The sequence below is a fragment of the Nyctibius grandis genome, unplaced genomic scaffold (assembly GCF_013368605.1).
Source record: "Nyctibius grandis isolate bNycGra1 unplaced genomic scaffold, bNycGra1.pri scaffold_59_arrow_ctg1, whole genome shotgun sequence".
NCBI classification, from domain to species: domain Eukaryota; kingdom Metazoa; phylum Chordata; class Aves; order Nyctibiiformes; family Nyctibiidae; genus Nyctibius; species Nyctibius grandis.
In genome coordinates, this window is record NW_027167600.1 from 419103 (window position 1) to 533733 (window position 114631).

Below are 114631 nucleotides of genomic sequence, written 5' to 3' on the forward strand. Positions count from 1 at the left end.
AAATAGATTAATTATTATCAGGAGGATATTAATTAGTCCTGTGGGGTGTTAATTAGTTTGGGGGAGGGTTAATTACCCTGTTAATTATCCTGTGCCAGGCTCCCTCCCATTATCTTACCCCTTTCCCCATCACTCTCGTCATTCGGAAGGGGATTAATTATTCAGAGATTAAATTAATTACCCATAAATCCGTTAATTATTATTGGGAGGTTGTTAATTAGTCCTGTGGGGTGTTAATTAGTTCGGGGGGGTTAATTATCTCTTAATTAACATACCTTTGCCAGGCTCCCACCCCTCAATCTTTCCTTCTTTCCTCGTCGCTCTTGTCATTGTGAAGGGGATTAATTACTCAGAGATAAAATTAATTATTCATAAACCAATTAATTATTATAAAGACGTTATTAATTAACCCTGGGGGTGTTAATTAACTTGTTAATTAGTTCTGGGGGGGTTAATTACCCCCTGCCAGCCTCCCTCCTCTCAATCTTTCTTTCTTTCTTCATCGCTCTTGTTGTTGTGAAGGGAATGAATTATTCCCTGACTAAATTAACTATTCATAAATCAATTAATTATTATCAGGAGGTTATTAATTAATCCTGTGGGGGTGTTAATTAGTTGTGGGGGGGTTAATTATCCCTTAATTAACATACGTTTGCCAGGCTCCCTCCCCTCAATCTCTCCCTGGTTCCCCATCGCTCTTGTCGTTCTGAAGGGGACTAATTATTCACCGATCAAATTAATTACCCATAAATCGATTAATTATTATCAGAAGGTTATTAATTAATCCTGGGGGTGTTAATTAACTCGTTAATTAGTTCTGGGGGGGGTTAATTATCCCTTAACTAATATACCCCTGCGGGCTCCCTCCCCTCAATCTCTGCCTCTTTCCTCGTCGCTCTTGTCGTTGTGAAGGGGATTAATTACTCAGAGATAAAATTAATTATTCATAAACCAATTAATTAATATTGAGAGAGTATTAATTAATCCTGGGGCGTGTTAATTAACTCATTAATTAGTTCGGGGGGGTTAATTACCCCTTGCCAGCCTCCCTCCCCTCACTCTTTCCCCCTTCCCCTTCGCTCTGAAGGGGATTAATAATTCACCGACTAAATTAATTATTCATAAATTGATTAATTATCATCAGGAGGATATTAATTAATTATGAGGATGTTAATTAGCTCGTTAATGACCCTACAGCCATGGCAGAGGACATCCAGGCCAAGCTGAAGCGCTACAAGACGGCGCCGTTCGACAGCCGCTTCCCCAACCAGAACCAGACCAAGAACTGCTGGCAGAACTACCTGGGTGACGCCCCCTCCTCCCAGTATCCCCCAGTATCCCCCAGTATCCCCCAGTATCCCCCAGTATCCCCCAGTATTCCCCAGTGTCCCCAGTGTCCCCAGTGTCCCCAATGTCCCCAGTGTCGCCAGTATCCCCCCGTGTCCCCCCGTGTCCCCCCGTGTCCCCCCGTGTCCCCCCGTGTCCCCCAGTGTCCCCCATGTCCCCACTGTCCCCACTGTCCCCCCGTGTCCCCCAGTGTCCCCCAGTGTCCCCCCAGTGTCCCTGATGTCCCCAGTGTCCCCCAGTGTCCCCAGTGTCCCCAGTGTCCCCAGTGTCCCCAGTGCCCCCCAGTGCCCCCCGATGTCCCCTGATGTCCCCTCTTGTCCCCAGTGCCCCCCAGTGCCCCCCAGTGCCCCCCGATGTCCCCAGTGCCCCCCAGTGCCCCCCGATGTCCCCTGATGTCCCCTGATGTCCCCTCTTGTCCCCAGTGCCCCCCAGTGCCCCCCAGTGCCCCCCGATGTCCCCAGTGCCCCCCGATGTCCCCCGATGTCCCCTCTTGTCCCCACTGTCCCCACTGTCCCCACTGTCCCCACTGCCCCCCACTGCCCCCCACTGCCCCCCACTGTCCCCCTGATGTCCCCAGTGTCCCCCAGTATCCCCCAGTATCCCCATGTCCCCCCAGTGTCCCCCAGTGCTCCCCAGTGCCCCCATGTCCCCTGATGTCCCCTCTTGTCCCCAGTTTCCCCCGTGTCCCCCAGTGCCCCTGATGTCCCCTGATGTCCCCTCTTGTCCCCAGTGTCCCCCAGTGTCCCCCAGTGCCCCCCAATGTCCCCAGTATCCCCCAGTGCCCCCCAGTGCCCCCAGTGTCCCCAGTGCCCCCCGATGTCCCCTGATGTCCCCTCTTGTCCCCAGTTTCCCCCGTGTCCCCCCGTGTCCCCCAGTGTCCCCCAGTCTCCCCAGTGCCCCCCAGTTTCCCCAGTCTCCCCAGTGCCCCCCAGTGCCCCCCGATGTCCCCTGATGTCCCCTCTTGTCCCCCAGTGTCCCCCAATGTCCCTCAATGTCCCCCAGTGTCCCCCGTGCCCCCCCGTGTCCCCCCGTGTCCCCAGTCTCCCCAGTCTCCCCAATGTCCCCAGTATCCCCCAGTGCCCCCCAGTGCCCCCAGTGCCCCCAGTGTCCCCCGATGTCCCCTGATGTCCCCTCTTGTCCCCTCTTGTCCCCTCTTGTCCCCCAGTGTCCCCCAGTGTCCCCCAGTGTCCCCCATGTCCCCTGATGTCCCCTCTTGTCCCCCCGTGTCCCCAGTGCCCCCAGTGTCCCCCCAGTGTCCCCCCATGTCCCCCACTGTCCCCCAGTGTCGCCGAATGTCCCCCAGTGTCCCCAGTATCCCCCCAGTGTCCCCCAGTGTCCCCCAGTGTCCCCAGTATCCCCCACTGTCCCCCCGTGTCCCCCCGTGTCCCCAGTGCCCCCCATGTCCCCCCGTGTCCCCTAATGTCCCCTCTTGTCCCCAGTGTCCCCCAGTATCCCCATGTCCCCCCAGTATCCCCATGTCCCCCCAGTGTCCCCAGTGTCCCCAGTGTCCCCTGATGTCCCCTCTTGTCCCCAATGTCCCCCAGTGTCCCCAGTGTCCCCCAGTGTCCCCCAGTGTCCCCAGTGTCCCCTCTTGTCCCCAGTTTCCCCCGTGTCCCCCAGTGCCCCCCACTGTCCCCCAGTGTCCCCAGTGCCCCCCAGTGTCCCCCAGAGTCCCCAGTGCCCCCCAGTGTCCCCAGTATCCCCAGTGTCCCCAGTGTCCCGTGTCCCCCAGTGTCCCCCAGTGTCCCCCAGTGTCCCCTAATGTCCCCTCTTGTCCCCAGTGCCCCCCAGTGCCCCCCAGTGTCCCCAGTGCCCCCCAGTGTCCCCAGTGCCCCCTGATGTCCTCAGTGTCCCCTCGTGTCCACTGATGTCCCCAGTGTCACCTGTGTCCCCCCGTGTCCCCAGTGCCCCCCAGTGCCCCCCAGTGCCCCCCAGTGCCCCCAGTGTCCCCCGATGTCCCCTGATGTCCCCTGATGTCCCCAGTGTCCCCCACTGTCCCCTCCTGTCCCCTGATGTCCCCTGATGTCCCCTCTTGTCCCCAGTTTCCCCCGTGTCCCCCAGTTTCCCCAGTCTCCCCAGTCTCCCCAGTTCCCCCAGTGTCCCCAATGTCCCCAGTGTCCCCAGTATCCCCAGTGTCCCCAGTGTCCCCCAGTGTCCCCTGATGTCCCCTCTTGTCCCCAGACTACCACCGCTGCCAGAAGGCCATGGCGGCCAAGGGCGCCGATGCCACCCCCTGCCAGTGGTACTATCGCGTCTACAAGTCCCTGTGTCCCACCGAGTGGGTGAGTGGCACCTCCTGGGCCACCACGGGGCCACCACGGGGCCACCAGGGTGACCTCGGTGTCCCCAGGGTGTCCCCAGAGTGTCCCCGTGGTCCTCAGATCCCCCACGGTGTCCCCAGGGTTCTCAGGTGTCCCCACGAGTCCTCGGTGTCCCCAGGGTGTCCCCGTGGTCTTCAGGTGTCCCCAGGGTGTCCCCACGGTGTCACCAGGGTGTCCCCATGGTCCTTGATGTCCCCAGGGTGTCCCCATGGTCCCCATGGTGTCCCCAGGGTGTCCCCACGGTGTCCCCAGGGTGTCCTCATGGTCCTCAGTGTCCCCAGGGTGTCCCCAGGGTGTCATCATGGTGTCCCCATGGTCCTCAGGTCCCCCAGGGTGTCCCCAGGGTGTCCCCATGGTCCTCAGGTCCCCTTGGGTGTCCCCAGGGTCTCCATGGTGTCCCCAGAGTGTCCCCAGAGTCCTCAGGTCTCCTCTGATGTCCCCAGGGTGTCCCCATGGTCCCCGGTGTCACCACAGTGTCCCCAGAGTGTCCTCGTGGTCCTCAGTGTCCACCATGGTGTCCCCACGGTGTCCCCAGGGTGTCCCCATGGTCCTTGATGTCCCCACGATGTCCCCATGGTCCCTGGTGTCCCCACGGTGTCCCCAGGGTGTCCCCATGGTCCTGAGGTCCCCAGAGTGTCCCCAGGGTGTCCCCATGGTCCTTGGTGTCCCCATGGTGTCCCCATGGTGTCCCCAGAGTGGCCTCATGGTCCTCAGTGTCCCCAGGGTGTCCCCAGGGTGTCATCATGGTGTCCCCATGGTCCTCAGGTCCCCCATGGTGTCCCCTTGGGTGTCCCCAGGGTCTCCATGGTGTCCCCAGGGTGTCCCCATGGTCCTCAGATCCCCCACGGTGTCCCCAGGGTTCTCAGGTGTCCCCACGAGTCCTTGGTGTCCCCAGGGTGTCCCCGTGGTCTTCAGGTGTCCCCATGGTGTCCCCAGGGTGTCCCCATGGTCCTCAGGTCCCCTTGGGTGTCCCCAGGGTCTCCATGGTGTCCCCAGGGTGTCCCCACGGTGTCCCCAGGGTGTCCTCATGGTCCTCAGTGTCCCCAGGGTGTCCCCAGGGTGTCATCATGGTGTCCCCATGGTCCTCAGGTCCCCCATGGTGTCCCCAGGGTGTCCCCATGGTCCTCAGGTGCCCTTGGGTGTCCCCATGGTCTCCATGGTGTCCCCAGAGTGTCCCCAGAGTCCTCAGGTCTCCTCTGATGTCCCCAGGGTGTCCCCAGGGTTCTCAGGTGTCCCCACAGTGTCCCCATGGTCCTCAGGTCCTCCACGGTGTCCCCACAATGTCCCCAGGGTGTCCTCATGGTCCTTGGTGTCCCCATGGTGTCCCCAGAGTGTCCTCGTGGTCCTCAGTGTCCCCCACGGTGTCCCCAGGGTGTCCCCATGGTCCTTGGTGGCCCCATGGTGGCTCCATGGTGTCCCCAGAGTGGCCTCGTGGTCCTCAGGTGTCCCCACAGTGTCCCCATGGTGCTCAGGTCCCTCAGGTGACTCCATGGTGTCCCCATGGTCCTCAGGTCCCCCAGGGTGTCCTCATGGTCCTCAGTGTCCCCAGGGTGTCCCCAGGGTGTCATCATGGTGTCCCCATGGTCCTCAGTGTCCCCAGGGTGTCCCCAGGGTGTCATCATGGTGTCCCCATGGTCCTCAGGTCCCTCATGGTGTCCCCATGGTCCTCAGGTCCCCCATGGTGTCCCCAGGGTGTCCCCATGGTCCTCAGGTCCCCTTGGGTGTCCCCAGGGTCTCCATGGTGTCCCCAGAGTGTCCCCATGGTCCTCAGATCCCCCACGGTGTCCCCAGGGTTCTCAGGTGTCCCCACGAGTCCTCGGTGTCCCCAGGGTGTCCCCATGGTCTTCAGGTGTCCCCATGGTGTCCCCACGGTGTCCCCATGGTCCTCAGGTCCCCTTGGGTGTCCCCAGGGTCTCCATGGTGTCCCCAGGGTGTCCCCATGGTCCTCAGATCCCCCACGGTGTCCCCAGGGTTCTCAGGTGTCCCCACGGTCCTTGGTGTCCCCAGGGTGTCCCCGTGGTCTTCAGGTGTCCCCATGGTGTCACCACGGTGTCACCAGCGTGTCCCCATGGTCCTTGATGTCCCCAGGGTGTCCCCATGGTCCCCATGGTGTCCCCATGGTGTCACCACGGTGTCCCCAGGGTGTCCTCATGGTCCTCAGTGTCCCCAGGGTGTCCCCAGGGTGTCATCATGGTGTCCCCATGGTCCTCAGGTCCCCCAGGGTGTCCCCATGGTCCTCAGGTCCCCCAGGGTGTCCCCAGGGTGTCCCCATGGTCCTCAGGTCCCCTTGGGTGTCCCCAGGGTCTCCATGGTGTCCCCAGAGTGTCCCCAGAGTCCTCAGGTCTCCTCTGGTGTCCCCAGGGTGTCCCCAGGGTCCTCGGTGTCCCCAGGGTGTCCCCAGGGTCCTCAGGTGTCCCCAGGGTGGTCCCCATGATGTCCCCATGATGTCCTCATGGTGTCCCCACATCCCCCATGGTCCCCATGGTCCCTGTGTCCCCCATGATGCCTCCATGATGTCCCCCATGATGTCCCCATGGTCTTCACGTCCCCCATGATGTCCCCATGGTGTCCCCATGACGTCCCCATGGTGTCCCCATGGTGTCCCCCAAGATGTCCCCCAAGATGTCCCCCATGACGTCCCCATGACGTCCCCATGACGTCCCCCTGGTGTCCCCATGGTGTCCCCATGGTGTCCCCACGTCCCCCATGATGTCCCCATGGTGTCCCCATGTCCCCCATGGTCCCCATGGTCCCTGTGTCCCCCATGATGCCTCCATGGCGTCCCCATGACGTCCCCACATCCCCCATGATGTCCCCCATGATGCCTCCATGATGTCCTCCACGATGTCCCCAAGCCCCCCATGATGTCCTCCATGATGTCCCACCATCCCCGTGTCCCCCCCCAGGTGACCACGTGGGACGAGTACCGCGAGGAGGGGACCTTCCCCGGCAAGATCTGAGCTCCCCCACCCCGAGGGGCCACCGAGGTCACCACGAGGTGACAAGGCCACCACCGGGGCGTGGCGGGGGGGACACGGGGGTGTCACCGGGGCGGGGAGGGGACACGGCGGCCACCAGGGTGGTGGCCCGGCCAATAAAGGGTTGAACTGGTCCAGGGGAATGGTTTTTACTGGGGTGGGGTGGGGTGTCTTCTTCTGGGTTCTCCTTGGGGACAATGACGTCACGGGACCAAGGGGACACCCTGGAGGGGGCGGAGAGCCAGGAGGTGGCCCACGAGGTCCCCAGGGGCCACCAAGGGTTGGGCGAGGGCTCCCAGCGGCAGCGCCCCCAGCAGCTGGCCTGGGTGGGGAGGACATGGTGTCAGGGTCTTCTGTGTCCCACCACCAGCTCCACGGGTCCCGCCATGTCCCCGTGTCCCACCATCTCTGGTCCCACCACCATCTCCCCATGTCCCACCATCTCTGGTCCCACCATCTCTGGTCCCACCACCATCTCCTCATGTCCCACCATCTCCCCGTGTCCCACCATCTCCAGTCCCACCATCTCCAGTCCCACCATCTCTGGTCCCACCATCTCTGGTCCCACCAGCTTTGGTCCCACCACCATCTCCCTGTGTCCCACCATCTCTAGTCCCACCATCTCTGGTCCCACCATCATCTCCCCGTGTCCCAGCATCTCTGGTCCCACCACCATCTCCCCATGTCCCACCATCTCTGGTCCCACCACCATCTCTGGTCCCACCATCATCATCTCCTCATGTCCCACCATCTCTTGTCCCACCACCATCTCCCTGTGTCCCACCATCTCTGGTCCCACCATCTCTGGTCCCACCATCATCTCCCCATGTCCCACCAGCTCCCCGTGTCCCACCATCTCTGGTCCCACCATCTCTGGTCCCACCATCATCTCCACGTGTCCCACCATCTCTGGTCCCACCACCATCTCTGGTCCCACCACCATCTCTGGTCCCACCATCTCTGGTCCCACCATCATCTCCCCATGTCCCACCAGCTCCCCGTGTCCCACCATCTCCGGTCCCACCATCTCTAGTCCCACCATCTCTGGTCCCACCATCATCTCCCCATGTCCCACCACCTCTGGTCCCACCATCATCTCCGGTCCCACCATCATCTCGCCGTGTCCCACCATCTCTGGTCCCACCATCATCTCCCCATGTTCCACCATCTCTGGTCCCACCATCTCTGGTCCCACCACCAGCTCCCCATGTCCCACCATCTCCAGTCCCACCATCTCCGGTCCCACCATCTCTGGTCCCACCATCATCTCCCCATGTCCCACCATCATCTCCCCATGTCCCACCATCTCTGGTCCCACCATCATCTCCCTGTGTCCCACTATCTCTGGTCCCACCATCTCTGGTCCCACCATCATCATCTCCTCATGTCCCACCATCTCTTGTCCCACCACCATCTCTGGTCCCACCACCATCTCTGGTCCCACCATCTCTGGTCCCACCATCATCTCCCCATGTCCCACCATCTCTGGTCCCACCATCATCTCCGGTCCCACCATCATCTCCCCGTGTCCCACCATCTCTGGACCCACCATCATCTCCCCATGTTCCACCACCTCTGGTCCCAGCATCTCTGGTCCCAGCATCTCTGGTCCCACCATCATCTCCCCGTGTCCCACCACCAGCTCCACGGGTCCCACCACCTCTGGTCCCACCACCATCTCTGGTCCCACCATCTCTGGTCCCACCATCTCCCCGTGTCCCACCACCAGCTCCATGGGTCCCACCATCTCTGGTCCCGCCATCTCTGGTCCCACCACCATCTCCCCGTGTCCCACAATCTCCCCATGTCCCACCACGTCTGGTCCCACCACCATCTCTGGTCCCACCACCATCTCTGGTCCCACCATCTCTGGTCCCACCATCATCTCCCCATGTCCCACCATCTCCCTGTGTCCCACCATCTCTGGTCCCACCATCTCTGGTCCCACCATCATCATTTCCTCATGTCCCACCATCTCTTGTCCCACCACCATCTCTTGTCCCACCACCATCTCTTGTCCCACCACCATCTCTGGTCCCACCATCTCTGGTCCCACCATCATCATCTCCTCATGTCCCACCATCTCTGGTCCCACTACCATCTCTGGTCCCACCATCTCTGGTCCCACCATCATCTCCACGTGTCCCACCATCTCCAGTTCCACCATCTCCGGTCCCACCATCTCTGGTCCCACCATCTCTGGTCCCACCACCATCTCCCCGTGTCCCACCATCTCTGGTCCCACCATCTCTGGTCCCACCATCTCCCTGTGTCCCACCATCTCTGGTCCCACCATCTCCGGTCCCACCATCTTTGGTCCCACCACCATCTCCCCGTGTCCCACCATCTCTGGTCCCACCATCTTTGGTCCCACCGCTATCTCCCCATCTCCCACCATCTCCTCTCCTCCTACCTTCTCCATCCCCACGTCCCCACCTCGTTCCTTCACCTGGAGCTCCTCCCATCCCCTGTCCCCACCGTGGAGGTCCCCTGTCCCACCCCGTGGTGGCCCCTCACCCGTCAGCAGGTCCCGCGGCAGCAGCGTCCGGTGGGGGGCGCACGAGGTGTCACCTGGGCGGCAGCGAGAGGCCTCGGGGCACCACGGGGCTGTGGGGGGACACGAGGGTTGGGTGGGGGACGTGGGACATGGAGAGACCACGGGGGACATCGTGGAGAAGGACAGGGAGGTGGAGAAGATCATGGATGGACACAGAGGTCACCATGGACAGATAGAGATGTTCTGGGTGGACAAAGAGCTGGAGAACATCATGGGTGGACAGAGCTGGAGAACGTCATGGATGGTCACACAGAGGTCACCATGGACAGATGGAGATGTCATGGATGGATGAAGAGCTGGAGAACATCATGGGTGGACACAGAGGTCACCATGGACAGATAGAGATGTCCTGGGTGGATGAAGAGCTGGAGAACATCATGGATGGACAGAGAGATGGAGAACATCATGGATGGACACACAAGGGTCACCATGGACACACAAGGGTGTCATGGGTGGACGAAGAGCTGGAGAACATCATGGATGGACACATAGGGGTCACCATGGACAGATGGAGATGTCATGGGTGGACAGAGCTGGAGAACATCATGGATGGACCCACAGAGGTCACCACGGACAGATAGAGGTGTCATGGATGGACAGAGGTGGAGAACGTCATGGATGGACACATGGAGGTCACCATGGACAGATAGAGATGTCCTGGGTGGATGAAGAGCTGGAGAACATCATGGGTGGACAGAGAGATGGAGAACATCATGGATGGACACACGAAGGTCACCGTGGACACACAAGGATGTCATGGATGGACAGAGCTGGAGAACATCATGGATGGACACATAGAGGTCACCATGGACAGATAGAGATGTCCTGGGTGGACGAAGAGCTGGAGAACATCATGGATGGACAGAGCTGGAGAACATCATGGGTGGAGACACAGGGGTCATCAAGGACAGATAAGGGTGTCCTGGGTGGACAAAGAGCTGGAGAACATCATGGATGGACAGAGAGCTGGAGAACATCATGGATGGACACAGAGGTCACCATGGACAGATGGAGATGTCATGGATGGATGAAGAGCTGGAGAACATCATGGGTGGACACATAGAGGCCACCATGGACATGTAGGGATGTCATGGGTGGACAGAGCTGGAGAACATCATGGATGGACACATGGAGGTCATCATGGACATGTAGAGGTGTCATGGAGGGACAGAACTGGAGAACATCATGGATGGACACACAGAGGTCACCATGGACAGATAGAGATGTCATGGATGGACAGAGCTGGAGAACATCATGGATGGACACATAGAGATCACCATGGACAGAGATGTCATGGATGGACGAAGAGCTGGAGAACATCATGGATGGGCAGAGAGATGGAGAACATCATGGATGGACAAATGGAGGCCACCATGGACACACAAGGATGTCATAGATGGATGAAGAGCTGGAGAACATCATGGATGGACACCAGAGGTCACCATGGACACGTAGAGATGTCATGGATGGACACGTACACATGGATGCCCACCATGGATGCCCACCATGGATGGCCACCTCAGAACCCCCCAAGAAGACCCCACCTCCCACCCCACGTTGTCCCCAACTCACGGCACCCGTCGGGGACCCTCCAAGGTCCCACCCGCGCCCCGGCCTGGCGACAGGCGCCATCGTAGGCGCCCAGGACCTCCTTGAGGACCTCCTTGTCCCCGGGGGCCTCGCAGAGCTCTCGGAGACACACGTCGTAGAAGCTCCTGGGGTTGACCACGAGGTGACAGTCCCCAAAAGGACCTCGAGGAGCACGGAGAAGACCACAGAGGTCGGCGTGGACGAAGGCCATCTTGGAAGGTTGGTGGCAAGGTGGACACGTAGGCCCTGGGCAAGGTTGGTGGCACGTGGTGGTGGCCACCTGGAGATGGTCGTTGTAGGGGTGACCATCGAAGTCACCGCAGAGGCCGCAGGTGGAGTTGCGGTGGCCAGAGGACACGGTGATGGTCACGGCCAGCCCGGGGCCGGCGGTGACGCGGAGGCCGGAGGTGGTGAGGAGGAGGATGGTGGTGGCATCTGGGGAGGTGACGCAGACGGCCCGGCCCGGCAGGCAGAAGGGCAGCGGCACGGGGGCGCCGTCCACCTGTGGGGTGGGGTGGGGTGGGGTGAGGACCTGGGGGGGACTCAGGGTGGTGGTGGTCCACCAGGGACCTTCTAGGCAAGTGCCTGGACTCCACCCGTCCGACCTTCTGGCCTTCAACCCTCTCCATCCATCCAACCTTCTCCAACCTTCTCCACCCACGCATTGTCCATCCAACCTTCTCCATCCAACCTTCTCCCTTCTCCATCCATCCAACCTTCTCCAACCTTCTCCCTTCTCCATCCCCCCAACCTTCTTCCTCCAACCAACCTTCTCCATCCAACCTTCCAACCTTCTCCATCCATCCCAACCTTCTCCATCCCAACCTTCTCCATCCATCCTCCATCCATCCCTCCAACCTTCTCCATCCCTCCAACCTTCTCCATCCATCCATCCTCCATCCATCCTCCATCCATCCAACCTTCTCCATCCAACCTTCTCTAACCTTCTCCATCCCCTCAACCTTCTCCATCCTTCCAACCTTCTCCATTCTCCATCCATCCTTCATCCATCCAACCTTCTCCATCCATCCATCCTCCATCCAACCTTCTCCATCCAACCTTCTTCAACCTTCTCCATCCATCCAGCCTTCTGCCTTCTCCATCCAATCTTCTCCATCCACCCATTGTCCATCCAACCTTCTCCATCCATCCAACCTTCTCCCTTCTCCATCCATCCATCCATCCTCCATCCAACCTTCTCATCCATCCAACCTCCTCCATCCAATCTTCTCCATCCATCCAATCTTCTCCATCCACCCATCATCCATCCAACCTTCTCCATCCATCCATCCTCCATCCAACCTTCTCATCCATCCAACCTCCTCCATCCAACCTTCTCCATCCATCCAACCTTCTCCAACCTTCTCCATCCACCCATTGTCCATCCAACCTTCTCCATCCATCCAACCTTCTCCAACCTTCTCCATCCACCCATTGTCCATCCAACCTTCTCCATCCATCCAACCTTCTCCATCCATCCATCCTCCATCCAACCTTCTCATCCATCCAACCTTCTCCATCCAACCTTCTCCATCCACCCATTGTCCATCCAACCTTCTCCATCCATCCATCCATCCTCCATCCAGCCTTCTCCAGCCAACCTTCTCCAACCTTCTCCATCCACCCATCCTCCATCCAACCTTCTCATCCATCCAACCTCCTCCATCCATCCAACCTTCTCCAACCTTCTCCATCCACCCATTGTCCATCCAACCTTCTCCATCCATCCATCATCCATCCAACCTTCTCCATCCAACCTTCTCCATCCAACCTTCTCCAACCTTCTCCATCCACCCATCCTCCATCCAACCATCTCCATCCATCCTTCTCCATCCACCCATCATCCATCCAACCTTCTCCCTCCATCCAACCTTCTTCCATCCATCCAACCTTCTTCCATCCATCCAACCTTCTCCATCCAACCTTCTCCATCCATCCCACCTTCTCCATCCTTCCAGCCTTCTCCATCCATCCAACCTTCTCCAACCTTCTCCAACCTTCTCCATCCACCCATCCTCCATCCAACCTTCTCCATCCATCCAACCTTCTTCCATCCATCCAACCTTCTCCATCCAACCTTCTCCATCCATCCCACCTTCTCCATCCTTCCAGCCTTCTCCATCCATCCAACCTTCTCCAACCTTCTCCAACCTTCTCCATCCACCCATTGTCCACCCAACCTTCTCCACCCCACCCCACCCCACTCCTCACCTCCACCGCTCCGCGCCGCCCTCCCTGCAGCACCCACCGATGCTCCTCCACCTTCACCGTCACCGTCCTCCTCCTCCCGCCCCGCGCCGCGTCCGTCACCGTCACCTCGAACCCTTGGTGGCCACCGGCCGGGCCGCAACTGGTGGCCACCACGTAGGAGCAGTTGCCGCCCCCCGCCACGGCCACCGTCGCCCCGTCGAAGGTCATGTAGTGGTGGGTCCCCACGGCCCGGCAGGTCCCCGGGGGGGCGCTGTCACCCGGTGACGTCACCGCCGGGCACCCATGGGGGGGGCACTTGGGTGCTGTGGGGCAGAAGAAGGGGGAGATGTGGGGTGGGGGGGGTCCTGCCCCACATGTCCCACCCCACAGGTCCCACCAAGGGTGGTGGGACTCCATGGGGACGTCCAAGGGTGGTTGGGTGGCCTTCAAGGTGCTATGGGCCACCAGGGTGATCTATGGGGCCAGTGACCCCCCACCCATGGGCCGGTGACCCCCACCCATGTCCCCAGGGTGGCTCTATGGGGCTGGTGACCCCCACCCATGGGCTGGTGACCCCCACCCACGTCCCCAGGGTGGCTCTATGGGGCTGGTGACCCCCACCCATGGGCTAGTGACCCCCACCCACATTCCCAGGGTGGCTCTATGGGGCTGGTGACCCCCACCCATGGGCTAGTGACCCCCACCCATGGGCTAGTGACCCCCACCCACGTCCCCAGGGTGGCTCTATGGGGCCCGTGACCCCCACCCATGGGCTAGTGACCCCCACCCATGGGCTAGTGACCCCCACCCACATTCCCAGGGTGGCTCTATGGGGCTGGTGACCCCCACCCACGGGCTGGTGACCCCCACCCATGGGCTAGTGACCCCCACCCACATCCCCAGGGTGGCTCTATGGGGCTAGTGACCCCCCACCATGGGCTAGTGACCCCCACCCACGGGCTGATGACCCCCACCCATGGGCTAGTGACCCCCACCCACGTCCCCAGGGTGGCTCTATGGGGCTGGTGACCCCCACCCACATCCCCAGGGTGGCTCTATGGGGCTGGTGACCCCCACCCGTGGGCTAGTGACCCCCACCCATGGGCTAGTGACCCCCACCCACATCCCCAGGGTGGCTCTATGGGGCCCGTGACCCCACCCACAGGCCAGTGACCCCCACCCATGGGCTAGTGACCCCCACCCATGGGCTAGTGACCCCCACCCACATCCCCAAGGTGGCCCTACGTGACCACCCCCCCACCCCCTTACATCCCGCGTCCCCATTGGCCCACTCACCGCACGCGCCCCTCGGGGGCCACCCCAGCACCCTCCTGCCGGCCTCCCGGCACGCGGCCGCGTAGGCGGCCATGACACGACACGGCCCCTCCGGGTGACACCGGTCGGTGACGCAGTCCCGGTAGTAGGTGTCGGGGTGCACGACCCCGTGACACCCCCCGAAGGGTCCCTCCCTCCTCAGCAGCACCCCACACCCCCCCCCACCCACCGTGTCACCCACCGTGTCCCCCCCCGGTGTCCCCTCGCACCCCGCCGTGTCCCCGCACCCGTCGTGTCCCCTCCCCGGTGCCACGTCGTTGCGGGGGTCCCCGTCCCCGTCCCCGCAGAGCCCGCAGAGGTGCCCCCCACCCTCCCGGTGCCCCCCACCCGCCACCCGCACCCGCACCCACCCGTGGCGCCCGTCGAAGGTCACCGTCACCCCGTGGGGGGTGGCCAGGGTCACCTCCCAGCCGGCCGAGGTCAAGGTCAAGGGTGGGGAGCCGGCGGCGTGGGGGAGGCGGGTGGGGGCGCCGTTCACCTGGGGGGGGTAAAAGGGGGTTAAAGGGGGGTAAAAGGGGGGTATGGGGGGGTAAATGGGGTTAAATAGGGGTAAAGGGGGGTTAAAGGGGGGTAAATGGGGGGAAAATGGGGGTAAATGGGAGGGTAAAAGGGGGTTATGGGGGGGGTAAATGGGGTTAAAGGGGGTAAATGGGGGGTAAATGGGGGGTTATGGGGGGGTAAATGGGGGATATGGGGGGGTAAAAGGGGTTAAATGGGGCAAAAGGGGGGGTAAAAAGGGGGATCTGGGGGGTAAATGGGGGTTAAGGGGGGTAAAAGGGGTTAAATGGGGGGTAAAAGGGGTTAAATGGGGAGGTAAAAGGGGTTAAATGGGGGTAAAAGGGGTTAAGTGGGGGGTAAAAGGGGTTAAATGGGGGTAAAAGGGGGGATATGGGGGGTAAATGGGGGGTTAAAGGGGGGTAAATGGGGTTAAATGGGGGTAAAATGGGGGTAAAAGGGGGATTATGGGGGGGTAAATGGGGTTAAATGGGGGTTTAGGGGGGGTAAATGGGGGTAAAAGGGGGATTGTGGGGGGGTAAAAGGGGTTAAATGGGGGTAAAAAGGGGGATATGGGGGGTAAAGGGGGGTAAAAGGGGTTAAATGGGGGATACGGGGGGGTAAATGGGAGTAATGGGGGGGTAAAAGGGATTAAATGGGGGTTAAGGGGGGGTAAAGGGGGGTAAAATAGGTTAAATGGGGGTAAAAGGGGGGTTATGGGGGGTAAAAGGGGGTAAATGGGGGGTTATGGGGGGGTAAATGGGGTAAAAGGGGGGGTAAAAAGGGGGATCTGGGGGGTAAATGGGGGTAAAAGGGGGGGTAAAAGGGGTTAAATGGGGGTAAAGGGGGGTTAAAGGGGGGTAAAATAGGTTAAATGGGGGTAAAAGGGGGGGTAAAAGCGGGTAAATGGGGGGGTAAAAGAGGTTAAATGGGGCAAAAGGGGGGGTAAAAAGGGGGATCTGGGGGGTAAAAGGGGTTAAATGGGGGTAAAAGGGGGGCAAAAGAGGGTTATGGGGGGTAAAAGGGGGTTAAATGGGGGTAAAAGGGGGGTTATGGGGGGTAAAAGGGGGTAAATGGGGGGTTATGGGGGGGTAAATGGGGTAAAAGGGGGGGTAAAAAGGGGGATCTAGGGGGTAAATGGGGGTTAAGGGGGGGTAAAAGGGGTTAAATGGGGGTAAAAGGGGTTAAATGGGGGTAAAAGGGGGGATATGGGGGTAAAAGGGGTTAAATGGGGTAAAAAGGGGGGTAAAAAGGGGGATCTGGGGGGTAAATGGGGTTAAATGGGGGTAAAAGGGGTTAAATGGGGGTAAAAGGGGTTAAATGGGGAGGTAAAAGGGGGATATGGGGGGTAAAAGGGGGTAAATGGGGGTAAATGGGAGTTATGGGGGGTAAAAGGGGTTAAATGGGGGTAAAAGGGGGGTTATAGGGGGGTAAATGAGGGTTAAAAGGGGGTAAATGGGGGTAAAAGGGGTTAAATGGGGGATACTGGGGGGTAAATGCGGGTTATGGGGGGGTAAATGGGGTTAAATGGGGGTAAAATGGGGTTAAAAGGGGGTAAATGGGGTTATGGGGGGGTAAATGGGGGTTATGGGGGGGTAAAAGGGGTTAAATGGGGTTAAATGGGGTTAAATGGGGAATACTGGGGGTAAATGGGGGTTATGGGGGGGTAAAAGGGGTTAAATGGGTTCAGAATCAGTGTCTGACCATCCTGGAGCTCGTTTCCTCCCTACTCATGGTTTACTCACTCGTTACTCCTGGTTTACTCAGCCGTTACTCATCCCTTGGCCAACAAACTCACCCCTACTTACTACCAGCATGGGGACAAAGCGCTCCTTTACACACGTGTTACTCACTACTCACTCCTTGGGCCATCCCGACCACCTAAAACTCTCTTTACACCCGCTACTCACTCACTACTCACTCGTTACTCATCCTTTGGCCAACAAACTCATCCTTACGTACTACCAGCATGGGGACAAAGTGCTCCTTTACACACGTGTTACTCACTACTCACTCACTACTCGCTTACTACTTACTCCTTGGGCCATCCAGACCAGCTAAAACGCTCTTTACACCTGCTACCCACTCACTACTCACTCACTACTCACTCCTTGGGCCATCCAGACCAGCTAAAACGCTCTTTACACCCCCTACTCACTCGTTACTTGCTCACTACTCACTCCTTGAGCCATCCAGACCAGCTAAAACTCTATTTACACCCGCTCCTCACTCACTACTCATCACTTGGCCAACAAACTCACCCCTGCTTACTACCAGCAGGGGGACAAAGTGCTCCTTTACACACGTGTTACTCACTACTCACTCACTACTCGCTTACTACTTACTCCTTGGGCCATCCAGACCAGCTAAAATGCTCTTTACACCTGCTACCCACTCACTACTCACTCACTACTCACTCCTTGGGCCATCCAGACCAGCTAAAACGCTCTTTACACCCCCTACTCACTCGTTACTTGCTCACTACTCACTCCTTGAGCCATCCAGACCAGCTAAAACACTATTTACACCCGCTCCTCACTCACTACTCATCACTTGGCCAACAAACTCACCCCTACTTACTACCAGCAGGGGGACAAAGCGCTCCTTTACACACGTGTTACTCACTACTCGCTCATTACTCGCTTACTACTCACTCCTTGGGCCATCCAGACCAGCTAAAACTCTCTTTACACCCGCTACTCCCTCGTTACTCATCGCTTGGCCAACAAACTCACCCCTCCTTACTACCAGCACGGGGACAAAGCGCTCCTCAGCCCCCCAGTCCTCCTCCTGGCTTACTCACACCTCCCTCACATGCTCCCCACCCTCACGCCACCCTCACCGCCCTACTCCTCCCTTACCCCCTATGATCTACTCACTCAGTACTCACTCATTGCTTGCTCACTACTCACTCCCTGGGCCATCCAGACCAGCTAAAACGCTCTTTACACCCGCTACTCACTCGTTACTCATCACTCGGCCAACAAACTCACCCCTCCTTACTACCAGCACGGGGACAAAGCGCTCCTTTACACACGTGTTACTCACTACTCACTCATTACTCGCTTACTACTCACTCCTTGGGCCATCCAGACCAGCTAAAACTCTCTTTACACCCACTACTCCCTCGTTACTCATCGCTTGGCCAACAAACTCACCCCTACTTACTACCAGCACGGGGACAAAGCTCTCCTCACCCCCCCAGCCCTCCTTCTGGCTTACTCACCCCTCCCTCACACGCTCCCCACCCTCACCCCACCCTCACTGCCCTACTCCTCCCTTACCCCCTATGATCTACTCACTCAGTACTCACTCATTGCTTGCTCACTACTCACTCCCTGGGCCATCCAGACCAGCTAAAACGCTCTTTACACCCGCTACTCACTCGTTACTCATCACTCGGCCAACAAACTCACCCCTCCTTACTACCAGCACGGGGACAAAGCACTCCTTTACACACGTGTTACTCACTACTCACTCATTACTCGCTTACTACTCACTCCTTGGGCCATCCAGACCAGCTAAAACTCTCTTTACACCCACTACTCCCTCGTTACTCATCGCTTGGCCAACAAACTCACCCCTACTTACTACCAGCACGGGGACAAAGCTCTCCTCACCCCCCCAGCCCTCCTTCTGGCTTACTCACCCCTCCCTCACACGCTCCCCACCCTCACCCCACCCTCACTGCCCTACTCCTCCCTTACCCCCTATGATCTACTCACTCAGTACTCACTCATTGCTTGCTCACTACTCACTCCCTGGGCCATCCAGACCAGCTAAAACACTCTTTACACCCGCTACTCACTCACTGCTTGCTCCTTACTTGCTCACTACTCACTTCCTGGGCCATCCAGACCAGCTAAAATGCTCTTTACACCCACTACTCACTCACTACTCACTCGTTACTCATCGCTTGGCCAACAAACTCATCCCTACTTACTACCAGCATGGGGACAAAGCGCTCCTCACCCCCCCAGCCCTCCTTCTGGCTTACTCACCCCTCCCTCACACGCCCCCCACCCTCACCCCACCCTCACCGCCCTACTCCTCCCTTACTCACCGTCACCCGCCCGGCCTCCAACCCCACGAGCGTCCCACCGGCCAGGACCTCGACGCCGACGATGCCACCGGGGCCACCGCGGACGAGGACGCGGAAGCCCCCGGCGTCCCCCGCCCCGGGGCAGGACCCGGCCAGGAGGAGGTGGCGGCAGGACACGGAGTAGCGGCGGTGGAGGCGGTCGAAGGTGCGGAGATGCCCCATGCCCAGGGCGGAGCAGGTGACCGCGGTGGGGACACGGGGGGGGACAGGGGTGGGGACAGGGGGGGTGGCACAGGGCGGGTGGGAGGAGCAGGGGGGAGCTGCGGGGGGGAGGAGGAGCGGTGGTGAGACCAGGGGGGGCTTCTGGAAGGTTCTTCAGACCTTCCTCCATCCATCCCTCCAGCCCATGGTCCATCATTCTTCTCCTGGTTCTCCATCCATCCCTCCATCCCATGGTCCCTCAAGCCACCTTCTCTCCATCCCATGGTCCTTCTGTCTCCATCCATCCCTCCCTCCATCTTTCTTCTCCTGGTTCTCCATCCATCCCTCCATCCAATGGTCCCTCAAACCATCTTTCCCTCCATCCCATGGTCCATCCCTCCATCCTTCTTCTCCTGGTTCTCCATCCATCCCTCCATCCCATGGTCCCTCAAACCATCCATCCCATGGTCCATCCCAACCTCCACCCTTCTTCTCCTGGTTCTCCATCCATCCCTTCTTCTACTCCCTTGTCCTTCACCCACTTCTCCATCTCTTCATCCTTCTACTCTTTTTCCATCCATCCTTCTCCTGGTTCTCCATCCATCCCTCCATCCAATGGTCCCTCAAACCATCCATCCCTCCATCCCATGGTTCTCCTGCCCATCCCATGGTCCATCCATCCATCCTTCTTCTCCTGGTTCTCCATCCATCCCTCCATCCCATGGTCCTTCTGTCCATCCCATGGTCCATCCCTCCATCCCATGGTCCCTCAAACCATCCTTCCCTCCATCCCATGGTCCTTCTGTCTCCATCCATCCCATGATCCCTCCATCCATCCTTCTCCTGGTTCTCCATCCATCCCTCCATCCAATGGTCCCTCAAACCATCCATCCCTCCATCCCATGGTCCTTCTGTCCATCCCATGGTCCATCCATCCATCCTTCTTCTGGTTCTCCATCCTTCCCTCCATCCCATGGTCCCTCAAGCCACCTTCCCTCCATTCCTTGGTCCATCCCTCCATCCCATGGTCCATCCATCCTTCTCCTCATTCTCCATCCATCCCTCCTCCCATGGTCCATCCCTCCCTCCATCCTTCTTCTGGTTCTTCATCCTTCCCTCCATCCCATGGTCCATCCCTCCATCCTTCTTCTCCTGGTTCTCCATCCATCCATCCCTCCATCCCATGGTCCTTCTGTCCATCCCATGGTCCATCCATCCTTCTTCTGGTTCTCCATCCATCCCTCCATCCCATGGTCCCTCAAACCATCCATCCCTCCATCCCATGGTCCATCCCTCCATCCTTCTTCTCCTGGTTCTCCATCCATCCCTCCATCCAATGGTCCCTCAAACCATCCATCCCATGGTCCATCCCAGTCTCCATCCTTCTCCTGGTTCTCCATCCATCCCTTCTTCTACTCCCTTGTCCTTCACCCACTTCTCCATCTCTTCATCCTTCTACTCTTTCTCCATCCATCCTTCTCCTGGTTCTCCATCCACCCCTCCATCCAATGGTCCCTCAAACCATCCATCTCTCCATCCCATGGTCCTCCTGCCCATCCCATGGTCCATCCATCCATCCTTCTTCTCCTGGTTCTCCATCCATCCCTCCATCCCATGGTCCTTCTGTCCATCCCATGGTCCATTCCTCCATCCCATGGTCCCTCAAACCATCCTTCCCTCCATCCCATGGTCCTTCTGTCTCCATCCATCCCTCCCTCCATCCTTCTTCTCCTGGTTCTCCATCCATCCCTCCATCCCATGGTCCCTCAAACCATCCATCCCTCCACCCTATGGTCCTTCTGTCCATCCCATGGTCCATCCATCCATCCTTCTTCTCGTGCTTCTCCATCCATCCCTCCATCCCATGGTCCTTCTGTCCATCCCATGGTCCATCCCTCCATCCCATGGTCCCTCAAACCATCCTTCCCTCCATCCCATGGTCCTTCTGTCTCCATCCATCCCATGATCCCTCCATCCTTCTTCTCCTGGTTCTCCATCCACCCCTCCATCCAATGGTCCCTCAAACCATCCATCCCTCCATCCCATGGTCCTCCTGCCCATCCCATGGTCCATCCATCCATCCTTCTTCTGGTTCTCCATCCTTCCCTCCATCCCATGGTCCATCCTTCTTCTCCTGGTTCTCCATCCATCCCTTCTACTCCTTTGTCCTTCACCCACTTTTCCATCCCTTCATCCTACTCCTTCTCCATCCCTCCACCCATCTTCACCTCCTCCTCCATCCCACCACCCACATCTCCCACCCCCTCCCCCACTCACCGCACCGCCCTCCCTGTCCCCCGCCGTCCCCCTCCTCGGGGTGGCCGCAGACCCCGCAGAGGTCCCCCCGCAGCCCCGCCGGCGCCGTCACCGTCACCGCGCCGTCCCCGCCGAAGGCCACCTTCACCCCCGTGGCCGTTGTCACCCGGCGTTGGCCACCTCGACGTTCCAGGCGCACCCCGCCCCCCGCCAGCGAGAGGGGCAGGCGGACCTGGCGCCCGGCCACCTGCGGGGAGGGGACATCAGGGTGTCCTCCTGGAGAAGACCTCCCACCCATCCCCACCATGCCTCCACCCAGGGTCTTATCCTCACCCTCGCCGTCGTCTCTTCTCCTCGGAGCAGGACCACCTCGTAGCCGTCACCACGGAGCGTGAGGTGGCCGAAGGTGGCGGCGGGTCCCCTGCCCACCTGCCCACCCGCCGTGACCTGGAGGGTGGGCAACCGGGTGCCGCAGGTGGCCACCAAGGTCTGGGTGCAAGTTCCAACCAAGCCGTGGGTCTTCCCATCGAAGGCCCGGTAACGCCAACGCCCCAAGACGTGGCAGATGAGTGGAGGCTCCAAGGTGGGGAGACATCTGGGGGTGGTTGCCACCATCTTACACGTCGTTCCGGATGGACAACGCAGGTCGTTGCAAGATGGGTTGGTGGGAACGCATCTGGGGGTGGTTTCCACCATCTTACACGTCGTTCCGGATGGACAACGCAGGTCGTTGCAAGATGGGTTGATGGGAACGCATCTGGGGGTGGTTGCCACCATCTTACACGTCGTTCCGGATGGACAACGCAGGTCGTTGCAAGATGGGTTGATGGGAACGCATCTGGGGGTGGTTTCCACCATCTTACACGTCGTTCCAGATGGACAATGAAGGTCGGTGCAAGATGGGTTGGTGGGAACGCATCTGGGGGTGGTTGCCACCATCTTACATGTCGTTCCGGATGGACAACGCAGGTCGTTGCAAGATGGGTTGATGGGAACGCATCTGGGGGTGGTTGCCACCATCTTACACGTCGTTCCGGATGGACAATGAAGGTCGTTGCAAGATGGGTTGGTGGGAACGCATCTGGGGGTGGTTTCCACCACCTTACACGTCGTTCCGGATGGACAACGCAGGTCGTTGCAAGATGGGTTGATGGGAACGCATCTGGGGGTGGTTTCCACCATCTTACACGTCGTTCTGGGTGGACAACGCAGGTCGTTGCAAGTTGGCTTGTTGGTGACGCATTTGGGCCACCCCTCCACCATCTTACACCTCGTCCCCTTCGGGCAACGCAGGTCTTGGCACGACGGTTGGTTGGGGACGCATCTGGGGGTGGTTGCCACCATCTGACACGTCGTGCCGGCTGGGCAATGGATGTCGTTGCAAGATGGCTTCTTGGGCACGCATTTGGGCCACTCCTCCACCATCTGGCAGGTTGTCCCCACCGGGCAGCTCATGTCATCGCACGATGGCTTCTTGGGCACGCACGTTGGCCAATCGTCTACCATCTGGCACGTTGTCCCCGCGGGGCAACGCACCTGGGTGCAAGATGGCTTGTTGGGGACACATTTGGGCCAGTCTTCTTCTAGTTGGCAAGTGGTCCCAGGTGGGCAGCGGATGGTGGCGCAGGTGGGCTTGGGGGGGACGCAACGGGGGACACCGGCCACCACGTGACACGCCGTGCCGGCTTGGCAGGAGAGGTGGGCGCAGGAGGTCGCGGGGGCGCTCCTGGTCATCTGGACGCACTTGGGCCACCCGTGGACCACGCGGCACGTGGTCCCGCTGGGACACCGCAGGTGGCCGCAGGAGGGGACACGGACGCAACGGGGCCACCCGTTGAGGACCTTGCAGCTGGTTCCCACCTGGCAGTGGAGGTGCTTGCAGGAAGGTCGGGAGATGCAGGTGGGGTGGCCGTGGACCACCAGGCAGGTGGCACCGGGTTTGCAGGCCACCTCTTGGCAGGACCTGGGCATGGTGACACCCCAGGAGAAGGGAGGTGAGGAGATGCCAGGAGAAACGGAGGGGACAGAAGCGGGGTGGCCCCAGGAGACAGAGGTGAAGAGGGGGGAGGTGGGAAGACAGCGGGGCCACCCGTCCGTCACGGTGCACGTGGTCCCTTGAGGACAGTGGACATCACTGCAAGAAGGTGGTCTTGAGGACATCTTGGTTTGGATGCACCTTGGCCAACCATCAACCATCTGGCACGTGGTTCCCTTCTGGCATTGGACATCATGGCAGGAGGGTTGTTGGTGGACACACTGGGGCCAACCGTTGACCATGTTGCACGTGGTCCCCTTGGAACATTGGATGTCCCTGCAAGTAGGTCTTCTAATGGAGGTCTTGGTTTGGACACACCTTGGCCACCCATCAACCACTTGACACGTGGTTCCCTTCTGGCACTGGATGTCACTGCAGGAGCGTTGGTGGTGGACACACTGAGGCCAACCGTTGACCATGTTGCACGTGGTCCCCTTGGGACAGTGGACGTTGCTGCAAGAAGGTCTCCTGATGGAGGTCTTGGTTTGGACGCACCGTGGCCAACCATCAACCATCTGGCACGTGGTTCCCTTCTGGCACTGGATCTCCTGACATGATGGTGGGTTGTGGACACACTGTGGTTGATCCTCCATCATCTTGCACGTAGTCCCTTGAGGACAGTGGACATCACTACAAGAACGTGGCCTGAGGGACATCTTGGTTTGGACACACCGTGGCCAACCATCAACCATGTGACACGCGGTTCCTTTCTGGCACTGGACATCATGGCAGGAGGGTTGGTGGTGGACACAGTGGGGCCACCCGTCTGTCATCTTACACGTGGTCCCCTTGGAACACTGGATGTCCTTGCAGGAAGGTCTCCTGATGGAGGTCTTGGTTTGGACACACCGTGGCCAACCATCAACCATCTGGCACGTGGTTCCCTTCTGGCACTGGACATCATGGCAGGAAGGTTGGTGGTGGACACACCGTGGTTGACCGTCCATCATCTTGCATGTGGTCCCTTGAGGACACTGAATGTCCCTGCATGAAGGTGGCCTTGAGGACATCTTGGTTTGGACACACCTTGGCCAACCATCAACCATGTGACACGTGGTTCCCTTCTGGCACTGGATCTCCTGACATGATGGTGGGTTGTGGACACACTGTGGTTGACCCTCCATCATCTTGCACGTAGTCCCTTGAGGACAGTGGACATGACTACAAGAACGTGGCCTGAGGGACATCTTCATTTGGACACACCGTGGCCAACCATCAACCACGTGACACGTGGTTCCCTTCTGGCACTGGATGTCACCGCAGGAAGGGTGGTGGTGGACACACTGGGGCCACCCATCTGTCATCTTGCACGTAGTCCCTTTGGGACAGTGGACGTCACTGCAAGAAGGTCTCCTGATGGAGGTCTTGGTTTGGACGCACCGTGGCCAACCATCAACCATCTGGCACGTGGTTCCCTTCTGGCATTGGATGTCCCTGCAGGATGGTGGGTTGTGGAGACACTGGGGCCAACCATTGACCATGTTGCACGTGGTCCCCTTGGAACATTGGATGTCCCTGCAAGAAGGTCTCCTTGGTGACATCTTGGTTTGGACACACCTTGGCCACCCATCAACCATCTGGCACGTGGTTCCCTTCTGGCACTGGACATCATGGCAGGAAGGTTGGTGGTGGACACATTGAGGCCAACCGTTGACCATGTTGCACGTGGTCCCCTTGGGACAGTGGATGTCCCTGCAGGAAGGTCTCCTTGGTGACATCTTGATTTGGATGCACCTTGGCCAACCATCAACCATCTGGCACATGGTTCCCTTCTGGCACTGGATGTCATGGCAGGATGGTCGGTTTTGGACACATTGGGGCCAACCATTGACCATGTTGCACGTGGTCCCCTTGGGACAGTGGACATCACTGCAGGAGGGTTGGTGGTGGACACACTGAGGCCATCCGTCTGTCACCTTGCACATGGTCCCCTTGGAACACTGGATGTCCCTGCAAGAAGGTCTCCTGATGGAGGTCTTGATTTGGACACACCTCGGCCAACCGTCAACCATGCTGCACGTGGTTCCCTTCTGGCATTGGACATCATTGCAAGAAGCTTCGTGGTGGACACACTGTGGTTGACCCTCCATCATCTTGCACGTGGTCCCTTGAGGACACTGGATGTCACTACAAGAAGGTGGCCTTGAGGACACCTTGGTTTGGACGCACCGTGGCCAACCATCAACCATGTGACACGTGGTTCCCTTCTGGCACTGGATCTCCTGGCAGGATGGTGGGTTGTGGACACATTGTGGTTGACCCTCCATCATCTTGCACGTGGTCCTTTGAGGACAGTGGACATCACTACAAGAAGGTCTCCTTGGTGACATCTTGATCTGGACACACCGTGGCCACCCATCAACCATCTGACACGTGGTTCCCTTCTGGCACTGGATGTCCTGGCAGGAGGGTTGGTGGTGGACACACCGTGGTTGACCGTCCACCATGTTACATGTGGTCCCTTGAGGACACTGGACATCACTACAAGAAGGTGGTCTTGAGGACATCTTGGTTTGGACACACCTTGGCCACCCATCAACCATCTGGCACGTGGTTCCCTTCTGGCACTGGACATCATGGCAAGAGGGTTGTTGGTGGACACACTGGGGCCAACCGTTGACCATGTTGCACGTGGTCCCCTTGTAACATTGGATGTCCCTGCAAGTAGGTCTTCTAATGGAGGTCTTGGTTTGGACACACCGTGGCCAACCATCAACCATCTGGCACGTGGTTCCCTTCTGGCACTGGACATCATGGCAAGAGGGTTGGTGGTGGACACACTGGGGCCACCCATCTGTCATCTTGCACGTGGTCCCTTTGGGACAGTGGACGTCACTGCAAGAAGGTCTCCTGATGGAGGTCTTGGTTTGGACGCACCTTGGCCAACCATCAACCATGTGACACGTGGTTCCCTTCTGGCACGGGATGTCCTGGCAGGAAGGTGGGTTGTGGACACACCGTGGTTGACTCTCCATCATCTTGCACGTGGTCCCTTTGGGACAGTGGACGTCACTGCAAGAAGGTCTCCTGATGGAGGTCTTGATTTGGACGCACCTTGGCCAACCATCAACCATCTGGCACGTGGTTCCCTTCTGGCACTGGACATCATGGCAAGAGGGTTGGTGGTGGACACACTGGGGCCAACCGTTGACCATGTTGCACGTGGTCCCCTTGGAACACTGGATGTCCCTGCATGAAGGTCTCCTGATGGAGGTCTTGGTTTGGACACACCTTGGCCAACCATCAACCATCTTGCACGTGGTTCCCTTCTGGCACTGGATGTCACTGCAGGAGGGTTGGTTGTGGACACACTGTGGTTGACCATCCATCATCTTGCACGTGGTCCCTTGAGGACACTGGATGTCCCTGCATGAAGGTGGTCTTGGGGACATCTTGGTTTGGATGCACCTTGGCCAACCATCAACCATCTGGCACGTGGTTCCCTTCTGGCACTGGATGTCACTGCAGGAGGGTTGGTGGTGGACACATTGAGGCCAACCGTTAACCATGTTGCACGTGGTCCCCTTGGGACACTGGATGTCCCTGCAAGAAGGTCTCCTGATGGAGGTCTTGGTTTGGACGCACCTTGGCCACCCATCAACAATCTGGCACGTGGTTCCCTTCTGGCACTGGATGTCACCGCAGGAGGGTTGGTGGTGGACACACTGAGGCCAACCGTTGACCATGTTGCATGTGGTCCCCTTGGGACAGTGGACGTTACTGCAAGAAGGTCTCCTGATGGAGGTCTTGGTTTGGACGCACCGTGGCCAACCATCAACCATCTGGCACGTGGTTCCCTTCTGGCACTGGATGTCCTGACATGATGGTGGGTTGTGGACACACTGTGGTTGACCCTCCATCATCTTGCACGTAGTCCCTTGAGGACAGTGGACATCACTACAAGAAGGTGGCCTGAGGGACATCTTGGTTTGGACACACCGTGGCCAACCATCAACCATGTGACACGTGGTTCCCTTCTGGCACTGGACATCATGGCAGGAGGGTTGGTGGTGGACACACTGAGGCCAATCATGGAGCATCTTGCATGTAGTCCCCTTAGAACATTGGATGTCCCTGCAAGTAGGTCTTCTAATGGAGGTCTTGGTTTGGACACACCTTGGCCAACCATCAACCATCTGGCACGTGGTTCCCTTCTGGCACTGGACATCATGGCAGGATGGACTATTTTGGACACACTTGGGCCAACCGTTGACCATGTTGCACGTGGACCCTTTGGGACATTGAACATCATGGCAGGAGGGTTGGAGGTGGACACAGTGGGGCCACCCATGTAGCATCTTGCACGTGGTCCCCTTGGAACACTGGATGTCCCTGCATGAAGGTCTCCTGATGGAGGTCTTGGTTTGGATGCATTGTGGCCACCCACCAACCATCTGGCACATGGTTCCCTTCTGGCACTGGACATCATGGCAGGAGGGCTGGTGGTGGACACACTGGGGCCAACCATTGACCATGTTGCACGTCGACCCTTTGGGACAGTGGACATCCCTACAGGAGGGTTGGTTGTGGACACAGGTGGGCCACCCATCTGTCATCTTGCACGTGGTCCCTTTGGGACAGTGGACGTCACTGCAAGAAGGTCTCCTGATGGAGGTCTTGGTTTGGACGCACCTTGGCCAACCATCAACCATCTGACATGTGGTTCCCTTCTGGCACTGGATTTCACTGCAGGAGGGTTGGTGGTGGACACATTGTGGTTGACCGTCCATAATCTTGCATGTGGTCCCTTGAGGACAGTGGACATCACTGCAAGAAGGTGGTCTTGAGGACATCTTGGTTTGGACACACCGTGGTTGACCATCCATCATCTTGCACGTGGTCCCTTGAGGACACTGGATGTCCCTGCAAGAAGGTCTTCTTGGTGACATCTTAGTTTGGACGCACCTTGGCCACCCATCAACCATGTGACACGTGGTTCCCTTCTGGCACTGGATCTCCTGGCATGATGGTGGGTTGTGGACACATTGTGGTTGACCCTCCATCATCTTGCACGTGGTCCCTTGAGGACACTGGATGTCACTGCAAGAGGGTGGCCTTGAGAACATCTTGGTTTGGACACACCGTGGCCAGCCATCAACCATCTGGCATGTGGTTCCCTTCTGGCACTGGATGTCCTGACAAGAAGGTTGGTGGTGGACACACTGGGGCCAACTGTTGACCATGTTGCACGTGGTCCCCTTGGGACAGTGGACGTCACTGCAAGAAGGTCTCCTGATGGAGGTCTTGGTTTGGACGCACCTTGGCCACCCATCAACCATCTGGCACGTGGTTCCCTTCTGGCACTGGATGTCCTGGCAGGAGGGTTGGTGGTGGACACACCGTGGTTGACCGTCCACCATGTTACATGTGGTCCCTTGAGGGCACTGGACATCACTACAAGAAGGTGGTCTTGAGGACATCTTGGTTTGGACACACCTTGGCCACCCATCAACCATGTGACACGTGGTTCCCTTCTGGCACTGGACATCATGGCAGGAAGGTTGGTGGTGGACACATTGAGGCCAACCGTTGACCATCTTGCACGTGGTCCCTTGAGGACACTGGATGTCCCTGCATGAAGGTCTCCTGATGGAGGTCTTGGTTTGGACACACCTTGGCCAACCATCAACCATGTGACACGTGGTTCCCTTCTGGCATTGGACATCACTGCAGGAGCGTTGGTGGTGGACACACTGGGGCCAACCGTTGACCATGTTGCATGTGGTCCCTTGAGGACACTGGACATCACTGCAAGAAGGTTGTCTTGAGGACATCTTGGTTTGGACACACCTTGGCCACCCATCAACCATCTGGCACGTGGTTCCCTTCTGGCATTGGACATCGTGGCAGGAGGGTTGGTGGTGGACACACTGGGGCCAACCGTTGACCATGTTGCACGTGGTCCCCTTGGAACATTGGATGTCCCTGCAAGTAGGTCTTCTAATGGAGGTCTTGGTTTGGACACACCTTGGCCACCCATCAACCATGTGACACGTGGTTCCCTTCTGGCACTGGATGTCCTGGCAGGAGGGTTGGTGGTGGACACAGTGGGGCCACCCATCTGTCATCTTGCACGTGGTCCCTTGAGGACACTGTATGTCCCTGCAAGAAGGTCTCCTGATGGAGGTCTTGGTTTGGACGCACCTTGGCCACCCATCAACCATGTGACACGTAGTTCCCTTCTGGCACTGGACATCAAGGCAGGATGGTGGGTTGTGGACACATTGAGGCCAACCGTTGACCATGTTGCATGCGGTCCCCTTGGGGCAGTGGACATCATGGCAGGAGGGTTGGTGGTGGACACAGTGGGGCCACCCGTCTGTCATCTTGCACGTGGTGCCTTTGGGACAGTGGACATCGTTACAAGATGGTTGCCTCAGGGTGGTCTTGATTTGGACGCACCTTGGCCACCCATCAACCATCTGGCACGTGGTTCCCTTCTGGCACTGGATCTCCTGACATGAGGGTGGGTTGTGGACACACCGTGGTTGGCCATCAATCAAGTTGCACATTGTTCCTTGAGGACAGTGGACATCACTACACGAAGGTGGTCTTGAGGACATCTTGGTTTGGACACACCTTGGCCACCCATCAACCATGTGACACGTGGTTCCCTTCTGGCATTGGACATCACTGCAGGAGGGTTGGTGGTGGACACACTGAGGCCAACCGTTGACCATGTTGCACGTGGTCCCCTTGGGACACTGGATGTCCCTGCAAGAAGGTCTCCTGATGGAGGTCTTGGTTTGGACACACCTTGGCCAACCATTGACCATCTGGCACGTGGTTCCCTTCTGGCACTGGATCTCCTGGCATGATGGTGGGTTGTGGACACACCGTGGTTGACCCTCCATCATCTTGCACGTGGTCCCTTGAGGACACTGGATGTCCCTGCATGAAGGTCTCCTTGGTGACGTCTTCATTTGGACACACCTTGGCCACCCATCAACCATCTGGCACGTGGTCCCCTTGGGACACCGGAAGTGGCTGCAGGAGGCCGGGTCATGGACACACTTGGGCCAATCGCTGACCATCTTGCACACGGTCCCTTGGGGACACCGGATGTCACCGCACGTGGGGACGGGTTGCGAGGGAGACGTCTTGATTGGTCCACACCAAGGCCACCCATTGACCATGTGACACACGGTCCCCTGGTGGCATTGGACGTCGTCACAGGACGGGGGGTTGTGGACGCAACGGGGTTGGTCACCAACCATCTGGCATGAGGTTCCTTGGGGACATTGGGTGTCACCACATGAAGGTGACCTTGAGGACATCTTGGTTGGGACACACCGTGGTTGGTCATCAACCATCTGGCATGAAGTTCCTTGGGGACATTGGGTGTCACCACATGAAGGTGACCTTGAGGACATCTTGGTTGGGACACACCGTGGTTGGTCATCAACCATCTGGCATGAGGTTCCTTGGGGACATTGGGTGTCACCACATGAAGGTGACCTTGAGGACATCTTGGTTGGGACACACCGTGGTTGGTCATCAACCATCTGGCATGAGGTTCCTTGGGGACATTGGGTGTCACCACACGGAGGTGGCCTTGAGGACATCTTGGTTGGGACACACCGTGGTTGGTCATCAACCATCTGGCATGAGGTTCCTTGGGGACATTGGGTGTCACCACACGGAGGTGGCCTTGAGGACATCTTGGGTGGGACACACCGTGGTTGGTCATCAACCATCTGGCATGAGGTTCCTTGGGGACATTGGGTGTCACCACACGGAGGTGGCCTTGAGGACATCTTGGGTGGGACACACCGTGGTTGGTCATCAACCATCTGGCATGAAGTTCCTTGCGGACACTGGGTGTCACCACATGAAGGTGACCTTGAGGACATCTTGGGTGGGACGCAACGTGGCCAACCATCAACCATCACGCACGTGGACTTGGTGGGACAGGGATGATGGTGACACGAAGGTGACACGTGGAGACCTGGAGGTGGTGGCGCCTCCCTCTGGAAGAGCTGCTTCCGGAGACATTTGGGCCACCCGTCGGCCATCTTGCATTGGGTCCCCGTTGGGCAGCGAATGGCGCGGCAGGAGGGGGGGACGTGGACACACTTGGGCCACCCGCCCACCATCTTGCACCGCGCGCCCGCGCCACAGCGGAGGAGACGACACGAGGGCGTGGGGACACACTTGGGTCTCCCGGCCACCATCTGGCAGCGGGTGGCACCCTTGCAGGGGAAGGTGGCACACGAGGGCCTGGGGACACACGTGGGCCACCCGGCCACCATCTTGCACTGGGTTCCTTCTCCACAACGGAAGGTCCTACATGATGGAGATGGGACACACTTGGGTGACTCATCAACCATCTTGCACTGGGTTCCTTCTCCACAACGGACCTTGTCACATGATGGTCTTGGGACACACTTGGGCCACCCGTCCACCATCTTGCATTGGGTTCCCACCTCACAATGGAAGGTCCTACACGATGGAGATGGGACACACTTGGGTGACCCATCAACCATCTTGCACTGGGTTCCTTCTCCACAGCGGAAGTTCTTACATGATGGAAGTGGGACACATTTTGGCCGCCCTTCCACCATCTTGCATTGGGTTCCAGCTTCACAATGGAAGGTCCTACATGATGGTCTTGGGACACACTTGGGCCACCCATCCACCATCTTGCATTGAGTTCCCTCCTTGCAGTCAAAGTTCTTACATGAAGGCAACGGGACACACTTGGGTGACCCATCAACCATCTTGCACTGGGTTCCTTCTCCACAACGGACCTTGGTGCATGATGGTCTTGGGACGCACTTGGGCCACCCGTCCACCATCTTGCATTGGGTTCCCACCTCACAATGGAAGGTCCTACATGATGGAACTGGGACACACTTGGGCCACCCGTCCACCATCTTGCACTGGGTTCCTTCTCCACAACGGAAGGTCCTACATGATGGTCTTGGGACACACTTGGGCCACCCGGCCACCATCTTGCACTGGGTTCCTTCTCCACAACGGAAGGTCCTACATGATGGTCTTGGGACGCACTTGGGCCACCCATCAACCATCTTGCACTGGGTTCCCACCTCACAGTGGAAGTTCTTGCACGATGGAAGTGGGACACACTTGGGCCACCCATCCACCATCTTGCACTGGGTTCCTTCTCCACAGCGGAAGTTCTTACATGATGGAAGTGGGACACATTTTGGCCGCCCTTCCACCATCTTGCATTGGGTTCCAGCTTCACAATGGAAGGTCCTACATGATGGTCTTGGGACACACTTGGGCCACCCGTCCACCATCTTGCACTGGGTTCCTTCTCCACAACGGAAGTTCTTGCATGATGGAGATGGGACACACTTGGGTGACCCATCAACCATCTTGCATTGGGTTCCTTCTCCACAATGGACCTTGTTGCATGATGGTCTTGGGACACACTTGGGCCACCCATCCACCATCTTGCATTGGGTTCCTACCTCACAATGGAAGGTCCTACATGATGGAACTGGGACACACTTGGGTGACCCATCAACCATCTTGCACTGGGTTCCTTCTCCACAACGGACCTTGTTGCATGATGGTCTTGGGACACACTTGGGCCACCCATCAACCATCTGGCATTGGGTTCCCACCTCACACTGGAAGTTCTTGCATGATGGAAGTGGGACACATCTTGGTCGCCCATCAACCATCTTGCATTGAGTTCCCACCTCGCACTGGAAGTTCTTGCATGATGGAACTGGGACACACTTGGGCCACCCATCCACCATCTTGCACTGGGTTCCAGCTTCACAATGGAAGGTCCTACATGATGGTCTTGGGACACACTTGGGCCACCCATCCACCATCTTGCATTGAGTTCCCTCCTTGCAGTCAAAGTTCTTACATGAAGGCAACGGGACACACTTGGGTGACCCATCAACCATCTTGCATTGGGTTCCTTCTCCACAACGGACCTTGTTGCATGATGGTCTTGGGACACACTTGGGCCACCCGTCCACCATCTTGCACTGGGTTCCTTCTCCACAACGGAAGTTCTTGCATGATGGAGATGGGACACACTTGGGTGACCCATCAACCATCTTGCATTGGGTTCCTTCTCCACAATGGACCTTGTTGCATGATGGTCTTGGGACACACTTGGGCCACCCGTCCACCATCTTGCATTGGGTTCCTTCTCCACAGCGGAAGTTCTTACACGATGGAAGTGGGACACATTTTGGCCACCCATCAACCATCTTGCATTGGGTTCCAGCTTCACAATGGAAGGTCCTACATGATGGTCTTGGGACACACTTGGGCCACCCATCCACCATCTTGCATTGGGTTCCCACCTCACAATGGAAGGTCCTACATGATGGAACTGGGACACACTTGGGTGACCCATCAACCATCTTGCACTGGGTTCCTTCTCCACAACGGAAGGTCCTACACGATGGAACTGGGACACACTTGGGTGACCCATCAACCATCTTGCATTGGGTTCCTTCTCCACAACGGAAGGTCCTACACGATGGAACTGGGACACACTTGGGCCACCCGTCCACCATCTTGCACCGTGTCCCCTCCTTGCAGTCAAAGTTCTTACATGAAGGCAACGGGACACACTTGGGCCACCCGTCCACCATCTTGCATTGGGTTCCAGCTTCACAATGGAAGGTCCTACATGATGGAAGTGGGACACACTTGGGCCAACCGTCCACCATCTTGCACTGGGTTCCCACCTCACAACGGATCTTGGTGCATGATGGTCTTGGGACACACTTGGGCCACCCATCAACCATCTTGCATTGAGTTCCTTCTCCACAGCGGAAGTTCTTACACGATGGAACTGGGACACACTTGGGCCACCCGTCCACCATCTTGCACTGGGTTCCTTCTCCACAGCGGAAGTTCTTGCATGAAGGCAACGGGACACATTTGGGGCCACCGTCGGCCATCTTGCAGGTGGTCCCCGCTGCGCATCGCAGCCCGGAGCAGAGCTTGGCCTCGCCCTGGGCAGGTGGGTCAGCGCCTGGAGAAGACAACCCGGAGCTTGGTGAGGTCAACGCCGTGTGGTGAAGGGGATTTGGGGCTGAAAAGGGCAAATTTGGGGGTGGAAATGCTGGATTTGGGGGCGGAAATGCCGGATTTGGGGGCAGAAATGGCGGATTTGGGGCTGGAAATGCCGGATTTGGGGTTGGAAATGCCGGATTTGAGGTTGGAAATGCCGGATTTGGGGGTGGAAGTGCCGGATTTGGGGGTGGAAGTGCCGGATTTGGGGCTGGAAATGGCGGATTTGCGGTGGGAAATGCTGGATTTGAGGTTGGAAATGCCGGATTTGGGGTTGGAAATGGCGGATTTGAGGCTGGAAATGCCGGATTTGGGGTTGCAAATGCCGGATTTGGGGGTGGAAATGCTGGATTTGGGGGTGGAAATGGCGGATTTGAGGCTGGAAATGCCGGATTTGGGGTTGCAAATGCCGGATTTGGGGCTGGAAATGGCGGATTTGGGGGCGGAAATGGCGGATTTGGGGTTGGAAATGCCAAATTTGGGGCTGGAAATGGCGGATTTGGGGGTGCAAATGTCGGATTTGGGGTTGGAAATGCCAAATTTGGGGCTGGAAATGGCGGATTTGGGGGTGCAAATGTCGGATTTGGGGCTGGAAATGCCGGATTTGGGGCGGGAAATGCCGGATTTGGGGAGGAAATGCTGGATTTGGGGCTGGAAATGAGGGGTTTGGAGCTGGAAATGGCGGATTTGGGGTTGGAAGTGCCGGATTTGGGGAGGAAATGCTGGATTTGGGGCTGGAAATGGCGGATTTGGGGGTGGAAATGGCGGATTTGGGGCTGGAAATGCCGGATTTGGGGGTGGAAATGTCGGATTTGGGGGTGGAAATGCCGGATTTGGGGGTGGAAATGGCGGATTTGGGGTTGGAAATGCCGGATTTGGGGGTGGAAATGTCGGATTTGGGGTGGAAATGCCGGATTTGGGGGCGGAAATGGCGGATTTGGGGAGGAAATGGCGGATTTGGGGCTGGAAATGACGGGTTTGGGGCTGGAAATGCCGGATTTGTGGTGGGAAATGCCAGATTTGGGGGTGGAAGTGCCGGATTTGGAGCTGGAAGTGCCGGATTTGGGGGTGGAAATGCCGGATTTGGGGCAGGAAATGCCGGATTTGGGGGTGGAAATGCCAGATCTGGAGCTGGAAATGGTGGATTTGGGGGTGGAAATGCCGGATTTGGGGCTGGAAATGCCGGATTTGGGGGTGGAAATGCCGGATTTGGGGGTGGAAATGCTGGATTTGGGGTTGGAAATGGCGGATTTGAGGCTGGAAATGGTGGATTTGGGGTTGGAAATGCCGGATTTGGGGTGGGAAATGACGGATTTGGGGGTGGAAATGGCAGATTTGGGGGTGGAAATGGCAGATTTGGGGGTGGAAATGCCGGATTTGGGGCTGGAAATGCCGGATTTGGGGGTGGAAATGTCGGATTTGGGGTGGAAATGCCGGATTTGGGGGCGGAAATGGCGGATTTGGGGAGGAAATGCCGGATTTGGGGGTGGAAATGACGGGTTTGGGGCTGGAAATGCCGGATTTGTGGTGGGAAATGTCGGATTTGGGGGTGGAAATGCCGGATTTGGAGCTGGAAGTGCCGGATTTGGGGGTGGAAATGCCGGATTTGGGGCAGGAAATGCCGGATTTGGGGGTGGAAATGCCAGATTTGGAGCTGGAAATGCCAAATTTGGGGGTGGAAATGTCGGATTTGGGGTGGGAAATGCCGGATTTGGGGCTGGAAATGCCGGATTTGGGGTGGAAATGCCAGATTTGGGGCCGGAAATGCCGGATTTGGGGCTGGAAATGGCAGATTTGGGGGTGGAAATGGCGGATTTGGGGGTGGAAATGCCGGATTTGGGGTGGGAAATGACGGATTTGGAGCTGGAAATGCCAGATTTGGGGTGGGAAATGCCGGATTTGGGGCTGGAAATGCTGGATTTGGGGTTGGAAATGCCGGATTTGGGGGTGGAAATGCCAGATTTGGAGCTGGAAATGCCGGATTTGGGGTGGGAAATGCCGGATTTGGGGGTGGAAGTGCCGGATTTGGGGCTGGAAATGACGGGTTTGGGGGTGGAAATGCCGGATTTGGGGCGGAAATGATGTGGGGCAGGAGGAGGGGGGTGGAGGGGGTGGAATTTGGGGTGAAAATGGGGGATTTGGGGGCATTTGGACTCACGGCTCTGGAGGGCGACGCAAAGCCAGAGGAGCAACGTCCGGGGAGGCCCCATCTGCCCCATAGAGGATGGTGAGGGAGGGCCCTGCCCCATAGACCCCATAGGGGCCCCCCCTGCCCCATAGACCCCATAGGGACCCACCCTGCCCCATAGACCCCATAGGGGCCCCCCCTGCCCCATAGACCCCATAGACCCCATAGGGGACCCCCCCTGCCCCATAGACCCCATAGACCCATAGGGGACCCCCCCTGCCCCATAGACCCCATAGGGGACCCACCCTGCCCCATAGACCCCATAGACCCCATAGACACCCACCCTGCCCCATAGACCCCATAGGGGACCCAACCTGCCCCATAGACCCCATAACCCCATAGAGGACCCCCCCTGCCCCATAGACCCCATAGACCCCATAGGGGACCGCCCCTGCCCCATAGACCCCATAACCCCATAGGGGACCCACCCCACCCCATAGACCCCATAGACCCCATAGGGGACCCTCCCTGCCCCATAGACCCCATAGGGAACCCACCTGCCCCATAGACCCCATAGACCCATAGGGGACCCCCCCTGCCCCATAGACCCCATAGAGGACCCAACCTGCCCCATAGACCCCATAGGGCACCCAACCTGCCCCATAGACCCCATAACCCCATAGGGGACCCAACCTGTCCCATAGACCCCATAGGGGACCCCCCCTGCCCCATAGACCCCATAGGGGACCCCCCGTGCCCCATAGACCCCATAGGGCACCCAACCTGCCCCATAGACCCCATAGGGGACCCAACCTGCCCCATAGACCCCATAGAGGACCCACCCTGCCCCATAGACCCCATAACCCCATAGGAGACCCCCTGCCCCATAGACCCCATAGAGGACCCAACCTGCCCCATAGACCCCATAGGGGACCCCCCCTGCCCCATAGACCCCATAACCCCATAGGGACCCACCCTGCCCCATAGACCCCATAGGGGACCCACTGTGCCCCATAGACCCCATAGGGGACACCCCCTGCCCCATAGACCCCATAACCCCATAGGGGACCCAGCCTGCCCCATAGACCCCATAGGGGACCCCCCCTGCCCCATAGACCCCATAGACCCCATAGGAGACCCACCCTGCCCCATAGACCCCATAGACCCCATAGGGGACCCAGCCTGCCCCATAGACCCCATAGGGGACCCACCCTGCCCCATAGACCCCATAGACCCCATAGACACCCACCCTGCCCCATAGACCCCATAGGGGACCAACCTGCCCCACAGACCCCATAGGGGCCCCACCCTGCCCCATAGACCCCATAACCCCATAGGGGAACCCCCCTGCCCCATAGACCCTACAGGGGACCCCCCCTGCCCCATAGACCCCATAACCCCATAGGTGACCCACCCTGCCCCATAGACCCCATAGGGCACCCAACCTGCCCCATAGACCCCATAGACCCCATAGGGGACCCAACCTGCCCCATAGACCCCATAACCCCATAGGAGACCCACCCTGCCCCATAGACCCCATAGGGACCCACCCTGCCCCATAGACCCCATAGGGGCCCCCCCTGCCCCATAGACCCCATAGACCCCATAGGGGACCCACCCTGCCCCATAGACCCCATGGACCCCATAGACACCCACCCTGCCCCATAGACCCCATAGGGGACCCAACCTGCCCCATAGACCCCATAGAGGACCCACCCTGCCCCATAGACCCCATAACCCCATAGGGGACCCCCCTGCCCCATAGACCCCATAGGGGACCCAACCTGCCCCATAGACCCCATAGGGGACCCAACCCGCCCCATAGACCCCGTAGGGGACCCAACCCGCCCCATAGACCCCGTAGGGGACCCCCCCTGCCCCATAGACCCCACAACCCCCCACGGACTCACCCTGCCGGGGCCACTGTGGCTCCTCCAATGGCTGCAGGCTTTTGTAGAGCCCAAGGGGGTGACACCAACCAATGGCGTGCTGGCTCCGCCCCCCCGGTCCCACCCCATTGGTTCCCGCGGAGGGGGGCGGGGCCTGTTGGCCCCCTGACCCCCAGGGTAGAGATAAGATCTGGGGCAGGATGTGGGTCCGGGTGGTGCCGGTGGGGGTGGGGGTGGGGGGGCCTTAGTGGTGTCTTCTACTGTCCCTGTGGCCACCAGTGGGGTCCATCCCTCCGGCCACCCCCAACCTTCTCCAGCCCCCCAACCTTCTCCAACCTTCTCCAACCTTCTCCATCCACCCATTGTCCATCCAACCTTCTCCAACCTTCTCCAACCTTCTCCATTCTCCATCCATCCAACCTCCATCCATCCAACCTTCTCCATCCTTCCATCCTTCTCCATCCCTCCAAACTTCTTCTCCATCCCTCCAACCTTCTTCTCCATCCATCCTTCTCCATCCATCTCCATCTCCATCTCCATCTCCATCTCCATCTCCATCTCCATCTCCATCTCCATCCTTCTCCATTCATCCAGCCAGTCGTCTTCTCCATGCGTCTCTCCATGCTCTTCTCCATCCATCCAACCTTCCAACCTTCTCCACCCCTCCATGCCCTTCTCCACCCCCCCAGCCTGGTCTTCTCCATTTATCCACCTCTCCATTGATCCATCCATGTCCATCTCCATCCATGTCCTTCTCCATCCATCCCCCCAACCTTCTCCATCCATGTTCATCTCCATCCATCCTTCTCCATCCATCCAGCCAACCTCCTCCATCCCCCCAACCTTCTCCATCCCAACCTCCTCCATCCCCCAACCTTCTCCATCCCCCCAACCTTCTCCGTCCCCCAGCCTTCTCCATCCATGTTCTCCTCCATCCCCCTCAACCTTCTCCATGTCCTTCTCCATCCATCTCCTTCTCCATCCCCCCAACCTTCTCCACCCCCTCAACCTTCTCCATCCCAACCTTCTCCATCTCCCAACCTTCTCCATCCCCCCAACCTTCTCCGACCTTCTCCATCCCCCCAACCTTCTCCAACCTTCTCCATCCCCCAACCTTCTCCATCCCCTCACCCTTCTCCATCCATCCAACCTTCTCCATCCCCCCAACCTTCTCCATCCCCTCCACCTTCTCCATCCCCCCAGCCTTCTCCATCCATCCAACCTTCTCCATCCCCCCAACCTTCTCCATCCCAACCTTCTCCATCCCCCCACCCTTCTCCATCCATCCAACCTTCTCCATCCCCCCAACCTTCTCCATCCCAACCTTCTCCATCCCCCAACCTTCTCCAACCTTCTCCATCCCCCCAACCTTCTCCAACCTTCTCAATCCCCCCAACCTTCTCCATCCCCCCAACCTTCTCCATCCATCCAACCTTCTCCATCCCAACCTTCTCCATCCCCCCAACCTTCTCCAACCTTCTCCATCCCCCCAACCTTCTCCAACCTTCTCAATCCCCCCAATCTTCTCCATCCCCCCAACCTTCTCCATCCATCCAACCTTCTCCATCCCAACCTTCTCCATCCCCCCAACCTTCTCCAACCTTCTCCATCCCCCCAACCTTCTCCAACCTTCTCCATCCCCCCGACCTTCTCCAACGTTCTCCATCCCCTCAACCTTCTCCATCCCCCCAACCTTCTCCAACCTTCTCCATCCCCCAACCTTCTCCATCCCAACCTTCTCCATCCCCCCAACCTTCTCCAACCTTCTCCATCCCCCCAACCTTCTCCATCCCCCCAACCTTCTCCAACCTTCTCCATCCCCCCAACCTTCTCCAACCTTCTCCATCCCCCCACCCCTCCATCCTGGTCCCCCCCCCAACCCAGGTGGCCGGGCCGGGCCCTGCTTGGGGACACCCGGGTCCCTTTGCTCTCCTGCGCCAGATAATTGGGGCCTTTTGTTCTCCAGAACAATAGAATTGGGTGGGGGGGGGGGGAGGGCACCCATGGACCAAGGCGGGGGGTGGGTGGGGGTGGGGGTGGTGGGTGCCCCCAGGGTGACACCTCAAATGTCCCCAAGACCCCCCCAAACATCTCCCACCCCCCCAACAAGGACCCAGGAGGTCTGGAGACCCTTCCCCACCCCTCAGAGGTCCCCAGACGCCCCCACCCCCCCCCACCCATCCCCCTGCGACCCCCCCCCCCAGGGCACCCATGGGTCCCTGTCCCCCCCCCCCCACCCAGAGGGACCCAGATGTTGGGGTACCCCCTCCCCACGACCCCCACCCAAGAGGTCCAGGGGGACCCCCCCACCCCACCCAAGGCACTGGGGGATCCCCCCCACCCCACCCAAAGGCACCCAAGGCACTGGGGGACCCCCACCCAAAAGGGACCCAAGGCACTGGGTGACCCCCCCCCCACCCACCCAGGTGGCCGGTTATGGGGCACCCACCCCCCACCCCCACCCCCCTCCCCCCCCCCCCCTTAATTACTGAGCAAATGAACAAGCGGCACCGGGGCATCACGGTCCGGAGAACCCGCCCCGCACCCATGGGTGCCCCCCCCCCACCCATGGGTGCCACCCCTGGACACTTGGGTGCCCCTTCTGATACCCGGAGGGGGGGTATTGGGGGGGTATTTGGGGTCCCTGGGGGGGTTTTGGGGTCCCTGGGGTGGTTTGGGGGGTCCTTGGGGGGGGGTTGGGGGGTTCCTGGGGGGTATTTGGGGTCCCTGAGGGGTATTTGGGGGTCCCTGGGGGGGGTTTGGGTGCTCCCAGGTGGGGTTTGGGGGGTCCCTGGGGTGGTTTGGGGGGTCCCTGGGGGGTATTTGGGGTCCCGGGGGGGGGTTTAGGGGGTCCCTGGGGGGTATTTGGGGTCCCTGGGGGGGGTTAGGGGGTCTCTGGGGGGGTTTGGGGGGTCCCTGGGGGGTTTGGGGGGGTCCCTGGGGGGTATTTTGGGGTCCCTGGGGTGGTTTGGGGGGTCCCTGGGGGGTATTTGGGGTCCCTGGGGGGTATTTGGGGTCCCTGGGGTATTTTGGGGGGTCCCTGGGGGGTATTTGGGGTCCCTGGGGGGGTTTAGGGGGTCCCTGGGGGGGGTTTGGGGGTCCCTGGGGGGGTTTTGGGGGTCCCTGGGGGGTATTTGGGGTCCCTGGGGGGTATTTTGGGGTCCCTGGGGTGGTTTGGGGGTCCCTGGGGGGGTTTGGGGGGGCCCTGGGGGTAGTTTGGGGGGTCCCTGGGGGGGTTTGGGGGGTCCCTGGGGGGTATTTGGGGAGTCCCTGGGGGGTATTTGGGGTCCCTGGGGGGGTTTAGGGGGTCCCTGGGGGGTATTTGGGGTCCCTGGGGGGGGTTTGGGGGTCTCTGGGGGGGTTTGGGGGGTCCCTGGGGGGTTTGGGGGGGTCCCTGGGGGGTATTTTGGGGTCCCTGGGGTGGTTTGGGGGGTCCCTGGGGGGGATTTGGGGTCCCTGGGGGGAAATTGGGGGTCCCTGGGTAGGTATTGGGGTCCCTGGGGGGGATTTGGGGTCCCTGGGGGGGTTTCGGGGGTCCCTGAGGGGGTTTGGGGGTCCCTGGGGGGGTTTGGGGGGTCCCTGGGGGTGGTTTTGGGGTCCCTGGGGGTGGTTTTGGGGGTCCCTGGGGTGGTTTGGGGGTCCCTGGGGGGGTTTGGGGGGGCCCTGGGGGTGGTTTGGGGGGTCCCTGGGGGGGTTTGGGGGGTCCCTGGGGGGTATTTGGGGTCCCTGGGGGGGTTTGGGGGGTCCCTGGGGGGTATTTGGGGTCCCTGGGGGGTGTTTGGGGGTCCCTGGGGGTGGTTTGGGGGGTCCCTGGGGGGTATTTGGGGGTCCCTGGGGGGGGTTTGGGGGTCCTGGGGGGGGGTTGGGGGTCCCTGGGGGGGTTTAGGGGCACCCTGGGGTAGTTTGGGGGGTCCCTGGGGTGGTTTGGGGGGGCCCTGGGGGGTATTTGGGGGTCCCTGGGGGGGTATTTGGGGTCCCTGGGGGGTATTTGGGGGTCCCTGGGGGGTATTTGGGGTCCCTGGGGGGGTTTGGGGGGTCCTGGGGGGGGGGTTTGGGGGTCCCTGGGGGGTATTTGGGGTCCCTGGGGGGGTATTTGGGGTCCCTGGGGGGGGGTTTGGGGGTCCCTGGGGGGTATTTGGGGGTCCCTGGGGGGGTTTGGGGGGTCCCTGGGGGGTATTTGGGGTCCCTGGGGGGTATTTGGGGTCCCTGGGGGGTGTTTGGGGGTCCCTGGGGGTGGTTTGGGGGGGCCCTGGGGGGTATTGGGGGTCCCTGGGGGGGTATTTGGGGTCCCTGGGGGGGGGTTTGGGGGTCCCTGGGGTGGTTTGGGGGGTCCCTGGGGGGGGTTTGGGAGGTCCCTGGGGGGTATTTTGGGGGTCCCTGGGGGGGTATTTGGGGTCCCTGGGGGGGTTTGGGGGGTCCTTGGGGGGTATTGGGGGTCCCTGAGGGGTATTTGGGGGTCCCTGGGGGGGTATTTGGGGGTCCCTGGGGGGTATCACATCAGCGTGTCCGAGGTGGGGCCAGCAGGTGGCAGCAGCGACCCGAGGCTGCGGGCCCCGGGCACCCAGGGGACCCCCCCTGGCCACCTGGGTGCCCCCATGGCCACCCAGGTCCCCCCTGGCCACCTGGGTCCCCCACGGCCACCTGGGTCCCCCCTGGCCACCTGGATTTGCCCCATGGCCACCCGGGTCCCCCCTGGCCACCTGGGTCCCCCCATGGCCACCTGGGTCCCCCCTGGGCACCCATGACCCAAGGTCCCTTCCATGGAGGGTCCCCACACACACCGGGGTCCCCCCTGGCCACCTGGGTCCCCCCATGGCCACCCGGGTCCCCCCACAGCCACCTGGGTCCCCCCTGGCCACCTGGGTCCCCCCTGGCCACCCGGGTCCCCCATGGCCACCTGGGTGCCCCCTGGCCACCTGGGTCCCACATGGCCACTTGGGTCCCCCATGGCCACCTGGGTGCCCCCCTGACCACCCGGGTCCCCCATGGCCACCTCGGTCCCCCATGGCCACCTGGGTCCCACCTGGCCACCCGGGTCCCCCCTGGCCACCTGGGTCCCTCCATGGCCACCTGGGTCCCACCTGGGCACCTGGGTCCCCCCTGGCCACCTGGGTCCCTCCTGGCCACCTGGGTCCCCCCCCGCTGGCCACCTGGGTCCCCCCACGGCCACCTGGGTCCACCCTGGCCACCTGGGTCCCCCATGGCCACCTGGGTCCCCCACGGCCACCTCGGTCCACCCTGGCCACCTGGGTCCCCCCATGGCCACCTGGGTCCCACCTGGCCACCTGGGTGCCCCATGGCCACCTGGGTCCCCCCATGGCCACCTGGGTCCACCCTGGCCACCCGGGTCCCCTATGGCCACCTGGGTCCCCCCATGGCCACCTGGGCCCCCCATGACCACCTGGGTCCCACCTGGGCACCTGGGTGCCCCCTGGCCACCTGGGTCCCCCCTGGCCACCTGGGTCCTCCATGGCCACCTGGGTCCCCCATGGCCACCTCGGTCCCCCATGGCCACCTGGGTTCCCCCCTGGCCACCTGGGTCCCACCTGGGCCACCTGAGTCCCACCTGGCCACCTGGGTCCCCCACAGCCACCTGGGTCCCCCCACGGCCACCTGGGTCCCCCCCTGGCCACCTGGGTCCTCCATGGCCACCTGGGTCCCCCCTGGGCACCCATGACCCAAGGTCCCCTTCCATGGAGGGTCCCCCCTGGCCACCTGGGTCCCCCCTGGCCACCTGGGTGCCCCATGGCCACCTGGGTCCCCCCATGGCCACCTGGGTCCCCCATGGCCACCTGGGTCCCCCCTGGGCACCCATGACCCAAGGTCCCTTCCATGGAGGGTCCCCACACACACCGGGGTCCCCCCTGGCCACCTGGGTCCCCCATGGCCACCTGGGTCCCCCCATGGCCACCTGGGTCCCACCTGGGCACCCATGACCCAAGGTCCCCTTCCATGGAGGGTCCCCACACACACCGGGGTCCCCCCTGGCCACCTGGGTCCCTCCTGGCCACCTGGGTGCCCCCTGGCCACCTGGGTCCCTCCTGGCCACCTGGGTCCCCCCCCGCTGGCCACCTGGGTCCCCCCACGGCCACCTGGGTCCCCATGGCCACCTGGATCCCCCCATGGCCACCGGGGTCCGGGGGGGCACCCAGGGGTCTTGGGGGCACCTGGGCACCCAAACTGGATTAAATCCTCCCTCCATTTGCATTTACACTGGATTAAATCATTGAACAATCCGGATTTGCACCCAAACCGGATTATTTCTCCCCAATTTTGCATTTACACCAGATTAAATCCTTGAACAATCCGGATTTGCACCCAAACCGGATTATTCCTCCCTAATTTTACGTTTACACCAGATTAAACCATTGAACCAATTACATTTGCACCCAAACTGGATTATTTCTCCCCAATTTTGCATTTGCACCGGATTAAATCATTAAACCATCCACATTTGCACCCAAACCGGATTATTCCTCCCTCCATTTGCATTTGCACCGGATTAAATCATAAAATTCAGATTTGCACCCAAACTGGATTATTTCTCCCCAATTTTGCATTTACATGGGATTAAATCATTGAACAATCCGGATTTGCACCCAGACTGGATTATTTCCCCCTCCTTCTGCATTTACACCAGATTAAATCATTGAACAATTCGGATTTGCACCCAAACCGGATTATTTCTCCCCAATTTTGCATTTACACCCGATTAAACCATTGAACAATCCGGATTTGCACCCAAACCGGATTATTCCTCCTCGCTTTTGCATTTACACCGGATTAAATCATTGAACCATTCACATTTGCACCCAAACTGGATTATTCCTCCTCGCTTTTGCATTTGCACCGGATTAAATCATTGAACAATTCGGATTTGCACCCAAACCGGATTATTTCTCCCCAATTTTGCATTTACACCCGATTAAACCATTGAACAATTCGGATTTGCACACAAACCGGATTATTCCTCCCTCCATTTGCATTTACACCAGATTACATCATTGAACCATCCACATTTGCACCCAAACTGGATTATTTCTCCTTCTTTTTGCATTTACACCGGATTAAATCATTGAACCATTCACATTTGCACCCAAACCGGATTATTCCTCCTTCTTTTTTGCATTTGCACCGGATTAAATCATTGAACCATTCGGATTTGCACCCAAACTGGATTATTTCTCCCCATTTTTGCATTTGCACCAGATTAAATCCTTGCACCATTTACATTTGCACCCAGACCGGATTATTCCTCCCTCCTTTTGCATTTGCACCAGATTAAACCACTGAACAATCCGGATTTGCACCCAAACTGGATTATTCCCCCTTCTTTTTCCATTTACACCGGGTTAAACCCTTGCACCGTTCACATTTGCACCCAGACCGGATTATCCCCCTCCCCCACCCCACTTCCCCATCCCCCCTCCACCCCATCGCCTCCCCCTCCCCCTCCCCTCCCTCCGGATCAATTCCTCCCCAAACCCGCCCAGATCCGGTTTCCTTTTTGAGGCAGAAAACAAAACAAACACCACAAGAATTCGCTTTTCGCCCGGGATTGCGCCACATCGGATTAACCCTTCGGCGCCTGGTCCCGCTTTGCGTTTACACCACGAGGGGCTAAAACCCCCCCTGGGGGGGTCTCCCCTTCCCCCTTAATCCGGATTTAATCTAAAAATTAATAAATTAAACCGGTTTTACGCCTTTTTTTGTCATTTTTATGCAATATCCCGGGTCCTTTTGACCCGGGACAAACGCGGCGGCTCCGGTTGCGAAACCGGGCTCGGGGCCAACCCCCCCCCGCCCCCCCCCCCCGGGGAGTTCTGGGAAATTCGGAGCCAAACGCGCCCTCGGTTTATATCAATTTATTTGTTTTTTAATCGTTAATCCGGATACTCGAGACGGGCCCAACCCCCCCCCGGAGGTAAAGCGATACCGGTCACCCCCCCCCTCACCCCCCTCCAAGGGGTATTGGCGTAATCGGGGCTAAAAGGGGGGGGAAAGTGGCGAGTGGGGGCGGGGGGAGGGGGGGATGGGGGGGGCGAGTGGGGGGTGGGGGGGGCGAGTGTGGGGTGGGGGGGTGGGAGGGGGGGTTGGGGGGGCGGGAGCCGTCGGTGGGGGGTAAATGCCACCCGATGTGGGTCGCGATGTGGGTCGCGATAACCCTCGATGTAGGTCGCGATGTGGGTCGCGATGTGGGTCGCGATAACCCTCGATGTGGGTCGCGATGTGGGTCGCGATGTGGGTCGCGGCGCCCCTATATGTGGGGCGCGATGTGGGTCGCGACGCCCCCCGATGTGGGTCGCGATAACCCTCGATGTGGGTCCCGACACCCCCCGATGTGGGGCGCGATGGGGGTCGCAGTGTCCCTCGATGTGGGTCTCGATGTGGGTCGCGACGCCCCTCGATGTGGGTCGCGATAACCCTCGATGTGGGTCCCGACACCCCCCGATGTGGGGCGCGATGGGGGTCGCAGTGTCCCTCGATGTGGGTCGCGATGTGGGTCGCGGCGCCCCTCGATGTGGGTCGCGATAACCCTCGATGTGGGTCTCGATGTGGGTCTCGATGTGGGTCTCGATGTGGGTCGCGGCGCCCCCCGATGTGGGTCTCGATGTGGGTTGCGACGCCCCTCGATGTGGGTCGCGATAACCCTCGATGTGGGTCCCGACACCCCCCGATGTGGGGCGCGATGGGGGTCGCAGTGTCCCCCGATGTGGGTCGCGATGTGGGTCGCGGCGCCCCTCGATGTGGGTCGCGATAACCCTCGATGTGGGTCCCGACACACCCCGATGTGGGTCGCGATGTGGGTCGCGATAACCCTCGATGTGGGGCGCGGCGCCCCCCGATGTGGGTCGCGATGTGGGTCGCGGTGGGTCCCGGTGCCCCCCGATGCCCCCCCCCTATTTGGCGCCAGCCCCCGCGTGATTAATGCCCGTTAATTAGCGCCGGGCGGGGGGATTCGGGGCTGGGGAGAGCGGGGGAGGGGGGCGGGGGTAATTAAGGGATTGGTAACGAAATTAATTGATTTATAATCTAATTAAGTGTTTTAAAACAAAATTAATTAAGTGATTTAGAAAAAAATTAATTAAGTGATTTATAACAAAATTACTTAAATGATTTATAACAAAATTAATTGATTATAACAAAATTAATTAAACGATTGATAACAAAATTAATTAAGAGATTTATAGCAAAATTAATTGATTTATAACAAAATTAATTAAATTCTTTTAAATAAAATTAATTAAATGATTTATAATAAAGTGATTTGTAACAAAATTAATTAAATTCTTTTAAACAAAATTAATTAAATGATTTATAATAAAGTGATTTGTAACAAAATTAATTAAATTCTTTTAAACAAAATTAATTAAATGATTTATAATAAAGTGATTTGTAACAAAATTAATTAAATTCTTTTAAACAAAATTAATTAAATGATTTATAATAAAGTGATTTATAACAAAATTAATTGTAATTTATAACGGAATTAATTAAATGATCTATAATAAAATTAATTAAGTGATTTATAACAAAATTAAGTGATTTATAACAAAATTAATTAAGTGATTTATAACAAAATTAAGTGATTTATAACAAAATTAATTAAGTGATTTATAACAAAATTAAGTGATTTATAACAAAATTAATTGATTTATTAAAAAATTAATTAAATTATTTATAAGAATATTAAGTGATTTATAGGAAAATTAAGTGATTTTTAACAAAATTAATTAAGTGATTTATATCAAAATTAACTAAATTATTTATAACAAAATTAATTAAATTATGTATAACAATTAAGTGATTTATAACAAACTATTTATGACAAAATTAATTGATTTATAACGAAATTTATTAAATTATTTATAACAAAGTAATTTATAAGAAAATTAATTAAGTGATTTATAACACAATTAATTAAATGATTTATAACAAAATTAATTAATTGAGATTTGCGTTAATTGCTTCGGGATTTGCTTTAATTGCTTTGGGTTTTTTTTAATTGCTTTGGGATTTGTCCTAATTAATTATCCGGGGCCTCGTCGTCATTAATTAGTTCAGGCTGTTCCCCCTGATTGTGGTGGCAACAGAGAGACGTTGGGTGGGGTCTGTCACCCAAGAGTGGAGAACCTCAACCCAAGAGTGGAGAACCTCAACCCAAGAGTGGAGAACCTCAACCCAATTGGAGAACCTCAACCCAATTGGAGAACCTCAACCCAAGGCTGGAGAACCTCAACCCAATTGGAGAACCTCAACCCAAGAGTGGAGAACCTCAACCCAAGAGTGGAGAACCTCAACCCAAGGCTGGAGAACCTCAACCCAATTGGAGAACCTCAACCCAATTGGAGAACCTCAACCCAAGAGTGGAGAACCTCAACCCAACGCTGGAGAACCTCAAGCCAAGGCTGGAGAACCTCAACCCAATTGGAGAACCTCAACCCAAGAGTGGAGAACATCAACCCAACGCTGGAGAACCTCAAGCCAAGGCTGGAGAACCTCAACCCAAGTGGAGAACCTCAACCCAAGAGTGGAGAACCTCAACCCAATTGGAGAACCTCAACCCAAGGGTGGAGAACCTCAAGCCAAGAGTGGAGAACCTCAACCCAAGGGTGGAGAACCTCAACCCAAGAGTGGAGAACCTCAACCCAACGCTGGAGAACCTCAACCCAATTGGAGAACCTCAACCCAACGCTGGAGAACCTCAACCCAAGAGTGGAGAACCTCAACCCAATTGGAGAACCTCAACCCAAGAGTGGAGAACCTCAACCCAAGAGTGGAGAACCTCAAGCCAAGGCTGGAGAACCTCAACCCAATTGGAGAACCTCAACCCAAGGCTGGAGAACCTCAACCCAATTGGAGAACCTCAACCCAAGAGTGGAGAACCTCAACCCAAGAGTGGAGAACCTCAACCCAATTGGAGAACCTCAACCCAAGGCTGGAGAACGTCAACCCGAGAGTGGAGAACCTCAACCCAATTGGAGAACCTCAACCCAAGAGTGGAGAACCTCAAGCCAAGAGTGGAGAACCTCAACCCAATTGGAGAACCTCAAGCCAAGAGTGGAGAACCTCAACCCAATTGGAGAACCTCAACCCAAGGGTGGAGAACCTCAACCCAATTGGAGAACCTCAACCCAAGAGTGGAGAACCTCAACCCAATTGGAGAACCTCAACCCAAGAGTGGAGAACCTCAGCCCAAGAGTGGAGAACCTCAACCCAACGCTGGAGAACCTCAACCCAACGCTGGAGAACCTCAACCCAAGAGTGGAGAACCTCAACCCAAGAGTGGAGAACCTCAAGCCAAGGCTGGAGAACTTCAACCCAATTGGAGAACCTCAACCCAATTGGAGAACCTCAACCCAAGAGTGGAGAACATCAACCCAACGCTGGAGAACCTCAAGCCAAGGCTGGAGAACCTCAACCCAAGTGGAGAACCTCAACCCAAGGGTGGAGAACCTCAACCCAAGGCTGGAGAACCTCAACCCAAGAGTGGAGAACCTCAACCCAATTGGAGAACCTCAACCCAAGGGTGGAGAAACTCAACCCAAGGGTGGAGAACCTCAACCCAATTGGAGAACCTCAACCCAAGAGTGGAGAACCTCAACCCAACGCTGGAGAACCTCAACCCAAGAGTGGAGAACCTCAAGCCAAGGCTGGAGAACCTCAAGCCAAGAGTGGAGAACCTCAACCCAAGAGTGGAGAACCTCAAGCCAAGAGTGGAGAACCTCAACCCAATTGGAGAACCTCAACCCAATTGGAGAACCTCAACCCAAGAGTGGAGAACCTCAAGCCAAGGCTGGAGAACCTCAACCCAAGGGTGGAGAACCTCAACCCAAGGGTGGAGAACCTCAACCCAAGAGTGGAGAACCTCAACCCAATTGGAGAACCTCAACCCAAGAGTGGAGAACCTCAGCCCAAGAGTGGAGAACCTCAACCCAAGATGGTGGTTGGTCCCTGGAGAGGCGTGAGGACCTCTCCAGGAGTTATTTATTTACAACTGCGTGGACACGTTCTTCTCGCCTCCGTCCTACTCCATGGGGTAGACGGGGGCCTCCACTTCCGTCCTCACCAGGTTGGAGGCGTGGCTGAAAGAGAGGAAGGGTGGGCCATGGTCAGAAGAAGACCTCATGGCCCTTCCTCATCCTCAGCATTGCTCTATACTGGGCAAAATGGCTCCGTACTGGGGAAAAATAGCTTTATACTGGGGAAAAAGAGCTTTATACTGGGGAAAATGGCTCCATACTGGGCAAAAAGAGCTTTATACTGGGCAAAAAGAGCTCTATACTGGGCAAAATGGCTCTATACTGGGCAAAAAGAGCTTTATACTGGGGAAAATGGCTCTATACTGGGCAAAATGGCTCCATACTGGGCAAAAAGAGCTTTATACTGGGGAAAATGGCTCTATACTGGGCAAAATGAGCTTTATACTGGGCAAAAAGAGCTTTATACTGGGCAAAAAGAGCTCTATACTGGACAAAATGGCTCCATACTGGGGAAAAAGAGCTCTATACTGGGCAGAATGGCTCCATATTGGGCCAAAGAGCTCTATACTGAGCAAAATGGCTCTATACTGGGCAAAAAGAGCTCTATACTGGGGAAAAAGAGCTCTATACTGGGCAAAAGAGCTCTGTACTGGGCAAGATGGCTCCATACTGGGCAAAAAGAGCTTTGTACTGGGCAAAAGAGCTCTATACTGGGGAAAATGGCTCCATATTGGGCAAAATGGTGCCATATTGGGCAAAAAGAGCTCTATACTGGGCAAAATGGCTCTATACTGGGCAAAATGGCGCCATATTGGGCCAAAGAGCTCTATACTGGGGAAAAATGGCTCTATACTGGGCAAGATGGCTCTATACTGGGCAAAATGGTGCCATATTGGGCAAAATGGCTCTATACTGGGCAAAAAGAGCTCTATACTGGGCAAAAAGAGCTCTATACTGGGCAAAAGAGCTCTATACTGGGCAAAATGAGCTTTATACTGGGCAAAAAGAGCTCTATACTGGGCAAAAGAGCTCTATACTTGTCAAAATGGCTCCATACTGGGCAAAAAGAGCTCTATACTGGGCAAAATGGCTCCATATTGGGCAAAATGGCTCTATACTGGGCAAAAGGGCTCTATACTGGGCAAAATGGCGCCATATTGGGCAAAATGGCTCTATACTGGGCAAAATGAGCTTTATACTGGGCAAAAAGAGCTTTATACTGGGCAAAATGGCCCCATACTGGGCAAAATGGTTCTATACTGGGCAAAAGAGCTCTATACTGGGCAAAATGGCTCCATATTGGGCAAAATGGCGCCATATTGGGCAAAATGGCTCTATACTGGGCAAAAGAGCTCTATACTGGGCAAAATGGCTCAATAGTGGGCAAAAGAGCTCTATACTGGGGAAAATGGCTCCATATTGGGCAAAATGGCGCCATATTGGGCAAAAAGAGCTCTATACTGGGCAAAATGGCTCTATACTGGGCAAAATGGCGCCATATTGGGCAAAAGAGCTCTATACTGGGCAAAATGGCTCTATACTGGGCAAAATGGCGCCATATTGGGCAAAAAGAGCTCTATACTGGGCAAAATGGTTCCATACTGGGCAAAAAGAGCTTTATACTGGGCAAAAAGAGCTCTATACTGGGCAAAATAGCTCTATACTGGGTAAAAGGGCTCTATACTGGGCAAGATGGCTCTATACTGGGCAAGATGGCTCTATACTGGGCAAAATGGCGCCATATTGGGCAAAAGAGCTCTATATTGGGCAAAATGGCTCTATACTGGGCAAAATGGCTCTATACTGGGCAAATGAGCTCTATACTGGGCAAAAGGGCTCTATACTGGGCGAGAGGTGACAGCAGAGGAGGAGAAGCGTCACTCACCGGCACAATCTCCTTGGGTTTGCGTGTCAGTCGCTGTGGATGAAACCAAAGCTGGAGAAGACCTTCCCGCGTGCCACCCACCCCAACCCCTTGATGCCCCCTGGAGGTTGCCCCCTCCCCTCTTGCTTGCCCCCGGCTTAACTAAGCCCAACCCGCGGTTTAGGGAGGGACGTCGGGGGGTCACTCACCATCCCGCAAAGTCCCTGGCCTTCCAAGCGTCCACCACCTCGGCGATGCTCCTCACGGCGCGGCCATCAGGGAGCTTCAGGTCATCGTTGGGTTCACCGTTGAAGTTGCCGCAGGGGGCGCAGAGCCGGTTGGCCAAGGTGGCCCCAACCGTCACCGTCACCTCCCCGCTGGGGCTGAAGAGCACGTCCATCCCCGACGGGTGGGAGATGGTGATGTTCTCCGCTGCGGTGGTCAAGGAGATGGCTTTGGCCACCACAGCTGGAAGGCGGGTGAAGAGACCGTTGACCTGCAGCGAGGAGAAACATCAGAAAAGGGTTAAAAATATCCCAGAATGCCCCGAAAAAATAGTGCGGCGCAAAGATATCGTTGAGGTTGGACACCTAAGGGCGTCTGAAGGTGGAGGAGATAAATCCCACCCAACTTCCACGTCTTGATGACTTCATCTTGCTCATCAAGGGTTGTCCACGCCCTGCTTACCCACACCTCCATGTTGGCATTCACGGTGATAAAAGCGTCGCGGAAGAAGACAAAGATGGCCGCCGCGGCCGGGGTGTTGTCGTCCCGGCACTCGCTGACCTCCACCACCACCTTGAACCAGTTGGGTGACTTCTCGTCGCAAAGGGCGGCCACCTTGTAGGTGCCGCTGGCCAAGAGCCTGCCCTTGGCGCCGTCAAACGTGGTCAAGGAAGCCCCCGGTGAGACCCGGCACCGGCCTCGCCGCTTGACGCACCGCTGCGCCCCGTCCCGCGTGGTGCACACCTCGTCCTGGGGACACCGGAGGTCCTCGCAGATGAGGCCCCGGGATGGGTGGCAGTTGCATTTCATGGAGCAGTTGCTGGAGATGATGGTCTCCCCCACCTGGAGAAGAAAGGCTCAGAGGTTCATCCATCTCCAAGTTTGGGAGATCCATCTAGATGGGATCTGTTGACCCATCTAGGTGGGAATCCACCTCACCAAATGAGTCCCCAGATCTGTTGACCCATCTAGGTGGGACAACCCACCTCGTTGAAGATTGAGGCCCAAAACCAGTTGCGTTGACTACATGGGACAACCAACCTCATCAGAGGTGGGATCCCCAAATCTGTTCCATCATCTAGGTGGGACAACCCACCTCAACAAATGAGTCCCCAGATCTGTTGACCCATCTAGGTGGGACAACCCACCTCATGGAAGGTTGAGGCCCAAACTGCGTTGACTACGTGGGACAACCAACCTCATCAGAGGTGGAATCCATAAATCCGTTGCAACATCTAGATGGGACAACCCACCTCACCGAATGAGTCCCCAGATCTGTTGACCCATCTAGGTGGGACAACCCACCTCACCAAATGAGTCCCCAGATCTGTTGACCCATCTAGGTGGGACAACCCACCTCATGGAAGGTTGAGGCCCAAACTGCGTTGACTACGTGGGACAACCAACCTCATCAGAGGTGGAACCCCCAAATCTGTTCCATCATCTAGATGGGACAACCCACCTCAACAAATGAGTCCCCAGATCTGTTGACCCATGTAGGTGGGAGAACCCACCTCATGGAAGATTGAGGCCCAAAACCAGTTGCATCATCTAGATGGGACAACCCACCTCGTTGAAGATTGAGGCCCAAACGGTGTTGACTACGTGGGACAACCAACCTCATCAGAGGTGGAATCCACAAACCCGTTGCACCATCTAGATGGGACAACCCACCTCACCAAATGAGTCCCCAGATCTGTTGACCCATCTAGGTGGGACAACCCACCTCATGGAAGGTTGAGGCCCAAACTGTGTTGACTACGTGGGACAACCAACCTCATCAGAGGTGGAATCTCCAAACCCATTCCATCATCTAGATGGAACAACCCACCTCACCAATGAGTCCCCAGATCTGTTGACCCATCTAGGTGGGACAACCCACCTCGTTGAAGATTGAGGCCCAAAACCAGTTGCGTTGACTACATGGGACAACCAACCTCATCAGAGGTGGAATCTCCAAACCCGTTCCATCATCTAGATGGGACAACCCACCTCAACAAATGAGTCCCCAGATCTGTTGACCCATCTAGGTGGGACAACCCACCTCAATGAATGAGTCCCCAGATCTGTTGACCCGTCTAGGTGGGACAACCCACCTCATGGAAGATTGAGTCCCCAAACCCATTGCATCATCTAGTTGGGACAACCCACCTCATGGAAGACTGAGTCCCCAAACCCATTGCATCATCTAGTTGGGACAACCCACCTCATGGAAGACTGAGTCCCCAAACCCGTTGCATCATCTAGATGGGACAACCCACCTCATGGAAGACTGAGTCCCCAAACCCGTTGCACCATCTAGATGGGACAACCCACCTCATGCAAGACTGAGTCCCCAAACCCGTTGCATCATCTAGATGGGACAACCCACCTCATGGAAGACTGAGTCCCCAAACCCATTGCATCATCTAGATGGGACAACCTACCCCATCAAAGACTGAATCCCCAACCCAGTTGCATCGATGAGGTGGGACAACCCACCCCCAACCCTTCCTCAACCTGATTCCCCCCAAAACCACCAACCCCAAGCCTTGATGGTCAACCCCACCTTGAAATACCGTCCCTGGTGGACGCAGCCACACTGCTCCAGGGACACGCAGGTTTCTCCATCGAAGAGGTACCCGTCATCGCACTGGCAGCCCTCGAAGCACGTCCAGCTGCACGGGGTGCTGGTGGTGAGGCTGGCGCAGGTGAAGTCGCACGTGCGGGTGCAAAGCTCGTAGTGGCTGTGGGGTGGGCAGGCGAGAGCTGGGAAAAAGGGACAAAAACCATTATTTCCCCCCAAAAAAACCTCATGACCCTTTTTCCCGGAGCCAATGGGGTGTCTCCATGGTTGACCGATGGTCTTGGACATCTCTGATGGCTTCAGAAGACGTTCAACCAACCCAATGCTGGTTTTAACACCCAACTTGAAGCATTTGCATATCACTCATCACCTTGAGGCGTGAGTGGGTGCCCGTTTTGGGTTAATTTCATGCAAATATTGACCTTTTGGAGGTGGTGAGTTGGAATTTCTTCCTCCTGGGGTGGTTTTTTTGGTGGGAAATAGGTGCTTGAAGCCCTCAAACGAGCTTTTTTGGGAGGTTTAGAAATAATTTTGGGGTATTTGATAGATTTTGGGGGAAATGAAGCAAAAAGCAGCGTCGTGCGCTGTTACACGGGTCGTTCGTACGTCGTCTTCGTGGAAAGAAGGACCAAAAAAGGCCACGATGGCAAAATTGGAGGGTTTTTCTGGGGGAAAATGTGGCTTTGGAGGGAAAAAAGGAGTTGGGGTGGCGCCGTGGGGGTGTTCTGGAGGACTTACGGCAAAACGTGGTTGTTCTCCACCCGCCGATCGCGGCGCCGGCGGCTTGGCACGCGGCGGCGTAGGCTTGGAGGCCGTGGCACAGGACGTCGCGGGCGCCGTGGGCGGCGCAGAGGTCGTGAAGGCAGTGGTTGAAATACTCCACCGGGCTCACCCGCGGGTGGCACGGCCCGAAAGGTCCCGCCGGGTCGCGGATGAGCCCGCAGGAGTCGGCGGCGCCGTAGGGGGCGGCGTCGGCGGCGTCGCACGCGGGGCACGCCGTGCCGTCGCAGCCGTCGGTGCACGCGCCTTCCTCCGCCGGCGTCTTCCAGGAGGTGACGAACTCCTCGGTGCTCCGCGCCAGGGACCCGCCGGGCAGCTGGAAGTCGTCGCCGGGGTCCCCGTTGTAGTTGCCGCCCAGCCCGCAGACGCGGCCGCGGTAGGCGTCGGGGATGGTGACGAGGAGGTAGGTGGCCACGTTGTAGAGGAGGCGGAGGCCGGCGGCCGTCTGGAGGACGATGTTGTTGCCTTCTTGGCCAACCCGTAGCTTCTTGTCCTCCGTCACCAGCGGCAGCGTGTAGCGCTCCCCGTCCACCTGGGGGGTGCACGTAGGACGAGGAGGTGTTTACACACACGTTGGGTACACCCCACCTTCCAAATCGGAGTATTTTACACGCCCACGCAACTTACCGTCACCTCCCACTTGCGTCCTCTCTCCATGCTGACTGTGTACCCGTGGATGGTGACCACCACCTTCTTCATCAGGGCCAGGTTGCCCCCTCGGCTCACCTCGTGCTCCAGCAGCACCGAGAAGTTGGTCAGCCGCTGCTCCGCCTTGCAGAGCCGCGCCAGGACGTAGGTGCAGGACCCCCGGAGGTCGAAGGCTCGCCCGTCGAACGTCACGTAGTGGGGGTCTCCCGACACCACCAACCGCCCGTAGCCGGCGGGGTAGCACCCCAACACCCCGTCCTCCACCCGACACTCCTCGTGGGCGCCGCAGAAGACTTCCTCGCACTCCACCGCCCCGCCGCCTTTGCAACGGCACCTCTCCCCGCACGTGGCGTAGAAATCCTCGCCCTTCTTGTAGTAGCGGCCCCGGTGCTCGCAGCCGCACTCGCCCGCCCGCACGCACTCGTCGCCGCTGAGGACGAAGCCCTCGTCGCAGAAGCAGCCTTCGGCGCACGGCGCCGACGCGCAGCCCTCGGGGGTGGCTCCGCCGCGGCACGTGGCCGCGCAGCTGCTCCCGCAGAGCTCGTAGTGCGAGTGACGGGGGCAAGAGGGACCTGCGAGAAGGGGAGGAGAAAAATATGAAGCCCCACGTGGATTTGGAGCTGGAAGTATCAGGGCGAGTGTCTCCATCAAGGGTTGAGGGGCAACTAAGAGCAAGTCCTTGGTGGTGGGACATCACAGTCTACAACAACGCAGTCTACAACTACGTGAAGGGAAGTTGTAGCGGGGTGGGAGTTGGCCTCTTCTCCAGGTGACTAGCGATAGGACAAGAGGACACAGCCTCAAGCTTCACCAGGGGAGGGTCAGGTTGGACATTAGGAAGCATTTCTTCTCAGCAAGGGTCATCAGATGTTGGAAGGGGCTCAGGGAGGTGGTGGAGTCACCATCTCTGGAGGGGTTTAAAAGCCGTGGAGATGTGGTGCTGAGGGACATGGTTAGTGGTGGCCTTGGCAGTGTTGGGTTAATGGTTGGACTTACAAACTCAATGAGGTTGGAAGAGCCCTCTGGGCTCATCGAGTCCAACCGTTGCCCTGACACCACCATGGCAACATGACTTGATGGTCTTCAAGGTCCTTCCCAACCCAAAGCTCCTTTCCAAGCATTTCTTCTCAGCAAGGGTCATTAGACACTGGAAGGGGCTGCCCAGGGAGGTGGTGGAGTCACCATCTCTGGAGGGGTTGAAGACAAGACTGGACACGGCACTTGGTGCCCTGGTCTAGTTGACTAATTGAGTTGCAAGATGTTGGAAACGGGGTGAATAAAACCGATTTTGGAGCGTTTTTGTGTTTCCATGACGCCGAGCGAAGCCAAGGGTGGGTGGTTGGGCTCAAAACCTTATTTTGGGGCGGGGGGGGGGGGGTTGGAATCCCCTTGTGGCCCCGCTCACCGCAGAAGGTCGGCGTCCTCCACTGCTCCACGCCGACGCCGTGGCTCTGGCACTCCGTCACGTAGGCGGCGATGGCTTTGCACAAGGTGTCCCGGTGGCCTTTGTAGTGGCAGGCGTCAAAGGCGCAGTCCTCCAGGAACGGCGCGGGGTCGACGACGTGGTGGCAAGCCCGGAAGGGTCCCCCCGTCCTGGCGATGACCCCGCAGTAGCCGTCGCCGCGGTAGGGCTGTTTCTGCTCCTCGTTGCACGCCGGGCAATCCCCCACGCAACCGGCCGAGCAGCTGGGGACGTCGCCCACCTTCCAGCTGTCGGCCAGCTGGATTTCATCCGCGGCCCGTTGGCCGTCGCGGGTGATGAAGTCATCGCCGGCGTCGCCGTTGGCGTTGCCGCAGAGGCCGCAGACGGCGCCGGCGTAGGAGTCGGGGACGATGACGCGGGCGTAGCTGTACCAGTCGAAGCTCACGCGCAGGCCGAAGGCGGTGCGGGCGAAGCCGTGGACGCCGCTGTAGTAGAGCTCGAACTGGCCCTTCTGGGTGAACGGGAGCTCCACGAAGGTGCCGTTGACCTGGGGAAGGTGATGGGGAGGGCGGGTGGTGGCACCAGGTGGCAAAGGGCTAGTGCAAAACACGCGAGATGTGGGCGTTTGTGCAAAACCTTTTGCACGGGGGAGGATTGTGGTCTACAACTACCTGAAGGGAGGTTGTAGCAGGGTGGGAGTTGGCCTCTTCTCCTGGGCAACCAGCGACAGGACAAGAGGACACAGCCTCAAGCTTGGCCAGGGGAGGGTCAGGTTGGCCATCAGGAAGCATTTCTTCTCAGCAAGGGTCATTAGCCATTGGAAGGGGCTGCCCAGGGAGGTGGTGGAGTCCCCATCTCTGGAGGGGTTCAAAAGCTGTGTAGATGTTGTGCTGAGGGACATGGGTTAGTGGTGGCCTTGGCAGTGTTGGGTTAAGGCTTGGACTTACAGAATCCCAGACTCAATCAGGTTGGAAGAGCCCTCTGGGCTCATCAAGTCCAACCATGGCCCTGACACCACCATGACAACTAGACCAGGGCACTAAGTGCCGTGTCCAGTTTTGTCTTCAACCCCTCCAGAGATGGTGGCTCCACCACCTCCCTGGGCAGCCCCTTCCAGTGTCTAATGACCCTTGCTGAGAAGAAATGCTTCCTGATGGCCAACCTGACCCTCCCATGGCCAAGCTTGAGGCTGTGTCCTCTTGTCCTGTCACCTGGGAGAAGAGGCCGACTCCCACCCCACTCCACCCTCCCTTCAGGTAGTTGTAGACTGCACTAAGGTCACCTCTGAGCCTCCTCTTCTCCAGAGGAGAAGAATTCCTCACACGGAGGAGATTTTATGGTCAACCACAAATCGCTTGAGATTTTTGGGTGTTTCTACACCACCCAGGGGGGATTTCCAAGCAAACGCAAATTACTCAAGATTTGGGTGTTTCTGCAAAAACCTTTTGCCTAAGGACGGTTTCCAGTTCGATATTAAACGGAAAATATTATTATTCAGAGAGAAAAAGTGAAGGGAAAGTTGTAGCTAAGCCTTTTGTGCAACACTTTGGCTACAACGAGGTGGGAATTGAACCGTTCCCAGAAGAACTGAGTCACTTTGCAGCTGTCGGGGAGAAAGGAAATATAAACCCACGGGAGAAAAAAATGGAAGACGTCAAGCGAAGAGGATGAGTTTTGAAGTAGTTTTGGTGTTACTCATGGATATTTTTCACTCGTTTTGTCTGCCGGAGCGAAAACTGGCTGTTTCCACCACATAGTAAACAAGTTGTAGATATTTTTATTTATTTTTTTAATTTTTTTTTTTTAATAGGAACTTCTTTAAGTGTTTAAAAATAGTTTAAATCCAAACTATCTGCTCCGGGCTTCCTCTGGAGATGGCAGACAGAAATTGATGCTTGAATGAGGAAAAAAAGGAGGATTTGAGGGACAAAAAGGAGGATTTGAGGGAAAAAAAGAAGGATTTGAGAGAAAAAAAGGAGGATTTGAGAGAAAAAAAGGAGGATTTGAGGAAAAAACCAGCAAATAAGCAGTTTAGATGCAGTTGCATGAGGTCCTTGGTGGACGCCTACCTTGACCTTGCGTGGGTGCTCCTGGCTCATGGTGATGCTGTTGCCGTAGACCTCCAAGGTGACGGTTTTGGTGAAGGACACGGCTTTGTTGCCCCGGTTGTTGTTCTCCACCTTGACGGTGAAGGGGACCAGTTGGGGGTCCTGGGCGCAGAGGGCTGCGAACTGGTAGATGCAGGTCCCTTGGAAGTCATACTTCAACCCGTCGAAGGTGGTGTAGTGAGGGTCGCCCGTCCCGATGCAGGTCAAGTACTTGGTGGCCTGGCACTTGGGGACGCCGTTGACCGTGACGCACTTCTCATGACCTTTGCACCCAGCCTTCTTGCACGTCACCTTGCCACCGACCTCGCACCGACACCGGCTCTGGCAGCTCCCGTCTTCCCAAAACTCCTCCTGGACCTTGTAGGAGCGACCGTTGTGGAGACAACTACAGGTCTCCACTGGGACGCAGGCGTCATGGTGGAGGACGAAGCCCTGGTTGCACTGGCAGCTCGCTGCGCACGGCTCGCTGCAAGACGCGGGGGCGTTGGCGTCGGTGCAGGTGGCAGGACACGCCGTCCCACAGGCCTCGAAGTGGCTGTTTCGGGGGCATCTCCGAGCTGTGGGGGTGATATTTGAGAAGAAGACCTCAAAAAAGGGCGACACAAGGGGTGAGTGAAGCACTTAGAGGGACGTTGGGCTCCTGTGTTGGCCTAGTTGAGGCCTACAGGTGGTTCAGAACATCCCATGGGGGTGGTCCTCAAGAAAACCCCGCCTAATTCTGTGTGTTATGGACATCTGAAGTCAGATAAGGTCCATTTTGGGGTGGTTTGACATGAGAAGAGCAACACCACCCTTCCCCAGAGCTGGAGAAGTTGATGCCTACAAGCATCAACTTGGTGGGCTGGGCAGCAAGTCTGGAGAACCCATGGTCAGATCCCCGTGTGGAACCCCTTCTTTCTCCCCCAAAATGCTTGGAGACCCTCCCCATCTGAGCTCACCACAGCCTGCCGTGTCCTGCAGCATCTCCTGGTCTCCACAATCATCCTGGCAGGAGGGATCTCGCCAGCTCTTGGCCCAATCCTCCACACCGGCACCCTGAGTGCCATCAGGAAGCGTCATCTCGTCTTCCGTGTCCTCGTTGAAGTTGCCGCAGAGGCCACAGGTGGCCCCGAAATAGCTGCTGGGCACCGCCACCATTATGGCCCAGTCTTCATCGTAGGTCACCTGCAGCCCAAAGTCCGTTTGGAGGATGGTCCGACCCTCGTTTTGGGAGATCTGGATCTTCCCCTCTTCCAGGGTGGTTGGTAGGCTGGTGAGCTTGTTGTTGACCTTGGGGGAGAGGAGAAGAAGAAGGATTCAATCTCAGCAGATGGGAAGAAGAAGTTATGGACGTAGACCATCAATTTTGCCCCATGGCCTGTAGATCAAACCCCAAATGTGTCATGGGAGAAGCATCTCCTTCAACTTCAGAGCTTAAAATCTCATATTAAGACCACTGAACTAGGAGAAACCACGTCTAATCTTGTAAACTAGACCTATGTCTCACCTAGGCTCCCTTCTGGTGGTGGATCTCCAGGGTTGGTGGACCCCATGGACAAAACCAACCTCACGGTAGAGTTTTATCCTTAAAAGTTGCCTTTTTCTTGATGAGAACCAAAAAAATGAGCGTGGTTTAGTTGGAGAACTAAACTGTACGGCTGGGAGAAACCACGTCTAACCTTGTAGAATAGACTTAAGTCTCACCTGGGCTCCCTTCTGGTGGTGGATCTCCGTGGTTGGTGGACCCCATGGACAAAACCAACCTCATGGTAGAGTTTTATCCTTAAAAATTGCCTTTTTCTTGATGCCAACCAAAAAAATGAGCGTGGTTTAATTGGAGACACCTCGGAGGACATCTTGAGTCAGGTCCAAGACACCCTCTCCGTTGTCACGTCTTGGTTTGTAACACAAAATTTCCCAACGCTCCGTGGTTTTGGTGGTTCTCCTCATTTTTGTGTTTTAATTTCAACCTCACCTGCCACAATTATCCTCTTCCACTTGGCCCAGAAGGTTTTGTCCAGATTAACACCGCCACGGCCTGCAAAAACCCACCTGGATTTTGCCTCCTTCTCCTGCGTGGATGGAGATGTTGTAGGCGTACACGTAGACGTTGGTCAACGCCTCCTTCGAATTCCCTTCGCTCTTCATCTCCTCCACGACGAAAGGCACCAGGGTGGGATCGTCGCCGCAATACTTGGCCAGGGTGTAGGCGCAGCCGCCCCGGATGTCCACGGTCACCCCGTCGAAGGTGTGGTACTGCGGGGACTGCGACCCCATGCAGGTCCCCATGTAGTCGTGGACGCACGTGGCCTCCCCCTTCTCCAGCTTGCACGTCTCCTTGGCGCGACACCTCACAAGCCGACACGGATCTGGAAGGAATCGCACGTGATTATTGGTGGCCTCGGGGGGTGTGGCCAATTATTGGTGGCCTTGGGGGATGTGGCCAATTATTGGTGGCCTTGGGGGATGTGGCCACTTATTTGTGGCCTCGGGGCGGCGCAAGCGTCACTGTCACCGTAGACGTCACCGTAGACGTCACCATAGACGGTCAACCAGCACCTCCAGATCTCCACTATATTAAAGCAAGGATTTATCCCAGGTGGGTTTAGCCACCTTGAACTTAGACTTGAAGGTCTAAGTTGATCGCTTGAAGCTCCCTTCGTTGATTGTTTAATTATAAATGATTTATTTATAGATTATTTCTAGATTAAAAATTATCCTGGGTAGGTTTAACCACCTTAAGCTTAGACTTGACCATCTAAGTTGATGGCTTGAGGCTCCTTTCATTGATTCCTTAATTACAGATTATTTATAGATTTATTTATAGATTTATTTATAGATAAATAATCTGTAATTAAGATTTTTTTATAGATAAATAGATTTATTTTAGATTATTTATAGACACAAAAATTATCCCAGGTAGATTTAGCCACCTTAAGCTTAGACTTGAATGTCTGAGTTGATTGCTTGAGGTTCCTTTCATTGATTCCTTAATTACAGATTATTTATAGACAAATAATCTGTAACTAAGATTATTTATAGATAAATAAATTTATTTTAGATTATTTATAGATAAATAATCTGTAATTAAGATTATTTATAGATAGATAGATTTATTTTAGATTATTTATAGATAAAAAAATTATCCCGGGTAGATTTAGCCACCTTAAGCTTAGACTTGACCATCTGAGTTGATCGCTTGAGGCTCCTTTCATTGATTCCTTAATTACAGATTATTTATAAATTTATTTATAGATAAATAATCTGTAATTACAATTATTTATAGATAAATAGATTTATTTTAGATTATTTATAGACAAAAAAATTATCCCGGGTAGATTTAGCCACCTTAAACTTAGACTTGAACATCTGAGTTGATCGCTTGAGTCTCCTTTCATTGATTCCTTAATTACAGATTATTTATAGATTTATTTATAGATTTATTTATAGATAAATAATCTGTAATTAAGTTTTTTTATAGATAAATAGATTTATTTTAGATTATTTATAGACAAAAAAATTATCCCAGGTAGGTTTAGCCACCTTAAGCTTATATTTGAACATCTAAGTTGATCGCTTGAGGCTCCTTTCATTGATTCCTTAATTACAGATTATTTATAGGCAAATAATCTGTATTTAAGATTATTTATAGATAAATAAATTTATTTTAGATTATTTATTGATAAATAATCAGTAATTAAGATTATTTATAGATAGATAGATTTATTTTAGATTATTTATAGATAAAAAAATTATCCCGGGTAGATTTAGCCACCTTAAGCTTAGACTTGAACGTCTAAGTTGATTGCTTGAGGTTCCTTTCATTGATTCCTTAATTACAGATTATTTATAGGCAAATAATCTGTAATTCAGATTATTTATAGATAAATAGATTTATTTTAGATTATTTATAGATAAATAATCTGTAATTAAGATTATTTATAGATAAAAAAATTATCCCGGGTAGATTTAGCCACCTTAAGCTTAGACTTGAACGTCTAAGTTGATGGCTTGAGGCTCCTTTCATTGACTCCTTAATTACAGATTGTTTATAAATTTATTTATAGATTTATTTATAGATAAATAATCTGTAATTAAGATTATTTATAGATAAATAGGTTTATTTAAGATTATTTATAGATAAATAGATTTATTTTAGATTATTTATAGATAAAAAAATTATCCCAGGTAGATCTGGCCACCTTAAACTTAGATTTGAACATCTGAGTTGATCGCTTGAGCCTCCCTTCAATGATTGTTTAATTATAGATTATTTACATATTTATAGATGAAATGTCCCCTCCTAAAGTAGGCCGAAGCCATCTTGGATTAATTTTAGACCAGCCCATCCTTATGCTCCAAAGAAAAGCTGAGTTTAAGCTCAAACCAACTAATTTTGGCCACTTGAGCTCAGCGTTTATTAACTGTGGGGACGGAAAGGGGATGTTGCAGCCACCCGGGAGCAGGAGGTGGCCACGGGAGCCCTGGAGGTGGCCACGGGGCACTCACCGCTGTCGCAGACGGCCACCGACCCGTAGGCTTTTTGCTCCCGGATCCCCACGCTGAGCAAGCCGAAGGGGGACTTCTTGTGCTCCACTACGTGGACCCCAAATCGACTCCCCAAACTCTGCCCGGCCCAGGAGTAGTCGGTGCCCAGGACGGGCTTCCACGAGACGTCCCTCAACGGCGTCTTGTTGAGCGTCATCCCGGACGTCTCCGAGGTCTTGGCGATGAGCAAGGCGTAGTTCTCGTAGCCGTCCAACGCGAAGACGTTGTAGGATTGACAGTAGCTGGAGACGTCTGGGATGGTCATAAAAAACGGGTCGTAGGAGATGGCGTCTTTGTTACCCCCGTCGGCGAAGAAAATGACCTGGACGCCGGCGTTGGCGGAGAGGTACAAGGTGTTGGAGGCTTGGAGGCCGTAGAGCGTTGACCGGTTGGGCCGTAGCTCCCGCACGGTCTTGGTGACCCCGTGTTGAGACTCGACGCGCGTCGCTTGGGAGGTGGAGACGTAGACGATGTCGGATTGAGTCTCGAAAGGCAACGGCGGCACGATGAAGGTGGTGCCCCAGGTGGAAACGGGCTGGAGCTGCTCCACCAGGTGGTCGCAGTGGGAGAACCTGGCCAAGCAGGTGTGGCCGGTGAAGACGGCCACGGGTTTCTGCGCCACGATCCGTGTGCCGGACATATCAGATGGGCTTTGGAGCTGGACTGCTTGGAAGGGCTCCAGTCTGAGGGGGAGCACTGAGCCCCGGGGGTAAGATCGGCCTTGGTAGGTCACCGCAGCTTTGAGGTGCACGTCAACCGTGGTGGGCTCATCCCAGGCGGCCACCACGAACTCGCCGTAGCGGTCAGTACCCACGTTGGGTGTCACGACGTGGTACTCCGTGCCCCACCTGTGCACTGGGTACACCACAGCTGAGTCAACCGAGGTGGGTTTCTCGTTGACCATCACCAAGGAGATGGCGTTGTTGGCCCTCAACACCATGGCGTTGTCGAAGGTTTTGCTCCCCACCATCTCCGCGTGGGGCGGGATCTTCACCAGGACGGTTTGGCCTGTGGTCACCTGCACTGTCATCCTCAAGCCTGGCTTCTTCATGGAGATGGTCACGGACGTGAAGGGTGAATAACCTGTGATGAGCAGCTTGAAGTCGCTGTTGAGGGTCTGCTGCAAACCGTTCTGCATGAAGGCCACCACGAAGTCCTCGCCCAGGTGATGCGGAGCCGGTGCGGCGCCACCGAGCAAGTCAACAACACCTAGAAGAGCCCGAGGAAGAGGAGGGTTTGCCATCAGGGCCTTCATCAGGTCAGATTTGGCAACCCTAGTTGGCGAGCAAGACTCAAGTTGAGCTTGAGGTGGCACCTGATGTCATCTTGGTGGCTGAGGAACAGCGATCGGGTGGATTATTGATTTGGTGGGATGTTCTTTTGGGGAAATAAAAGCTTTAATTAACATTAATTTGATAGATTATTGATTGGATGGACTTTTGATTGGATGGACTTTTGATTTGATGGACTTTTGATTGGATGGACTTTTGATTTGATGGACTTTTGATTTGATGGACTTTTGATTGGATGGACTTTTGATTGGATGGACTTTTGATTGGTTGCGTTGTCAAGTTGGAGAAATAATTGAACAAATATTGAATTGAAGAAGAAATTTTGAGGGAACGTCGATGGAGAGGACTATAAATATGAAGAAAAATCAATTTGAAGAAATATTAATTAATTCTCTGGGCAAACGATGAGTTTTTTGGGTGGATTTCACACCAGATAGAGCAATTTGAAGGGAGCAGTTGGGATTTTGATGTCCACTCTCACCTCCGAAAGACCACGGGGGTGGAAATGTGGACAACCACGCTCCGAGATGACGCTGAAGGACCATGGCCAGGGCTGGGTGGCAACCAGGGGTGAAAATTGCCCTATTTTCACCCAATCTCCCCCAAAACGTGGCGTGGTGGGAGGTCTTTGCCTCTTGGTGTCCCTCTACGTGTGACGGGGCGGGGGAATTTTGTCCCTTCTCGGTCGCCGCGTGGGGTGGGGGTGAAAAATGTGGCTTTTTGGGCTGGAAAAATCTTAATTTTTAGGTGATTTGTGTTTTTTTAGGGGGATTTTACAGGTTATGACGCATTTTTCCACCCGGGTTGAACTCACCCCACAACACGACAGTCCAGACCCGCAGCGGCACGTTTCTCCTCCAACCTGGGCTACCATCCATGGTGCTTTGGCTACAGAAGGTAAGAAAATGATCAAATTCTCTAATTTTTAAAAAATTTCACTCCCGTTTGCCCTTGACCTTGAAAAAAATCTGAATTTTTTTGCCCTTTCGCTTGTCCACAAAATGTTTTATTGCCCTTGCCCCCAAAAATCTGATTTTTGCACTCATTCCTGACCCAAAAATCTGGTTTTTGCACTCAGCTTGCCCCAAAAATGTGGTTTTTTTCACTCAGACTCATCCCAAAAATCACTATTTTCTTGCACTTAACACCTGTCCCAAAAACCTACATTTTCTTGCACCCCACCCCAAAAATCTGCCCCAAATTCCCCCCCTTTTTCCCCTTTTTCCTCCTTTTTTCCCCTTTTCCTCCTTTCCCCCCCTTTTCCTCCTTTTTTCCTTTTTTCCTTTTTCTCTTTATTTTTTCACCCTTTCCTCTTTTCCTCTTTTTCTCCTTTTTCCCTTTTAACCTTTTTTCCATTTTCCCTTTTTTCTCCTTTTTTCTCCTTTTTTTTCTTTTTTCCCCCTTTTTTCCCCCCCTTTTTTCCCCCTTTTTCCCCTATTCCCCTGGTTTATTTTGCCCCATTTTTCCCTTTCCCCCCCCCAATCCCCTCTTTTTTCTCCTTTCCCCCCTTTTTCCTTTTCCTCTTCTTCCCCTTTTTTCCCCATTTCTCCTTTTTTCCCTTTCCTCCCTTTTTTCCCATTTCTCCTTTTTTTCCCATCCCTCCTTTTCCCCCCATTTCTCCCCCATTTCCTCCCTTTTTTCCCCTTTTTTCCCCCATTTCTCCCCTCTTTCCTCCCCTTTTTTCCCCCATTTCTCCTTTTTTTCCCTTTCCTCCTTTTTTTCCCTTTCCTTTCTTCCTTTTTTCCCCATTTCTCCTGTTTTTCCCTTTTCCTCCCCTTTTTTCCCTTTCCTCCTTTTTTCCCCTTTTCTCATTTTTTTTACCCTTTCCTCCCCTTTTTTCCCATTTCTCCTTTTTTTCACCTTCCTCCCTTTTTTCCCCATTTCTCCTTTTCTCTTTCCTCCTTTTTTCCCCATTTCTCCCCCCTTTCCCCCTTTTTTCCGCTTTCCTACCCTTTTTCCCCCTTTTCTCCTTTTTTCCCCCTTTCCTCCCCTTTTTTCCCCATTTCTTTTTTTCCTTTCCTCCTTTTTTCCCCATTTCTCCTTCCTTTCCTCCCCTTTTTCCCCCATTTCCCCTTTTTTCCCCATTTCTCCCCCCATTTCCTCCTTTTTTTCCCCTTTCCTCCCCCTTTTCCCCATTTCCTCCCCTTTTTTCGCCTTTCCTCCTTTTTTCCCCTTTCCTCCCTTTTTCCCCTTTCCTCCTTTTTTTCCCCCTTTTTCCCCATTTCTCCTTTTTTCCCCTTTCCCCCTTTTCTCCTTTTCCCCCCTTTTTCCCCATTTCTCCTTTTTTCCCCTTTCCTCCTTTTTTCCCCTTTCCTCCCCCTTTTTCCCCATTTCCCCCTTTTTCCCCCATTTCTCTTTTTTCCCTTTCCTCCTTTTTTCCCCTTTTCCTCCCCTTTTTTCCTTCCCTCTCTTTTTTCCATTTCTCCTTTTTTTCCCCTTTCCTCCCCCTTTTCCCCATTTCCCCTTTTTCCCCTTTCCTCTTTTTTCCCTTTCCTCCTTTTTTTCCCCTTTCCTCCTTTTTCCCCCTTTCCTCCCCTTTTTTCCCCATTTCTTCTTTTTTTCTTTCTTCCTTTTTTCCCCCTTTCCTCCCCTTTTTTCCCCATTTCTTTTTTCCTTTCCTCCTTTTTTCCCCATTTCTTTTTTCCTTTCCTCCTTTTTTCCCCATTTCTCCCCCCTTTCCTCCCCTTTTTCCCCTTTCCTCCCCCTATTTCCCCATTTCTCCTTCCTTTCCTCCCCTTTTTCCCCTTTCCTCCCCTTTTTCCCCCATTTCCCCTTTTTTCCCCATTTCTCCCCCATTTCCTCCTTTTTTTTCCCCTTTCCTCCTTTTTTCCCCATTTCTCCTTTTTTTCCCCATTTCTCCTTTTTTCCCCTTTCCTCCCTTTTTTCCCTTTCCTCCTTTTTTCCTTTCCTCCTTTTTTTCCCCTTTCCTCCCCTTTTTCCCCCATTTCCCCCTTTTCCCCCCATTTCTCCCCCATTTCCTCCTTTTTTTCCCCTTTCCTCCCCTTTTTTCCCCATTTCTCCTTTTTTTCTTTCCTCCTTTTTTCCCCTTTCCTCCTTTTTTCCCCTTTCCTCCTTTTTTTCCTTTCCTCCCCTTTTTTCCCCATTTCTTTTTTTCCTTTCCTCCTTTTTTTCTCCATTTCTGCCCCCTTTCCTCCCCTTTTTTCCCCTTTCCTCCCCTTTTTCCCTTTCCTCCCCTTTTTTCCCCATTTCTTTTTTCCTTTCCTCCTTTTTTCCCCATTTCTCCCCCCTTTCCTCCCCTTTTTCCCCTTTCCTCCCCTTTTTCCCCCATTTCCCCTTTTTTCCCCATTTCTCCCCCCATTTCCTCCTTTTTTCCCCTTTCCTCCCCCTATTTCCCCATTTCTCCTTCCTTTCCTCCCCTTTTTCCCCTTTCCTCCCCTTTTTCCCCCATTTCCCCTTTTTCCCCCATTTCTCCCCCATTTCCTCCTTTTTTTCCCCTTTCCTCCTTTTTTCCCCATTTCTCCTTTTTTTCCCCATTTCTCCTTTTTTCCCCTTTCCTCCCTTTTTTCCCTTTCCTCCTTTTTTCCTTTCCTCCTTTTTTTCCCCTTTCCTCCCCTTTTTCCCCCATTTCCCCCTTTTCCCCCCATTTCTCCCCCCATTTCCCCCTTTTTTTCCCCTTTCCTCCTTTTTTCCCCTGTTCTCTCCCTTTTTTCCCCATTTCTCCTTTTTTTCCCCTTCCCTCCCCTTTTTCCCCTTTTCTCCCTTTTTTCCCCCATTTCCCCTTTTTTCCCCATTTCTCCCCCCATTTCCTCCTTTTTTTCCCCATTTCTCCATTTTTTCCCATTTCTCCTTTTTTTCCCTTTCCTCCTTTTTTTTCCCCTTTCCTCCCCTTTTTTCCCCATTTCTTTTTTCCTTTCCTCCTTTTTTCCCCATTTCTCCCCCATTTCCTCCTTTTTTTCCCCTTTCCTCCCCTTTTTTCCCCATTTCTCTGTTTTTTCCCTTTCCTCCTTTTTTCCCCTTTCCCCCTTTTTTCCCCCTTTTCCTCCCCTTTTTTCCCCATTTCTCTCCCATTTCCCCCTTTTTTTCCCCTTTCCTCCCCTTTTTCCCCATTTCTCCTTTTTCCCCATTTATTTTTTTTCCCTTTCCTCTTTTTCCCCCCTTTTTTCCTCTTTTCCCTTTTTCCCCCCCAAAAATCCCCCAGGAACGATCCAATTCAGCTGCTCCCAGGAGCAAACCCAGTTGCTGGGGGGACATTCCAGAACTTCCCAGACATTTGTGCTCTTTCCAGCAAAAAAAATACATTTATTTTTTAATAAATATATTATTTTTATCGGTATTTTTAACTTACCTGCCCCAAAACGCTCCGTTTTCTCCTCAAATCCTCGCCGCAAACACCCACAGTGCCCTCGGGGCAGCTCTTACTCCTCCTTTTATTACTATTTTTTTTCCGGAAAAAGGGTAAAAAAACCCAAATGACAAATCCACCCTCGGGGGAGCGCCCCGCCCTGCGCCGTGACATCATTTTTGGCTCGAAAAAGGTGAAAAATGGGGAGAAAAACATTGTTTTGATGAAAGTCGGCAAAAAAAGGGTTGAGTGACTAAAAAGGGTGTAATTTTTTTGGCCACTGAGGTGGAAATTGGCCCCAAGTGACAAGCGGGGGCGGGGGGGGGGACACAGTGGGGGGGGGATTAATTTTTGTGCAGAAATGGGGGGTGTAAAATGGGCTGAAAAAGGGAAAAAAAGGGAAAAAGGAGACGGGGGGGGAAGGGATTTACAAACAAATCCTGTTTGGGGGGTGAGGAGTAGGGATGAAGGGCGGGGGGTGCGGGGTGTGTGTTGTGTCGTGTTGGAGCGTGTTGTGGGGGGGGTTTTGGGGGGGTGTTTGTGCCGAGTTGTGTGTTGTGTGTGTTGTGTCATGTTGGAGCATGTTGTGGGTGCAACATTTTTGGGGGTTGTTTGTCCTAAATTGTGTGTTGTGTGTGTTGTTTGTGTGTTGTGTGTGTTGTGTGATGTTGGAGCATGTTGTAGGTGCGTTTTTGGGGGTTGTTTGTGCCAAGTTGTGTGTTGTGTGTGTGTTGTGTCAGAGCGTGTTGTGTCACATTGGAGCGTGTTGTGCCACGTTGGAGCGTGTTGTGGGTGCAACATTTTGGGGGTGTTTGTGCCAAGTTGTGTGTTGTTTGTGTGTGGTATGTGCTGTGTGTGTTGTGTCATGTCAGAGCGTGTTGTGGGTGCAATATTTTGGGGGTTGTTTGTCCTCAGTTGTGGGTGGTGTGTGTTGTGTGTGTTGTGTGTGTTGTGTGTGTTGTGTCATGTCAGAGCATGTTGTGGGTGTGTTTTTGAGGGTGTTTGTGCCAAGTTGTGTGTTGTGTGTGTGTGTCGTGTCAGTGTGTGTTGTGTCATGTTGGAGCATGTTGCGGGTGTGGGGGTGTTTGTGCCAAGTTGTGTGTTTGTGTGTGTTGTGTGTGTTGTGTCATGTCAGAGCGTGTTGTGGGTGCAACATTTTGGGGGTGTTTGTACTGAGTTGTGTGTGTGTGTGTTTATTGTGTGTGGTGTGTGTGGTGTGTGTTGTGTCATGTCAGAGCGTGTTGTGAGGGCGTTTTCTGGGGGGTGTTTGTCCTAAGTTGTGTGTTGTGTGTGTGTTTGTTGTGTGTGGTATGTTCTGTGTGTGTTGTGTCATGTTGGAGCATGTTGTGGGTGAGTTTTCTGGGGGGTGTTTGTGCCAAGTTGTGTGTTGTGTGTGTGTGTGTGTCATGTCAGTGTGTGTTGTGTCATGTCAGAGCGTGTTGTGGGGGGAGCTTGGGGGTCTTTGTGCCAAGTTGTGTGTGTTGTGTGTGTGTTGTGTGTGGTGTGTGTTGTGTGATGTCAGAGCGTGTTGTGGGTGCAACATTTTGGGGGTTGTTTGTCCTAAGTTGTGTGTTGTGTGTGTGTGTTGTGTGTGTTGTGTGTTGTGTGTGTTGTGTCATGTCAGAGCATGTTGTGGGTGTGTTTTTGAGGTTGTTTGTGCCAAGTTGTGTGTTGTGTGTGTTGTGTGTGTGTTGTGTCATGTCAGAGCGTGTTGTGGGTGTGTTTTTGGGGGTGTTTGTGCTGAGTTGTGTGTGTGTGTGTGTGGTGTGTGTGTGGTGTGTGTTGTGTCATGTCAGAGCGTGTTGTGGGTGCAACATTTTGGGGGTCTTTGTGCTGTGTGTTTTGTGTGTTGTGTCATGTTGGAGCGTGTTGTGGGGGCTTTTTCTGGGGGGGTGTTTGTGCGAAGTTGTGTGTTGTGTGTCGTGTCATGTCAGGGCATGTTGTGGGTGCAAAGTTTTGGGAGTGTTTGTGTTGAGTTGTGTGTAGTGTGTCGTGTATGTTGTGTCGTGTCGGACCGTGTTGTGGGTGCAAAGTTTTGGGGGTGTTTGTGCCGAGTTGTGTGTTTTGTGTGTCTTGCGTGTCTTGTGTGTGTTGTGTCATGTCAGAGCGTGTTGTGGGTGTGTTTTTGGGGGGGTGTTTGTTCTAAGTTGTGTGTTGTGTGTGTGTGTGCTGTGTGTGGTATGTGCAGTGTGTGTTGTGTCATGTCAGAGCATGTTGTGGGTGTGTTTTTGGGGGTTGTTTGTCCTAATTTGTGTGGTTTGTGTGTTGTGTCATGCTGGAGCGTGTTGTGAGTGCATGTGTGTGTTGTGTCATGTCAGAGCGTGTTGTGGGTGTGTTTTTGGGGGTGTTTGTGTTGAGTTGTGTGTTGTGTGTGTGTAGTATGTGCTGTGTGTGTTGTGTGATGTTGGAGCGTGTTGTGGGTGTGTTTTCTGGGGGGTGTTTGTGCCAAGTTGTGTGTTGTGTCAGAGCGTGTTGTGTCATGTTGGAGCACGTTGTGGGTGCAACATTTTTGGGGCTTGTCTTAATTTGTGTGTTTTGTGTGTTGCGTGTGTGTGTTGTGTGTGGTATGTGCTGTGTGTGTTGTGTCATGTCAGAGCGTGTTGTGGGCACAACATTTTGGGGGTTGTTTGTCCTCAGTTGTGGGTGGTGTGTGTTGTGTGTGTTGTGTGTGTTGTGTCATGTTGGAGTGTGTTGTAGGTGTGTTTTTTGGGGGTGTTTGTGCCAAGTTGTGTGTTGTGTGTGTGTGTCGTGTTGGAGCATGTTGTGTCATGTCAGAGCGTGTTGTGCGTGCAACATTTTGGGGGGGTGTTTGTGCTGAGTTGTGTGTTGTGTGTGTGGTATGTGCTGTGTGTGTTGTGTCATGTCGGCGCGTGTTGTGCGTGCAACATTTTGGGGGGGTGTTTGTTCTAAGTTGTGTGTTGTGTGTGTGTGGTATGTGCTGTGTGTGTTGTGTCATGTTGGAGCATGTTGTGGGTGTGTTTTTGGGGGGTGTTTGTGCCAACTTGTGTGTTGTGTGTGTATGTCGTGTCAGAGCATGTTGTGTCATGTCAGAGCGTGTCGTGGGTGTGGTTTTGTGGGTGTTTGTGCTGAGTTGTGTGTTGTTTGTGTGTGGTATGTGCTGTGTGTGTTGTGTCATGTCAGAGCGTGTTGTGGGTGCGTTTTTGGGGGTCTTTGTGCCAAGTTGCGTGTTGTGTGTGTTGTGTCATGTCAGGGCATGTCATGGGTGCTTGTGTGTTGTGCACATGTGTGCATACTTAGTGTGTGTCGAGTGTTGTGTGTTCACACCTAGTGTGTGTTGTGTTGCACACGTATGTCGTGTTACACATGTGTCGTGTGTTGTGCACACATGTACATGCCTGTTTTGTGTTGCATGTTGCGTGTTACACGCGTGTTGCATGCTTGTGCTCATTTCCACACGCAAAACCACTTTATTTTAGGGAAAAAATCACTTTTTAGGGAAAAAAAATCCCAATTTGTGGCTTTTTAGGTGATTTTTTTGCCCGTAAATTGGGATTTTTGCCCCCGAATTCGTCCCTTGGGACAAAAAATGCCGAAAAATGTCCAAAAATGGGCAAAAAATCCGGAATTATCTGAAATAAAATGAGCCCAAAGCAGTTGGAAATCATTTTTTGGGGCATTTTATGCCAAAAAAGGGGGAAAAATCATAAATACATGACGTAGAGTCCAAGAAATTGTTAATTTGAGTCCAAGAAATCGTTAATTTGGGCACAGAGTGTGAAAAATCATGCACAGTGGTAAAAAAAATATGAATTTATGCAAATGAAGTGCAAAAAATGGGAAATTTGTGCACACGGAAGGTAAAAAATGAGAAATTTGGGCACAAAAAAGGTAAAAAATGAGAAATTTGGGCACAAAGAAGGTAAAAAATGGGAAATTTGTGCACACAGAAGGTAAAAAATGAGAAATTTGGGCACAGAGAAGGTAAAAAATGAGAAATTTGGGCAAAAATAAAGTAAAAAATGAGAAATTTATTCACATAGAAGGTAAAAAATGAGAAATTTGGGCACAGAGAAGGTAAAAAATGATAAATTTGGGCAAAAATAAGGTAAAAAATGAGAAATTTATTCACATAGAAGGTAAAAAATGAGAAATTTGGGCACAAATAAGGTAAAAAATGGGAAATTTGTGCACATGGAAGGTAAAAAATGAGAAATTTGGGCACATAAATGGTAAAAAATCAAAAATTTGTGCACACAGAAGGTAAAAAATGAGAAATTTGGGCACAAATAAGGTAAAAAATGAGAAATTTGGGCAAAAATAAGGTAAAAAATGAGAAATTTATTCACATAGGAGGTAAAAAATGAGAAATTTGGGCACAAATAAGGTAAAAAATGAGAAATTTGTGCACAAAAAAGGTAAAAAATGAGAAATTTATGCACAAAGAAGGTAAAAAATGAGAAATTTGTGCACAGAGAAGGTAAAAAATGAGAAATTTGGGCAAAAATAAGGTAAAAAATGAGAAATTTATTCACATAGAAGGTAAAAAATGAGAAATTTGGGCACAAATAAGGTAAAAAATGGGAAATTTGTGCACATGGAAGGTAAAAAATGAGAAATTTGGGCACATAAATGGTAAAAAATCAAAAATTTGTGCACACAGAAGGTAAAAAATGAGAAATTTGGGCACAAATAAGGTAAAAAATGAGAAATTTATTCACATAGGAGGTAAAAAATGAGAAATTTGTGCACAAAAAAGGTAAAAAATGAGAAATTTATGCACAAAGAAGGTAAAAAATCGGAAATTTGTGCACATAAATGGTAAAAAATCAGAAATTTGGGCACATGGAAGGTAAAAAATGAGAAATTTGTGCCCGTTGAAGGCAAAAAATCACAAATTCATGAAGCTGCCGGTAAAAAATTAGCATAAATTTATGCCCACGGAGGCAAAAAGTCATAAATGTACCAAAAAAATCATAAATTTTGGGGCAGATTGGGCAATAAATCATAAATTTGCAGATATAGACACAAAAAAAAAAATATTTATGTGTGCAGAGGGGAAAAAAATGTAAATTCATGCACAAAATATGCAAAAATATGTAAATTAATGCACAAAAAGGTAAACAATTGGATGAATTCCTTCACATCTGGGCCCAAACCCCCCCCGGACCCGCGTGGGAAATGAGGACACGGAGCCGCGGTGTCTCAGTTGCGGTTTTATTGCCCAACGCGGGGGACAACTGGGGACAACTGGGACAACTGGGATGGTCCCTCCACCTCCGACATCTTGAGGAACCAAGAACTCAAGAGGAGGAACCAATTTTCCACCTAATTCTCAAATTTTCCCTTTTTTGTAGGTTTCCACCCCAAAAATCCACCCTACAACCAGCAGTTGTTGCTCTCGGGGACCTTGGGGACCTCCGGGGGGACCCCGGGGACCTTGAAGTCATCTGCTTGGAAGACCCAACGCCCCGGAACGTTGACGTTGGAGGTCTGGGTGATGTTGATGATGGCGTCGGTTTGGGAGCCGGGGATGTTGTAGAAGTTGGTGTCGTCGCCGCTGTTGAAACCAGCCTGGGAAGGAAACCAAGATGGTGGTGGTCAACCTCACCCAACGGGTGTGGACAACCTTCTACCGGTGGTGGTGTCCCCAAAGAACGTTGTGGGGCAACCTCCAATCTTTGGTGAACCTGGTGTTGGCTCCCAAAGATGTTATGGGCCAACCTCCAACCTTCATCGTTGTTGACCCCAGAACATGGTATGGGACAACCTTCTACCTGGTGGAAAACCCCAAAAACATGGTGGACCAACCTCCAACCTTCATCATCGTTGTCCCTGGAACGTGGTATGAGACAACCTTCTACCATGAGTGAACCTGGTGTTTTCCCCAAAACATGGTGGACCAACCTCCAACCTTTATCATCGCAGTCCCCAGAAGATGGTGTGGGACAACCTTCTACCATGAGCAAACCTGGTGGAAAACCCCAAAACCATGGTGGGCCAACCTCTAACCTTCATCATCGTTGTCTCCAGAAGATGGTGTGGGACAACCTTCTACCATGAGCAAACCTGGTGTTTTCCCCAAAACATGGTGGACCAACCTCCAACCTTTATCATCGCAGTCCCCAGAAGATGGTGTGGGACAACCTTCTACCATGAGCAAACCTGGTGGAAAACCCCAAAACCATGGTGGGCCAACCTCCAACCTTCATCATCGTTGTCCCTGGAACGTGGTGTGAGACAACCTTCTACCATGAGTGAACCTGGTGTTTTCCCCTTGTGGACCAACCTCCAACCTTCATCATCGTCATCCCCAGAAGATGGTGTGGGACAACCTCCAACCGTGAGTAAACCTGATGTTTTCCCCCCAAAATATTGTGGGCCACCATCCTACCATTGGCATTGTCCCCCAAAAATGGTCCAGGCCACCTTCCAGTCTTGGGTGAACCTGGTGGTGTCCCCAAACACCATGATGGGCCAACCTATCTTCAACATTGTCTTCTACAAAAAAAATTGTGGGCCAAAGTCCTACCTTGGGCCAAAAAAAACCATTAGTGGTCAACCTCCTCCCCCGTTCCTCAACTCCCTTCATCCCATCTCCCTCAGCTTCTCCTTCACCTCCACGTACGTGGGCTGGGGTCCCTCCAAGACCTGTTTCGGCGTCACCGTCGCTTGCTGCCCCCGTGGTCCACTGGATGTCCCAGTAGTTGAGGATGATGAAGGACTTCTTGGTGTCGGTGGTCAAGGTGGCTTGGAAGGTGTTGCCCTGGAGAGTGGAGATGACACCATCAGTGGTGGGATGAGTAGGTATGGGTGGGATTTAGCATGTAGGTGTAGACTTCTTGCCCTGAGATGTGCAAGGAAGCCATCTTGGCCAAGCATGGCCTATCTAGGCTGGGGTTTTTTGGTGTCTACCTTCAGACTGATGCTCTACCACAACCTCTTTCTCCTCACGAGGTGGCCAGAGGAGAAGTGTCGTGGAAAAAGTGGCCTTCAACACCAAAAAAACCCCCATAAATTAATTGAGGAGCAAAGGTTTGGATGTGACACCTTCATGACAACCCCTAGGGACAGTTTAGGAGCTCCGTGGTGTCTCATCTACCCTTCCAAGGCTGGCTGGTAGGACAGAGTGATCAGAGGACATCTGCCCACCTCAAATGTCATGAAGGGGTGGGAAAGACCAATGGATGGGTCATGGGGGCCAACGGATGGGTTGTGAAGGCCATGAATTGGTTGTGAAGGCCACAAATAGGTTGTGAAGGTCACAAATGGGTTGTGAAGGCCACGAATGGGTCGTGAAGGCCACAAATGGGTCGTGAAGGCCCTGAATGGGTTGTGAAGGCCATGAATGGGTTGTGAAGGCCACAAATGGGTTGTGAAGGTCATGAATGGGTCGTGAAGGTCACGAATGGGTCGTGAAGGCCACAAAGGGGTTGTGAAGGCCACAAAGGGGTTGTGAAGGCCATGAATGGGTTGTGAAGGCCACAAATGGGTCGTGAAGGCCACAAGTGGGTCGTGAAGGCCAAGGAAGAGGTCACAAAGGCCAAGAAGTAGATTGTAAGGCCAACAAACGGGTCATGAGGCCAACAAATAGGTTGTGAAGGCCAATGGGTGGGGCCTGAAGACCAACACATGGATTGTAAGGTCAACAGAAGGGTTGAAGGTCCAACAGAGCTCAGGTTGGGGCGTGTCTCCATCCTCAAGTCACCAAAGATGGTGGACTTGAGGCCATGACCCGTTTCGCTCTCCAAAATCCATGTGCCTGTGGCCACGCCCTTGTCTCTGGTGGGTCTGACCTCAACTTGGCCTTCAAGTCACCTTACCTTGTTGGTGGTAGAGCCGTAGTAGGCCACGTGGTCCCAGGTGGCCACAAAAGCCCACGTGGCGGTGAAGGGGATCTTGGGTAGGTATTGGTTGATGTTCTCGGTGATGCGTGCCAGCAGAGTCGGGTCGGTGGTCTCTCGGTAGAAGACATCTCCTCCCAGCACGTTGTCCACGTCCGCCCAGTACGGGGCCACGAAGGGGCGTCCGTCAGCCAGGGGGAAGGGGTCGGGGGTGTACTGGTTGACCTGGGCGTCGAAGGAGACGACGCCATTGTTGTTGACCTGTGGAAGACACTTGGTCAACCCCAGTGTGGTGGCAACTTCTGTTGGTGCCCTGTCACATGGGGTCAACACCTGGACTTGGTTGTGGGACCATGGAGATGGACACAGGATCCAGATGTGGTCTTACCACGCATGGTCACCACCTTGACTTAGTTGTGGGACCCTGGAGATGGACACAGGGCCCAGATGTGGTCTTACCACGCGTGGTCAACCACCTTGACATGGTTGTGGGACCGTGGAGATGGACACAGGACCCAGATGTGGTCTTACCACGTGGGGTCAACCACCTTGACTTGGTTGTGGGACCCTGGAGATGGACACAGGACCCAGATGTGGTCTTACCACGTGGGGTCAACCACTTTGACTTGGTTGTGGGACCGTGGAGATGGACACAGGATCCAGATGTGGTCTTACCATGTGGGGTCAACCACCTTGACGTGGTTGTGGGACCATGGAGATGGTCACAGGATCCAGATGTGGTCTTACCACGCGGGGTCAACCACCTTGACGTGGTTGTGGGACCCTGGAGATGGCCACAGGACCCAGATGTGGACTTACCACGCGGGGTCAACCACCTTGACGTGGTTGTGGGACCCTGGAGGTGGACCCAGGACCCAGATGTGGTCCTACCACTGTCTTCTGCGGCCATATTGGAGGTGTTTAGGTCACTGTTGTATCTCCAGCGCCATCAAATGAGGAGGTGGGATGGGATGGATCACCCTAAACTTGACCATGGACCTCCCAACCAGTGCTCCAGAAGGGTGTAGGTCTCCTTTGGAGGCCTATCAACCATACGATGATGCTTTGATGCACCAGAAGAAACCCCCTCCAGCTTAGAAATTAGAAATTTAAGTAGAAATTAATTAGAAAAAATTAATTAAGTGAAAATTATGGGATTTTGGGTCACGTACGTAAAGGCTTCGGTATTCTTTGCTGTAGAAGGTGAAGGGCACGGCGAGGGAGACCTTCTTTGATGTCCCATCATCAAGCTTGGGGTTCTTCTGGTCACCTTGGGCCAGCCCGTAGGGGTAGAGCAGGGACGCTGCGGGAAGGCGAAGGTTGAGGTGGTGGGTTGAGGTGGTGGAGGACCCTCTCCCCAACCCCACCCCAACCTCAGGTATTTTGGGGTGAGATCCACCAGGTTTGGGTGGTTGAGGTGGTGGAGGACCCTCTCCCCCAACCCCTCCCAACCTCAGGTATTTTGGGGTGAAATCCACCAGGTTTGGGCGGTTGAGGTGGTGCGTTGAGGTGGTGGAGGACCCTCTCCCCAACCTCAGGTATTTTGGGGTGAAATCCACCAGATCTGGGCCGTTGAGGTGGTGGGTTGAGGTGGTGGAGGACCCTCTCCCCAAACCCATCCCAACCTCAGGTATTTTGGGGTGAAATCCCCCAGGTTTGGGCGGTTGAGGTGGTTGGTTGAGGTGGTGGAGGACCCTCTCCCCAAACCTCAGATATTTTGGGGTGAAATCCACCAGGTTTGGGTGGTTGAGGTGGTGGGTTGAGGTGGTGGAGGACCCTCTCCCCAACCCCACCCCAACCTCAGGTATTTTGGGGTGAGATCCACCAGGTTTGGGCGTGGGTTGAGGTGGTGGAGGACCCTCTCCCCAACCCCACCCCAACCTCAGGTATTTTGGGGTGAAATCCACCAGGTTTGGGCGGTTGAGGTGGTGGGTTGAGGTGGTGGAGGACCCTCTCCCCAAACCCACCCCAACCTCAGGTATTTTGGGGTGAAATCCACCAGATTTGGGCGTGGGTTGAGATGGTGGAGGACCCTCTCCCCAAACCCACCCCAACCTCAGGTATTTTGGGGTGAAATCCACCAGGTTTGGGTGGTTGAGGTGGTGGGTTGAGGTGGTGGAGGACCCTCTCCCCAAACCCACCTCAACATCAGGTATTTTGGGGTGAAATCCACCAGGTTTGGGCGGTTGAGGTGGTGGGTTGAGGTGGTGGAGGACCCTCTCCCCAAACCCATCCCAACCTCAGGTATTTTGCGGTGAAATCCACCAGGTTTGGGCGGTTGAGGTGGTGGGTTGAGGTGGTGGAGGACCCTCTCCCCAACCCCACCCCAACCTCAGGTATTTTGGGGTGAGATCCACCAGGTTTGGGCGTGGGTTGAGGTGGTGGAGGACCCTCTCCCCGAACCCACCCCAACCTGAGGTATTTTGGGGTGAAATCCACAGGGTTTGGGCGGTTGAGGTGGTGGGTTGAGATGGTGGAGGACCCTCTCCCCAAACCTCAGGCATTTTGGGGTGAAATCCACCAGGTTTGGGTGGTTGAGGTGGTGGGTTGAGGTGGTGGAGGACCCTCTCCCCAACCCCACCCCAACCTCAGGTATTTTGGGGTGAAATCCACCAGGTTTGGGCGGTTGAGGTGGTGGGTTGAGGTGGTGGAGGACCCTCTCCCCAACCCCACCCCAACCTCAGGCATTTTGGGGTGAAATCCACCAGGTTTGGGCATGGGTTGAGGTGGTGGAGGACCCTCTCCCCAACCCCACCCCAACCTCAGGCATTTTGGGGTGAAATCCACCAGGTTTGGGCATGGGTTGAGGTGGTGGAGGACCCTCTCCCCAACCCCACCCCAACCTCAGGCATTTTGGGGTGAAATCCACCAGGTTTGGGCATGGGTTGAGGTGGTGGAGGACCCTCTCCCCAACCCCACCCCAACCTCAGGCATTTTGGGGTGAAATCCACCAGGTTTGGGCGGTTGAGGTGGTGGGTTGAGGTGGTGGAGGACCCTCTCCCCAACCCCACCTCAACATCAGGTATTTTGGGGTGAAATCCACCAGGTTTGGGCAGTTGAGGTGGTGGGTTGAGGTGGTGGAGGACCCTCTCCCCAAACCTCAGGTATTTTGGGGTGAAATCCACCAGGTTTGGGCGGTTGAGGTGGTGGGTTGAGGTGGTGGAGGACCCTCTCCCCAAACCCATCCCAACCTCAGGTATTTTGGGGTGAAATCCACCAGGTTTGGGTGGTTGAGGTGGTGGGTTGAGGTGGTGGAGGACCTTCTCCCCAACCCCACCCCAACCTGAGGTATTTTGGGGTGAAATCCACCAGGTTTGGGCATGGGTTGAGGTGGTGGAGGACCCTCTCCCCAAACCCACCCCAACCTCAGGTATTTTGGGGTGAAATCCACCAGGTTTGGGTGGTTGAGGTGGTGGGTTGAGGTGGTGGAGGACCCTCTCCCCAACCCCACCCCAACCTCAGGTATTTTGGGGTGAAATCCACCAGGTTTGGGCATGGGTTGAGGTGGTGGAGGACCCTCTCCCCAACCCCTCCCAACCTCAGGTATTTTGGGGTGAAATCCACCAGGTTTGGGTGGTTGAGGTGGTGGGTTGAGGTGGTGGAGGACCCTCTCCCCAAACCTGAGGTATTTTGGGGTGAAATCCACCAGGTTTGGGTGGTTGAGGTGGTGGGTTGAGGTGGTGGAGGACCTTCTCCCCAACCCCACCCCAACCGCAGGTATTTTGGGGTGAAATCCACCAGGTTTGGGCAGTTGAGGTGGTGGGTTGAGGTGGTGGAGGACCCTCTCCCCAACCCCACCCCAACCTCAGGTATTTTGGGGTGAAATCCACCAGGTTTGGGCGTGGGTTGAGGTGGTGGAGGACCCTCTCCCCGAACCCACCCCAACCTCAGGTATTTTGGGGTGAAATCCACAGGGTTTGGGCGGTTGAGGTGGTGGGTTGAGATGGTGGAGGACCCTCTCCCCAAACCTCAGGCATTTTGGGGTGAAATCCACCAGGTTTGGGTGGTTGAGGTGGTGGGTTGAGGTGGTGGAGGACCCTCTCCCCAAACCCACCCCAACCTCAGGTATTTTGGGGTGAGATCCACCAGGTTTGGGTGGTTGAGGTGGTGGAGGACCCTCTCCCCAAACCCATCCCAACCTCAGGTATTTTGGGGTGAGATCCACCAGGTTTGGGCGTGGGTTGAGGTGGTGGAGGACCCTCTCCCCAACCCCACCCCAACCTCAGGTATTTTGGGGTGAAATCCACCAGGTTTGGGCGGTTGAGGTGGTGGGTTGAGGTGGTGGAGGACCTTCTCCCCAAACCCACCCCAACCTCAGGTATTTTGGGGTGAAATCCACCAGGTTTGGGCGTGGGTTGAGGTGGTGGAGGACCCTCTCCCCAACCCCACCCCAACCTCAGGTATTTTGGGGTGAAATCCCCCAGGTTTGGGTGGTTGAGGTGGTGGGTTGAGGTGGTGGAGGACCCTCTCCCCAAACCTCAGGTATTTTGGGGTGAAATCCACCAGATTTGGGCCGTTGAGGTGGTGGGTTGAGGTGGTGGAGGACCCTCTCCCCAACCCCACCCCAACCTGAGGTATTTTGGGGTGAAATCCACCAGGTTTGGGTGGTTGAGGAGGTGGGTTGAGGTGGTGGAGGACCCTCTCCCCAAACCTCAGGTATTTTGGGGTGAAATCCACCAGGTTTGGCCTTCCTGATGTTCAACGGGGGGTTGACTTCTTCTGCTCCCAGAAACACCCCCGTTTTGGGTGGAAATAGTGTGAATTAAGGCAAACGCGACGCCGACACCCACCTTTTTCTCGCGGGGGTTGGACGCCCACCACAGCTCCTGGAGAAGACAAAAAATTAACCCTGGAGTAACCATGGAGATGTTTAATTTAATTTTTAATTATTTTTAAAATTAATAATTTAATTTAATTTATTTTTTATTAATTAATTTTCAACCTACCCATCATCAGGAGGAGGAAAGCGATGGAGAACTTCATCCCACCTCCTACAAAATGCTAAAAATTGGTTAAAACTCCAAAAAAATTAATTAACCAAGAGATGAAGCAACTCAACGACGCGCCGGAGGGAAAACATTTGTCATTAAACCACCAATCGGGCTCTTTTTGGCGTTTTTTAACCCAAAATAAATGATTTGGGTCATTTTTGGAAGCGTTTGGGTGAGGAAAGTTGATTTATTTAAATTTTGGAGCGAAAAATGCGGAAAAACAGGTTTTTTCGGGTGTGTTTTAACCCTTTCCTCATCCCGCGTTGCCTCAACGTGGGGGTTGAAGCCAACTTGGACCCTCTCGAGAAGAATCAGTCGCTGGAGTAAATTTAGGCGTAAATCAGAGGATTTTGGTTAAAAAAAAACTAATTTAGGTGTTTTCCTACCCAAAAATAAAAGAGAAACTGAGGCAGGGTGGAAGGTGGATGATGTGACCGGGATTTTTTGAGGAGCAGCTGGATTTTGCAGAAGAAACTCAACATCTGGAGCACAAACCTCATTTTTTTGCACCGATTTGGGTAATTTTGGGAGCGTTTCACCTCGATTTGGGTAATTTTAAGGGAAAATGATGTAATTTAAGGAGTTTTAAGGAAAGGGGATTTAAGGAGGGGAGAAAATCTCTTACCTCGTTGCGTCGCTGTCCTGATTCCACCAGGGAAGGGCCAGGAGAGGAGAAAAGAGGCACCAACGTGAGCTCAACCCCTCAAAAGTTGGGTTTTGGGCTCCTCCTGCCCCTTTTATGAAGCAAAAAAAACCCTAAAAAAATAAAAAACCACCATAAATACGTCGGAATCGGCCAATTTTCTCCTTCTCAAGACGCCGCCGTGGGTTGTCCCCCCCCCCCCCCCGCAGAAGCTCTGCAGAACATTTGGCTCCTCCTCATGTTTGCTGGAGCTCCGAGAAGGTCTTGGCAAGGAGGCGGCGGCAGATGTGGGGTGACCCGGAGGTTCTCGGGAAGTCCCGTCAAGGGGTTTGGCTAATTAATCTTAAAGATAAACATGCAAATTACCCCCCCCCCCCCCGCCCCTGGAGGTAACGAACTTCGGGGGGGTCACGGGGGCAAAAATGTGCCGCGTTTGCAGAAGGTCCATGAACTTCTTCGGGGGGGCTCGTGGTGGGTGCAGCTGGGGACGTTGTGGAGGGGGTTGGTTGGTGGGAAGGGGGTTGAGATGGTGAAGGAATGGTGTCGGTGGGGGTGGCTGTGGGGCCTGCACCCATCGTGGTGGGACCCCTGTGGGTCCTGCACCCATCTCAACGTCCCTTGTGGGTCCTGCACCCATCACAAGTTCTCTGTGGGTCCTGCACCCATCACAAGGTTCTCTGTGGGTCCTGCACCCATAGCAATGTCCTCTATGGGTCCTGCACCCATTGGAATGTCTCCTGTGGGTCCTGCACCCATCACAGGGTTCTCTGTGGGTCCTGCACCCATCACAATGTCTCCTGTGGGTCCTGCACCCACCACAAGGTTCTCTGTGGGTCCTGGACCCATAGCAATGTCCTCTATGGGTCCTGCACCCATAGCAATGTCCCCTGTGGGTCCTGCACCCATCACAACGTTCTCTGTGGGTCCTGCACCCATCTCAATGTCCCCTGTGGGTCCTGCACCCATCACAATGTTCTCTGTGGGTCCTGGACCCATAGCAATATCCTATATGGGTCCTGCACCCATCTCAACATCTCCTGTGGGTCCTACACCCATAGCAATGTCTCCTGTGGGTCCTGCACCCATCTCAACGTCCCCTGTGGGTCCTGCACCCACCACAACGTCCCCTGTGGGTCCTGCACCCATCACAAGGTCCTCTGTGGGTCCTGCACCCATCTCAACGTCCCCTGTGGGTCCTGCACCCACCACAACGTCCCCTGTGGGTCCTGCACCCATAGCAATGTCCCCTGTGGGTCCTGCACCCATCACAAGGTCCCCTGTGGGTCCTCCACCCATCACAAGGTTCTCTGTGGGTCCTGCACCCACCACAAGGTTCTCTGTGGGTCCTGCACCCATCACAATGTCGTCTGTGGGTCCTACACCCATCTCAACGTCCCCTGTGGGTCCTGCACACACCACAACGTCCCCTGTGGGTCCTGCACCCACCACAAGGTTCTCTGTGGGTCCTGCACCCATCACAATGTCCCCTGTGGGTCCTGCACCCATCACAAGGTTCTCTGTGGGTCCTGCACCCACCACAAGGTTCTCTGTGGGTCCTGCACCCATCACGAAGTTCTCTGTGGGTCCTGCACCCATCTCAACGTCCCCTGTGGGTCCTACACCCATCACAACGTTCTCTGTGGGTCCTGGACCCATAGCAATGTCCTCTATGGGGTCCTGCACCCATTGGAATGTCCCCTGTGGGTCCTGCACCCATCACAGGGTTCCCTGTGGTTCCTGCACCCATCACAACGTCCTCTGTGGGTCCTGCACCCATCACAAGGTTCTCTGTGGGTCCTGCACCCATCACAACGCCCCCTGTGGGTCCTGCACCCATCTCAATGTCCCCTGTGGGTCCTGCACCCATCACAAGGTTCTCTGTGGGTCCTGCACCCATAGCAATGTCCTCTATGGGTCCTGCACCCATTGGACTGTCTCCTGTGGGTCCTGCACCCATCTCAACGTCCCCTGTGGGTCCTGCACCCATCACAACATCTCCTGTGGGTCCTGCACCCATCACAGGGTTCCCTGTGGGTCCTGCACCCATAGCAATGTCTCCTGTGGGTCCTGCACCCATCACAACATCTCCTGTGGGTCCTACACCCATCACAACGTTCTCTGTGGGTCCTGGACCCATAGCAATGTCCTCTATGGGTCCTGCACCCATTGGAATGTCTCCTGTGGGTCCTGCACCCATCTCAACATCCCCTGTGGGTCCTGCACCCACCACAACGTCCCCTGTGGGTCCTGCACCCATCACAAGGTTCTCTGTGGGTCCTGCACCCACCACAAGGTTCTCTGTGGGTCCTGCACCCATCACAATGTCCCCTGTGGGTCCTGCACCCATCACAACATCCCCTGTGGGTCCTGGACCCATAGCAATGTCCTCTATGGGTCCTGCACCCATTGCAACATCTCCTGTGGGTCCTGCACCCATAACAATGTCCTACATGGGTCCTGCACCCATCTCAACATCTCCAGTGGGTCCTACACCCATAGCAATGTCTCCTGTGGGTCCTGCACCCATCACAACGTCCCCTGTGGGTCCTACACCCATCACAACATTCTCTGTGGGTCCTGGACCCATAGCAATGTCCTCTATGGGTCCTGCACCCATTGGAATGTCTCCTGTGGGTCCTGCACCCATCTCAACGTCCCCTGTGGGTCCTACACCCATCACAAGGTTCTCTGTGGGTCCTGCACCCATCACAAGGTTCTCTGTGGGTCCTGGACCCATAGCAATGTCCTCTATGGGTCCTGCACCCATTGGACTGTCTCCTGTGGGTCCTGCACCCATCTGAACGTCCCCTGTGGGTCCTGCACCCATCACAACATCTCCTGTGGGTCCTGCACCCATCACAGGGTTCCCTGTGGGTCCTGCACCCATAGCAATGTCTCCTGTGGGTCCTGCACCCATCACAACATCTCCTGTGGGTCCTACACCCATCACAACGTTCTCTGTGGGTCCTGGACCCATAGCAATGTCCTCTATGGGTCCTGCACCCATTGGAATGTCCCCTGTGGGTCCTGCACCCATCACAAGGTTGTCTGTGGGTCCTGCACCCATCTCAACGTCCCCTGTGGGTCCTGCACCCATCACAAGGTTGTCTGTGGGTCCTGCACCCATCACAACGTCCCCTGTGGGTTCTGCACCCATCTCAACGTTCTCTGTGGGTCCTGCACCCATCACAACATCCCCTGTGGGTTCTGCACCCATCATGATGGGTCCCATGTGGGTCCTGCACCCATCACAACGTCCCTTGTGGGTCCTGGACCCATCACCAGGTCCTCTGTGGGTCCTGCACCCATCACAAGGTCCTCTGTGGGTCCTGCACCCATCTCAACGTCCCCTGTGGGTCCTGCACCCACCACAACGTCCCCTGTGGGTCCTGCACCCATCACAGGGTTCTCTGTGGGTCCTGCACCCATCACAACGTCCCCTGTGGGTCCTGCACCCACCACAAGGTTCTCTGTGGGTCCTGGACCCATAGCAATGTCCTCTATGGGGTCCTGCACCCATCTCAACGTCCCCTGTGGGTCCTGCACCCATCACAGGGTTCCCTGTGGGTCCTGCACCCACCACAAGGTTCTCTGTGGGTCCTGCACCCATCTCAACGTCCCCTGTGGGTCCTGCACCCATCACAATGTCTCCTGTGGGTCCTGCACCCATCACAAGTTCTCTGTGGGTCCTGCACCCACCACAAGGTTCTCTGTGGGTCCTGCACCCATCACAGGGTTCTCTGTGGGTCCTGCACCCATCACAACATCCCCTGTGGGTTCTGCACCCATCATGATGGGTCCCATGTGGGTCCTGCACCCATCACAACGTCCCTTGTGGGTCCTGGACCCATCACCAGGTCCTCTGTGGGTCCTGCACCCATCACAAGGTCCTCTGTGGGTCCTGCACCCATCTCAACGTCCCCTGTGGGTCCTGCACCCATCACAACGTCCCCTGTGGGTCCTGCACCCATCACAGGGTTCTCTGTGGGTCCTGCACCCATCACAACGTCCCCTGTGGGTCCTGCACCCACCACAAGGTTCTCTGTGGGTCCTGGACCCATAGCAATGTCCTCTATGGGGTCCTGCACCCATCTCAATGTCCCCTGTGGGTCCTGCACCCATCACAACGTCCCCTGTGGGTCCTACACCCATCACAATGTTCTCTGTGGGTCCTGCGCCCAGCACAAGTTCTCTGTGGGTCCTGCACCCACCACAAGGTTCTCTGTGGGTCCTGCACCCATCACGAGGTTCTCTGTGGGTCCTGCACCCATCACAACGTCCCCTGTGGGTCCTGCACCCACCACAAGGTTCTCTGTGGGTCCTACACCAATAACAATGTCTCCTGTGGGTCCTACACCCATCACAACGTTCTCTGTGGGTCCTGGACCCATAGCAATGTCCTCTATGGGGTCCTGCACCCATTGGAATGTCCCCTGTGGGTCCTGCACCCATCTCAACGTCCCCTGTGGGTCCTGCACCCATCACCAGGTCCTCTGTGGGTCCTGCACCCATCACAAGGTTCTCTGTGGGTCCTGCACCCACCACAAGGTTCTCTGTGGGTCCTGCACCCACCACAACGTCCTCTGTGGGTCCTCCCCCCACCGCCACGTCCTCACCAGAAGTTTCCGAGGAACTTGCAGGTGAAGGTCACCAGCTGCTCCTTGTCACGTCCAGGCCCCACCTCCTCCACGAGAAGCTCCAGTTCCCAGGAACTCTGGAGGCCCTTTCGCAACGTGACCTCCTGGACCTCCTTGGACCGTGACGGCCGCTGCCACATCCCCTTTTCTGCTGAAATCAACCCTTTTCCGTGCCAACTCCTTCTCCTCCTCCTCCCACCGGGACCTCTGCGAGGAGATGACCAGGACAACGCAGATAAGCTCCATCTGCTTATAAAAAGGGAAGGTTTTGGGACCCAAAACTGCACTTTTTTCTTCTCCAACCACCCGTCCTCACGTGTCCATGGGCGCCGGGGCGAGCGGAGGGAGACGCTGAGGTGGAGACGAGCCGGGCGGTGAGTGGGCTCGGGTCTTATTGGCCCTTTTTTCTTCTGTTTTTCCTCGTTTTCTCCTATTTTCCCTCATCCTTTGGGGCGTGAGGTCACGGTTGTCCCACCTGAGGGGAAGAAGGTGTCAGAGATGCCTTCACCCACCGAGCAGGAGACCCGGGTGGGGTCAATTAACTCTAAAAAGATCTAATTAAGGGAATTTTGGGTCCCTTGTGGGTCCTACACCCATCGTGGTGGGTCCCCTGTGGGTCCTGCACCCATCTCAACGTCCCCTCTGGGTCCTGCACCCATCTCAACTTCCCCTGTGGGTCCTCCACCCATTGCAACGTTCCTTGTGAGTCCTGCACCCATCGCAATGTCCTCTATGGGTCCTGCACCCATTGAAACATCCCCTGTGGGTCCTGCACCCATCATGATGGATCCCTTGTGGGTCCTGCACCCATCACAAGGTTCTTTGTGGGTCCTGCACCCATCACAACGTCCCTTGTGGGTCCTGCACCCATCATGGTGGCGCCCTTGTGGGTCCTACACCCATCACAACGTCCCTTGTGGGTCCTGCACCCATCACAACATCCCTTGTGGGTCCTGCACCCATTGCAATGTCCTCTATGGGTCCTGCACCCATTGCAATATCCCTTGTGGGTCCTACACCCATTGCAACATCTCGTATGGGTCCTGCACCCATCGCGGTGGGGCCCTTGTGGGTCCTGCACCCATTGCAACGTCTCCTGTGGGTCCTGCACCCATCACAAGGTTCTCTGTGGGTCCTGCACCCATTGCAACGTGCCCTGTGGGTCCTGCACCCATCACAAGGTTCTCTGTGGGTCCTGCACCCATAGCAATGTCCTCTATGGGTCCTACACCCATTGCAACATCCCTTGTGGGTCCTGCCCCCATCGCGATGGGTCCCTTGGGGGTCCTGCACCCATCTCAACATCCCCTGTGGGTCCTACACCCATTGCAACATCTCCTATGGGTCCTGCACCCATCGCAATGGGTTCCCTGTGGGTCCTGCACCCATCGCTATGTCCCTTGTGGGTCCTGCACCCATAGCAATGTCCTCTATGGGTCCTGCACCCATCACAATGTCCCCCGTGGGTCCTGCACCCATTGCAACATCCCCTGTGGGTCCTACACCCATTGCAACGTGCCCTGTGGGTCCTGCACCCATCACAAGGTTCTCTGTGGGTCCTGGACCCATAACAATGCCCTACATGGGTCCTGCACCCATCTCAACATCTCCTGTGGGTCCTACACCCATAGCAATGTCTCCTGTGGGTCCTGCACCCATCTCAACGTCCCCTGTGGGTTCTGCACCCATCACAAGTTTCTCTGTGGGTCCTGCACCCATCACAACATCCCCTGTGGGTTCTGCACCCATCGTGATGGGTCCCATGTGGGTCCTGCACCCATCTCAACATCTCCTGTGGGTCCTACACCCATCTCAACGTCCCCTGTGGGTCCTGCACCCATCTCAACGTCCCCTGTGGGTCCTGCACCCATCACAAGGTTCTCTGTGGGTCCTGCACCCATCACAACGTCCGCTGTGGGTCCTGCACCCATAGTAATGTCCTCTATGGGTCCTGCACCCATCGCAACATCTCCTATGGGTCCTGCACCCATCGCGATGGGTCCCTTGTGGGTCCTGCACCCATCACAACGTCTCCTGTGGGTCCTGCACCCATCGCAATGTCCTCTATGGGTCCTACACCCATTGCAACATCTCGTGTGGGTCCTGCCCCCATTGCAAGATCCCCTTTGGGTCCTGCACCCATCGCAATGTCCTCTATGGGTCCTACACCCATTGCAACATCTCCTATGGGTCCTGCACCCATCGCAACGTCGTCTGTGGGCCTGCACCCATCACAAGGTTCTCTGTGGGTCCTGCACCCATCACCGACAGATGTTGAGTGATGGTGGGGGCACCAGCAGCTCTGAGAACATCGAGATGGTGGGAAGGTTGTCCCGGGTGTTTGACCCAAATTTGGGTGATTTGGAGGGGGTTTTGTCCTTGAGGGGGTGCTCTGGGGAAGGTTACCAAGATGGCAAGAGGAGGAAGTGTCATGGAGGTGGCATCAGGAAGGGGTTTGGAGATGGTTGGCTTGGCCGAGGTGGCATCAGGAAGGGGTTTGGAGATGGTTGGCTTGGCCGAGGTGGCATCAGGAAGGGGTTTGGAGATGGTTGGCTTGGCCGAGGTGGCATCAGGAAGGGGTTTGGAGATGGTTGGCTTGGCCGAGGTGGCATCAGGAAGGGGTTTGGAGATGGTTGGCTTGGCCGAGGTGGCATCAGGAAGGGGTTTGGACGAGGTGGCATCAGGAAGGGGTTTGGAGATGGTTGGCTTGGCTGAGGTGGCATCAGGAAGGGGTTTGGATGAGGTGGCATCAGGAAGGGGTTTGGAGATGGTTGGCTTGGCCGAGGTGGCATCAGGAAGGGGTTTGGAGATGGTTGGCTTGACCGAGGTGGCATCAGGAAGGGGTTTGGACGAGGTGGCATCAGGAAGGGGTTTGGAGATGGTTGGCTTGGCCGAGGTGGCATCAGGAAGGGTTTTGGAGATGGTTGGCTTGGCCGAGGTGGCATCAGGGAGGGGTTTGGACGAGGTGGCATCAGGAAGGGGTTTGGAGATGGTTGGCTTGGCCGAGGTGGCATCAGGAAGGGGTTTGGAGATGGTTGGCTTGGCCGAGGTGGCATCAGGAAGGGGTTTGGAGATGGTTGGCTTGGCCGAGGTGGCATCAGGAAGGGGTTTGGAGATGGTTGGCTTGGCCGAGGTGGCATCAGGAAGGGGTTTGGCCGAGGTGGCATCAGGAAGGGGTTTGGAGATGGTTGGCTTGGCCGAGGTGGCATCAGGAAGGGGTTTGGATGAGGTGGCATCAGGAAGGGGTTTGGAGATGGTTGGCTTGGCCAAGGTGGCATCAGGAAGGGGTTTGGAGATGGTTGGCTTGACCGAGGTGGCATCAGGAAGGGGTTTGGACGAGGTGGCATCAGGAAGGGGTTTGGAGATGGTTGGCTTGGCCGAGGTGGCATCAGGAAGGGTTTTGGAGATGGTTGGCTTGGCCGAGGTGGCATCAGGGAGGGGTTTGGACGAGGTGGCATCAGGAAGGGATTTGGAGATGGTTGGCTTGGCCGAGGTGGCATCAGGAAGGGGTTTGGAGATGGTTGGCTTGGCCGAGGTGGCATCAGGAAGGGGTTTGGCCGAGGTGGCATCAGGAAGGGGTTTGGAGATGGTTGGCTTGGCCGAGGTGGCATCAGGAAGGGTTTTGGAGATGGTTGGCTTGGCCGAGGTGGCATCAGGAAGGGGTTTGGATGAGGTGGCATCAGGAAGGGATTTGGAGATGGTTGGCTTGGCCGAGGTGGCATCAGGAAGGGGTTTGGAGATGGTTGGCTTGGCCGAGGTGGCATCAGGAAGGGGTTTGGAGATGGTTGGCTTGGCCGAGGTGGCATCAGGAAGGGGTTTGGACGAGGTGGCATCAGGAAGGGGTTTGGAGATGGTTGGCTTGGCCGAGGTGGCATCAGGAAGGGGTTTGGAGATGGTTGGCTTGGCCGAGGTGGCATCAGGAAGGGGTTTGGACGAGGTGGCATCAGGAAGGGTTTGGAGATGGTTGGCTTGGCCGAGGTGGCATCAGGAAGGGGTTTGGACGAGGTGGCATCAGGAAGGGGTTTGGATGAGGTGGCATCAGGAAGGGGTTTGGAGATGGTTGGCTTGGCCGAGGTGGCATCAGGAAGGGGTTTGGAAATGGTTGGCTTGGCCGAGGTGGCATCAGGAAGGGGTTTGGAGATGGTTGGCTTGGCCGAGGTGGCACCAGGAAGGGGTTTGGATGAGGTGGCATCAGGAAGGGGTTTGGAGATCATTGGCTTGGATGAGGTGGCATCAGGAAGGGGTTTGGCCGAGGTGGCATCAGGAAGGGGTTTGGAGATGGTTGGCTTGGCCGAGGTGGCATCAGGAAGGGGTTTGGAGGTGGTTGGCTTGACCGAGGTGGCATCAGGAAGGGGTTTGGAGATGGTTGGCTTGGCCGAGGTGGCATCAGGAAGGGGTTTGGCCGAGGTGGCATCAGGAAGGGGTTTGGATGAGGTGGCATCAGGAAGGGGTTTGGAGATGGTTGGCTTGGCCGAGGTGGCATCAGGAAGGGGTTTGGAGATGGTTGGCTTGGCCGAGGTGGCATCAGGAAGGGGTTTGGAGATGGTTGGCTTGGCCGAGGTGGCATCAGGAAGGGGTTTGGAGATCGTTGGCTTGGCTGAGGTGGCATCAGGAAGGGGTTTGGACGAGGTGGCATCAGGAAGGGGTTTGGAGATGGTTGGCTTGGCCGAGGTGGCATCAGGAAGGGGTTTGGAGATGGTTGGCTTGGCCGAGGTGGCATCAGGAAGGGGTTTGGACGAAGTGGCATCAGGAAGGGGTTTGGAGATGGTTGGCTTGGCCAAGGTGGCATCAGGAAGGGGTTTGGATGAGGTGGCATCAGGAAGGGGTTTGGAGATGGTTGGCTTGGCCAAGGTGGCATCAGGAAGGGGTTTGGACGAAGTGGCATCAGGAAGGGGTTTGGAGATGGTTGGCTTGGCCGAGGTGGCATCAGGAAGGGGTTTGGAGATGGTTGGCTTGGCCGAGGTGGCATCAGGAAGGGGTTTGGCCGAGGTGGCATCAGGAAGGGGTTTGGAGATGGTTGGCTTGGCCGAGGTGGCATCAGGAAGGGGTTTGGAGATGGTTGGCTTGGCCGAGGTGGCATCAGGGAGGGGTTTGGACGAGGTGGCATCAGGAAGGGGTTTGGAGATGGTTGGCTTGGCCGAGGTGGCATCAGGAAGGGGTTTGGAGATGGTTGGCTTGGCCGAGGTGGCATCAGGAAGGGGTTTGGAGATGGTTGGCTTGGCCGAGGTGGCATCAGGAAGGGGTTTGGAGATGGTTGGCTTGGCCGAGGTGGCATCAGGAAGGGGTTTGGCCGAGGTGGCATCAGGAAGGGGTTTGGAGATGGTTGGCTTGGCCGAGGTGGCATCAGGAAGGGGTTTGGATGAGGTGGCATCAGGAAGGGGTTTGGAGATGGTTGGCTTGGCCAAGGTGGCATCAGGAAGGGGTTTGGAGATGGTTGGCTTGACCGAGGTGGCATCAGGAAGGGGTTTGGACGAGGTGGCATCAGGAAGGGGTTTGGAGATGGTTGGCTTGGCCGAGGTGGCATCAGGAAGGGTTTTGGAGATGGTTGGCTTGGCCGAGGTGGCATCAGGGAGGGGTTTGGACGAGGTGGCATCAGGAAGGGATTTGGAGATGGTTGGCTTGGCCGAGGTGGCATCAGGAAGGGGTTTGGAGATGGTTGGCTTGGCCGAGGTGGCATCAGGAAGGGGTTTGGCCGAGGTGGCATCAGGAAGGGGTTTGGAGATGGTTGGCTTGGCCGAGGTGGCATCAGGAAGGGTTTTGGAGATGGTTGGCTTGGCCGAGGTGGCATCAGGAAGGGGTTTGGATGAGGTGGCATCAGGAAGGGGTTTGGAGATGGTTGGCTTGGCCGAGGTGGCATCAGGAAGGGGTTTGGAGATGGTTGGCTTGGCCGAGGTGGCATCAGGAAGGGGTTTGGAGATGGTTGGCTTGGCCGAGGTGGCATCAGGAAGGGGTTTGGACGAGGTGGCATCAGGAAGGGGTTTGGAGATGGTTGGCTTGGCCGAGGTGGCATCAGGAAGGGGTTTGGAGATGGTTGGCTTGGCCGAGGTGGCATCAGGAAGGGGTTTGGACGAGGTGGCATCAGGAAGGGGTTTGGAGATGGTTGGCTTGGCCGAGGTGGCATCAGGAAGGGGTTTGGCCGAGGTGGCATCAGGAAGGGGTTTGGATGAGGTGGCATCAGGAAGGGGTTTGGAGATGGTTGGCTTGGCCGAGGTGGCATCAGGAAGGGGTTTGGAAATGGTTGGCTTGGCCGAGGTGGCATCAGGAAGGGGTTTGGAGATGGTTGGCTTGGCCGAGGTGGCACCAGGAAGGGGTTTGGATGAGGTGGCATCAGGAAGGGGTTTGGAGATCATTGGCTTGGATGAGGTGGCATCAGGAAGGGGTTTGGCCGAGGTGGCATCAGGAAGGGGTTTGGAGATGGTTGGCTTGGCCGAGGTGGCATCAGGAAGGGGTTTGGAGGTGGTTGGCTTGACCGAGGTGGCATCAGGAAGGGGTTTGGAGATGGTTGGCTTGGCCGAGGTGGCATCAGGAAGGGGTTTGGCCGAGGTGGCATCAGGAAGGGGTTTGGATGAGGTGGCATCAGGAAGGGGTTTGGAGATGGTTGGCTTGGCCGAGGTGGCATCAGGAAGGGGTTTGGAGATGGTTGGCTTGGCCGAGGTGGCATCAGGAAGGGGTTTGGAGATGGTTGGCTTGGCCGAGGTGGCATCAGGAAGGGGTTTGGAGATCGTTGGCTTGGCTGAGGTGGCATCAGGAAGGGGTTTGGACGAGGTGGCATCAGGAAGGGGTTTGGAGATGGTTGGCTTGGCCGAGGTGGCATCAGGAAGGGGTTTGGAGATGGTTGGCTTGGCCGAGGTGGCATCAGGAAGGGGTTTGGACGAAGTGGCATCAGGAAGGGGTTTGGAGATGGTTGGCTTGGCCAAGGTGGCATCAGGAAGGGGTTTGGATGAGGTGGCATCAGGAAGGGGTTTGGAGATGGTTGGCTTGGCCAAGGTGGCATCAGGAAGGGGTTTGGACGAAGTGGCATCAGGAAGGGGTTTGGAGATGGTTGGCTTGGCCGAGGTGGCATCAGGAAGGGGTTTGGAGATGGTTGGCTTGGCCGAGGTGGCATCAGGAAGGGGTTTGGCCGAGGTGGCATCAGGAAGGGGTTTGGAGATGGTTGGCTTGGCCGAGGTGGCATCAGGAAGGGGTTTGGAGATGGTTGGCTTGGCCGAGGTGGCATCACGAAGGGGTTTGGAGATGGTTGCAAGAGGTTTCCACGGGGTAGAAGAAGGTTTTTGGGCCAATTTTGGGCCACGAGGAGATGCTGGAGCCCCCTGAGTCCCCTTCTGGGCTTCTCCTCACCCCCACGTGACATTTTTTACCCCAAAAATGTCCATTTTCATATTTTTTACCTTTTTTTTCCAGCGATGGCGCCGGGCAGGACGTGGGGGCTCCCGGCGTGGCTGAGTCTCTTCTGCGGTGAGTGACATCCCTTTTCCCCCCCAAAATCTTTAATTTCCCACATTTTTGGGTCATTTTATGGCTTTTTACTACATAAAAAAATCATTTTTTCCCTATTTTTTGTTTTTTTTTCAGAAAATTTCCCTTTTTCCCTCATTTTCCCTCAGCAAAAAGTGGTTTTTTCACCCAAAATCTCTTATTTCCTGATTTTTTTTCACCAAAAAGTCCTTATATTTTTATTTTTTTCCATCAAAAAGCTCTTATCACCTTTTATTTTTTTGGGAAAAAATAAAGAAAACCTCATTTTTTAAAGAAAAAAAAAATATTTCCTATTTTTTTAGATTTTTTTTGATGTTAAAAATTATAATTATTACCTGTTTGGGGTGGTTTTTTTCCAGGAAAAAATAAGAAAAACCCTTTTTTCCTCATTTTTTAAAGAAAAAAAATAATATTTTCTATTTGTTTAGGTTTTTTTCGAGGTTAAAAAATATAATTATTACCTGTTTGGGGTGATTTTTTCCCAGGAAAAAGAAAAAAACCCCTTTTTTCCTCATTTTTTAAAAAAAAAAAAAATTCCTATTTATATAGATTTTTTTTGACGTTAAAAAAAATTAATTATTGCTCTTTATTTTTAAGGAAAAAGCCCTTTTATTTATTTAATAAATAGATAAATAAATATATTCGTTTATATATTTATTGATATATTTATTTATATATTAATCTATATAAATATATCCGTTAATATTTATTTATATATAATTATTTATTATAATAAATTCTGTAATAAATAAATTATTTATTTAAATAAAAATAAATATTTATTTTTATATTAAACATTAGCAATTATATAAATAAATAAATATAAATAAATAAATATATTTATTTATTTTAAGAAGAAAATGTTATTTCTTATTCATCTTTCCCCCCTCAGGAAGAAAAAAAAACCTTATTTAATTTTTTTTCACAGAAAAATGTATTTTTTTTCAGATAAAATAAAGCTTTTACTATATATTTTTTCCCCCCACACCCCAAAAAAAATCATTATTAGCTGTTTTCTTGCACCCAAATTTCCCTATTACCACTTTTTTTCACCAAAAAAGCCCTTATTACCTTTTTTTTTTAGGAAAAAAAAAATCCTAATATTTTAGGGAAAAAAAAATTCTAATTTTTTTTTAGGAAAAAAAAAATCGTAATTTTTTAAGGAAAAAAAAATACTATTTTTTAGGGGAAAAAATCCTAATTTTTTTAGGAAAAAATACTAAAGATCATAATTTTTTTTAGGGAAAAAAATCCTTATTTTTTTAAAGAAAAAAAAATCCTAAATTTTTTTCAGGAAAAAAAATTTCTAATTTTTTTAAGAAAAAAAATCCTAATTTTTTTTTTAGGAAAAAAAAACCTCCTATTTTTTTTCTAGGAAAAAAAAATCCTATTTTTTTCAGGAAAAAGAAATCCTAAATTTTAGGAAAAAAAAATAATTTTTTGGGGAAAAAAAAAAATCGTAATTTTTTGTAGGAAAAAAAATCCTATTTTTTTGAAGAAAAAAAAATATTTTTTTTTAGGAAAAAAAAATCCTTTTTTTTTTTGAAAAAAAAAAAATCCTAATTTTTTTTAGGAAAAAAATTCCTAATTCTTTTTAGGAAAAAAAAATCTAATTTTTTAAAGAAAAAAAATACTATTTTTTTTTAAGGAAAAAAAATCTTAATTTTTTTTAGGAAAAAAAATATCCTATTTTTTTTAGGAAACAAAAAATCCTAATTTTTTCACCAGCCCCCCCTCTCTCCTGTTTATTTTTCAGCAAGAAAAACCCTTATTTGTGACTTTTCTTTCTGAAAAAAAATATATATTTATTTTTTCACTCAGAAAAAGCCCTTTTTATCATTTTTTATTTCCAGCCAAACCTCATTAATTCCATTTTTCACCCCAGTGCCCTTATTCCTTGTTTTAATGAAAAAAAAGTGCCCAAATTACCTGTTTTTACCAAAAAAAAGCCTTTATTATCTGTTTTTTTAATAAAAAAAAACCCTTATCACCACCTTCTTAATTTTTTTTAATTAATTTTTTTTAAATTAAATTTAAGCTTAAAAAAAGCTCTTTTTAACCTATTTTGTTTTTTTTTTTAGGAAAAAGCCCTTAATTCCTCATGATTTCACAGCATTAAACCCATAATAGCATAATTTTTTGATTTGTGGTTTATTATTATTTGTGAAAATTATTAATAATAATTAATTAATAATAATAAAAGGAAAAAAAATAACCGTTATCACCATTTTCTCACCAAAACCCTTTTTATCTGTTGGGATTTTTTTGCTTTCTTAATTTTTTGAGACTTTTTACAACAAGTTTCAGCAAAAAAATAAGATTTATTTCCACTTTTCTCAGGATTTTCTACTAGAATTCCTACAAATGCCACAAAATCCCACCATAAAAACCCCCAAAAACCCCAAAATCCACATTTTTATTGCAATTTTTACAGCATAAAACCTTTTTTCCCCCATTTTTCTTCTTCAAGACTTTCTACAAGAAACTTTTATTCCCAAAATTTCGAATTTTCAGCCATTTTTATTGCAATTTCTGCGAGAAAACCCCCCAAAACCCCAAAATCTACTTTTTTTATTGCAATTTTTACAGCAAAAAACCTTTTTTCCCCATTTTTCTTCTTCAAGACTTTCTACAAGAAACTTTTATTCCCAAAATTTCGAATTTTCAACCGTTTTTATTGTGATTTCTGCAATAAAATCCCTTTATTATGAGCTTTAAAACAATCCCACAACAAAAATCCCCCAAAAATCCACATTTTTATTGCAATTTTTGCAGAAAAAAAGCTTTTTTTCCCCATTTTTCTTCTTCAAGACTTTCTACAAGAAACTTTTATTCCCAAAATTTCGAATTTTCAGCCATTTTTATTGCAATTTCTGCGAGAAAACCCCCCAAAACCCACATTTTTATTGCAATTTCTACAGCAAAAAAGCTTTTTTTCCCCATTTTTCTTCTTCAAGACTTTCTACAAGAAAAATATGACACTTTTATTCCCAAAATTTCGAATTTTCAGCGATTTTTATTGCGATTTCTGCAATAAAACCACCCAAAACCCCAAAATCTACATTTTTTATTGCAATTTTTACAGAAAAAAAGCTTTTTTTCCCCATTTTCCTTCTTCAAGACTTTCTACAAGAAACTTTCATTCCCAAAATTTCAAATTTTCAGCCATTTTTATTGCGATTTCTGCTATAAAACCACCCAAAACCCCAAAATCCACATTTTTTATTGCAATTTTTACAGCATAAAACCTTTTTTCCCCCATTTTTCTTCTTCGAGACTTTCTACAAGAAACTTTTATTCCCAAAATTTCGAATTTTCAGCAAATTTTATTGCGATTTCTGCGATAAAATCCCCAAAACCCCAAAATCTACATTTTTATTGCAATTTCTACATCAAAAAAGCTTTTTTTCCCCATTTTTCTCCTTCAAGACTTTCTACAAGAAACTTTTATTCCCAAAATTTCGAATTTTCAGCGATTTTTATTGCGATTTCTGCAATAAAATCCCTTTATTAAGAGCTTTAAAACAATCCCACAACAAAAATCCCCCAAAAATCCACATTTTTATTGCAATTTTTGCAGAAAAAAAGCTTTTTCCCCCATTTTTCTTCTTCAAGACTTTCTACAAGAAACTTTTATTCCCAAAATTTCGAATTTTCAGCCATTTTTATTGCGATTTCTGCGAGAAAACCCCCCAAAACCCACATTTTTATTGCAATTTTTACAGAAAAAAAGCTTTTTTCCCCCATTTTTCTTCTTCGAGACTTTCTACAAGAAAAATATGACACTTTTATTCCCAAAATTTCAAATTTTCAGCGATTTTTATTGCAATTTCTGCAATAAAACCACCCAAAACCCCAAAATCTACATTTTTTATTGCAATTTTTACAGCAAAAAACCTTTTTTCCCCATTTTTCTTCTTCAAGACTTTCTACAAGAAACTTTTATTCCCAAAATTTCGAATTTTCAGTGATTTTTATTGAAATTTCTACAATAAAACCCCCCAAAATCCCCTTTTTCTCTACTTTTTCCAGCTCTTTCCACCGCAACCTTCCGCGGCAAGGAGTTCTTCACCGTCTTCCTGCAGAACGACGCTGAAGGCTCCCAAGGCGACCTCCTCCTCCTCTTCACGGCCTACTCCAACTCCACCAAGGTGGTGGTGACGGTGCGTGGTGGCAGCTTCACCAACACCGTCACCCTCGGGAGGGACGAGACGGTTTCTCTGCGCGTCCCCGGTGCCATGGAGCTCGCGGGCACGTGGCTTTCGGATAAAGCCATCTTGATCGAGGCCAACAAGGAGGTCTCCGTGGTGGCCTTCAGCTCCAAAAGCTACACCGTAGGTGGCACCACCGTTTTGCCCGTGGAGAAGTTGGGCAACGAGTACTACGTGGTGACGCCAGAAGACGCCAGGGAAGAAGGTTTGAAGGAGTTCGTTGTGGTGGCCGGGAAGACGTCGGCCACCGTTGCCATCAAGGTCAAGGGCAAGTTTCGTTACAAGGAGAGGACCTACTCCCCCGGTTCCACCCTCCGCATCCTCTTGAGCCCCTACCACAGCTTCCAACTCCAAAGTAGCGACGATTTGTCCGGCACCAAGATCACGTCGGACAACCCCGTGGCGGTCTTCAGCGGACACACCTGCGTGAAGATCCACACGGGCTGCGACTACGTGGTGGAGCAGCTCCTGCCCGTGGCCGAGTGGGGGAGAACTTACGTCGTGCCCCCCAACCCCTCGCAGAGCAACAGCGACTTCGCCTACGTCGTGGCGGCCCAGAAGACGGCCATCACCTACAACAGGGGTGATGTGGCCACCACCGAGGACATGGCGGCCGGCGAGGTCCGCAAGTTCGAGGTCAACCAACGTTCTCCTCTTTACGTGAGCGCTCCGGCCGCCATCCAAGTGGTTTACTTCTTCACCGGGGCCTACAAGCAAGACCCGCTTCTACTCAACATCCCACCCATCTCCACCTACTGCACGTCCTACCGCGTCATCAGCGTGGACGGCTACCAGAACCACGTGGTCCTCGTCGCCCATAGCGCCGACGCCAGCGCCACCACCCTCAACCAGAAGACAGACAGGACCATATCGTGGCAAGCGATTCCCGGCACGGACTTCTCCTGGGCCATGGTCACCATGAGGAAGCCGGCGGAGATCCAGAGCGCTGAGCACCAGCGGACACCCTTCGGGCTCCTGGTCATTGGCTTCCAGAGTTACGCCGGTTACGGCTTCACCGGCCTTTGCGCCACGCGTAAGTAGGGCCCACGCGTGGTTGCACCTTGCCAACGGCCAGGTCTTCTCCATGGTTGCCCATCCATGGTGTTTTTTGTCCCTTTCTCTGCAGCTTCTGCTCCGCCTTCCTGCGAAGACCTGGGCTGCCAGGAGAGGTGCGAGGTGGTGGATGGACAACCCACGTGCATCCAAGGAATCATCTCGACCTGCTGGGCCACCGGCGAACCCCACTACAAAACCTTTGATGGGAAGACCTTCGATTTCATGGGCACGTGCACCTACACCTTGACCAAGACCTGCGATCTGGACCCCACCCTGCCCGTCTTCAGCGTGGAGGCCAAAAACGAGCACAGGGGCAACCCGAAAGTCTCCTACGTGGGCTCCGTGACTGTCCGCGTCTACGACGTTACCATCGTGGTGGTCAGGGCTGAGGACGGGATTGTGAGGGTAGGTGAGAAAAATGATCATCAAATCCAAACCAATATCTTTGATGATGACCTTATGGGTCTTCTCCAACCTTTCTTCTCAGCAAGGGTCACCAGACATTGGAACGGGCTCAGGGAGGTGGTGGAGTCACCACCTCTGGAGGGGTTCAAAAGCTGTGGAGATGTGGTGCTGAGGGACATGGGGTAGTGGTGGCCTTGGCAGTGTTGGGTTAGGGTTGGACTTACAGAATCAATGAGGTTGGAAGAGCCCTCTGGGCTCATCGAGTCCAACCATGGCCCTGACACCACCATGGCAACATGACTTGATGGTCTTCAAGGTTCTTCCCAACCAAAAGCTCCTTTCCAAGCATTTCTTCTCAGAAGTGGTCATTAGACATTGGAAGGGGCTGCCCAGGGAGGTGGTGGAGTCACCATCTCTGAAGGGGTTGAAGACAAGACTGGCCATGGCACTTAGTGCCCTGGGCTAGTTGCCATGGTGGTGTCAGGGCAATGGTTGGACTCGATGAGCCCAGAGGGCTCTTCCAACCTCATTGAGTCTGTGATTCTAGATGATTCTATGATTCCGTGAGTCCATGACGCTGCTGCACCATCATCTCTTGCGAGAAGACACCTCAAAGCTCCAAAAACTCCATTTTTTACCCCATTTTGATGTCATTTGATGGTTCTTCACGCTTTTGTTGCCTCCTCCAGGTGAACAACCACCGCTCCCGCCTCCCCATATCCCTCGCTGACGGGAAGCTCCGCCTGCAGCAGAAGGGCAGGTCCGTGCTGGTCCAAACGGACTTCAAGCTGGAGGTCCTCTACAACTGGGATGACCACGTGGTGGTGAAGCTCCCCGGCACGTTCTCCGGCAAAGTGTGCGGGATGTGCGGCAACAACAACGGCGACCCCCGCGATGACTCCCTCATGCCCGATGGCAACCTGGCGCAGGACGCCGTGGAGCTGGGCCAGGCCTGGAAGGTGGCCAGCGAGAGCCACCGCTGCTTGGACACCTGCAGCGGGGCCTGCGGACGTTGTCCATGGGACAAAGCGGCCAAGTACAAGGTGGAGACGTCGTGTGGGTTGCTCACCCAACGCCTGGGGCCCTTCGAGAGGTGCCACGCCACCATCGACCCCGACGTCTACCTGAAGAACTGTGTCTACGACCTGTGCCTGAACGATGGGCTCCACCTCATGCTGTGCCAGGCCCTCAAAGCCTACGCAGATGACTGCCAGGAGGAGGGAGTCACCGTTGCTGACTGGAGGACGCTGGCACGTTGTCGTGAGTAGCTCCTCATTGACAGAAAATCCTCAGCCTTGGTCTTGGTCTCCCAAAAACTCATGCAGAAGGTCCAGGGAGTCCATGGAGACTCAAAAAACCCATGCAGAAGGTCCAGGGAGTCCATGGAGACTCCCTAAAACCCATGCAGAAGGTCCAGGGAGTCCATGGAGACTCACAAAAACCCATGCAGAAGGTCCAGGGAGTCCATGGAGACTCCCAAAAACCCATGCAGAAGGTCCAGGGAGTCCATGGAGACTCCCCAAAACCCATGCAGAAGGTCCAGGGAGTCCATGGAGACTCCCCAAAACCCATGCAGAAGGTCCAGGGAATCCATGGAGACTCCCAACAACCATGGTGCCCCATCCCCATCCCAACCATGGTGTCCCATCCCCATTACAACCATGGTGACCCATCCCCATCACAACCATGGTGCCCCATCCTCACCACAACCATGGTGTCCCATCCCCATCCCAACCATAGTGCCCCATCCCCATCACGACCATGGTGCCCCATCCCCATCCCAACCATGGTGCCCCATCCCCACCACAACCATGGTGCCCCATCCCCATCACGACCATGGTGCCCCATCCCCACCACGACCATGGTGCCCCATCCCCACCACAACCATGGTGCCCCATCCCCATCACAACCATGGTGCCCCATCACCACCACAACCATGGTGCCCCATCCCCACCACGACCATGGTACCCCATCCCCATCACAACCATGGTGCCCCATCCCAACCATGGTGCCCCATCCCCATCCCAACCATGGTGCCCCATCCCCACCACGACCATGGTGTCCCATCCCCACCACAACCATGGTGTCCTATCCCAACCATGGTGCCCCATCCCCATCCCAACCATGGTGTCCCATCCCCATTACAACCATGGTGACCCATCCCCATCATAACCATGGTGCCCCAACACGACCATGGTGTCCCATCCCCATCACAACCATGGTGCCCCATCCTCACCACAACCATGGTGTCCCATCCCCACCACGACCATGGTGCCCCATCCCCATCACAACCATGGTGTCCCATCCCAACCATGGTGCCCCATCCCCATCCCAACCATAGTGCCCCATCCCCATCACAACCATGGTGTCCCATCCCAACCATGATGTCCCATCCCCATCACAACCATGGTGCCTCATCCCCATCACAACCATGGTGTCCCATCCCAGCCATGGTGTCCCATCCCCATCCCAACCATGGTGTCCCATCCCCACCATGACCATGGTGCCCCACCACGACCATGGTGCCCCATCCCCACCACGACCATGGTGCCCCATCCCCACCACAACCATGGTGCCCCATCCCCACCACAACCATGGTGCCCCATCCCCACCACAACCATGGTGTCCCATCCCCACCACAACCATGGTGTCCCATCCCCACCACGACCATGGTGCCCCATCCCCACCACGACCATGGTGCCCCATCCCCACCACAACCATGGTGCCCCATCCCCACCACAACCATGGTGCCCCATCCCCATCACAACCATAGTGCCCCATCCTCACCACAACCATGGTGTCCCATCCCCATCCCAACCATAGTGCCCCATCCCCATCACGACCATGGTGCCCCATCCCCATCCCAACCATGGTGCCCCATCCCCACCACAACCATGGTGCCCCATCCCCATCACGACCATGGTGCCCCATCCCCATCACGACCATGGTGCCCCATCCCCATCACGACCATGGTGCCCCATCCCCACCACAACCATGGTGCCCCATCCCCATCACGACCATGGTGCCCCATCCCCACCACAACCATGGTGTCCCACCCCCACCACGACCATGGTGCCCCATCCCCATCACAACCATGGTGTCCCATCCCAACCATGATGTCCCATCCCCATCACAACCATGGTGCCTCATCCCCATCACAACCATGGTGTCCCATCCCAGCCATGGTGTCCCATCCCCATCCCAACCATGGTGTCCCATCCCCACCATGACCATGGTGCCCCACCACGACCATGGTGCCCCATCCCCATCCCAACCATGGTGCCCCATCCCCATCACGACCATGGTGCCCCATCCCCACCACGACCATGGTGTCCCCTCCTTCCAACAGCTCTCTCCTGCCCGGAGAACAGCAACTACACCACGTGTGGCCCCGCCTGTCCCACCACCTGCAACGACGCCGCGGTGCCCACCAACTGCGACGCCTCCACCTGCGTGGAGACCTGCCAGTGCCACCAGGGCTTCGTGTTGGACGCCAACAAGTGCATCCCTCAGGCTGAGTGCGGCTGCGTCTTCGAGGGCCTCCTCCATGGCCTCCACGAGGAGTTTTGGGGGGACACCACCTGCACCCAACGTTGCGTCTGCGACGCGGAGTCCCGGAGGGCCGTGTGCCGCCGGGCCACCTGCCGTGACGGAGAAGAATGCCGGGTGGAGGAGGGCATCCAGGGTTGCTACCCCAAGAGCTACGGGACCTGCGCGGCGGCTGGTGCCACCTACTACGAGACCTTTGATGGTGGGAAGTTCACCTTCCAAGGCACGTGCATGTACCAGTTGGTTGGGTTGTGCAAGGAGAACCAAGGTCTGGTGGACTTCCAGGTGCTGGTGCAGAACGGCCGCCACAACGATGAGCTTCTGGCCTCCATCGCTCGCGTGATGGTCAAAGTCTACGAGAAAACCATTGGGATCAGCCAGGAGCACGCCGGCAAAATCATGGTGGGTTCACCAAAGGTTTCTTTATCTAATCGCCGTGTTCTTCACCTTCTGCTCCTCACCCCAACCTCCTTGTCCCATGTCTTCTCCTCCACCCTCTCTCCTCTATTTTTTAATGTGTTGAGTATTCTTCTCCAACCATGCCACCGAGATCCAGAGCTACCTGGTCTCTTTGCCCCACGTTAATCAAGATGAGATTTAATTGCCTAAATATGAGGTTCTCCACCTGAAGATGGAGGTTGGTGGGTGGTAGAAGCCGTGGAGCTTCAAGCACCTCAAAGCTGGTGGGCATCTGGATGGGTGATGGAAGCCGTGGAGCTTCAAGCACCTCAAAGCTGGTGGGCATCTGGATGGGTGAGAGAAGCCGTGGAGCTTCAAGCACCTCAAAGCTGGTGGGCATCTGGATGGGTGAGAGAAGCCATGGAGCTTCAAGCACCTCAAAGCTGGTGGGCATCTGTGTGGGTGATGGAAGCCGTGGAGCTTCAAGCACCTCAAAGCTGGTGGGCATCTGGATGGGTGAGAGAAGCCGTGGAGCTTCAAGGACCTCAAAGCTGGTGGGCATCTGGATGGGTGAGAGAAGCCGTGGAGCTTCAAGGATCTCAAAGCTGGTGGGCATCTGGATATGGGTGATAGAAGCTGTGGAGCTTCAAGCACCTCAAAGCTGGTGGGCATCTGGATTTGGGGCAGATGATTAGATCTGAGGAGTCTTCTTCTACGTCAGTTGGGTTCTTTGGCTGGTGACTTTTGCTGTTGGGCACCAAATTTTATGTCTTTTCTTCTTGATTTGTCCCCAGATTGATGACCAGTTGGTCAACCTACCATACCAGTATGGAAACGGGAAGATCTCCATCTACAGAGGTGGACAGGACGCGGTGATAGAGACAGACTTTGGCCTCACCGTCACCTACGACTGGCAAGGCCAAGTCACCGTGTCGGCGCCCAGCACTTACGCCAACACCCTGTGTGGCCTCTGTGGCAACTACAACGGCGACGTGGGCGACGAGATGATGATGAAGAACGGCCAAGTGACGTCAAACCCAGACACCTTCGGGCTCAGCTGGAAGGTGACCGACATCCCCGGCTGCGCGGAGCTGTCGCAGGTGGAATGTCCTGCCATGATGGCGGCTCTACAGCACCACAAGGTCTTCAAGGCGGGTTGTGGGGTCATCCTACAAGCGAATGGACCTTTTGGAGGTTGCCATGACCATGTAGACGCCGAGAGATACTTCCAGAACTGCGTGCGGGATTTTTGCCTCTTCTCGGACCAGGAGGACGCCATGTGCCTGGTCATCGCCCGCTACACCACTGCCTGCCAGGCCGCTGGTGTCACTGTTGGGACGTGGAGGACGGACGATTTCTGCAGTAAGTTGGACTGATTGGTGGGTTTTTGCTCATGAGAGGTCACAACTGTCCAAGGGACCCTGAATCCTGGACCACACCCACGTTGGGACAACTTTGAGGTGGGAATCATCTCGCTTAGTGGTGGTTTATCCCACCCAAAGTCTAGGTAGGTCCCATCATCTGTTTACCCAAAGTCTAGGTAGGTCCCATCATCTCTGTTTACCCAAAGGCGGTACTTTGTGGTCCACCTCTTTCTGGGTGCAAACATGGTGGTGACAACGTCTATGGGCTCATGTTGACTTGGCCATGAAGGACACAGTCATGGTAGGTCCACGTGTGGTTGTCCACCTCTTTTAGGGTGCAAACAAGCTGGCATCAAAATCTATGGGTTCACGTTGACTTTGCCATGAGGGACACAGTCACGGTAGGTCCACGCATGGTGATCCACCTCTTTTAGGGTGCAGACATGGTGGTGACAAAGTCTAGGTAGGTCCCATCATCTCTTTACCCAAAGTTTAGGTAGGTCCCATCATCTCTTTACCCAAAGATTAGGTAGGTCCCATCATCTCTGTCTATCCAAAGCCTAGGTAGGTCCCATCATCCACCTGCCCTGGAAGTTGATTGGAGACCCAACGTTGGAGCTTGAGGGAACGTCCTTGTTTCTCTGGAGAATGATGGGGGAAACCAGGTGGTTCAGGGGGTGGAAACCTCAGAAGGGTTGAGATGTCCCATGTGGACACCTCTTCCTTCATCATCTTCGCAGTGAGGAAGAGATGACTCGGCCATGGAGTAATTGGCTAAAAAAATCAGTGAATTAGGTTCATCTGGTGAACCTCATCAGCAGACACAACCTAATTACGTGTCATTTCCCTGCTCCTAACGAACCTTCTCGTCTGGTGGTAGGTCTTTCGTGTCCTCCAAACAGCCACTACGAGATCTGCTCCCAGGGCTGCAGCCAGACCTGCGGCGCCATCTACACCCCGATGAAGTGCTTGGAGAGGTGCCGGGAGGGCTGCGCGTGCAACGAAGGCTTCGTCCTCAGCGGCCACAAGTGCGTCCCCCTGTCCAAGTGCCAATGCTTCCATGAGGGCTTCTACTACAAGGTGGACGAGACCTTCTTCCCCACCAAGCAGGAGAAATGTCAGTGCCAGGTTGGTGGCACTGTGAGCTGCCAAAAGTCTTGCCCTGGAGGCGGCGAAGGAGAAGTCATCGATGGCGTCTTCCAATGTCCACCTGCCACGCTCAAGGCCTGCGTGGCCACCGGTGACCGCAACTACGTCTCCTTTGATGGGATGGCTTTCAACATCTCGGGCGCTTGCTCTTACACCCTCACGAAGACCTGCGCCGGTGACAATGTCCAACCATTTGTGGTGAAAATCGAGAAGGTCGCCCGGCAGAAGAAGAAGGTCTCCGGCATCCGAGCGTTGTCCGTTGAAGTCTACGGGTTGACGTTGACCTTGACGCGAGGCAAGAGGGGAGCTGTCACGGTAAGGTGGCACTTTGTGGTCCACTTCTTTCTGGGGGCAAACATGGTGGTGACAAAGTCTATGGTCTCATGTCGACGTGGCCATGAAGGACATAGTTGTGGTAGGTCCACATGTTGTTGTCCACCTCTTTCTGGGTGCAAACATGGTGGTGATGACGTCTATGGGCTCATGTTGACTTGGCCATGAAGGACACAGTCGTGGTAGGTCCACATGTTGTTGTCCACCTCTTTCTGGGTGCAAACATGGTGGTGATGACGTCTATGGGCTCATGTTGACTTGGCCATGAAGGACACAGTCGTGGTAGGTCCACGTGTGGTTGTCCACCTCTTTTAGGGCGCAAACATGGTGGTGTCCAAGTCTATGGGCTCATGTTGACTTGGCCATGAAGGACACAGTCGTGGTAGGTCCACGCATGGTGATCCACCTCTTTTAGGGTGCAAACATGGTGGTGTCCAAGTCTACAGCCTCATGTTGACTTGGCCATGAAGGACACAGTCGTGGTAGGTCCACACATGGTGATCCACCTCTTTTAGGGTGCAAACATGGTGGTGACAAAGTCTGTGGGCTCATGTTGACTTGACCATGAAGGACAGAGTCGTGGTAGGTCCACGTGTGGTTGTCCACCTCTTCTAGGGTGCAAACATGGTGGTGTCCAAGTCTATGGGCTCATGTTGACTTGGCCACGAAGGACACAGTCACGGTAGGTCCACGCATGGTGATCCACCTCTTTTAGGGTGCAAACATGGTGGTGACAAAGTCTATGGGCTCATGTTGACTTGGCCATGAGGGACACAGTCACGGTAGGTCCACGCGTGGTTGTCCACCTCTTTTAGGGTGCAAACATGGTGGCGTCCAAGTCTACAGCCTCATGTTGACTCTGGTGTGAAGCACGAGCTGTGTGGTCACAGGGAGGCCATGTTTTGTGGTCCACATCTTTTCGGTTGCCAACATGGGAGCCCCAAAATTGTTTCTCCTAGATGGAGGGGAGACCTCAGCCTTATCTCCAAGACAAAGCCATGCTCAAGCCTTCTCCTTGGAGCATCCTTGAGGCTCACTGGAGGGTTTCTCTCTCCCTGTCCCAGGTGGACTCCATATCCCACCACCTCCCGGCCATCCTGAGCAAGGGACGAGTCCAGGTACACCAACACGGGATGGGCGTCCTGCTCCAAACTGACTTCGGCCTCGTCGTACGTTATGACCTCCTCCACCACGTGACGGTCACGGTCCCGCAGAGCTACCAGGGCCACCTTTGCGGCCTCTGTGGCAACTACAATGGGCAACGCAACGATGATTTCCTCCTCCCCAATGGCCAACGGGCGCCCAACGCGTTGGCCTTTGGCTCTGCCTGGAAGACGCCCGATGTGTCTTGCAGTGATGACTGCCCCAAGGACGACTGCCCCGTCTGCACGGAGAAGAAGAAGGAGGTCCTCCAAAAACCCAACTACTGCGGCCTCCTCACGGCCCCAAAGGGCCCCTTTGCCTCCTGCCACCCCCTCATCAACCCCACCCTGTATCTCCAAGCCTGCCTCCATGACCTTTGCCTGGCTGGAGGGGACACCCGTGTCCTCTGCCAGAGCCTCCAGAGCTACGCCACCGCTTGCCAAGACGCCGGCATCGCCATTGAGGCTTGGAGAACACCATCCTTCTGCCGTAAGTGGAGGTCGTGGGTGGGAAATGTCCTCCCTGGACGAGAAGTCGCATCTTGTTGGGGTTAATTGAAAAGTAGGCGGGGCTTTGTAATTAATTTCTAAGAGGTGTTGGGGCCGGGTGTCGGTGCTGACCACCCTCGATGCAGACGGTGCTGTTGGGTTGGGGTGGAGAGGATGATGATGGTGGGTGGTGGCCCAGGGTTGGGGAGGATGATGATGACACCGAAATAGTTGCACCTGGGACAAGCCAACGCAAGGGGGTGGGGGATAAATAAGGCAACGCAAGCGCCAACCAGGTGTGGTTTCATCCATGTTTGGGCAAGAGAAGCCAACGAAGGGCCACCCAGGTGGATTTTTGTTGGCCTTTTGGGCAAGTAGGAAGAACCAAGAGAAGCACCCAATTTTTGCTGGTATTGGGTGAAAACGGAGAAGGCCAACACAGGTGCCAACGGGGTGAAGTCTCGTTGACCCTGGGGGCAAACGAGAAGAGCCAACGCCGAGAAAACCACCTTGTTGGTGCTTGTGTTGGCTTTTCCCACTTGTCCCCAAGACCAAGCGCCAACGGGGTGAAGTCTCGTTGACCCTGGGGGCACATGGGAAGAGCCAACGCCGAGAAAACCACCTTGTTGGTCCTTGTGTTGGCTTCTCCCACTTGTCCCCAAGACCAAGCGCCAACGGGGTGAAGTCTCGTTGACCCTGGGGGCACATGGGAAGAGCCAACGCCGAGAAAACCACCTCGTTGGTCCTTGTGTTGGCTTCTCCCACTTGTCCCCAAGACCAAGTGCCAACGAGGTGAAGTCTCGTTGACCCTGAGGGCAAACGGGAAGAGCCAACGCCGAGAAAACCACCTTGTTGGTGCTTGTGTTGGCTTCTCCTACTTGTCCCCAAGACCAAGCACCAATGGGGTGAAGTCTCGTTGACCCTGGGGGCACATGGGAAGAGCCAACGCCGAGAAAACCACCTTGTTGGTCCTTGTGTTGGCTTCTCCCACTTGTCCCCAAGACCAAGCACCAACGGGTTGTGTTTCCATCACCGTTTGGGCTCTACCACCTCCCTGGAGTACAACCCTGGGCTGGCACCGCTCTTCCACCCAACGTTCAATCTTGGGATGATCATCCTTGTCCTTCCAGCTCTCAAGTGCCCCACCAAGAGCAACTACTCGCTCTGCACCAACCTCTGCGTCAACAGTTGCACGGGGCTTGTAGATGCCTCCATATGTCCCAAAACCTGCGTCGAAGGCTGCCAGTGTGATGAAGGGTTTGTCTTTGACGGGTACGGCTGCGTTCCCAAGGATGGATGTGGATGCTTTGTGGACGGGAGATACTACAAGGTAATAATTTCCGGAGTTTGGGGACGTTTGGGTGGGTTTAGGTAAAAATTTACCTCCTGTGACGGTGGTGAGAGCCTGGCCCAGGTTGCCCAGAGAAGCTGTGGCTGCCCCCTCCCTGGCAGTGTTCAAGGCCAGGTTGGATGGGGCTTGGAGCAACCTGGTCTGGTGGAAGGTGTTGCTGCCCAAGGGTTGGAACTAGATGGTCTTCAAGGTCCCTTCCAACCCAAACCCTACGATGATGATTCTATGGTATTTTTTTCCCCCTTCTCCACGTTTTTACGCTCTTCTCATCGCCACCTCTCGCCCCGCAGCCCCACGAGTCGGTCTTGAAGGACAAGTGCCAGCAACGTTGCACGTGTGTCCCCGGCAAGGGCTTGACTTGCAACGGCCACAGCTGCACCGACGACGAAAGCTGTGAAATCCGCGACGGGGTCTTGGGTTGCGTCAACCAAAGTGAGGAAAAATTGGGGTTGGTTGGGTGGAAAAGACAAAAAAAAGGGATGTTGCAGCCAGAGGAGATCCTGGGGCTGGTCTAGATGTTTGGTCTGGCTGAGGTGGACTCCCTCTGGCAAGGGGAGATGGAGGCCATAGAGCCCATCTCCAACCCCAAGAGGGTCAGGGATGCGGTGGGAGGGTTTTGGAGGAGCAAAGCGCCTCAGAAAAGCCACCTCTTGGCTTTGCATCCACCCAGATGTCCTGTTTGAACCATGGTGGCACCTTCTTGAAGGACAGGTGTCATCTTGGGTGATGATGGACCCAATCTTGTTGCTTTTCCAAGCAATGGTGGCTGAAAAGGGGACATTTGGGGTTGGCGATGGATTGTTGCGCTCTGATTTACATCTCAGAGCTTCCAATCTCCTGCCAAAGCCCAAGGGGGAGCAGAGGACACTTGGTGGGACCTCAACACTGGTGAGGACGCTTGGTTTGCATGGTGACGTGGGACGTGCCCCTCACCAGGACATCTCCCGTGGTTTCTCCCATGGTTTCTTCTCCTTCCAGACCCTTGCAAAGCCCTTCGGTGCCGGCCCAAGGAGAGGTGCAAGTTGAAGGATGGTCAAACCAAGTGTGTCCCATCCCTGGTTGCTACCTGCTGGGCTTGGGGTGACCCCCACTACCACACCTTCGACGGGCTCGATTTCGACTTCCAAGGCACCTGCACCTACACCATGGCCGAATCCTGCGGGAATGACACCAGCTTGGTGCCCTTCAAGGTGGAGGCCAAGAACGACATCCGTGGTGGGGTGAAATCCGTCTCTTACGTGAGTTTGGTCAACATCAAGGTCTATGGCCACCATGTCTCCATCCACCGGAGGGAAGTGGGCAAAGTCAGGGTGAGTTGGCCTAAAATGGAGGGAAAATTGACCTTTCCCCACCTCTTTTTTTTCATCTGTATCTTCCTCACCTCCTTCTTCATCCATCTTCTCCATCATGGTCAACATCTCTTCCTGCTCCATCAGGGCCACCATTATTTTTGGGTAAATCAATCAAAGTGGAACGTGGATTAATGATAAATGTTGGGTTATGCCACAACATCTTGCGTGAGGCCACCTGAGGTTGGTTTCTGCTCCTTGGGGTAGCCAAAACCCACCAGAAGCAGCTGCAGGAGGTCTCCAAGACCTCAAAGCGTGTGGGACATCCCACCCCAGAAGGTTTATGGTGAAGGTCAAGAAAGATATGGAACTACTGGAGAGAGTCCAGTGGAGGGGTACGGAGATGGTCAGAGGGCTGGAACACCTCTGCTATGGAGACAGGCTGAGAGAGTTGGGGCTGGTCAGCCTGGAGAAGGCTCCATGGAGACCTTCTAGCACCTTCCAGCGCCTGAAGGGGCTACAGGAAAGCAGGAGAAGGACTTTTGACAAGGGCGTGGAGTGATGGGATGAAGGGAGATGGTTTTAAACCCAAAAAGAGGAGATTTAGATATAATTTAGGAATAAATTCTTTGCTTTGAGGGTGGTGAGAGCCTGGCCCAGGTTGCCCAGAGCAGCTGTGGCTGCCCCCTCCCTGGCAGGGTTCAAGGCCAGGTTGGATGGGGCTGGGAGCAACCTGGTCTGGTGGAAGGTGTCCCTGCCCATGGGTTGGAACTGGAAGATCTTCAAGGTCCCTCCCAACCCAAACCGGTCTGTGGTTGTATGATCTATGATTTCATGGTGCCCCACGCTCACATCTGCTGCTCCTCAACCCGCAGGTGAACGGGGTGGTGACGCTCCTCCCGGTGACCCTGGACGATGGCAAGGTCCAGGTCTTCCAGAGCGGGCTCAGCGCCGTCTTGGAGACGGATTTTGGCCTCCGGGTGACTTACGACTGGATCTGGCGTCTTCTCATCGACCTCCCCAGCAGCTACTACAAACATACCTGCGGCCTCTGCGGCAACTTCAACCTCAAGGCCGAGGATGACGTCCCTCAGAGCGGCGCCGACCTCGCCGCCGTGGTGGCCTGGGCCGAAGGCTGGAAGGTCCCCGAAGACGACGACCCATTTTGCTGGGATTATTGTGAAGGCACCTGCCCGGTGTGCGAGGAGGAGAAGAAGGAGCTGTACGGGGGCAACCAGTACTGCGGCCTCATCAAGAAGACCTTCCAAGGGCCCTTCAAGGCTTGCCATGACGTCGTCAAGCCCCAAGATTTCTACCGCAACTGCCTCTACGACGTGTGCATGAGCGACGGGGCGAAGCAGATCCTCTGCCAGGTGCTGGAAGCTTACGCGGCCACCTGCAAGAAGCGCGGGGCCGTGGTGCACGACTGGAGGACGCCGTCGGGTTGCCGTAAGCAACGGGTTTCCTCCTCGGTGGATGTGGTGGGTGGCTTTTTGGAGAAGAAGGGGAATGTCTAAGCGTGGGGTGATGCACGCGGTGGTGTTTGAATGGGGGGACGTCCAGCGCTGGGGCGTTGCGTGGGGATGTTCAGCCCTGGGATGGTCATAGAACCATAGAACCTCATGGGTTGGAAGGGACCTCTGGAGGTCATCGAGTCCAACCGCCCTACCAGAGCAGGACCAATCCAGGGCAGGTCACACAGGAACGCATCCAGATGGGACCTGGAAGCCTCCAGAGAAGGAGACTCCACAACCTCTCTGGGGAGCCTGTTCCAGGGCTCTGGAACCCTCACAGTGAAGTTCTTCCTCACGTTGAATTCTTGTTGAACCTCATTAGGTTCCTCCTGGGCAGTGTGCCCAGGTGGCCAAGAAGGCCAATGGCATCCTGGCCTCTATGAGGACTAGTGTGGCCAGCCGGTCTGGGGAAGTGATGGTCCCTCTGTACTCGGCACTGGTGAGGCCGCACCTTGAATCCTGTGTCCAGTTGTGGGCCCCGCACTTCAAGAAAGATGTTGAGGTGTTGGAGCGAGTCCAGAGGAGGGCGACCAAGGTGGGGAAGGGTCTGGAGGGTCTGACCTGTGAGGAACGGCTGAGGGAGCTGGGGGTGTTTAGCCTGGAGAAGAGGAGGCTCAGAGGTGACCTTAGTGCAGTCTACAACTACCTGAAGGGAAGGTGTAGAGTCAAGGTTGGCCAGGGGAGGTTCAGGTTGGCCATCAGGAAGCATTTCTTCTCAGCAAGGGTCATTA

General features: G+C 54.5%; 6 protein-coding genes and 1 long non-coding RNA gene across 9 annotated transcripts; 3 read left to right on the forward strand and 4 right to left on the reverse strand.

The window, feature by feature from the left end:
- Positions 1-1197: 1197 nt before the first annotated feature.
- Positions 1198-6780, forward strand: COX6B1 (cytochrome c oxidase subunit 6B1). Its single transcript, XM_068424730.1, has 3 exons — positions 1198-1305; positions 3529-3629; positions 6575-6780. The coding sequence occupies exons 1-3, from the start codon at positions 1200-1202 to the stop codon at positions 6626-6628; spliced, it is 261 nt and encodes an 86-aa protein (XP_068280831.1). The 5' UTR covers positions 1198-1199; the 3' UTR covers positions 6629-6780.
- Positions 6781-34318: 27538 nt separating this feature from the next.
- Positions 34319-38022, reverse strand: LOC137677436 (prisilkin-39-like). The gene is made up of 5 exons (XM_068424739.1): positions 37906-38022; positions 37609-37770; positions 37334-37467; positions 36956-37048; positions 34319-34952 (listed from the first exon to the last, which is right to left on the reverse strand). Exons 1-5 carry the CDS (start codon positions 38020-38022, stop codon positions 34319-34321), a joined length of 1140 nt encoding a protein of 379 aa, XP_068280840.1.
- A 12300-nt stretch (positions 38023-50322) lies between these two features.
- Positions 50323-65216, reverse strand: LOC137677423 (IgGFc-binding protein-like). Of its 2 annotated transcripts, XM_068424727.1 has the most exons (12): positions 64467-65216; positions 62010-62326; positions 60917-61247; positions 59940-60535; positions 57853-58417; positions 56427-57019; positions 55758-56331; positions 55002-55201; positions 52916-53296; positions 52438-52724; positions 52250-52282; positions 50323-50466 (listed from the first exon to the last, which is right to left on the reverse strand). In XM_068424727.1, exons 1-11 carry the CDS (start codon positions 65143-65145, stop codon positions 52276-52278), a joined length of 4530 nt encoding a protein of 1509 aa, XP_068280828.1. In that variant the 5' UTR covers positions 65146-65216; the 3' UTR covers positions 50323-50466; positions 52250-52275. The 2 variants fall into 2 exon arrangements, with proteins under 2 accessions (XP_068280828.1, XP_068280827.1); XM_068424726.1 differs by lacking the exon at positions 52250-52282.
- Positions 65147-70152, reverse strand: LOC137677437 (IgGFc-binding protein-like). The gene is made up of 4 exons (XM_068424740.1): positions 70104-70152; positions 66612-66685; positions 65226-65714; positions 65147-65163 (listed from the first exon to the last, which is right to left on the reverse strand). The coding sequence occupies exons 2-4, from the start codon at positions 66673-66675 to the stop codon at positions 65147-65149; spliced, it is 570 nt and encodes a 189-aa protein (XP_068280841.1). The 5' UTR covers positions 66676-66685; positions 70104-70152.
- A 5107-nt stretch (positions 70153-75259) lies between these two features.
- On the reverse strand, positions 75260-83727 carry LOC137677425 (sushi, nidogen and EGF-like domain-containing protein 1). 2 transcript variants are annotated; one of them, XM_068424728.1, is made up of 7 exons: positions 83519-83727; positions 82849-82893; positions 82693-82728; positions 79075-79205; positions 77882-78163; positions 76687-76824; positions 75260-75632 (listed from the first exon to the last, which is right to left on the reverse strand). In XM_068424728.1, exons 2-7 carry the CDS (start codon positions 82883-82885, stop codon positions 75438-75440), a joined length of 819 nt encoding a protein of 272 aa, XP_068280829.1. In that variant the 5' UTR covers positions 82886-82893; positions 83519-83727; the 3' UTR covers positions 75260-75437. The 2 variants fall into 2 exon arrangements, with proteins under 2 accessions (XP_068280829.1, XP_068280830.1); XM_068424729.1 differs by having other exon boundaries at positions 82849-82903.
- Positions 83728-88242: 4515 nt separating this feature from the next.
- On the forward strand, positions 88243-99767 carry LOC137677427 (uncharacterized). Its single transcript, XR_011050273.1, has 3 exons — positions 88243-88547; positions 95575-95628; positions 99682-99767. It is a non-coding gene; the product is annotated as an uncharacterized lncRNA (long non-coding RNA).
- A 94-nt stretch (positions 99768-99861) lies between these two features.
- Positions 99862-113903, forward strand: LOC137677438 (IgGFc-binding protein-like). Its single transcript, XM_068424741.1, has 11 exons — positions 99862-100893; positions 100987-101321; positions 102011-102581; positions 104671-105272; positions 106064-106631; positions 107514-108097; positions 109180-109747; positions 110877-111076; positions 111388-111529; positions 112076-112407; positions 113262-113903. Exons 1-11 carry the CDS (start codon positions 99888-99890, stop codon positions 113901-113903), a joined length of 5550 nt encoding a protein of 1849 aa, XP_068280842.1. The 5' UTR covers positions 99862-99887.
- The last annotated feature ends 728 nt before the right edge of the window (positions 113904-114631 follow it).

What these genes read in the sequence shown, in the direction of transcription:
- LOC137677436 (XM_068424739.1), bottom strand. Translation starts at nt 38,022, where the DNA reads ATGGGGCAGGGTGGGTCTCCTATGGGGTTATGGGGTCTATGGGGCAGG. An exon ending in TATGGGGTCTATGGGGCAGG is followed by an intron (nt 37,771 to 37,905) that starts GTGGGTCACCTA and finishes TCTGTGGGGCAG; the next exon opens with GTTGGTCCCCTATGGGGTCT. An exon ending in TCTCCTATGGGGTCTATGGG is followed by an intron (nt 37,468 to 37,608) that starts GTCTATGGGGCA and finishes TCTATGGGGCAG; the next exon opens with GGTGGGTCCCTATGGGGTTA.
- LOC137677423 (XM_068424726.1), bottom strand. Translation starts at nt 65,145, where the DNA reads ATGTCCGGCACACGGATCGTGGCGCAGAAACCCGTGGCCGTCTTCACC. An exon ending in GCAGGACACGGCAGGCTGTG is followed by an intron (nt 60,536 to 60,916) that starts GTGAGCTCAGAT and finishes TCACCCCCACAG; the next exon opens with CTCGGAGATGCCCCCGAAAC. An exon ending in ATGCCAACATGGAGGTGTGG is followed by an intron (nt 52,725 to 52,915) that starts GTAAGCAGGGCG and finishes TCCTCGCTGCAG; the next exon opens with GTCAACGGTCTCTTCACCCG.
- LOC137677438 (XM_068424741.1), top strand. Translation starts at nt 99,888, where the DNA reads ATGGAGCTCGCGGGCACGTGGCTTTCGGATAAAGCCATCTTGATCGAG. An exon ending in AGCACGCCGGCAAAATCATG is followed by an intron (nt 105,273 to 106,063) that starts GTGGGTTCACCA and finishes ATTTGTCCCCAG; the next exon opens with ATTGATGACCAGTTGGTCAA. An exon ending in GAGAACACCATCCTTCTGCC is followed by an intron (nt 109,748 to 110,876) that starts GTAAGTGGAGGT and finishes TTGTCCTTCCAG; the next exon opens with CTCTCAAGTGCCCCACCAAG.
- LOC137677437 (XM_068424740.1), bottom strand. Translation starts at nt 66,675, where the DNA reads ATGGATGGTAGCCCAGGTTGGAGGAGAAACGTGCCGCTGCGGGTCTGG. An exon ending in CTGGACTGTCGTGTTGTGGG is followed by an intron (nt 65,715 to 66,611) that starts GTGAGTTCAACC and finishes GGGCTCTTCTAG; the next exon opens with GTGTTGTTGACTTGCTCGGT.
- COX6B1 (XM_068424730.1), top strand. Translation starts at nt 1,200, where the DNA reads ATGGCAGAGGACATCCAGGCCAAGCTGAAGCGCTACAAGACGGCGCCG. An exon ending in CTGCTGGCAGAACTACCTGG is followed by an intron (nt 1,306 to 3,528) that starts GTGACGCCCCCT and finishes TCTTGTCCCCAG; the next exon opens with ACTACCACCGCTGCCAGAAG. An exon ending in CCCTGTGTCCCACCGAGTGG is followed by an intron (nt 3,630 to 6,574) that starts GTGAGTGGCACC and finishes GTCCCCCCCCAG; the next exon opens with GTGACCACGTGGGACGAGTA.
- LOC137677425 (XM_068424728.1), bottom strand. Translation starts at nt 82,885, where the DNA reads ATGAAGTTCTCCATCGCTTTCCTCCTCCTGATGATGG. An exon ending in AAGAATACCGAAGCCTTTAC is followed by an intron (nt 78,164 to 79,074) that starts GTACGTGACCCA and finishes TGTCTTCCACAG; the next exon opens with GTCAACAACAATGGCGTCGT. An exon ending in TTGGAGGGACCCCAGCCCAC is followed by an intron (nt 75,633 to 76,686) that starts GTACGTGGAGGT and finishes TTTCCTTCCCAG; the next exon opens with GCTGGTTTCAACAGCGGCGA.